The following is a 144,179-nucleotide window of genomic DNA, read 5'->3' on the forward strand; positions in this document are numbered from 1 at the left end:
AGATATACATACATATACCCACACATAGTGAGACATGGAGATAGGTAGAGAGGTATTTCTACAAGTTTATGAACAACAAACTAGCATATGAGTGCTTAAATGATGTCTACAAAAGAATGCATGCCAACCACATAGGAACATAGACAACTTTACATGTGTGCTACAGGATTTACGCCATATTTTCTTCTACCTATAGAGTTGACATAAATCATTCCATGGCTCCTACAAAATTTTTACACCTAAAGATAAATTTCTAACAAGTTTTATGTTTCTTCTTATTTTTGTTGGCCTATATGTCTTTCCTGTGCCTTGACTTACCATTTGCCTACCCTATTGCTCCTGCATGTTGCTCCTAGAGGTTATGTGGAAAGATTTTTAACAGACTCATGTTGAATATTTGAGCCTTATTCCTTCTTTGGGTTGCAAACTATTGATTTAGAATATTATGGATGATTATTGGATACTCTCTTGATAGCTTTTCAAATGATAACTGGTGGCTACTCTCCCTTTTGACACAACTCCTTCTTGGGACCTCCATTTTTAGCTCCATAGTTAACTTTATCCTCTTCCTTAAATGGCACTTATTTTCCTAGACAAATCATGAACATGACACTGGCAGTTTCAAGACAAGGTGGCTATGCTAAAATCTCTTCCTAGTCATATTTTGATAAAGAGACACAAATGAGATAGGCCATATCCATTTGACTCCAACCAATCAAACCTTTTGAATTATGAGTCTCAAACTTGAATGATAACCTCAAAGGCATTTTATGATTAAGGGAAGAATGATACAGAGCATCTATTCCTGGTCATATCTTGACAAATAGACACAAATGAGATAGGCCATACCCATTCAACTCCAACCAATCAAACCTTTTGAATTATGAGTCTCAAACTTGAATGATAACCCCAAAGGCATTTTATGATTAAAGGAAGACTGGTGTAGAGCATTCTTTAACAATTAATAAGAAAAAGAAGAAGATCTCACAATCCAAGGACATCCTAAAAGGCTCAGTGAGAGGACACACTACTCATTGTGTTTGCATAAAGAAACATATGTCACCCTCTCTCTTTTTCTCCACTCAGACTCTAGAGAATTAATATACAAAAGATGGCCCTACCAAATTCCAATATACTCTATGCCAAATATTCCATCTAAAATGAATGGCTACAATAGTCACTTTGAACAACTAGAGTAGACTTCCAAACCAAATTAAAATGAAACCCAGGTTATTATAATATTGTCTTCTCTCAAACCCCAAATGGTGTTTGACACATGTTGCTAAAATTTAATATCAGCACTGATAAAAAAAGAATGCTTATTATAGAAAATCAAATTTTTAGTAATTAATTTAGAATCTTTTCATGATGATATTTAGATTAATGCTAGTTGACTATATCTATTTCATTTTAATAGTTGTTTTACCTCCAAGCACAACATATATGTGCACCATAATAGCTTTTACCCCCACATCTCGATTGTTCTTTTGTAAAATCAAATACTCTTCAATAGCCTGTAATAAAACAAGATTCTTATCCATCAACACTTGGAAAATTAGGTCAATGCTAATCATCCATAAAAAGCATAAGAAGCTTTGAAGAAAACATGAAAATAAGGTTGTTGAAAGAAAGTAATACCATCCCTTCCAACTCTTGCTAGAAACTCTCCATTAATTGAAAAAGAAACACAATTTATAGAACCTTGGCATATATGCCATCTAGCAATAGGGTTGCTCTCCAAATAACACCAATAGCAACATCAACATACAACCAATTACACAAATTGAGGCATGCACAAAATAAATCAAAAAATAAATGGTTTTGCTTGAGAAAATCAATCCTTTCCTAGTGCTAAGAAACTAGGGAGAAAATTGTAATGCAAATTAGTAAAGTTGAACATCTACAAGTTTGTCATCCATAAAATTGCAAAGGAGAGTGTTATCAAAGCTTGAACCACCATTTTTAGGTTTGGAGGATGAGATGAATGTCAACAACCATGTTGAGAATCTACAACAGTGAAACTCATACCTACACTATAATATCATCTGCAATCTTGTAGCAGGCACCCCAATTTAGTCTGGTGCAGGACCAATTCCTAAAGAGATGATCATGTAAACTACCATTAGGCATGTATTCATAGACTATTATTCTCTAGTGTCCATCTATAGAAATAGAGGCCATGCAAAAACCCTTCAGTGCCACCAAATTATGGTGCCAAATAAATCACTTGTACCTCATGCACAAAACTTGCATCACCCATTGGAGTACAATTCTTGAACCTCTTCATAGCAACAACTGATCCATATTGGAAAACCCCCTTGTAAACATTTCCATACCCCCCAACACCAATAATATTATCTCTATGAAAATTCTTCGTGGTTGCCTTGATGTCCTCAATGTTAAAATGAACAAGAGTACTATTAGGGTGCATGGAGGATTGCTTAGCAAAATGAATATGAATATCCTCCACTAAGGCTCTTGTTTTCATTGCTCTCCTTTGTACAAAATTTCCTAACTATACTAGTTGTGATTAACAAATTATATGAATAAAGCATTGAAAATAAAGTCTCCCAGAACTTTGAAAATTAGGCCTCACAATCAAAATGAACATTAGTAGCCCCATTCAATTTCATGATATTCACTGCATAGGTTTTTTTTTAAAACTTGTATTCATTATTGTTGTGAATGTTGAACATTAGTTGGTGCACTAAACTTATGATTCTCTCCATGATGTAGATGTTGATTATTGTTGTTGCAATGTTATTTCCTTTCTTTCACGTAGGTGTTCTCTATTGCTCAATAGATGTTCTTTTCTACTATGAATGCAATAAAAAATAAAATTCATCATTTAGTACATCTAGATTATAATTTTGATAAAAGTGTGACTAGTGGCATCTCTCTATCTTTCATTTCATTTGGTTTCTACTTTAATTGTCATGATGTTTCAGTTGATAGAACAACAGAGAGTAGTACTTCTAAAGCCGATCCATTTCCTGGAGCAGTCCATGTGATTAGTACTAGTTCATATGAAGGGACATTGTTGTTGAACAAGAAAACTATGTTTTTGTTAAAAGAACCAAAGCTTCCAGGTGCTTTAAAATTGTTATTATTTAAAGTGTAAATTTAGTTTACTTTTACATTACTAATTTTTGACTGATAGACCCTTTATGTTTTTGTAGGTAATAATGCTTTCTTTGATCATCTTTTTCATATGACATTGAGACTATTTGGACTCACCATATGTAAAAGGTATGTAGTTTCATATCATTGCTACATAATTTTTCTTTTCTTCTATTTATTGTAATATATTAAAGTTATTGATCTAACGATTTTTATTTTATTTTAAAGGTAGAATTTACAAGCTATGGAATTAAAAAATTAGTTGATTGCATCTTTTGAGGAGAAATTTGGAGAAAACATTTTTGACACTGGCCTACTTCTCAAAAGAGCATCAAAGTATATAAAGACTATGAGGGATCAATATAGAAAGACTCTTAAGGATAAGCCAAAGTATGACCGTCCTCCTATGATTCCACCGATGGAGTGGAATGAAATAATAGAAGATGCAAAGGAGAAAAGGCTATGTGAAAATAAAGTAAATAAAGTAGCACAGGCTAAAAAAAGGTATGTCATGATAGTATTAAGTACATTGTAACCATGCACTAATTATTGATATTTGTAAATATATAATCTAAGATGTTTGAAATTGTTCATAGATTGTAGAACACATCCATGGCTACAAAAGCAAGACTAGAAAAGTTTGGCCAACACAAACTTGGCTCTGGTGGCTATATGAATCTCCAGTCTTGACTTGTAAGTAGGAGAAATGAAATTTCATATTTATTTTTTTATATAATGTTGCAAACAATTTTTTTTTATGAAACCATACATGGAAAACCAATGATATTAAGCAAAAAATATAGGGCACAAAATCCAATGTGGAGTTCACAGACGAAGATAGAAAAATTGCCTTGAAGGAAGGCTATAAAGTCATGGCTACATGCCTATAAAAAGAATATGAAAGCCTTGCCCAAGAATCCAGTGCACCGAATGATATCTCACAGGTAAATTGGTTAGATGAAAAGTAAATGAAACTGAATAGTTTGAGAAGATTCTTTTTTGGTATTAGTTTTGAATGTAAATTGACTGCATAATAATGTGCATAATATTTTACTGTAGCCTTCATATTCTACCATAGAACCTACTCGTGACGAAGGCCATGATGTGCATTATAGTGGTGGAGGTATTAATTTTCTATTGGAAATTAATAATTCAATTATGAATACAATTTAACATCTTCAATTGCAATTTGGAATGTATCTTTTTTTTGAATATTTTAGAGCATTTTGAACATCATGTTGAAGGAGTGGAGCATGTTCCAAGTGTTCAACATGTTGACATGGTGGTGGATCAAAATGTTAATGTACATGATGTGGCATTGTTAGGTAAGAAAAATGCATGTTATGTTGTACTAGTACTTAATTATAGATTTGTAATAGTTAAAAAAAGAAAAAAAGTATGCCAATTTATCTTGTTTACTCATTCTTGCAACAGAGCCCCCTTTAGTGCAGTAGCCTCCTGCTCCTCCAAAGAGAAGGAGACATCATAATTTGACATTACACGAGCCAAAAGAGGAGGAGAATGATATAGATATGGATGCTCCTATGAGAGCTTTTCTTAAGAGAGCTAAGAAAAACAAAAAGAAGAAATGATGTTTTAAAAATGCTATTTGATAAACCTTGTTGCATAATGAAAGAACTTTGTTTTAAGTAATTATCTATGAATTATGCATATTAATGCTGATTTTTATTTTATGTTAATGAATATTGTTATGTGTTAATGAAGTCTTAATTAGTATTGTGTATTAATGAAATTTATATCATATTAATGAATGTTATGTGAGTGTATTGATTGAATGTTATAATTCATAAATGGATGAATGAATGAATGAAGTATGTAAGTAGATGATAATGGGTAATTTAGATTGATGTTAGGGGGAGGGGGTGAGGCCAGATGAGCTTCGACCTTCACATAGTTGGTCTTGTTAAGTAGAGAATATTATAGTATTCTTGAAACCAAGTAAAGCTCAAACTAACATAAAATGGACACTTTGCATGTGGTAGGTCTAAAATGATCCAGGACTAATGCTGCCCATAACATGAATTTGTGAAATAAATTTTGATATCACCAACTTCAACACTTTATTTGAAGCATAGGAGTGGCCTATAGTCTTAGCATGAATTTTGAGTCATGCCTCAGTCCAAATTGCCTCAAAAGTGGCTAGAAGAAGCCTGCATGAGTTTGAGACTATGAACTCTCCCTACCTTGGCCAAGAAGAACTTACCAACTCTCTAGTATTAGGGCAAACCACAGAGTGGTATCGCTGGTCTGCAACACACCAATATGTTCACAATTAAAGGAATGCGCCTTCCTTCACCAAGGATTGTCAACTAGCAATCTCAAGTGTACCAATTTGATCAATGCTCCAATCCTTATTGAGAATCTTGTCCTAATCAATCTCTAGATGAAACAAGAACACAAAGTGATTGGTAAAATGGTGAATAACACCTAAACATCTAAAACTTTCATCCTTATATCTTCTGAGATCACTCCAATAAATCCCAACTAGTTCCATTACTTCTTGTTGAGAAATCCCATCTGAGATTGATCCCCAAGACCAATACATCACATGAAGAAACTACATTCCCAAGCACCATAACAAGCTCAATGCACTCTTAGTCTACCTCTTCATTTTCATATACCACAAGTGGTAGTGTCCTTGGAGAGTAACTAATCATCTGATGATGTGAAATGGTATCACCCTCAAGTTTGCAATCATGTTGCAACCCTTGGCCTAAGTCATATATCCAAGCTAATCCCATATATTTTCTTTTAATTTCAATGCTAGAACCAAGTGATATTCCATCTATCTCATATAATGGTATGACTACTCAACTTCCATCTCAAGCAATGGGTTATTGAAGGATTCCTAGCTCTGATTTTGTAGAGAAGGTGTAATGTTATGGCAAGGCTATAAAATAAAATTATCATCCATGTCATAAGCAACTCACCCTCACTTTCACTGGTGTATAGTGGATGAAAATCAACTCATAGAGCCCTCTACTAGTCTCCTAGAAGATAGGCTCACTACTCAGAGTGCGGGGGAGAGGAGGGGGGCTTGTGGAGGAGGGTTAATTAGTAGTGAATAAAATTTATAATCAAATTCAAACTTCTTCACTTTAATCAGTTTTGTACTCTAGAGTACTAACCATAACAAAAGAAAATTACACTATGAAATCAATAAGCACAAAATGCAATAATGTGATGTGGAAAACCAATGAGGGAGAAAGCAATGATGATTATAGCTACTATGATCTACTGTCCTAATCTAGTCTCACAAATCTTCAATCCAATTACAACTTTTAAGGGCTTCAACCCTAAGGAGTGACAACCCTTCTCTTTGAGAACTCCAGCTCTTATACACCACAAGTATAAACTTACACAATCTTACATGAGTACCAACTCAAACAACTCCAACAACAAGTCTACAATGTTCAGGATTCCAACCCTACTCAATACATAATTCTCTATAGACATACCATACAGTAGAGCAAGTATATTATGGTAGAAACTTGAAGGATTTAATTGTAGACATTTTCTTTGCATAAATTTTTTTGTTTATTACACCATGTAATCCATCATTAAAATGAATTGAAAAATCATAGTGATGACAAATCATAGAGTGTGACTAGATGAAAAATAAACATAGAGAAAAAAATGTAGAAAATAATAAATGTTACTGTAGGACCAGAAAATGGGTTAAATGCATAACATACTATGAGCAAATCACAAAACTCAATAATCATATATTAGCACCCACTAGTCTACCATGAAAACAAAACTAATCAAAAGAAAGAAAACATAATTAAAAACTCCCTTTTCCATTTGTAGCTCCTATGTCCTTCTTTCTTCTCCAAATGATTGTAGCTCCAATTTGACTATAGTGCACACAAGATTGAAGCAAAAGCCTATGATAGGGATAAAGCCATTAGAATACTTGAAGTGTGATTTAATGTGAGAGCAAGAATGCAAAATGCAAAGAAGTAGAGACTCAAAGACTCAAAGATTTGGATTTTCAAAACTTAAGCATTTAGATCCAAAATGAGAGGAAGGGTGTCCATTTTATAATTGACATGGAGGGTGAGAGCATTGGATTTGTCACCCCTAGATATGCGATGTGGCAAGAGATTCTTATGACGCATATGACAGAATATGCCAATTGTGAGATTCTATGACACATGAGAGTCAAACTTGGCTAAATGTGGAAGAGAATCTATGACGCATCATAAGACACCTCAACCCACTTAAAGCCAAGAATCTATGACGAATAAGCCAAATAGGGATGTGCGTAAGAGGTAATAATATTTTATTATGAAAAATTTCAGCCAAATGTCAAAGGAGAATCCACGAGGTGTCATATCAAAGTGTCATGATGATGGAATATTTGAATAAAAAATCCTCGTATTCCACAAAATAAGAATTAGTAGAAAATGGAATTAATGATGGAAAATGGAACTTAGGAAATTAAGAATTTCCATGGTTTGCAAATAATGAATCAATTAATTGATAAAATTAATTAATTAAGGATGATAATTAGGATGAATAGTTAGAAAGAATAGGATTAAATTATGGGTTATTTAATCCTATAGAGAAAATTAGAAGATGATTGGCCAAATTGATTAAATGAATGCAACTGTACCCTTTGATAAAAATGTGACAATGATGGATATCGAATAAGATGATGGAAGGTAGACCAAAGCCATGGTCAGATTGATTAATTGAAGTTGATAACATGCCAAGGAAACATGACATGAATTGGTTGATATGTAACATTTAACCGACATTATAAATGCTACATGATTGAAATTGATTGATAAGGTTTGATCATAATAACATCGAAAAATATTGTCAATGTTATTAAAATGGTTGATGAGGCCATGATTCGACATTGAAAGCCTCAACAATGTCAAAGATTGAATGACATGAATGATAGTTTGACCTAGCACTGAGAGCCACGACAGTACTAAGGTCAGATTGATAAGATTGATAAGTTGATAAGTTTCCAAGACACTAAAAGCCACAAAAATGCCTAGGAGTGGATAAATGATGATTGATTTGGGATGTTTGATATGTCTTGGGTTGATTAGGACTGATTTTGAGTGATTCCAAGTTGATTTGGGGTGATTCCAAGTTGATTTGATATGATTTTGAGTTGATATGAAATTGATGTGAAAGGGGATACAAATGACAAAATATGGTCAATCTGGCCAAAAGATTGAAGTTAGTAGAATGAGAAAATGGGACAAATTAGTATGAATAAGTGATGAGGTCATAGATGCGAACCATTTTTGAGCATCTACATTTTGCCCCTCTTTGATACAATGTGATTTAGAGTGTTGTATCAAAGAATAACTGATGAGAAAGCCACAACATGCCCTAGTAGGGATGATATATATGGGTTCCCCCTTGAGAAATTGACTAAAATAAGCATATGATAAGTCAATTTATTGACAACAAGAAGAAAAAATCATAGCAACTGACGGAATGAAAATCAGAGCTAAAATGTGAAAGTTATGAGGCCCAGAGTGTAGAACACGGTCAATCTGAAGCTCGAGAATAATTGCATGGGTTACCACTAAAGAAAGACAAAAATTGATGAAAATGATAGTTCATGTTGTCTAAAATGAAGATATGAATCCAACACCACTAACAGATTGCAAATCCGAGTTAAAATGCAAAAGTTATGGGCTTCGGAGTGCAACATAGGGGCTCCAAGAGCAGTTCTGGGTATCCTAGGTCCCCAACTACGCCCAAAACTCAACCAAGTGCATAATTGACACACTTGGTAAGCCCAAGTGTGCCATGATAGTACCAAGTGCATCAATGATGCACTTGGGAAGCCCAAGTGGACTCAGAAAGTGCAAAGTGTGCCCGAGAAGGCCCTAGGGGCCAAAATTAACATAATGGGGGGCAACTAGGAGCCCAAGAGTAATTGCAAGGATTAACACTCTATACAGTGACCAAATAATGAAAATTATAGATCATTTTTTTCACAAGAAAGATATGAGTCCAACACAACTAACGGTTCACAAATTAGAGTTGAAACACAAAAGTTATAGCCTCCAGAGTACATCCTAGGGGTTCCGGGAGCAGTTTTGGATAACCTAGGTTCCCAAGTGTGCCCAAACTCTAAAAAGTGCATCAATGATATAGTTGGAATGACCAAGTGCATCAATGATGCAGTTGGGAACCCCAACTATGCCCTGAAAGTGCAGACTGTGCCCTGCAAGGCTCTAGGGCCCAAAATCAGCCCGATTGGACTCAGAATGACCCGAAACTGTGCGTGCATGCCCAAAATGATGGAAAGATGTCATAACATGAGGGAAATCATCAAAAATGGTCATATTTGGTCAAAGATTATGACACAAATTTCAGACTAAGATTAAACTAGGTGGAAAGCCACAAAAAGTTGATTGACAACGTAGGATGATGCAAGAATGCATGAATGCAAGATGAAGATGATTTGGTGAATCAAAAGACATGATCATGGTGATGGATAATGAGATGAAGAAGAAAGATGAGATGAGGGGATGTTAGTATGATGGAAAGACTTTTTCTTCTAGAAAGTGCACTATATGTCAAATGGAACTTTATTTTGATATGGCAAATGGAATGCAACGCATCATGGCATAAAGGGCCAGAGCACAAATGCAAGCCTTTTGCGTAAACAAGCACAATGCAAACAGAGAATGACCTTGTCCTTCCTGAGGCATATGTACATGCCCTAGACTCTTAAAGGTGCATTGTAATAGACAAAAATGGAAAAAGATGACCATGAACCATCCCAGCCAGTCTCATAGGTTAGTTTTATATCATCGAGTGGCATAGGAACATGATCAAAGAAAAATAAAGCAAAAAATAAATCACTCACTAAATAGCGTGAGCCAACAGCTATCCTTGTCCATTATTACTTGCTTTTTAGTGTGTTAGGTTTTGAGATCATGTTTGACATGTTGATGATGTGGTAGCTTTGTTCATGGATTCAATTGATAGGTTCCTAGTGACTGGCTAGATTGATTGTTGGTTCACGTTGGTCAGATAGTGTGATTGTCTTGAAAGTGTAGTGCTTTGAGTTTCAATCTGCAAAGTGTGAGTGTGAACGCAAAAGGGATGGTTATCCACAGTGAATATGTACAAGCTTTACTGCAAATTTTTGATGAGTTTTTTGATTTTTAGGGTTTTTTGAGGATATTTGACTTTTTTTGTGTGACTGATTTCTTCAAGTCATTTTACAATTTTTAGGGTTTATTTCAAGACATTTTATGATTTTTAGTGATTTTTTTAGGATCATATTTGAATGTTTAGGATTTTTTTCAGGACATTATGTGATTTTTAGTGATTTTCTCAAGACATTTTATGATTTTTAGGGATTTTTTTCAGGATCATATTGGAATGTTTAGGATTTTTTCAGGACATTATGTGATTGTTAGTGATTTTCTCAGGATCGTATAAGCATATACAAGTGTTAGCTCAAATCCATTATGCGATAGGTCCAATGGATACAAAGTGCTTAGGGATATGCCCCTAGTTCAAGTTCAAACTCATGCGCCATGTAGCTAATATGCCCCCAGACAAGATGCAAACTATGTACAAAGGCCTAATGATAGAGAGTGTATAGACTGGTAATGCTTGGTAAGATAACAAAGGACATTAACCAGTTCATGAGCCATGGTCAAGGAGCTGAGGATGTTTTGCAATAGGAAGAATATGATCAAGGAATGATAGAGGGGGAAAAGACCATATGGGATCTTGATAGATGGAAGAGCAATATCTGATTACTCATGGCGCTTGTTTGCCAGGTTTTCACCATGGTACTTGCCCAAAGTGCCTATTTGCTAGTTTTCACTTTTGGACGAAATTTTTCTCTTGACTCAAATTTTCATGCCAAGATGCTTGTTTGCCAAGTTTTCATCAAGGCATCCATTTTTTCATGACTTTTTTCACTTTTTTTCTTTGCTTTTTTCATGACTTTTTGCTATTTTTTTTTTTTTAGGACTTTTAGATGGAATCAAGAATGTCACTGACAAATGCTAAGAAGATATTTGTTGTTGGTGCTGCTAGCTAATGAGCTCTAAATCCATGACTAACCATAACTACATAGGATTTTTTCTGAGTCTGTAGCTAAAATCAAACCACTAGAAAGGAATCGAGATATACTATCGTGTACCATATGTAAGACAATGTCTATCTCTCGTGAATCAAGGCATCTAAGGATAATTGGGTCAGTAAAAATGTCATGTGGGATGTAACTGATGATGACATATGCAAAGGCTTGTTGGATAAAGGATTGATTTTTCTTATTGGACAAATTAGGTAGCTGGATTTGGGGATAAACAAATGGATATAAGGGAGGTTTGGGAGGGTTGAGACCAATGACCTTCCATATGAATGTTGATCAAGAGAGCTCCAAAAGACTTTGTGGCATGTTGAATGTTGAAACATTGATATTCATGGCATCATATTTTTCATCTTGTATCCTTGGGGGTTGCTTAGCTTTTGATTTTTTATGGTCTAATGGTGCCTTTCAGTTTTCACCAAGAGACCTATACTTTTTATTTCTTTCTCTTTTTTCTTTGTAACTAGAAAGTGGAGTAGGCTCCCCAAAGTATGCCAATGTGTTCTCTTTAGAAGAAACTGCTTCTTTATGATCTTCAGTCGTAATGCCTTCAAAGTCTATTATGAGAGTGTCATCATCATTGAATTGATCAAAAATTGGTGGTCCACGTTGGTCCCAATCCAAAGGTTTAGGATAACTAGAGGAGATGTCATCATCAGTGTTGAATGGGCTTTGGTTGAAGGTAGATATATGGGTATATGATTCAACTGGGTCATTGGGGTTATGCACAGAAGCTAGAGGATTGTTGGTTTCAGGTGGGATATCCTCAGATGCCTTTTCATCATTCAAAACATCCATAGTCTTACATGTAGGTACCGTGGTACTGAGAGGACCTATTTGTAATGGTTTAAATCCAAGCCCCAAACTAGGAGTATGTCCTTTTGTAGTGATGGGTTCAATGATTCCTTGTTTCTGAGATCCAAGACCACTATAGCCATCATAGCCTTGTCTTTGCATGATAGTAAACCCAAGTCCATACTTGTTAGGAGATATCAAAGTGGGTTCTCATTCTACTTTTTCTTTCTCAATACATACAGATGTATTCTCATTGATAGAAGGATCATTCTTTGTACTGATCTCTAAATGTTGTGCTTGAAGTGGTTGTTATTTACCATGAGCTTGGGGAGAAACTAGTGACTCCCTAATGTGAGAGACTTGAGACATAAAGTACTCTCCACACCCATTATCTTTAATCTTCATCTTTTCCTTGGCTTTACTAAGTAGTATATCAGCATCCACATACTTGGAGGAATTTGTAGGTTGTGCTTCATTGTTTGTTGGGATTTGGAATGCAGTAGCATCTCTTAGATTAGCACAAAATTGGAAAGGATTTGGATCACCGGGGATGGTAACCTCTACATTGTGATAGGAAAACTTCAGACCTTGATGATATGTAGAAGGGACTGCTTTCATAGCATGAAGCCAAAGGCATCCTAGTATCATGTTGTAATTTATTTCGATGTCTAGGACATGGAACAATGTGTCTTCAATAGCTAGACCAACTTTGACAGGTAATGTAATGATGCCCTTGGAGAAGCATTCACCGTCATCATAAGCCTTTATTGTGATTCTTCAAGATGGATCTACATCATCTTTAGAATAACCCAAATTGTTGATAACCTTAAGAGTACAGATGTTTAGTCCTGATCCTCCATCTATTAAGACACATCTGACTTTAGCATTATGGATGAAGACTTCGAGATAAAGGGGATCATTATGGTTAGGTTTGTCCTTAGGAATATCACGGGGTGAAGAAGTGATATGTTGTGATGCGGATAGGTTCCCAACCATGGCTTGGAACTGGGAAACATCCATGTTATCTGTGACTATTAACTCTTGAAGGGCTTGCTTCAAGATCTTTTGGTGTTGGGGGGATGCACGCAGTAGGTCCAAAATGGATATTTGTGGAGGGGTTTTGCCGAGTTTTTCAACAAGGCTATAATTAGATGAAGTAGTAATAGTAGATCTAGATGGGGCTCTAGGTAGGGTGATCTTGCTACAGCATGTAGTGACAGCACAATGAGGGTCTTCAACCTTCAATGTGAATGTGGATATGCAGAATCATTAAAGCAATTGATGGTGTAGTCATAGCCGATGCGTGTGTAATTCACGTTACCTTGTGAGTTTGAGTTTGAACTTGAGGGTTTCTTTTTGTCATGATTACCCAAAGGATCTTTGAAAATAGTGTGATCAGAGTTGGATGCTAATAGTGATGGATCAATTGTGATTACACCATCATCAATAAGGTGTTGTATTGTATGTTTCAGTTGGAAGCATGATGAAGTCTTGTGTCCTTTGGTGCGATGGTAATCACAATACTTTTTGTCATCCCACCAATCAGCTTTAGTCAATGGTTCATCTTTGATTGGGGGTAATTATAGGAAGTTATTACTCAGTAACTGTTGTAATGCAGTCTCAAGTGGTATTCCCAATGGTGTGAATTTTCTATCCTTGGTTCTAAGATATCTTTTATCTTGTGTGGGAGCCTTATTTTTCTATTGTGGAGCTGATGTTTGATTAGAGGTTTGTGAATTTGTAGGGTTTACACCTTTAAAAGTCAGATGCTAATTGTGCAGGCATCCACAATGCCATCATTAGTCACATTCTTGTTTTTGGAGAAAAATTTTGCCTTGTCATTAGACAAGTTGGTGTTTTTGTTTTCTTTGTTTATCTTGAGGATTCCCTTATGGATAAGAGCATCTTCAATACTAGCCCCTTTTTTCATTAGTTTAGAAATGGTTCTTGGACTCTTGATTTTGAGTTCATACATTAAGTCCGAGACTAAGTTTTCAATGCACAAGTTTACTTGTTCTTCAGGAATGTCTAGTGAGCATTGACTAACTAAGCTTCTCCAATGTACTAAGAATGTGATGAATGATTCTCCTATCTTCTATTTAGTTGAGCACAAATCAAAAAGTGTCACCTCATTTTTAATGTTAAAGGAAAAGTGGGAGATAAACTTGTCTGCTAGCTCTGACCAAGATTTGATATTACCAAGAAGTTTGGAGTACCATTCAAGTGCAAGCCCACTTAGAGAATGAGGGAACAATCTCATAAGGTAAGTGGGCTCATCACTGAGTTTGGTACATGAAGCGAAAAATTCTTAGATGTGATCAATAGGATTTCCTTTTCCTTGGTATTTTTCAAATCTTGGAGCTTCAAAGTGTTTTGGGAATGGAGGCATATACAGACTTTTATCAAATGGGTTAGGATGTACGTCCCTTTCCGTATATAGAGCCTATTTCTTTTGGACTCCCAATGCCTCAAATTGTTTGGAAAGTTGTTTGAATTTTTGTAATAGTTCTTCATTGGGGTTTTGCATGATGGTCTTTCCTTCAAGTCTTTTGTGTCTATGAGTAGACCATTTGCTATGGCGAGAACTATGTCTACTTGGTTCTGACATTTTTGTGCCTGATGAGTCTAATGAAGTGTCGCTAGGTGGTGGAGGTATGTTGGCACCTTGAAGACAGAAAGGTCCCTGTTGTTGGGGAACTTGTTGTGGTATTTGATGTGGAACTTGTTATGGGATTGACTGCGATTGTTGCACCATGTGTTGTTGTTGTGCCGTGTGTTGTGGTTGTTGTTGGGATACCTCTGTTGGTTGTATGTGAGACCATGTGTGTGCTTTTTGTTGTAGAGGTATTTGTTGAGGTTGTTGTGGCACATGTTGTTGTTGTAACAAATTTTTTTGGTATACGATTTTTTGTTCAAGGAATCTTTGGTATTCCAATTGTTGCTTGAGTTTCTCTTGTTGTTTAGCAAACATCATTTGTTGTTGTTGGAATTACTGCTGAAATTGTTGTTGATAAATTGTGTGTAAGTCAAGTGGGTCTACATGGGATTGCGTGTTGGGAATGTTGGATGTTTGCCCCACTTGTGGTTGTTGTCATTGCGTTTGATGTTGTTGTTGATATGTGGGATGTGTGTCAGGTGGATGTAGACTTGGTTGTGCCTTGGAAGTTTTGAGTCCTTATACCATTGTTGGTTGTTGTTGTCGTGGAGGTTGACTAAGTCCTTGAGAATTGAATGTCATGTTTGTATTGTTGTTTTGGTACCTTTGTGTTTTAGATGTTCCTACTTGCGACATCATATTGGCTTGACTATGAGATACATTTCTATTGGGAATGGGTGTAATGTCAATAAGACTTTTCCTTTGTGTGTCCATAGGGATGGTTGCACTTGATGTTTCACATGTTGTACTTATAAGAGGTTCTATAGTGTTTGATGTCGTAGCACTGGGTAAAGTTAGAAGCAAAGGTGTACTTTATTGATTTGCCTCCAAAGAAGGTATTTATGGCATCCCTAGAGCACAGGTCCCTTTAGGTGCATCTTGTTGTTGCATCATGTGACTAAAACCAAGTCTTAATGTCCTTTTGGGGTGTTTAGGGATTGGTGGTATTTCATCAAACAAGGGGTTAACATTGATGTGTTCAAATGTACTTTGGAGGATTTCAATTCTTGGTTCTTGATGGGACCTTATAGGTACCATTATTGCATTTGAAAACTCTAAAGGTTGTTTTCCCTTGTCTAAGTCCAAATTTATCATGAGTTGGATGTTTTCAATTGTTGTGTTGGTTTGATTTTTGGACCTAGGACCTTCCAAGTTTGGATTAAATTTGACAATTTCTTGGGCTGCCAAACATTTGAAGTTGTTGTGAAAAATTTTGTCTTGACATACCCTAGCCATTTCTTCATCAGTGATGCCATAATCAATGTCAGAGTCATCACTTAGGTGTACAATACCTTGCTGTATGTTTGATGTGTTAGGTTGGTTGAATTCAAAGGAATGTGATTGTTCATCTTCAGGTGAGGTTGGTACACTTCCTCCTCCTAGTGGCATTGGCACGAATATAGGTTCAAAGTCAAGACTCCATTGAACCATCCCATGTGTGGGGGAAGTGTTTGGAGGAAATCTCATGGTAGGTGCATTGTTCAAGGTTTGTTGTGCCATAGCTTGATTATTAGGATCTTGCAGATACATATTCAAGGGGTGTGCTAGTAATGGTTGTGATGCCTCGATTTGGTCTTCGTCAAAGGTTTGTTGGATTTTCTTGCTCTTTCTTTGTCTTGGACGAGATTTTGGTCATGCTTGTGTCTCAAAAAACAAAGGTTGATAGAGTTCCTTGGGTCTCTGAGCTGATTGTGTCCTAGTAAGTGCTGGCATGATACCTAAGAGTGCAAATGGAATGGAATTTTTTAGTGTTTTGGGTGATTTAGATTGGTGGGTATGCAAGATATGAGTGTTTTTTGGGATTTTTAAGTGTTTAGGAATGTTATTCAATGTGAGAAAATGCTAGATGAATTATGGTTTTGATGTGCGAAGTGCAAATGTCATAGGGATGTTATGCAAATGCAAATGAAAGGTGATGTTTTGAAGTGTGACTAGAGGGGATGAAAATGACTCTAAGGTATGCAAAATGACAATTAGGGTTATGTTTTGGACTTGTTAATGGTACTAAAGGTTGATGTATGCAAGTTATATCATGCAAAGGATGTTGTTCTAGGGTTCGTAATGACGTTTGGGACATGCAAAATGAGGGTAAATGCTCAAGAAGGTAATTTGGTTGATGGACAATTTGATAGGGTTTGGTAGTGAAAATGATGCTAAGGATTTTGATCAATGAAATATGAAGGGGATATACCACTAGGGTAAGTAAAAATGATGTTTGGGGATGCTAGGGATATGATTATTCTATGACAAGGGTATATGGAAAGTTTTGAACTTAGGTAAAACCTTTTAGAAAGTATTTTGTCTAGGAGTTTAACCTTGTGATAAAGGACTTTGGATCTTGACCAAAAACTAATAAAAGACGAAAAGATCAAATTGATAAAAGATGAACAGGTCAAATATATCAAGACATAGATAGATTTTGACAAAATAAAATGATAAGAAAAGATAAAAAGACTAGTCAAGATCCATTATCTGTCAACACTAGGAGATACTCTAAGACTCATACTTTTTTTAGATTTTTGACTAAATTCAAAGGTTTTGGGGGTTCAAAATGATGTTTAGAGGACTCAAAATGGTGGAAATGCTGAGAGGATATGTGATATGGACAATTCCTATGATGCAAAAGGGGATTTTGGGTGCAAGATATTATTTTGGGTCAAGTGCAGAATGGGTAAGTGTAGAGGCTCGTAGATGCAGTTTTGGGGTCCTAAAGTGTAGTTCAGAGGCCCAAAATGGTCATGAAGGTACCCAAGTGTGCCCTAACAGTGCCAAGTGTGCCCTAATAGTAATAACTACATCATTGATGCACTTGGAGCCAGTTTGGTCACAGTTGGTTGTTTCTGGGCACAGTTGGTAAGCTAGGAAGAATGTTGATTCTGAAGGGTATGGTTACCAAACTGGCATGCCAGGAAGCTAAGATGTTGGGGTTGATGTTAGGATGAGTTGGGAGATGAAAAATGAAGGTTATGACATATATAATGATGTCTTCAGTGAAGGTTATGAAGATTAGGTGCTGTAGAATGCAAATCTGGGCAAGGTAGTGCAAGGGGAGCTAACCAGGTACCTAAGGACACTGTTGAAGCCCCAAAATGTTATCTGGAACCCAAAACTAGATCTCAAGACCACCAAGTGTGCCTAGATAGTGTAGAATACATCAATGATGTAGTTGGGGCCTAGTTGGGCATAGTTGGTAGTTTCTGGGCGCAGTTGGTAAACTGGGCTGAAACTGAGGCAATTCTGGAAGCTATGCTTTTAGGATTGATGTCACAGAGAGCTAAATAGTAGAGGACAGTGTTAGGGCTAGTATGAATGCTCAAAATGATGGTTAGGACACTTAGAATGATGGATAAAGTGGTCAAAATGATGAATAGGTATGCAAGGATGCAAGGTGGTGAATGCAAAGTGCTGATTTTGATATGGGAATGCAAAAACTAAGGAAGGTAAACTAAACCTAAATGGATGCAATATGAAAAGTAATAGATACTAAATGAGGACTAAAAGGTCAAATATGAAGTCTATATGATGTAAGAATGAACCCTAGACTAGGTTGAATGCAAGTGAATTCTATGCAAGTGTGAGATCTACATTTTACCAAGCACATTTAAGAGCACAAGTCGCCATGTTTTCCAAGGTTTGAGTGTGTTGAACCAATGTTTTCAAAGTTTGATAAAGGTTGAAATATTTTGGCAATGTGTGGTGCTTTGGCAAGTTCAAATGATATCCAAGGTGTAAATTTAAAAATTTGGCTTTTATCTTGATTATGTTTTACACACACGCAAGACAGATTAAGACAAGAATAGTTGTTGTAAAAAGTTAACAAACACACCACAACCTAGGCTTTTAGTACTGTATCCACTGGATTCCTACTTGAATCGAAGTTCAGCCATGCTTATCTAGAGTAGAAAACCTAGGATCTTGGCACCACAGGCTCCCCCTTATAGTGCACTCACTTCTCGAGGCTACCAAGATCCACTTCCCAAGGGGCATGACTTCCCAAGGGAATGTTGCCTCTACTAAGGACCACAAGAATGTAAGATGTATTCACGAGCATGGGTGACCCCTTCAGCCAGTGGATAGAAAGGATTTTGGCCACTAAAACATAGTTTTTAGTAAGGGCATTCCATTCGGCAAGTGAATGATGAACTTCTGTAGAAGGTCTCCCAGCCCCGAGAATCGGGGTTTGATGCACCACAAGGGTACTGGAGGAGAGCTATCACATAGCAATACCATCAACATGGCTTTCATCGTAATTGAATTTTATATAGTGGCCAAAACATTGACCTGGCTTTGGCCCATTACCGCTCTAAGGTCGTCCCCTGGCATACCCAATATCGAGTATCTTGGTCCAAGGCAAGCCTCCTATAGAAGTTACATGGATTTCTCTTACACCCAAGATCCGTGAATGGAGAGGGGAGAGGATACGTCCAATGCAACTCCTAGGGATTTAACACTGTAGACACGCCAGGCAGAAAAGAAAAAGGTTCTTTTTAAGCACCAAACAAAATGTTATCTAATCTAGGAAATCCACACACATAGTTTTGAAAGACACACAAAGTCTTTGACAATGTCTTGCAAAGCACACATTAGTAGTTTCTTATGATCACGTCTTCATCCAATGATTGCCACATGCTGCAAATAGACCATTAGTAACAAAAAATCACTTAATCTATGTGCTAGAGAGTGATAGGAACTTGAAATGTAGATTTTGATTGGTACATGTGCTTACTATGAACCCAAGTGTGCTCTAACAGAGCAAATTGCTCCCTAGAAGGCCAACATATTTGCTCCCTAGAAGGCCAACATGGCTCAGAACACTCCCAAGTGTGCCCAAACAGTGCCAACTACATTAATGATGTAGTTGAGGCCCAGTTGGGCACAATTGGTAGTTTTAGGGCGTAGTTGGGAAGTCAGGTGCAAAGTGTGGGGAAATGGTGCCTAAACAAGACCCAAAAATTGAAATTTTCATAACTACACTCCCAAGTGTACCCAAATAGTGTAGAATATGTCAATGACATAGTTGGGTCCCAGTTGGGCATAGTTAGTAAGTTAGAAACAACAGAAAGAGGTTTTGGTCGCTTCTGGGCTCCTAAAACTGCTCCTAGGGGTCCCAAGTGCGCCCTGACAGAGCACAGTGTGCCCTAGGGCAGCAAGCTAATAGAAAGCATGAAATGAGAGCATATAAGCATTTTTCTAGACCCCCTAATTAATCTAGGTGTGAAAAGGAAGAGCAGATAGTCATTATACCCTTCCAAGTGAGCTCCTTCCTTGTACCTACAAGCACAAAATAAGAAAACCCAAGTTAGATATGCATTTTCACGTCGGGTTCACCAAATGTAGGACCAAAAAATGGGTTAAATGCATAACATACTATGAGAAAATCACAAAACTCAATAATCATACATTAGCACCCACTAGTCTACCATGAAAGCCAGACTAATCAAAAGAAAGCAAACATAATTAAAAACTCCCTTTTTCGTTTGTAGCTCCCATGTCCTTCTTTCTTCTCCAAATGATTGTAGCTCCAATTTGACTATAGTGCACACAAGATTGAAGCAAAAATCTATGATAGGGATAAAGCCATGAGAATACTTGAAGTGTGATTTAATGTGAGAGCAAGAATGCAAAATGCAAAGAAGTAGAGACTCAAAGACTCAAAGATTTGGATTTTCAAAACTTAAGCATTTAGATCCGAAATGAGAGGAAGGGTGTCCATTTTATAATTGACATGGAGAGTGAGAGCATTGGATTTGTCACCCCTAGATATGCGATGTGGCAAGAGATTCTTATGACGCATATGACAGAATATGCCAATTGTGAGATTCTATGACACATGAGAGTCAAACTTGGCTAAATGTGGAAGAGAATCTATGACGTGGCATAAGACACCTCAACCCACTTAAAGCCAAGAATCTATGATGAATAAGCCAAATAGGGACGTGCATAAGAGGTAATAATATTTGATTATGAAAAATTTTAGCCAAGTGTCAAAGGAGAATCCATGAGGTGTCATATCCAAGTGTCATGATGATGGAATATTTGAATAAAAAATCCTCTTATTCCACAAAATAAGAATTAGTAGAAAATGGAATTAATGATGGAAAATGGAACTTAGGAAATTAATAATTTCCATGGTTTGCAGATAATGAATCAATTAATTAATAAAATTAATTAATTGAGGATGATAATCAGGAAGAATAATTAGAAAGAATAGGATTAAATTATGGTTATTTAATCCTTTAGAGAAAATTAGCAGATGATTGGCCAAATTGATTAAATGAATATGACTGTACCCTTTGATAAAAATGTGACAATGATGGATATCAAATAAGATGATGGAAGGTAGACCAAAGCCATGGTAAAATTGATTAATTGAAGTTGATAACATGCCAAGGACACATGACATGAATTGGTTGATATGAAACATTTAACCGACATTGTAAATGCTACAGGATTGAAATTGATTAATAAGGTTTGATCATGATAACATCGACAAATATTGTCAATGTTATTAAAATGGTTGATGATGCCATGATTCAACATTGAAAGCCTGAACAATGTCAAAGATTGAATGACATGAATGATAGTTTGACCTGGCACTGAGAGCCACGACAGTACTAAGGTTAGATTGATAAGATTGATAAGTTGATAAGTTTCCAAGACACTGAAAGCCACAATAATGCCTAGGAGTGGATAAATGATGATTGATTTGGGATGTTTGATATGTTTTGGGTTGATTAGGACCAATTTTGAGTGATTCCGAGTTGATTTGGGGTGATTTCGAGTTGATTTGATATGATTTTGAGTTGATTTGATATGATTCTGAGTTGATATGAAATTGATGTGAAAGGGGATACAAATGACAAAATATGGTCAATCTGGCCAAAAGATTGAAGTTAGTAGAATGAGAAAATGGGACAAATTAGTATGAAGAAGTGATGAGCTCGTAGATGCGAACCATTTTTGAGCGTCTATAGTTACATCATTCCATCAAATGATTTGCTGATAAAATATTAATGTTGTCCACCATTTAATCTTTTAATCATGCTTTTTCTTTTTTTATTGATAGATAGATATAGATATTAACTTTATATATAATGTGTTTTATTTAATATTGTCATTTTAACTTTATTACCTGCAAAGATGAAATTTAATTTGGTGAAATATGTAGAAAATCATAATATAATGGCCAACAAAAGTGGTGGTGGGTTGATGGAAGATGAAAGAAAGAGAGGACCCTAGAATTTTGAGGAGGACATTCATCTCATTTGTTATATAACTCTCCATGATGAAGGGAGTTGAGAATTTCTAGCCAAAGCTTTAGGTATGTAAAGTGAAGCCATAATCTTATCGATCTATATCTCTTTTAGTATTATTTTAATTCCTCCCATGTTCTATGACATTAATGTATAAGGGTAAAACTAGGAGTTCCTTATTTGCATGGAGTTGCATGATATTGAATAATTTTTTTTTTGTCTTTGTTTACATTTCTTCAATATCCCTTTGAATTTTTTTTATCTAATCTCTTAGAGAATGAGGCAGGCCTGAACAGAAGTGGGAGTTGTAGACTAAGATGGCTTAACTATCTTCGCTTTGATTTGAACCACACAGATATAATTCCATAGGAAGAATGTTTGATTCTTGACCTTCATGCTCAATGGGGAAACATGTATTAACTTAACTCATTAAAATTGTTGGTAACTATTTAAATATTGTTTCTTATCTTTATTAATTTTTTTTTCAAATTTAATTAATTTATTAATGTATAACATTTAAGTGTTGCATTTTAGTCTATAATACAATCTTAATTTGAGAGTTTCTTATATGAAAGGTCTTGAATTCTAGTATATTTCAATTTAATAAATAATAATAATAATAAATCTTAATTTTGACCTCTAATAAAATTACTGAATGATTTTATACATGTCTTTCTCAAAGCTTAGGTGGTCTCAAATAGTAGAAAGTTTACTAGGTAGGACAAATAGTACAATCAAGAATTTTTGGAGAACCCATCACAAGAAAAAGTTTCAACAGGTAAAAAATAGTAGCAAGAAAATAGATTGTAATAGTTCAACTCAATCTTCATCACCTATTTCAAGTCAAGGTGAGTTGAGTTGAAATCATTCTGCAACAAGTACAATTCCTTCACCAAAACTTTGAATCAGTAATTTGGGCAATTGATCTAGTTATTTCAGGGATTTTCTGAGCTTTTAGACTTAAATTTTAAAGTAATAAGTAGTTAAGATCTGAATTTGATATTCTTTCATTGTTTGTTGTTTAGGCTATTTCTTTGAACCAGGGAAACTAGTGTTTTGTTGTGGACTATGCTTAGCTCCTAATTAAAAGAGTCGCATATTTTCATGGTGATCAAGAGGAAGATCATCGAATAAGTAAGTATGCAACTTAAATCATAACATTTTTGAGCTAGATTAAACTTTCCCTGTGCCATTTTCTTATAAATGAGACCACAATTTAATGGATTGATATTGCACAACTATTTGTCGATTGTTCATTTTGGGAGTGGGCTTCACATAAATAGTTAGTGTAGTTTTGTTCTAGCTAAAAACTATCTAATCTAGTGCCCCCTTCTTTCCCTTGTACACAATATCCTTCTTTCTTCTATTTTATGTATCTATTCATTTGTGTCCACTCCTTTGACCTCGGTCATTTGGATTCTCTCTGTCTTGATATTCCTTCTCTCCCTTCAGAGCTATTTTTAGTTACATTCCATTTTTCTTTGTTTCCAAAGGTTCTCTTTTTTTGAGATCATAAGTCTAACTAACTTGTTGTGGTCTTAATAAGCTTAAAATTCCCAAATACTAGTTAGAAGTCTAGGATAATAAGTGATTGATTGACTAGTGAGTTGCAGTTTACAAGGCTTGAAATCCAATTTAGTTGAATAGTTATGTTTTAATTGTATTTTTTTAGGTGGTCTTTTATGTGGAAACAATAAGTGGTCGATGCATTTGGCAAAAAAAATTTCCCATAACCAAAATGACTACCAAAAAGGATAGAAAATCATGATGGACCTACAAAAAAATAATCAAGTGGATACCAAGTGTTGTGTTTGATTCAAATTCTTTATACTTTCTTTTGTAATAAATCAATGTTGGTGTATAATCTTATGTTCTATGGTGCCTTAAGAACTAAGGAAACTCTTGAGGTGAATTATGGTAGTTTTATTTGGATTATCTATAAGAATATTATGCTACTCTTGATAATTAGGTATCAATAGCCTAGCAAGGGATTACATGATTCATGGCACAAAGGAAACCAATTTTTTTAGCTCAATTAGCATTGCAACGAATCTTGTTTTTGCATATAATACAAGGATGCTTCTTGAAATACAGGTATTATAAGAGTACACTTCTTTTTATGTTTCTTATTTAAAAAAATCAGCATTTACTTCCTTCTTGAATTTATAAAATTTGCAAACAATTGGGATGTTTTTCTCATTGCTCTCAATTCATTGAACTTCCCCATAGTATTCAGACTTAATGGTGGCTTATTAAATATTCTAGTTTAATTCTACCCTCATCAACAAGCAACATGGTAGACTTCTAAGATTTTAAGGAAAGGATCTCTTAGCCATTTTTCAAATGTATAAATTAAAAATAAATATAATAAATAAATAGACTTGATCAACTATTTGGTAAAACTAGTTATGTTCCTGGTAGGGTAGTATACATCAGGAAGTAATAACCTAGTGTTTTGTAATAGCAAGAGTTGGTGTGATGCATACTACATTGATGATCAGAGTTGGATCAAAATAATGTAAATGTTAAAACTCCCTCATTAGTTTCAACAACAGAGAGTCAGGATATTAGCAAAAATGATAACAATGTTGAAGGCACATTCCTTATTCATAAGCTTGAAATGTATTTTATTTCCAATTTAAACATGATTCCCATATTTTCTTTGTGCAAATTCATTCCTCTATTTTTGTCTTTATTTCAAAGAAATGTGACTTTCATAGCTTGTTAGTTAAAGAAAAATACATTATTTAGAACTTCTATTTCTTATATTTCTTGTCTTGAAAATAATTAGAAGTTTGTTGACTAGTTGTCTTTTTATGAAACATAATGATAATATTCATCTTCTCTTCGTTAAGTTACCTTATTGTCAATGCATGAAGAAATTTGGTTCCATCAATTTTTCTCAAGCATTTTTATTGGAACCTATATGTAAAATTGTGTCATGACATAGTCATGATTGAACCATAGATTTTGAGGTCAAAATCAGTAGATCTTTGTTCAATATCAAATATGTAAATGATCTTAGTATCTGAAATGTACAAGAAGGCATAGTTCAAAAATGTGGACTAAGACTTGATTGGAATTCCAAATTTTTAACTCAAACTTAGGACACAACATAGATTTGATATAAAAACTCAGCACTGAATCAACAAAACAAAATCAAAGCATTTAGAGAACATAAAAATCCAATTTAACTATAAATTTGTCATATAATTCAAATCTTACTCATATCATATGACCCTTAACTCTCAAGATTTAAAATTTCAATAACTAGGGCCATTATGTTTAGGTATTAGAATTGTCCAATCTTAAGGCTCAGGAAAAGCCTAAGACTCAAAATTTTTGGAGCAGGACTTAACTACGTACTCTCTAAGATTTGGTGAGACTTGGCTCAAGAGTATGGTTGAGTAGGCATGGTTAGCTCAGAGACTATAAATTAAGTCAAAAAACTTTGAAATGGGACATATATCTTATATATGATTTGTTAGAAAAGTAATTTTTAATAACAAGTTAAATAATAATAGTCTCTTGTATATAGTTCTATGACAGGAACTTAAAGAGCACATTACAAAAGATGATATGAATATAAAAATGTATTTAACACCAAGTTTTGGCACATTCAGTTCAAAATATAACAGTTGAAGACCACCATGCATTGTAAAGAATATTCTTGTGCACTTAGTCTACAAATAAACTCTTAGCTGAAACATAAGATATTCATGTAATAGTGCTTTCAACTATTTGTGATGTCATATACTTCACAAATGATCTATGTTGTAGCAAGTATCACAATGCAAATAGGGTTTTGCAGTAATCCACTAATGTTAACAATTATATTATGTAAATATATTGCTCACATCTATTTATGATCTTTTTTGTAACAAGTACACAGTGCAAATAGATCCATGTATTGGTCTTCATATCTATCTATTGTTTATGCCAATATTATCTTGCCTAGCTGAAGAGAAAGTTAAAATTCTATCTACAAAGAGCTTGTGGTAGTTGAGATATGAAGGAATTTTAACATTTGGGTGTTTTATTTCTTTTTTTCTATTTCTTGTTTTTGTTTCTTTATGGTTTAGGAGGGTTTACAATTTAAACATGTGTCAACACTATAATTTTATGTTGGAAATGGTATGCCTTAACTGGCAGTGTTGTGATCTCTCATGATTTTGCAGTCAGACAGTTGATCAATGAAATAGTGCTTAGTTTGTTCCTTATGTGGGTTGAAACAAATTTTATTTTTGACCTATAACTAGTTCTGGATTGTTGGTCTATTTTACAAAATCAAGTTTTGTTAGGTGTCCATATCTATGTGCGGTATCGGTACTTATGCTCATTGATGATATGTAGGATTTTCTATGATACTTAGATGTGCACTCCTTAGGTCTATAAGGTAAAGCATGTTGTTTCATCTAGAATCTATTGATCATGGCCATCTTATTAGTATGAGGGGCCTTAGCTAACAAATAACTCAATCCCCGCCTAGATAGACATTGACAGAAGAAAAGGAAAATTGCATGGAGTTTCAAACATGGCATCATAGGTTTTAGATTTTATCTAACAAGTTATTTCTGTGGGTGAAATTGTAGTGTCAGTGAAATTGTAAATTTCTTCGTAGAATTCATTGATTTGACCATACTCAAACTTTTAGATCACTTTTAGTTTTCAATTATTGTCAATGCATTTTTTTCTTGACATCCGATCAATTGGACTACATTATGCAAATCCCAAATCCAATGGTAAAACTGGCTAGTGTCTTTTAGTGTTTTTGTGATTTTGTGGGGAATACTACTTTGAAATCAAGTAGGCTCAATGGTTTAAGATTCTACCTAACAAGTTGATCATGGCCATCTTAATCAGTATAGGCTATCACATAACTAAAACTCAATCCCATACCTATGTTGAAATCAACAAAAAATGAGTTTCAAACCTGGCCTTAGCCTCAATGGCTTTATATTTTTCTAACGATCTGATCATGTCCATCTTATCAAAATAGGGCCTAGGCTAACACATAACCCTCAATCTACAGTGACATCCCTATAGCTTGGATCCCAGTTTGTTTGCTAAAAAAATGCTTCTAGAAATATGCTTGAGGGGTGCTCCACAGTGTGACACTGACATCCCTATAGCTTAGATCATAGCCCTGGGGTTATATTTACTCTCTTGTAACCATACAAAAATATTTCTTATATTTTCTTTTATCATAAATAGTGAGATTCCCATTTATAGCCAAGGGACATGATAAGATTAATGCATGATTCCCATTTATCATATGGTAAGAGAATAAAGATTTTGAATGGCATAATTTTTTTTAGCGAAGGACTATCACTTAATAATTTACTAGCTATTTTCACTTGTGTGAACAAAGAAATTTTTTTGTGGCTTTAAAATTCTATTCAAGAACCAACTCTAGCTATCATAGGTAGAAAACTAGTTGTGTACGGAGATTGAAATTCAAAGTCATGTCCACCATCCAAATATACTTTGATTGTTTGGATAATTTATGATCAGGTGCATATCCTGAAATGTTCTAATCTTTTGGGTGACATTTAGTTTTCATCAAATCCTTCCCTAGTATTTTTTTAATTTTCTTTGATTCATCAATTTATTGGTGTATCTTATTCTAGAATATGCTACAAAAGGTGAGCTCTACAAAGAGCTCCAATGTTGTAAATGCTTCAGTGAAAGGCAATCAACTACTATAAGCACAATTGGAAATGGCTTATAATCCACTTTTCTTTTTAGTTTGGAAACTATTGACTCTTTTTTTGTACAGTACATTGTGTCTCTTGCAAAAGCTTTGATATATTGCCATGAAAAGCATGTCATACACCAGGATATCAAGCTAGAGAACTTGTTAATTAGCATATAGGTAAGTGCCAAGGATGAATATATTTCTAATGATACTTAGTTTAAACTTGCAAGGATGTTTTTCTGATTATTACATTATTAACAAATTCACTTGTCAAGGTGAGCTGAAAATTGCTGATTTTCATTGGTATGTGCACACTTTTGATAGAAGGTGAACAATGTGTGGAACCTTGGATTACTTACCTCCTAAAATGGGTATGTTAGTGTGTGATATTTACTTTTCTTTTCATTGCTACCTTCTAGATTATTTACATATTTGCAAACGTCTATTCCAGTGGAAAACAAGGAGCATGATTCTAGGGTAGACATATGGAGTTTCGGGATCTTGTGTTATGAGTTTCTTTATGGGGTTTCTCCTTTTGAAGCAAAGGAGCATTCAAACACTTACAAAAGGTTTGAGAAGCCATACTATATTTTAGTTCTTAGTATATATATATTTTTGTTTCAAGCCTTATACTTGAAGGGTTCTTATATTTTCTTATTTCAAGCATGGATTTGACCATGGCTAGCTTTTTTATTCAAGAATGTGAAAGTGGATTTGAAATTTCCTTTAAAGCCACTTATTTCTGTTGCAGCTAAAGATCTAATATCTTAAGTTAGTATATGTTTCCTTGATATTTTGAAGAAAATTTTGTTAGATATGTCTATCTCACTACTTATATACATTTTTAGTTATCATGGTTATGCAGCTACTAAAGAAAGATTCCTCAAAGAGGTTGCCTTTACACAAGATTTTACAACATCCATGGATTGTTCAAAATGCTGATCCTAATGGTATCTATAGACCTTCAATTGAACTATGTATTTGTTGTAGCCTTCCTCTAGGAGGAGGATTTAATTGAACTATTCATCTAGGATTTCAATTGAACTATGTACTTGTAGCCTTCCTCTTGAAGGATTCTTGTAATTGAGTATTGATTTGCGATAATCATTTTTTGACCATCCCTAGATATGTATAGAGTGTTTCTTGCTAGTCTAAAAACATGTAACATGTATATAGATCTATGTTTGTTCTTTGATTTGTGGTATCTCCTTCCTATATTGCTACCATTCATGCAATTTATTAATTTTCCAAACTCTCTCTTTTTCTCTTCCTCTCTAAAATCTACTAATTGGGAAAAAAATAACCCAAGATCCAAATCTATTTCAACATGTGTTTTCCTTTTAATCAAAACATTTAGAAGTTTTTGAACATGTGCACTAAATATGAGTTGACATTTGCTGTGAACATGAATTTTGGAGTGTTGGTGTAAATAAGTATTTACTTATTACACTTAAGTTTTATTTAGGTTAATGCATTATTTAATTATTTTGTATTATTTTATTATTATTTTAGGTGAGACACTTAGGAGTTTGTGAACTCTCATTGAGTTACACAACTCTAATTATGCACATGGTGTCTACAACACAGGAGTATGCATCATTCACTGAGTTTTCATGTTGATAACATAGTTATCAGCACTCTTCATTTAGCACATGTTGTCTACTCCACTGATTTGTGTGCTACACCATTGTCGGCTTATCCTCACATCATCGCACTTAATCCTGTGCTTAATGGAGGATAACCCATATCTGGTGGACATGTGCCTAATTGTAGGACATATCATGATGCTAACTTCTATGCATTTTAGAAGCTCTTCTAAGGCATTTATATTCAAGCACTCCTAGTGTACTCTTGAATCAAGTTATTGAATGAATATTGTCATTCTGATCATACTCTGTCTATTTTGGTCTACTGTGTGCTTGTGTTGAGTTCTTTAGTTCTTGGGTGAATTCTGGCCTAAGCCAAATTTTTACATTATATCAGAGCTGAGGAGGATTCTCATCACGTAGCTATTCGAGAGCATTCATGCTTCAGCACCTTGACATAAATTCAGAGGATCCACAAAAATTGAGAGTGTCTAGAGCTAGATCTGACCTCACCGTTGCATCCAAAGTATCAATTCGGTGAAGATTGACTATAAATTTGCCTATATTGGGTGAAAGTTGATTGTGAGGCAATTTTTTTTTGCAAATCAAAACCCAAAGGCACTCATTTGCAATTTGGGTATGATCTATTTCAGATCTATTTAATTTATTTTTCAAATTTGAATTTCTTCCTCTCTATATTATTTGGTATTTTCAGAATTATTTTTCAAAATTTTTCCCAAGTAGAAAAAAAAAAATAGATGAACCAGGTAGTGACACACCAACTCGGCTCTGTATTTTTGGTAGATATATTTTATTGCAGGGAATTATTTATTAGCATGCTTCTTACATTATACCCTATGGCCTCTACAATTTTTACATTGGATTTCAGGCCATACCTCTACAAAATCAAGCAAAGGTTCCATAGAAAATTATGGTCATAGTACCTGACGAGCGAATCAAATAATTTTGGCAGGCCACTTCACCACTGTCAAGCAGGCTCAATGCCTTTAGTTTATTTAATAATTTGCGAGAGACTCTTTTAAAGAGCACAGAGTTCCCACACCCCACGAATGTGGGACTAACATGTGAAAACTCCAGCATCAAAAAACATGAAACCAACATTCGCCCCACCAAATTTGGCATCACTGTCTTCATTACTGTGACTATAACCATCTGTGGCAATGCACACTGGAAATCTAGCATCCAGTCTATGCCTAAACATGTGGACTATGGTATGCCACAAGGTGTGCACTAATACACCTACTCGAACAGTCATCTTCTGCCTACCCAGTTAGCGTACGGTAGAGTCTAGTCACTCCACCATGCGGATAGCCACGACATCAGTCCAGTTAGAGCCTATGTCATCATCCATGTAGGCATCTGTATGACTAGTCATCGACGACATGGACTTCCTATACATATCTGTATAGTACGACAAGACATATAAGCTGCCATGTCATCAAGTGGGCTAAATATTTGCTGACATCATCAATCTCTTGTCCTAAAATTGACACCCATCTTGACATCATCATAGGTAACATTACAACTACCACGACGATCGTATGACCATCAAATTTAACCTCATCTTTCGTTGATGCAACCCCTCTCCAGATTGATTTTAGTTTTTGCAGTCTGACTTCAAGAGGCCATAACTCACACATCTAGACTCCAAATCAAGTGTAATTTTTTTTGATATTGGGTATAATTTTCTAAATTTTTCAGTGGTGTAGATAGTTTTTGATTTTGGTGCACGGATTGTTCAAAAATTGCATTTTTTGGTGACTATACCTAGATAATCTTACATTTTGAAACTTCAAATGCTCCATTCGGGCACATCTGGAGTCGAAAATAGGTTCCATTTTTTTTTGAAAGTGTGTATTTTTTCGTCTACTTTCTAGATCTAGCATCATATTTTAGGGTTTTGTGGACAAAATTGTCACTTTCAGCAATAGGGCCTTTCTTTTCTTTTTAATGCTTCAGTATTGTAGCACATTGTAAAGTTTCAAATTTGTACTCCATTAAGAAGTTGTAACAAGCAAAATCAGAAGTCCACGAAGGCTAAAATTGGCAATTGGCCCATTGTAATCGCACTACTGATAAAGTTCCCAAAGCATCTATTTTGGGGGGGTTTCTTGATTTAGTGAAAAGGGGGGGTGTTCTTGGTGTTGTGTTCTCTCTTTTATGCAATTTTCTTTCATTTTCTGCATTATGCAAAACTTTAAGTTTCCTAAATTAACTCCTCATAACTATGCTTCATGGTCATTCAAAATGTTGTATCACTTAATGCATAATGAAGTTTCACAATATGTAGATGGTACTCTTCGTAAACCAACAGGTGATAATGTATTTGCAAGTGATATTTCAAATTGGGTAGCAATGGATAGAAAAGCCCTAGGTGATACATCTTTGGGGGTAGATGATAAAATCATGTATCAAATTAAAAAATGTACTACATCCAAGGAAGCTTGGGATACCCTCGAAAGCCTTTATGGTAAAGTGTCTGAAGAGGATGTGTTCAAAATTGAAGATGAGTTTGTTTCCTTAGATCCTAAGTCGTATGACTCCATACAAGACTTCATCATCAAGGTGAATGAATTAAGGATAAAGCTTATTGATTGTGGAAGATCTGTAAAAAATGACAGACTAATGTATCTTATCAATAACAAGTTGCCATTGGAATATTCCACAATTGTATCTTCTTTTAACACTTCAAAGACTACCTTAGGGTCTGCTTAAGAGAAAGTCACTTTTGATGAATATGCAAAACTATTGGATGATGAAGAAAAGAAGTTGAAATCAATGGGGATTCTCAAATCACCTTAGTCCAAAGCATTGGTGGCCAATGAGGGTTCTCAACATTCAGTTGGGTAGTCTTCAAATAAAGGAAAGGGTAAGAAGAAATGGAAGAGCAAATCTAAGGATGCAGAAAAGACAACACCCCAATCCAATCAACAAGGAAAGTCGTCGAATTCTAATAAGAAAGGGGACAACAATAAGGAGAAGAAGAAGTGTGCTTATTGCAAGAAATTGGGTCATGAAGAGCATGAGTGTTATCTTAAACAGATTGATGAATTAACCAACATCATGAAGAAACATAAATGTTCCATTGCCTAATGCTTACAAGGATAAGGGACCATCATCAAATTCAAAGGGCAAAGGGCAAGCATTCATGGCAAATACAAACTCTTTAAAGGAATGGATATTTGACTTAGGTGCCTCATATCACATGGGTTCTTCAAAGGAGGATTTTTCTTCATTGAATCACTGTGATATCCCCAGGGTGGGCCCCTAATGGAAGGTGACGTAGGTCTGTCCGTGCAGTTTGTCACTACCACGTGTCCAGGGTCCTCACTAGTGAGGCTATCCTGGGGTTGCCCCCTTAACATGGAGAGGTGCCATTTACTAATAGTCTGGGCTTTTGGTGCAACAATTACTAACTTGGTATCAGAGCTGGAGGTCTTAAGGTCGAGACCTACGGAGTGTGGTGGGCTGTGATGTCCCCAGGGTGGGCCTCTAACGGAAGGTGATGTAGGTCTGTCTGTGTGGTTTGTCGCTACCACGTGTCTAGGGTCCTCACTAGTGAGGCTATCCTAGGGTTGCCCCCATAACACAGGGAGGTGTCATTTACTAATAGTCTAAGCTTTTGGTGCAACAGTTACTAACTAAACTGTTATTTCCCCAGGGTGGGCCCCTAACAAAAGGTGATGTAGGTCTGTCTGTGCAGTTTGTCGCTACCACGTGTTTGGGGTCCTCGCTAGCGAGGCTATCTTGGGGTTTCCCCCTTAACGCGAGGAGGTTTCGTTTACTAATAGTTCAAGCTTTTGGTGCAATGGTTACTAACTTGGTATCAAAGCCTCATTCCTGCCATCTTGAGGGTTTGGGAAGTCATATGCAGCCACTGGAAATTGGACCACACAGGTACCATACTCGTAGGAGAGCTCTGATTGAAAGAGAATAGTTACAGGAAATAGGAAATATGGAAGAGAGGCATGATGGTAGTCCACCTAGAAACAGGAGGAATAATGATGATCAGGATAGTAGAGAATTCTTTTGTGCTATGGTTACAGGGCAGCAGTAGATGGCACAGGCATTACAGGCACTCACTACTATGCTAGAAAGGATGAACCCACTTGTTAGACAAAATGGGGAGCCGGGAGAACAAGGAGATAACAAGAGTGCTATAGGTAATTAGAGATCACAATGGACCCATTCTAGAATAGCTGATAGGCCTACATGCCCTACATTTGTTCCAGAGGAGCCAAAAGAAGCTCTGGTAGAGGAGGCGATAGGAGATCCCATATTCGCAGATGCACTCATGGCTACAAATGATGAATGGGAATTATTAGCTTCATAAGTTTGGGAGAGGACAACCTTTGAACACTTTGTAAATTAGAGGAGAGAGCATTATAGGTCACTCAGATAGGATAGGAGGCCTAGAGCTCAAAATAGTGAGCTGAAGAGGGCTACAGGAAATCATACTATGCCTACATTTGATGGGAGTGGTAAGATGATAGTTGAAGCTTGGATTCATAAGCTTGACACATTTTTGGCACTGAGGCCAATGACAAAGATTGAAGCTATCAAATATGCCACCTTGCATTTGGAGGGAGTAGCACATGATTGGTGGTACCATGGTATGGTAACACTTCAGCATAACCAGGTGACAAAATACCAGGACTTTGTAGATAGGTTGGTTGAAAGATTTGACAAAAAAGATCCAAAGATTTACTTTTGGAACTTAGCACAGCTAAAACAAATCGACAACTTGGAGTATTTCATTGGTGAATTTCAACGGTTGGTAGTCATGGTGCCAAACATTTCAGAGCATAGATTGATAGTTCTTTTCATTGAGAGCCTATCTGAACCACTGAGAGGTTGGATAAAGGCATTTGATCCTATTTCTTTATAAGAAGTGATGAAAAAGGCAAGAAGTATGGAATATGCAGTCCCAACAAACAAATTTCAGTCCAAAGAAGCATCTTCTAGTAAGGATAACAAACCATTTTATAAAAAACCAGAGAGGACTAATTTTAAAAATGATTCTAAAGATAAAACTACAACACCTTTTGACAGGGAAACATTAAATTATTTGAGGAAGAAAAAATTATGTTTCTACTGTAAGAGACCCTATCATGCAAACCATGATTGTCCTCTTAGGCCAAAGGGAAAAGCTAACAGAGTTATGTGGGCATACTATGAGGAATCAGAATCAGATAATTTAGATTAGCAGTCTGATATAGAGGAAATAGATGGTGAAAAAGAGGAAGACAAGGCTGAAAACTTGTCTAAAATGGAGTCCAAGGATGAGGAAGGAGATGGGCAACTTAGGGAAGCTCGTCTCACTAGTATTAAGCAAGAGGGGTCATTCCGAATGAGAGGAGTACTTGCTGGACAGCGAGTCATAACTTTGGTTGATATAGGTGCCACTCATAATTTCATTGATGCTAGGATGGTGGAGAAGCGTGGCATACAAATAGAGGAGTTTGGGGGAATTAGAGTGAGGGTAGCGGATGGCTATGTCCTCAAATGTGATCGTAGGATCACTGGACTCCCATTGAAAGTTAATAATTATGACTTTAAGGCAGATTTTTATGTTGTACCTATGGGAGATACAGATATAGTTTTTGGGATGAGTTGGTTGCACAATCTTGGTGAGTTCACTCTTAACCTCAAGGAGATGGAGATGAGGTTTAAAGTGAATGGGAAGACACATATTCTTAAGGCAATCAAGGATAGTGATCTCAGGATGGTATCTTTTTGGAGAACGGCTAGATTGATTCGACATGATTAGGTAGAGTGGGCAGCAGAGTGCATGTTGATGCCATCACAGGAGGGACAACATAAGATTGAATATCCTTCTGATATTTAGGAGCTTAGAGTTAAACACTCTAAGGTGTTCAATGACATTCCACTAGGTAGACCACCAAACAAAGGTATTGAGCACATCATTGAGTTAGAGGAGGGGGCTAAGCCCATCATGATTACACCTTATAGGCATTTGAAGAGGTTGAAGGATGAAATTGAGAAAATCATAAAGGAGTTACTTGCTATGGGCCACATTAGACCAAGTAAGTATCCTTTTGCTTCTTTAGTGATGTTATTAAAGAAGAAGGATGGGACATTGAGGATGTGCATTGATTATAGAGTGCTTAATAGGAAGACAATTAAAAATAGGTACCCCATTCCCAGGATCGATGAGTTGATAGATGAGCTTCATGGAGCTTGCTTCTTCTTGAAGATAGATTTAAGATTAGGTTATCACAAAATCAGAGTTAGAGAGCAGGACATCGAGAAGACAGCCTTTAGATGTCGTTGTGGCCATTTTGAGTTTGTAGTGATGCCATTTGGCCTAACTAACGCACCTGCTACTTTTTAGGCAACAATGAATAGGGTTTTCCATCCTCAGTTGAGGAGATTCATACTTGTCTTCTTCAATGATATCTTGGTATATAGTAGATCTTGGGAGGAGCACTTGGTTCACTTGGACACAGTGCTAGGTATATTGGGTAGAGAATCATTGTATGCAAAGGAGTCGAAGTGTGATTTGGGCATGATAGAGTTGTTATACTTGGGTCACATCATCAGTGTAGAAGGCATGTGCATGGATCCTAAAAATATTTGTGCCATTATGGAGTGGCCTTCATCGGTGAACCTTACACAGTTGAGGGGCTTTCTAGAACTATGTGGTTTCTACATGAGGTTTGTGGATGGATATTCCAGGCATGCGGCACCCTTGATAGATTTTATGAGGAAGGGAGCTTTGTTGTGAACTCTTGAGGCATAGGAGTGTTTGAAAAATTTAAGGAGTTGATGACTTCTTGTCCAGTGTTAGCATTACTAGATTTTAACAAACTTTTTGAGCTACATTGTGATGCTTTTGAAGAGGGCATTGGAGTGGTGCTTATGCAGGAGAAGCACCCTATTGCTTATGAGAGCAGGAAATTGAGAGGACCAGAGCGGAGCTTCAACATATATAATAAGGAGATGTTAGCCATTATGCATGGTTTGGCCAAACTCAGGCAATATTTGGTAGGTAGAAAATTTTGTATCAAAACTGCCCATAATAGCCTAAGACACTTTTTGGGGCAGCGAGATCTCAATGATAGGCAGCAAAAGTGGGTGAGCAAGTTACAATCCTATGAATTTGACATTACATATTTTAAGGGGACACAGAATGTAGTTGTTGATGCCTTATCACGTAGGCCCCATTTGAACTTATTGATAGACATATCAGAGGATTGGAGACACTTGATCCTTGTAGAGTATGCAAAGGACACTTGGGCAGCTAGATTCATAGATGAGGCTATTCAAGATAGCAGATATACCCTTGTGAATGAGCTCATCATTTAAAAAGGACAAATATTTTTGGTCTTAGGATCAGTAGTGAGGAGGGTGGTTTTGAAATCTTTTCATGATTCACCTATGGCAGGACATCTTGGTTTCTACAAAACATATCGACAGATTAGAGAGCGATTCACATGGAAAGGGCTCAAAGCAGAGGTACTTCAGTATGTTAGGGAGTGTCCCACTTGCTAGCAGAATAAGCAAGAACACTCCTATCCAGCCGGTTTACTTCATCCACTTCTAATTCCTGATAGGAAGTGGGAGTGTTTGTCTATGGAATTCATCACAAGACTGCCTAGAGCGTAAGGCAGGGACTGCATATATGTGGTTGTGGATCGCCTTACAAAATTTTCACACTTCTTTCTGATCACTACTACATACACTACTACATAGGTGGCAGAGTTGTTCTTCAAAGAGATATTTAGATTACATGGCTTACCTCTAAGCATTGTAAGTGATAGAGATAGTAGGTTTATGAGTCACTTTTGGCAAGAGCTATTCAGGTTGTGTGCAATAGAGCTCACTCCAAGTACTAGCTACCACCCTCAGACAGATGGTCAAACAGAGATAGTAAACAAATGGGTGGAGGGATATCTCAGAAATTATATAGCAGGGCAATAAAGGGCATGGGTAAAGTGGATTTATCTCTATGAGTATTGCTACAATACCACTTATAACATGTCTATTCAGATGTCACCCTTTATGGCCCTGTATGGGTATGAGGCACCCAATTTTATGGATCTGCTTTTGAGTGACAGTAGAGTGCCTAGTGTAGGTGATTTTTTACAAGAGAGTCAAGACCTTGTTAAGACTCTCAAGGATAATCTAACTAAGGCACAAAATCTGCAGAAGTAGTATGCAAATCAGAAGAGGACTGAGCGGACTTTTGAGGTTGGAGACATGGTGTATCTTATGTTGCAACCTTACCGTCAATCCACTCTCAAGAAGAGTGGCGCTGAGAAACTCAAGCCACAATACTATGGTCCATTTAGGATTATCAAGAAAGTGGGAGAGGTGGCTTATGAGTTAGACTTGCCTGCAGTGAGAAAGGTGCACAATGTTTTTCATGTGTCACACCTCAAGAAGGTGCTAGGGCATCATATTGTGCCTTCTACAATACTACCACCACTGGATGATGAGGGAAAACTTGTTTTGATACCATAGGCTATCATTGATTTTAGAGAGAGGAACTTGAGGAGATGTACCATCCGAGAATATTTGGTGAAGTGGAAGGATTTGTCGGTAGAGGATGCTACTTGGGAGAGCGAGGAGATTTTACTGCATCCAAGGTTGAGATTGCTTGAGGACAAGCAATTTTAGGGAGGGAAGACTATGATGTCCCCTTCTAGCTAGAGACATCACTTTAGTTGGTGATTAGCCTATCAGAGACCCTTGTAGGCTAATAAGATTGGATAGAGGGTCACCTTGGTGTGGAGATCTTCCAAGGACCAGAGTAGAGTACTCTTCTGGGTTGCCAAAGTTTGTTTATGATGAGTTTTGCTTTGAGTTTGGCTTGGTTAGGCTATTTTTAGCAGCTTTGGAGTTATAAAGATAGACCCCTACTATTTTTAGGAAAGGGGTATGGTCATATGGAGTTCTATCATGTTAGCTCCCAGTCCAAATGACATTCAAAAATGTTGAGTAATAATGGAGATATCAATGTTTATTTAGTTAAAATAAACATTATTGGTTTTGAGACTATATTGTTAAGTTATAATATATAACTTAAGTGAGGGTCATGATATCATAAAAGGGGCCATTGTTTTAATTAATTGTGGGTCCAAGCTTATGGAAAAATTAAAAGGGATTTTCTAAGTTTTAATGTAATAGCATTTTTTATGTTATTATTATATCTTTTATCCCACGTTGAGTGTGGGGACTCATTCTGGAGTTGAGGAGTCCTTATAAACAAACCTTGTCTTCCTTCAAGAGCAGGTTATGAGAATTGCTTAAAAACTTTGCCTTGTGAAATTTCTTGAAGTTGTGGCAACAAGGGTTTCTACAAGTTTGAGAAGAATTTAGACTGTGGAGGACGTAGTATCTTCAGAGTTGATGCAATTTGAGGGTGTGAAATATCACTTGAATTTTTCATGTGAGTTGGCTTCATTCTGGAGTCAATATTGTGTTTTAGTCAGAAAGAATTGGATGAATCTGTTACAGGTTGGAAGGGGTTCTAACAGCAGCTATAGTGCCGTGAATAGTGTGCTACAGTGCTATGAATAGTACAACACTATAGTGAATTAAAAATTAGAGATTTAAGATTGCAATTTTTTATAGGCACTGCCCAAGGAGGAAGCAACCAGCAGTGTGGTTGTGTATTGGAGACAAAAATCAGGGTTTTTTTCAACTATTAATGATGATGTTTTTAATGTATTCTTCCAGCAATAAGTATTGTACAAACATTAGGAGCCATCTGAATAAATGAACTTGATTAGCATTATAATCAGATTTGGGTTATAATTTTAGGTAGATTAGTTTTCAATATTTGTATTTTCTTTTCATCAACTCAAAAACCCAAAAATAGCTTAAAACATTCAAAAACAAACCAAAAACAATCATTACACCCAGGGAAACAAACAGTGATCAGCGTAGAGCCTATTTAGGGTTCTTACAATCACTCAAAGGTACCGAACATCTTCATGGGGAATGATAGCAAAATGGAAGTTGAAGGAAAAGGAAACATTGAAATGGAAAATGGAGAGTTTCAAGAGGTTCTCTATGTTCCAAACCTAAGTTCAAATTTCCTATCAATCTACCAAGTCACTCACTTTGAAGATGGACATAGAGTTGAGTTCCTTCCTGACTCAGTAAAAGTGCACAATCTTAAAGACAATTCCTTGGTTGCAGTGGGGAAAGTGAATGATCACAAGAGGTTGTACTCTTTCTCACATTTTGTGCCCAAGTCTCCTTCAAAGGCCTTGTTATCACAATCCAATTCAAACATGCAATTATGACATGAGTGGTGTGGTCATCTTGACTTCCGCTATCTACAACAACTTTGCACATACCACATGGTGAAAGGTCTACCTCAAATCAACTTTTCTAAGGGTGAGTGTTCAACAAATTCAGTGGATATGCATCTAGAGAGGAAGTTACAAAGAGGGAAGTCTTCAAGAGCAATGAGTGTTCTTCAAATGGTTGACATGGTATTAGCAGGTCCTTTTGCATTCAGCCAGGGTCGCTACATACTTATCTTAGTTGATGACTTTTCAAGGTTCACTTGGGTCTACTTTTTGCATAACAAGAATGAAGTATTGAACAAGTTTCTAGACTTCAAGGCTCATGTAGAACAAAAATCTAGAAATGCCATCAAAGTTCTTCGAATGGACAATGGAAACATGGATGTGAATAGAAGACTTAAAGACTTTTGCAGACATGAGGGCATTCATCTTCAGACTCCTTCTCCATTCAATCCGCATAAGACAGATGTTGCAACTTTGAGGATTAGAACTCTTAAGTCTATGGCAAGTTGCATGATTCATGCTAAGTCTTGTGATCCATAATTAGAAGTCAAAGAAATCTCTATTGCCACTCACATTCTTAATTGTTCTCCTCATCCAACCTTAGATGGAAAAACTCCTTTTGAGGCATGGTGCAGTAGAAAACCTATTGTGACACACTTCAGAGTCTTCGGTTGTCCTGCATGGGCAAAAAGATCTTCTAAGGGACACAAGGCACAATCATATTGGCCTTGTACCTTAATTGGTTATGAAGACAATGTGAAGGCATACAGACTTCTAGATCCTAAGACACATCAGATATTTATGGAGAAGGATGTACATTTTGAGGAAAGTTCACCCAACTTGTCCTCTACTCCTCTTCGTACATCATACAGTGTGGATACTAAAAGTGATTTCAGTGATAGTGCTTCAACAGCTTCAGACACATGGGGTTTTATTGATAGATATAGTGAGAGGTCACTTCATTAGTCCAGTCCACATGCATACATCACCACAGTGATAGGTCCAGACCAACAGGGTACATCCAGTCTTCCAAATATAGGTTTAGTGATAGATTTGGGGGATAGTATTGATGATTTGCCTCTTCTTCTTGATGCAGAATTTCCTTCTTCAATTGTCACGAGTGTTCTAGACTCTCTTGTTCATTCTCTACATGATCAATCATCACAAGTTCAAGTGATTGTGGATACTTATGATCAGCAGTTGCAGTAGGGTTCTTCATCAGTTTTAGAGACAGACAATTCTTTGGGACAAGTACTTCAGCCAGTTGAGTAGGTTTTAGAGACATCACTTGTCCATGGGATTCTTTCCACATACAACGGAAGCATCTCATTTGTACCTTTGGCATTGTTTCTTCCTAAGGGGAGAAACACCATTTTGTAGTCTTGGATCAGCTTCTTCATTGGAGCAGTCACTGTTCAGCATTCTTCTTTGGGGGGGGAGCCCATCTTGTCTCTCTTCCTCTTCTCATCATTCTCTTATGTATATGCTAGATGTATTTCATAATGGGGGGTCTTGATTACTCCATCCATCCATGCATCCTCTTTCATCTCTCTCTTTGGGGGAGGGTTTTTCCCATGAGGTTTTCCCTCTTTCCCCACTTTATGGGAGATTGCACATCATTATGTACATGGGTACCTAACATGACCTAGTAGCTAGGACCCATACTACATTTCATCCTAGATTTTGTAAGCTTAAGGGCATTCCCCTAAGTTGCATTTAAGGGGGGGTGTTGGTGTAAATAAGTATTTACTTATTACACTTACTTAAGTTTTACTTAGGTTAATGCATTATTTAATTATTTTGCATTATTTTATTATTATTTTAGGTGAGACACTTAGGAGTTTGTGAACTCTCATTGAGTTACGCAACTCTAATTATGCACATGGTGTCTACAACACAGGAGTATGCATCATTCACTGAGTTGTCATGTTGACAACACAGTTATCAACACTCCTCATTTGGCACATGTTGTCTACTCCACTGATTTGCATGCTACACCATTGTAGGCTTATCCTCACATCATCACACTTAATCTCATGCTTAATGGAGGATAACCCATATCTAGTGGACATGTGCCTGGTTGTATGACATATCATGATGCTAACTTCTATGCATTCTAGAAGCTCTCCTGCGACCTTTATATTCAGGCACTCCTAGTGTACTCTTGAATCAAGTTATTGAATGAATATCGTCATTCTGATTATACTCTATCTATTTTGGTCTACTGTGTGCTTGTGTTGAGTTCTTTAGTTCTTGGGTGAATTCTGGCCTAAGCCAAATTCTTTCATGGAGATATAGGGTATGTACGCAGTTTGTAGTTATAAAGGATGTTCCTAGTAGTACCTAAGTATCTTGAATATAACTAAGAGTGATAACATTATATTGTTAATGAAAAAAATTATAACCAATAATGTCCAACATTCCTTGACACTTAGGAAGGTACTTGTACCTACCCAAAAGTGTGAAAGCCAAGGAGGGGCCCATGACTTAAATGTGACAATTGTCAAGATTCTAGATGAACACTCATGTCTTATCATGGAAGAAGTGTACAAATATGAATATCCTTATGATTGGAAGACAAAAAATCCTATTATATTTAGAGCAATAGAATAGTCCCTTGTAAGTATTTCAATATTCTTAGCTTCTTTGAGGCATTCTATAAAACAGTTCATATGCCTTGCCTATGATTTGACATTTTGCATGCATTGTGCACTCTCTCATCCTGATGATGGATTATAGAGACTGATCTAAAATGATGATGCTAAAAAAAAAACACAATAAAATCGAAAATGAACTTGCATTACAAATGGATTGTGGAAATCTGATATTGTTAATTTTGCATGCATGTCCACTAGGACAATCACAACTTAAACATATATAATTGTTATTTTCCTAGTAGACATGCATGCAAAATTAAAAATATTAGATTTTCATAATCATTTTATAATGCAAGTTCATTTTGGATTTGATTGTGTGTTTTTTTTAGCATCATCATTTCAAATCATTCTCTATAATCCATCATCAGGATGAGAGAGTGCAGGATGCATGTAAAATGTCAAATCATAGGCAAGGCATGTGAACTATTTTATAGAATGCCTCAAAAAATATTGACCAAACATTGGTCAAAATTATAACCAATACCTAAAAGTTTTCTACTAGGAATTGGTCAAAATTTTGACCCAAACCCAAAATTTTTCTACTAGGTATTGGTCAAAATTTTGACCCATGCTTGCTAGTTTTCTATCAGGAACTGGTCAAAATTTTGATCAATACCTGAAAGGTTTGTACTAGATAGTGGTCAAAATTTTGACCAATACCCAAAATTTTTCTACTAGGCATTGGTCAAAATTTTGACTAGTACCTAAAAGTTTTCTACCAGGCATTGGTCAAAATTTTGACTAACACCTAAAAGTTTTCTACTAGGTATTAGTCAAAAATTTTGACCATTGTTTATAGTTTTTGACCAACGCCTGGTGTAGACTGCACTAGGACTTTGGGATATTTTTGACCAATGTATTGGTCAAAATTTTGACCAACTAATAAAATGGTCAAAATTTCGATGGGAAAAACTTTGATGAATTGGTTGGTCTAAATTTTGACCAACCTGGGTCAAAATTTTGACCAATATTGGTAAAAAAAAGTGGTCAAATGTACTAGTGTGCCTTTCTGGATTTTCTTATATTCCATTTCATCTGTGATCCTTCCCATGTTATGTTCAACTATCTCATATTCCTAAGCTACAATCTTGTCTAATACCTTGCTAAATATTGGTATAGCAATCTAAACTCTTCGGTGACCATCATTGTCACTCCTGATCACCTTTGCCACCTTTTTTGCAAATTGTTTCTGGTTCTCACTATCACCCTTTTCCATTAATCCTTGGATATCTTCAACTATTCAGGCAGTCACTACCTCGCCTCTTGGTATAATAATTTATCTCAACCATAGTGGTGCAGTGCATCTCCCAAAATCTCAATTCAGTTCAACTAGCAAAGCATCACCAATGGCCTCGGGTGCTTGGCTTATTTCCTTAATATCAATTGGCCTATCCTCTTCCTCACTAGTGATTGTCACATCTTCTCAATATTGGTTCTTTGAGAGAGGAGAGTACTTGGTGCTATCACTATAACCACTTGATTTTGAATTAGAGCTCACCTCTACCACGACCCCTTGTCCAATTGTATTATCTTCTTGGCTTCTAGCTTCAATTATGCTCTCTCTTGATGGTGCTGCATTTTGTTTCTTTGCTAGAGGTTCTTAATGTTCTTTACTTTTCTCAACCTCCAAACCTCTCTTCTTGCTCTTGACTATTATTTTTTTCTGGCTATTACCTTCACCTTTCTATCTAATTGATTCTACTAGACCTTCCTTTGGTTTCATCTTCTCATAAGTAAGGTATACCTTTTGATTTTGTAATTTCCTCAACTTCTCATTATATAATGACTTAGTGTACAGATCAACTATCCTTGTAACTACTTATGAGGAAGGATCTTGGTGGTCATCCTGATCCACTGGGCTCAACTTCACTCCATCCACTATATTATAATCTTCTCTTAGCACATTTTCATCATCTTCCAATTGATTAGGAATATCAAGGCTTCTCCATCTTATTGCCCTCATCATGTTCACTGTATCGATATTGGTATCACTTATTTGCCTCACTTTCGAGAAAAGGGCAGCCTTAGGTATCATGTCTTCCTTGTCTTTTTTGATATTCATTCACTTTTAGTTCTTTTTTGCACTAAAATCTACCATTCTAAACACTTATTTTTGTACCTTCATTTTAAATGATATGGACTACACTTATCAATCTCCAACCTTCTTTCTATTGATGAAATCTAGCTTATTTCTACCTCGCCAAGTCCTATCTCTACACTTATTGATCTCCAACCTTCAACATAGGGGTGGGACTACCACCTATTTCTACCTCTTCATTACCTTCAGATGGACTACACTTATATCCTCCAACTTCTACCTAGGGTGGTCTAGCTTATTTCTACCCTGACAAGTATCCTATCATGAAATCTACACTTATCTCTCCAAACTTCAACCTATCAATGGAATGATGAAGTGGTGGATGATGAATGCAAGAAGAATATAAGGGAAATGATCTAAGCAAGAACAAGGAGAGGAATCCACCTTTAAACCAATCTTCACCTCTAAAATGAGTACAATTTTACCTTAATTTTGTCTTTACCAATAATCAGGCCCTCTTCAAGTTCAGATCAAAATTTGAAAATGTCAAGCCTCCTTGCAAGTAATAATGCCCTAGCAAAAATCAAAACTTTGACCTCTTTAAATCTCCCAAATTTTCCAAAAAATAGACCTTTGATCATGTATCTCCTTCACCAAGTAAAAGCACCCAAATCTAGGGTAGAAATTCACAACCTCTAGCAAAAATTAGAACTTTGAGAAATCGCCCAAGCAAGAGAAAATATTTAGATTTGCTTCCAAATTTTTTAGGGTAGAACTTCACCCAAATTAGAAGGATCATGGTGCCAAGCAAGGAAAATCTATTCCAACAAGAAAATCGCCTAGGCTAGAAATTGCCTCTTTAAGAAAAATCACCCAACACATGAGGAGGAGGAAGGTGGAATGAGGAGATAAGAGGGGGGAAAGCCCCTCTTATACTACAATTTCATGTCTCTCCAAGTTGGCTGACTTGCCTTTGAGGAGAACAAAATTAAATTAGCATCCTTACTAATGGCCCAGATTTAAATGCCATGCTAAAATTACTTAGGTTAAAGTGAAATTAACCCATTCAATTGATAGTTGTGACCAAAAATTGCAAAATAAAACAAGAAAAGCCTAGGAGATGCCAAATTTTTCATTCGAAAATGTTTTAGCAATTAAAATATCATTAAAATTGGATTTAGCAAGCTAAAATTAATTTTCAATTTTAATTGACCAACTTCTTTCAATATTTAAAATGTTTAAGGCAATATTTCAACCAATTTAATGAGAGATTTTGCACTTTCAATTTTGTATTGCAATTTTAATTTTAACCAAAATAAATTATTTTTCTAGCATCCAAAATTGATCATCCAATTTTAATTTCACTATTAAAAATTTCTTTTTTCACCGAAAAATTCAAGATTTTCCAAACCAATTAAATCTAAAAAAATTCATTTTGGAAATGCTCAAGCTTATACAATTATTTCAAATTTCCAAAATCTTTCTAAGTCCAAAAATTTGTAAATTTATCCTGTCGAATATTGTTCTAACCATTGAAAAAAATGTTGTTTTTAATTTTTTTTTGGCCTAAGGATAAAATTCAATGTTCCAAAAAATCAAGTTAAGACTGGGTGAAAAAGAAATCCAACTACATCCCTCCTAGCCTAAAGGCATCCAAAGTGTAAAATTTTCAAATCAAATTTTTTTGGACAACTCCAAAAAACTTTCCAAGACAACCGAAAAAGAGGGGTTCTCCAAACTTTTGGGGCGATGGTGTCAAAACCTCACAACAGTATCCAAGGGTGATAACCTCTTTGAGGTGTGTAAGGATGATGTACTTGATCATTTCCCTAGCTATTTTCAATATAGATCTTCAATACTCATTGAACCAACATAAATAGTCAACCTGGGTATAGATGAGACTCCACATATGGTACACTTAGGCCAGTTCTTGTCATCGCAAGAAAAATAAACTTATAGTGAGTTCTTACGGAAAAAAGAGAGATGAATTTTACTTGGACTTATTCAGATATGCAAGGGTTGGACACTAATTTTATCATGCATCACTTATCCTCACATAGAAATTGAGAAAGAAGCATCCTCACATAGCCCTACTAGTGAAAGCAGAATTAGAGAAACTACTTAGTGCAAAATGCATAAGGGCTATTGACTATATTGAATGGATATTAGACATTGTACCAGTTTCCAAACATGACAAACCCATTTTAGTTTACATAGATTTTAAAGATGTCAATAGAGCATGCCCAAAGGATGACTTTCCACTTCCCAATATAGAGATGATACTGGATATGATCGTAGGTTATGAGATTTATTCCTTGAGGGATGGTTTTTTTGGATATAATCATATTAAGATAGCTCCTAAAGATAAAGAAAATATTGCATTCACTTGTGCATGGGGTACTTACTATTGGAACATTATTCCTTTTGGATTAAAGAACACAAGAGCCACCTATCAATGAGCTATGACCACTATTTTTCATGATATGATGCATAAAAAAATGGAAGATTATGTGGATGACACCTTGGACAAGTCTAAGAAAAGAGACACACACATAGATGACTTAGAAGTTATTCTAGATCACATGGAACAATTTGAACTAAGGTTAAATCCTAAAAAGTGCCCATTTAGAGTTACCTCTATAAAAATACTAGGATTCATTATTTCAGCAAAAGGAAGAGAGGTAGACCCTAAAAAATTCGAAGCAATCATGGATATGCCACCTCTTAGAAATATTAGTCAAATGAGGATTCTTTAGGGACATCTTCAATCCATAAGGAGATTTATTTCACAGTTGGCAAATAGAGCTCAACCTTTTAAGAAGAGCTTACATAAAGGAGCCAAATGTGTATGGAATGAGGATTTCCAAAAGAGAACAGATCAAATCAAGAATTACTTGAAAATCCTCCAACTTTAATGCTTCCTATCCTAGGGAAACCACTTATTCTATACATTTCAGTGAAAGAATCTTCCTTAGGGGCATTATTGGCTCAACCTGATGAACATGGGAAAGAAAGATCAATATACTACATTAGTCATACTCTTGTTTCATATGAGGTTAACTACATGAGTATTAAAAAATCTTGCCTAGTGGTTGTGTTTTCTTCCTAAAAGGTGTGACATTGCATGCTTGCACACACTATACACCTCAGAGAAAAAATAGATCAACTCAAGTATTTACTGGGTAAGGCTACTTGATAGGTAGACTTGCTAAATGGATGATTATCCTATCAAAGTTTGACATAGAGTACATTAAGCATAAAGCAATCATAGGATAGGTCATAGAAAGTCAATTAGCTGATTTCCTAATACAAGTTAATGCACCTATTCAAGTTGATTTCCCAGATGAGCACCTCATGTATATGATTGAAAGAATGTGGAAGATGTTCTAGTTAGAGACAATAGTCCACCAAGATAACTAGGGTTTGGGGGGCTGAATAATTTATCAAATAATTAAAACATTTTTTATCCTTAAATAATCTTATCTATTCAAGCAAAGTAAAAAACAACCATAACAAGATGCACATAGACAATTACACTAGATATGTTAACTAGGGAAATCCTTGATCAGAGGGAAAACATCAATGGGAATAATGCCCACAAGATGATGTACTAATATAAATATTCCTTGTTAGAGGATGGACCGTATTAGGAGTCTATTACAATATTTACTACATACAGTCCCTATTAAGTGTAGGGCCCATTTTCCGTTGCACCAAAAGCCATGACTGTTAGTGAACATGGAACACCACATAATTAACCACCTATGGGCAGGGGAGCACATCGCATCACCCAACAATCTCCCCCTCGACGTGCATACCAGGTGCTTACGTGGGTCGGGAAGGCACCGGGGAGATTTGAACCCATGACCAGGCCAAAACTAGGCTCTGATACCAATTGTAGGGCCCATTTGCCGTTGCACCAAAAGCCATGACTGTTAGTCAACATGGAACACCACATAATTAACCACCTGTGGGCAGGGGAGTGCGTCGCATCACCCAACATTAAGAGAATTTGAATCCTTGTTAGGAGATTCTAACCTTATTAGGAGTTGTGCCAACCCTATTAGGAGTTGTAGTAAAATGTATGCAAGAAGAGCCCATTGCCCAAATATGTAATTTCAACCACAAGAAGAGCTCACTACTCAAACAAGTAATTTACTATTATGTTCCTCTTTCCTTTATTTTATCAATTAAACTAAACATTGTTAGACCTTGTAGACTAGGTCACAAACCTTGGATCCAAATATCAAACCTCGGATCACACAATAAAATCTCGACAAATGACAATTCCTTTCTGCTCTACTCTACTCAACTTCGCATTCTTCTCTCTTTACTACTTACAATCACTTCTTAATGATGTAATTCCATTTTTCATGATAAGGGAAAATTTCCTTCCTTTATACTAATTCCATAAAAAAATTTGTTGCATTGGTTGTTAGACCTTCTCAATTAATCATGTAGACTTAGTGATAACATTAATCTTCTGCCTTGCAACTTGAATATCTTTCTATACATGTAATATTATGAAAAGCTAACTTAGCCATGTCATCACCAAAATTTCTTCTTTATATCCTCAACCTTGATTCTTAGAATAACAATTATACTAAGAGATATAACAAGTTTACTATAACATGTCTCTATAAACTCTATCTCAAAATAGACATCACTAAAACTTACATAACTTCTTCCAGACTTAACATTTCTTCATCTGACATTAATTGCATATACTAGATACTCAAAAGTATCTCCCATAACCTTAGATAGTCAGAATACTCAACTATACATCTATACCAACTTGATCTTTCCACTATTCTTCTATCGGATACCATAGAAAACTGTTATGTTGACATCAATGACAAACTCAGTCATGAATGTAACATATCATCTAGTAACATATCTACAATACACCCCCATAGGAATATCATTTGGTATAGGGAATCTAAACCCTTTTTTTGTATTTTATTTTATTTTGAGGCTTGTTGTGACTCTAGCCAAGTCATTGTGTTGTGTTGGTCTACTTAGGTCAAGTTGGTTTGGCTAAGCCTTGTGTAAGTGTGCTTATAAACTCTAGGTGGAAACTAGGTGGTCAAAGTGGGTCAAATTCCATACAAGTCATTGGGAAATGAAATATGAATCAACTAAGTGCTAAGTAGTGATTTTCTATCTTGTCCAAGTGTTTGGAACTCTTACAATGCAAAGTTGATCAATTATTATCAAAAATTGTAAAAAGTTGCTAAGTTGCCAAAAGTTGCCAGGCGATGTCTAGAGGGAAAAAATGAGTATTGTGGTTGCTAGGAGGCTAAAATATGCGTAATAACCTCTATTGGGCCTAGTTATATCCATCAAAAAAGGTTTCAAGGGCATAGAAGTCAAAAATGTAAAAATTGCCAAAGTTGCCAACAACTTTGCAAAGTTGCTTGACAACAAATTTTCCATTTTTCTTGAAATGGAATAGAAAAGAAGGAAAATGGTTGGTGTAACTGAACCAACACCATGGGATTCTTTATCAGACCTGATAGTATCAAAATCAAAAGGTTGGACATTGGAAGAAGATATATTTCATTTGAATACAAATATTTTTGAGCATTTTTCCCTTTAAATTCTTTAGTTTTTGCAATGCAAGATCAAACCAGAAGATTTGTGCTTGTAGTTTAACTTTATATTCAATTAGTTCATGATAGTATAGTACTTTTTTCTTCAGTAAGTTTCTTTTCAAGTGTTCAATTGTTAAGGTTTTGAAAATTATTTTGGAAACACCTTGTTTGCTGGTCCTGCCCAGGCAACTAACACAAAAATGAATCTCCCATGAGTCCCACCATGGAATCATCATGAAAATGGGAGAAATGGGAGAGGAAACATGTACATGATGTATTATAAATCTTGGGCCCTGAAAATGAAGTTTTCTATTTTTCCTATGATGCCCTAGGAAAGTTTTATGCACTTGGCTAGGGAATCACAGTGCCAAAAGAGGGAACATGAAGGTTTGAATGTTGTTGAAACTTCAAACTACAATTGGAGAAGCTAGAGGGACAATAAATGAAGTTTTTGTCCAAAGGAGAAGTTTCCAAGATCAAATTTTGTACCCTTGTGAAGAGGCCCTAGGTGATGCTACAATTTTTGCTTGAAACCCTTGCATTAAGGCTAGATTCTTGCTTTCTATTGTATAGACACCTTGAGAACTGAAAACCTTGAAAATCCTTGAGGTCTTCCAAAATGGTACTCATAAATAAAAAAAATTTTCCACCCTAATAAGGGAAGTTTTGAGATATTTCTTATTTTTCCTAACTAGGAGGCCTATTTTAGATAGTTTTGGTCTTGGAAACAAATGGGTATTAAAACCTTGCAAAGAAGGATACTAGGAGTCTAGGGAAGATCAAATGTGACTTTTGTAAACCCTCATCCAATAAAAAAGGAGTTATATTCTATTTGGTTGCAAAATGGTGTATGGAGGTTCCTAGGAAGAGTACCTTGAAAAGGAGCATGCGAGAAATTCATTGATGTTACCTTGGTAGGAGTTTGTGGGAGGATCTAATGAAGATTCTCTATTTTTTGGGGTTGAGAAAAGAACCCTATTAGGCTGAGCATATGCCTAAGAAAGTCTCAAGAGAGTTAGGACTAAGTGTTAGCAACCTACCTTGTGTTACATCATCATCAGCATTCATGCTTCTAACAATCTCCCCCTTTGGCATTAATGAAAACATAGATGAAAAACATCTAGTTCCAAGAATAACAATAGTTAAATATTTTTAACATTTTTTTTCAAATCCTCTTCATCAATCATTCTCTCAAACTATTTTTTTCTCTCGAACATGTTGTACTTTTTTTTACTTCTCCCTCATGATGTTTCTCCTCATGATGTTTTTCATGTCGAACTTGTCCCCCATTAACATCAATGTCAAAGGTTTCCACAACCATCAAACTCTATAACAACTAATTCTTACTAGCTCAAGTTTCCAAAGACACTATTCAAAAACAACATCCAACAAGAGTCCTTGATGACTCTATCCATCACAAATACTCCCCCATACAGGAAGCATCAACATTTAGTCTAGACAAACAATAGTGCTCTATTACACTAGATTGATGCACTCTTGCATCTTCTACTCTGATGTAGGAAGGGGTTTAACCCCTAGCATACCTTGTAAATACTCAAAAGTCTTTTTGTGAAGAGGCTTAGTGAATATATCTACAATCTACCCTTTAGTGCTTACATAGTCCAATCTAACTTATTTTTTTGCAACTTTCTCTCTCAACATGTGATACTTGATAGAAATGTACTTGGTCTTTGAATAGAACATTGAATTCTTAGACATATTTATTATGCTTGTTTTTTCACAATGTATGATAATAGCTTCATTGAATTCTATCCTTATATCCTTTAGCATCTACTTCATCCAAACAAGTTGATCACAATTTTTTGTTGCTACAGCATATTCTACTTTTGCTATACTTTATGAGGTACAATCCTACTTCTTTCTTAGCCAAGATACCAATCTTCCTCTAAGAGACAAGGCTCCACCACTGGTGCTCTTCCTATCATCCATACTGCCTACCCAATCAACATCAATATAAGAACTTAGAGTGAAATCATTAGATCTTCCATACCATTATCCAACTCTAGTGTTCCTTTTAAATATCTAAATATCCTTTTGACTACTGCATAATGTGTCTATCTAGGACCAGCTTGTAATCTTGTAACAATTCCAACTACATTTTATATATCTAGCCTTGTGTGAGTCAGATATTGCAAACTTTTGATCATAGATCTGTACTTCTTTTGCTCAATAATAGGTGCCTCATCCTGTGTAGATAACTTATTTCTAGTTACCATAGGGTTTCCAATGGGTTTACATGTTTCCAAACCAAACCTTTTCAACAAATTCTTCAAGTACTTAGTCTAAGAAATAAAGATTCCTTCCTTATTTTGTACAATCTGCAATCCTTGAAAATATTTCATTTCTCCTATCATACACATTTAAAATTCCTTCTTCATTTCTTCTACAAAATTTTCACTTTCCTCATCATTTCCACCAAATATGATATCATTAGCAAATATTACCAAAATTATTAATCCATCATCAATTTATTTCCAATATAGATTACTATCTACCATACCTTTTCTATATCCAAGCTTTGTTAGATGCTTATCCAACCTTGCATACCAGGTTTTGGGTGATTGCTTCAAGCCATACAATACTTTGTTCAATCTACATATTGTGTCCTTATCATCTATCAAAGGCAACCTTTAGGCTACTCTATGTAAACTTCTTCTTCAAGTTCTCTATTTAGAAATGTTGACTTGAAATCCATCTGATATACTTTGAATTTTTAATATGTTGCATATGCCAAGAATAACCTTACTACTTTAATTCTAGCCACAAGAGCATAGGTCTAATCATAGTCTATTCCTTCTTGATGTGAGTAATATATCTTTGTTCCTTACAACTTCTCCTTGTTCATTCATCTTATTTATGAATACCAATTTAGTTCCTATCACATTCTTGTCTGCTAGTCTAGAAACCAATTCCTATGTCCCATTCTTTACTGGGTAAAAGTACAAATCTGTGTCACCTTTTAAGCTAACTTATTGGAATGACTGAGTTTGAATATTTCTATGTAAAAGTAAATTTTGTTCAAATATATAATCTAGATAAATTAATTCTAACTAAGTTATATATAGTCTCACACATTTTCGATTGGAAATGTCTATTAAATGGTTGTTTTATACTAGTTTGTATCCAATTACTAAGGAAAAAAAAATATTTTAGAAAATTGATGTCTCAATAAATCTTACTATTTTTTATGATTTTTTTTAATAACATATAAACACCATTTTATAGAGCTCAAAGTCAAGAATATTCTCATATAGAGTTTATAGCATTTTAATTAGATATAGTATATTGTAATTAAAAAATTCTACTAGCACATATTTTAGCACTTGAAAAGATGTTGATTTTAAGAAAGAAAAAAATATTAAATGATATTAAAAAAATTTAAAATTTATATGAAGTTCTAAAGGAGAGAGTCCTCTTCTAGAATGTATAATTATTTGTTTGGTTAGAATATTTTTTTTTTGAAAAATGTGGTGGGATATGAAAACAATCAGTTTCAAGTGGGTTAAAATTTGAATCATTATAAAATTTAAAATATAGGTTTAAAGCCAAGTTTTATTTTTTATTTTTCTAGCTATATGTATTATCTATGACATAATCTGAGATCAAAGAGAAATATGTTTATTTTCATATAGTTTTGTGGTGGGAACTAGACCCCTAATTTTTAGCATTTTTCAGTAACTAAATTTTTTTCTATAAAAATTAGAAAAACATATCAATTCTTACTCCACATAATTATAAAAATAATAATCTTAAACTTCATCCATTTCTACATATTTCATTAGTTTACATCATTATCAAATTCTAAATAATAATACTAGTTTTATGTCATTGAAGGTGAACAATTATACTTTTGTTAGCCTTTTCCTTTACAAAAGGGTGACACAGTCTTGTGTTTTTACCCTACTATCTGATCCAATTCCTCTTTTGTAGCTTACTACCAATGATCATCTTTACATGCTTCATCTACATGCTTAGGTTCAACGTGCAATATCAAACATAGTTCTTGTCGTCACACCTTTATCTTTGCTTTTGGTGATCTTCTCAGATGGATGATTTTTTATCATATTCTTTCCTAAAGTAGGAGTTTCTATCTCAACTCTTAGCTCTACTAAATATTTTGACATTTTTTCCTGCCTTAGGTCTTCTTCATTCTACAAATCATTTTTATTCTCAAGAAATGCTTCATCATTCCTTGGTTTAGTAACAACATCATCATCTAGGAATTGTAATTAGCTATTCTTTCTTGTATCCTGAATTTCTCATCAACTCTTACATTTGCACTTTCTATAATAGTCTCCAAAATTATTTCCTCTATTACTTTCTCTTCATTAACCAATATAAACTCATTAACACAATCTTTCAAGGATCTTTCCATACTTGCTCTAAATTCTTCAAGTTTATTAGAAAGTAGATTCTTCCTAGATTTTCTCAATCTCTTAAGACATCTAGATGAAAAATTACCAAATTCTTTACATTTCCAACAACAAAAAAAATCATACCTTTTGGTTCTCTCTTTGCAAGTATCTCAATACCCTCCTTTATCTTTATGCCTTCTTCTAATCTAGATCTATCTTCACTTGAACTTTTTTTCTTCTGTATACAACAAAAAGATTCTGGATCTGAAAACTCACAAATCTGATAACTCACCAAGAATTTCCACCATTTGGGTGTCAAAATTTCCTTTATCAGATGTAGGACTAACTTTCCTAAACATGCTCACCATGGATCTCCCAAATTTGTTAAAATTTATATTCAAGGACCTATTGCTCTAATACCAATTATTAGAAACAATAGTCCACCAAGATAACTAAGAGTGGGGGGAGTGAATCAATTATCCAATAATTAAAACATTTTTTTATCTTTAAACAATCTTATCCATTCAACCAAATTAAACAACAATCATAACAACATGCACATACACAATTACACTAGATATGTTAACTAGGGAAACCCTTGATCAGAGGAAAAACCTTGGTGGGAATGATGTCCACAAGATGATGTACTAATATAAATATTCCTTGTTAGAAGATGGACCCTATTAGGAGTCTATTATAACATTTAGTACATAGAATCCCTATTAGGAGACTTTGAATCCCTGTTAGGAGATTCCAACCCTCTAAGGAGTTATGGTATAATGTATGCAAGAAGAGCCCACTACCCAAATATGCAATTTCAACTACAACAAGAGCTCACTACTCAAACAAGTAATTTACTATTATGTTCATATTTCCTTTGTTCTGTCAACTAAACCAATCACTGTCAAACCTTATAGACCAGGTCACAAACCTCATATCCAAATATCAAACCTTGGAGCACATAATAAAACCTTGACAATGAAGATTCCTTCCCTTCTGCTCTGCTCAACTTCACATTCCACTCTCTCTGCTGCTTACAATCACTTCTGAATGATGCAATTTCATTTTTCATGACAAAAGAAATTGTCCTTCCTTTATATTGAGTCAATAAAATAATTCCCTAATTTTGCTATTAGACCTTCTCAAATAATCATTATAGGACCACATTAAGAACTTGTTACACCTGGTGATAAATTAATCTTCTACCTTGCAACTTGAATATCTTTCTATACATGTTATATTATGATAATTGAACTTAGCCATGTCATCACCAACATGTGTTATTTATATCCTCGACCTTGATTCTCAGAATAACAGTTCTGCTAAGAGGTATAACAAGTTTACTAGAACATGCTTCTGTAAACCCTATCTCAAAATAGACATCATCAAAACTTACATAACTTCTTCCAAACTTAACATTTCTTCATCTAACATTAATTTCATATACTAACTACTTAGAATTATCTCCCATAACCTTGGATACTAAGAATACTCAACTATCCATCCATACCAACTTGGTCTTTCCATTGTTCTTTTGTTAGATACCATAGAAAATTGCTATGTTGACATCAATGAAAAACTCAGTCATGAATGTAACATATCATCATAGTAACATATCTACAATACTCCCCCATAGGAATATCATTAGAATTCATGCTTCCAATAGTTCTTTGATGGATCCTTTATGCAACATGGTTCAGGAGCTAGTGTATTTTTTGTTTCTCCTCATGGGTACATGATTCCTAAATCTTACAAGTTATTATTCCCATGTACAAACAACATTGTTAAGTATGAAGCTTTAATAAATGAACTTAAGATGGCCATAGAATCAAGAATCATAGATTTACACATTTATGTGGATTCATAGCTAATAATTAACCAAGTCAATGATGAATATTTAACAAAATATGGGAAACCGGTACTAATTCCTTGAGATGATGTTTCACATTTGTTATATTTTAGCAAATCCCTTAGGTAGAAAAAAAAGCATTTGATGCCATGGCTACACTTGCTTTACTTCTTAAACTAGAGCAACATGAATCTAGATTTTAATTCCTATTAGAAGAGTTACATCACCCTATCCATGATTCCCAAGAAATTCATGTTATTTGCACTCTTGTTGGTCATGAGTCATCCCGTTATGATGCCATTTATTCATACCTTCATGTTAGTATTTTACCTGAAACCTTTAACTAATCTAAACACAAAAACCTTATCTAAAATGCCTCTTGACATTCCCTTATCTTTGGTGATTTGTGTAGGATAGGTCTAAATGGAACACTTCTTAGATTCTTAGAAAAGGAAGAATCTGATCAAGCATTAGTTGACATCCATGAGGCCATCTGTGGGGGACATTCCAATGGTATTTCCATGACCCAAAGGTTCCTAAGGGTAGGATACTATTGGCTCACAATGAAGATTGATGCAATAACTTTTGAAAAGTCATGTGAAAAGTGTCAAAAATATGGTAACCTGATACATGCTCCAAGTAGGGAGCTCATTCCTTCTATTTCTCATTGGTCATTTCAATTTTAGGCCTTTGATCTTATTGGGCATATTCATTCCAACTCATTAGGTGAACACAAGTTTATTATTATTGCTACTGATTACTTTACTAAATGGGTAGAAGGTGTACTACTTTCTATTGCCTTAAGAAGAATAGTCTCTCTATTCATTTTGAATAATATCATCTGTCAATATGGAGTGCCTTCTAACATTATTACCAACAATGGAGGTCAATTCAAAAATAAGAACCTTAAAAAAATTTGCAAGAGATTCAAGATTAAACAACATTGGTCCTCCATTTACTTTCCAGAAGGAAATGGTCAAGAAGAAGCATCAAATAAGGCCATCATGAAGATCCCACATAGGACAGTTCATAAGAGTGGTAGAGATTAGTATTTATAGATAAATCCAACTTTGTAGACCTATAGAATGAGTATTCATACTCCTACTAGGGCTTCTCCTTTTATCCTCACATATGGCACTAAAACAATGTTACCCTTAGAGGTTGAGATTCCTTCACTTAGAGTTTCTCTCAAAGGTTTAGTTACAAATGAAGACTACCATGTTATGAGACTTCAAGAGTTAGAACTTCCAGATGAGAAATGTAAACCATCATTTGACCATATGAGGGTTTATCAAAAGTGCATGTCCAAAGCCTTTAACAAAAGGGTTCACCCTAGAGAATTCCAAGAGGGAGACCTTGTCATATGTGAAAATCCCAAGAATAAAAAATAGAGAGATCAAAGGGGGAAATTTGAACCTAATTGGCTTGGACCTTACATCATTACAACAACTTTTGGGTCTAGTACTTATTTACTATTTACAAAAAAGGGAGAGAAGCTCCCTGATCCTATCAATGTCTTGCACCTAAAGAAATTCTATCCATGATGCCCAAGGGCATCCTTCGCATATATTTATTTATCCTAAAAAAAAATTAAAAATGATTTATTTCAAAAGATCCAAAAAAAAGATGTACTGTCAAAAATTCTAAAAATCAGAAAATATCTTGAAAATATGCTCATTTTAGTGAAAATCTAGCAATAGGAACTTTGATGCATCTCCAAAAAGAATTATATATTCTAAAAATAAAAAATAAAAATAAATTGATGAAAAAAAATTGAAAAAAAATCCAAGCGGTGAAAACCTAGAAACGGGCACTACTTGAGGCCTTTGCACCCCTATTTCTTAGCATGTGTCCTCAACACTTAGCCTTCCTCCATCATAACTTATCCTTGTTGCTTTGGTTTGGAATTCTTTATCTTTGTCTAGGAGCCATAACTATGTTAGCTTTGGACTCTTGGATGCGTTAGTCTTTAGGACACCTTGTACATGGTGTTTTTCAACACCACCCCAACTATAATTTTTCAATACAATCCCTAACATTGAGTTTTTTTTTAACACTTATTGGTTTGGTCTTACCCAAATTTGTCATGTGATCTTACCTACTTGGAATAATTTGATCCTTATCCTTGGAACTCAATATCAGTTAACACACTTAAATTTTTAAACACAAACACTTAATGCTTGAGCAATGTCATGATCTTTTCTTTGTGTGCTAACTGTTATTAATTTTCATTGAGTGTTCTTGTTTAAAAAGTCTCTCCGGTATGAATAGTTAGAGGTCTTGGGACATGGGGCATGTTTTCTTAATTTTTTTCCTTCTTTTCGGTGTGGTCTTAAAACTTGAGTGTTTGTTATTGTCACCTTGGAACACTTGGGAGATTTGAGGCATCATCCTTGACTATTTTTGCACAACCGTTCTTATGGTCCTCCCAGCATCTATGCCTTGATGCGAGCATGGTTTTTCTACATTAAATTTGGTGAGCTAACATCAAAGTCATCTTCACCTTTATGTCTTTGATGCTTATGTTAGAATCTTTCCACATTCCAATCCGATATAAATCACATTCATATCTTCATAGTTGCGCTTGTGACTAGTGATGATTGTGTGATTTTTTGATGTCCATTAATAATGGCCTAATCATGAATATAAGTTCCTTAACATTATCTAATGAATGATGAACACAAAATCCTATGGTACAGTTGCTCTATTGCAAGTACACCTTTGCATTTTCATGTAGCTTGCATTATTAGACTTCATTTTTAGGTTGCATTATGAGTTTGAAAGGGTTTTCCTTCATCTTTCTTGCAGACTTTTGATCAACTATGGTCATGTCTTGATCTTTATTTCCTTATCTTCTTTCGTGATCTCAATCAAAATTTTTTATCTTAAATAGTTGATTTATTTTTGAAGTGTTCTCTTTCTTGTGGCAAATTCTCTTTCTTCTTTCTATTTATTCCCACCTCTTCCAAACTTCTATCTTCCATTTTCTTTCACCCCACTTCTTTTCTTCTAATTCAAATTTGGGGCATAATCTTTCATGCTTGATGATCTACCTTTGTTCTATGATCCTTATATTTTTCATCTTACATCAAGAACCTTATCTTTAGTTTGATTTGATCATTTTTATCGATATGTTGTTTCTCCTCTATTTCATTTGGATTTCAATCACAAGGGGATAGTACCTATCAGACTTCAATCCTTGATTTAGCTTTATCAATCTTTGTTTTTCTTGGGATAGCCTTGTCTTTGTCAAGACAAAATTGTTATAAAAAATTTTATTCTTTGTCCTGATGTGTTCCTAAGTTGACCACACATCTGTGTTATTTTGTGATCCCAAATTGACCTCACACTTCAACTACATTCTTTGATTACATGTGTTCTCGAAATGATCACACATTACTCAAAGAGAGGCAAATATATGCAACCTAAAATGGTCGCCTAACTATGGGCCTCAATTCTTCAATTTATCAATTTTCTTAATCAATGCATCATAATATTTTGTTGAATCAATTCAAATCATTTTCCTTGATCAAATTGCAATTAATTTAAGTATTTCAATGTTTCCTAAGGTTTGATCATTTAATCAATAATCTTATTTAATTAATAGAAAATCTCTCTTTTAATTAAATATTTTATCTTATTTAATTAAAATATTTATTTTTATTAAATAACCTTATCTTATTTAATTAAAAGAAAATCTATCTTTTAATTAAATAGTTTTATCTTATTTAATTAAAATCTTTCTTTTTATTACATAATTTTATCTTATTTAATTAAAAGAAAATCTCTCTTTTACTTAAATAGTTGTATCTTATTTAATTAAAATCTCCCTTCTAATTAAATAATCTTATCTTATCTAATTAAAAGAAAACATCCTTTCAAATAAATAAAATAATTTTATTTAATTAAAAGAAAATCTCTCTTTTAATTAAATAGTTTTATCTTATTTAATGAAAATCTTTCTTTTTATTAAATAATCTTACCTTATTTAATTAAAAGAAAATATCCTTTTAAATAAATAAAATAATATTATTTAATTAAAATAAAACCTCTCTTTTAATTAAATAGGTTTATCTTATTTAATTAAAACCTTCTTTTTAATTAAATAATCTTATCTTATTAATTAAAAGAAAATATACTTTTAAATAAATAAAATAATCTTTTTGAATGATAAGAAAATCTCTCTTTTAATTAAATAAATAAATCCCCACTTAAAGCATTCTTTTTGATGAAAAAAAGGAAATAAATCAAATAAAATCTTATAAAGATTGCCCCTTTTTTTGCACATATCTCTAAGTGGTGGGTATTTTTCCTCTTACTTGCCTTTTTAGGGATTTATCCCACATTTCTCTTGAGGATGCATTCCTCTCCACTCTTTTCTTTATAAAGAGCCCTCTCCTTCTCATTTGGATAGATGTTAGTTGCTATAGTATTGTTATGTTGTAGGTTTGGAGAGGGATTTTGGAGAAGGAGTTTGAGTCTTAGGCTTTGGACATTGGAGCTTCGTTACAACTTCTCTCTTCTTGTCTTCTTCTCTCATGCATCTATGACTTCCATCATCATCCTTCATCATTGCATTTTTATATTAGCTTAGAGTCATATTTGCTTCATAGGTTAATCTTGCATTGTTATTTCCTTTCATAGATTATATTTCATTTATTACATTGTTTTGCATTGTTATCATTTAAATTATCTTACATATTCATTTGCATGCATATTTTGATCTTTGAATCTCTTAGTTTATGGTGGAAATGCATGGGCACAAACTAGGTTAAACTAAGGGCCTCCATTACAAACCCTTGCACTCCATGAATAGAGAGGCTATAAGTCATCATTTGAGACCTCATTCTTGAACAATCTTGAATAAGCCATCCATATTTTGATCTTCAAGTATTACAAATATGGTAGTAGCATTAGCAAATGAAATATTTAACTATTTTTTATTATCAGGGAGTGAAAGCCTCTTTATCCTAAGGTTCGAGTAGATTTTTACAAGAGGTAATATATGGCATTCAAGGAAATTTAGAAAGAGGGTAAGGGAAAGAGGGTATCCTTTACTAATTTACCTTTCCAAAGAGAAGACTTCATAGATGTAACTATTAACTCAACTTATGCAACAACATCTTCTAACAAAGTATTAATTTTATATCACAATATTTTTCAAAAGAAACAAATTCCTCAAGGGCCATCTTCAAAAAATCTCATTCCACTTTATCATATGTCTTCTCAAAGAGGAATATATAGTTTTTTTGGTTTATAGTATCTTTCTAAAGCCATAGTCTCCCAACTAGTTACAAGGTTCTACACAATATTTATACCATTAATTTATCCACTTTGTATAGTTTAATGGAGGGGAGCTCAATACTTCACAAAGATAGACCTCAAGAGTAGCTATCACCAGACATAGATAAAACAAGGAGATGAGTGGAATACTGAAATCAAGACCAAGGAGGGTTTATATGAGTGGTTATTCATGCCCTTTTGACTTACCAATGTGTGGAGCACCTTTACATGGTTTATGAATTCAGTACTAAAGAAATTTTTAGGAAAATTTATTATTGTCTATTTGGATGATATTTTGATTTTCAGAAAGTCTTCGGATGAAAATTTGTTGCACATTCCTAGTATCCTTGAGAAGTTGAGGGAAGAGAAATTATTGATTAATTTGAAGAAGTGTAGATTTTTCAAAAAGGAGTTAGCTTATTTGGGGTTTTTTGTATTAGTTGAAGGTCTCAAAATGGACCTAGAGAAGGCACAAAGGCCATCCTAGAATGGCCTACTCCAAGGTCTGACATGGAGGTAAGGTCATTCCATGGTTTGGATAGCTTTTTTAGGAAGTTTATTAGGAATTTGGGTAATATATGTGCACCCCTAACTAAAAAAATGAGAGGGGATAGAAAAGAGTTCAAGTGGACTACATGAGATTCAAGGAGTTTTGAGTTGGTGAAGAAGTTGATAGAGAAACTTGTATTGACACTTATTGATTTTAACAAAGTATTCTAGGTTGATTGTGATGCTAGTGGTAGTGCTATTGGAGTTGTGTTGAGCCAAGAAGGTAAGCATATTTCTTATTTTAGTGAAAAATTGAATGATGCAAAGAAGAAGTATTCTATTCATGACCGAGAGTTATATGCAATAGTTCAAGCCTTAAAGAAATAGAGGCATTATTTGTTTCCAAAATAATTTGTCTTGTATACTAACCATCAAGCATTGCAATTCCTAAATATCCAAGGTAAGTTGAATCAGAGAAATTTGAAATTGGTAGAGTTATTGTAGAGATATACATTTGCATTGAAGCATAGAAGTGGAAGATTTAATACGGTTGCAAATGCATTAAGTAGGAGATAATTATTGTCGACATAAATGTAGGTTGGAATGGTTGGGTTTGATGAACTTAAGAATCTGTACTCTGAGGATCTTGACATTGCAGAGGCTTGAAAGGATTGTAAAGAACTTGTTACACTAGAGAGGACTAGGTAGTTGGAATATATGATCTAGCATGGTATGTTGTTCAAGGGTAGTCAATTTTCTATCCAAGGAGTTCCTTGAGGGAGAACTTGATCAAGGAGAAACATAGTGGAGCAATGGTAGGAAAATTTGTTCAAGCTAAAATCATTTCCATTATTAGTGAGTATTATTATTGGCCTTAGTTTTCATAAGATGTGACAAAGTTTTTGCAAAGTTTACAAGGACGTCACACAACTAAAGTAGTTAGTCATAATACTGGACTTTATCAGCCATTTCTAGTTCCATCAAATCCTTAGGAGGACACAAGTATGGATTTTTTTCTTGGGTTTCCAAGGACACAAAGGGGTAATGACTCAATATTTGTGGTGGGTGATAGGTCCTCCAAGATGGCATATTTAATTCCATGCCACAAGACTCATGATGCAGTGCATATTGTAGATTTTTTTTCCAGAGAGGTGGTTAGGCTACATGGTCTCCCAAAAAGTATTGTTCTTAACAGAGATACTAAATTTGTTGGGTATTTCTGGAGGACTTTGTGGAAGAAGTTAAAGATAGAATTAAGGTTTAGTTCTACACATCATCTGTAGATTCATGGACAAAGAGAAGTGGTGAATAGAAGCCTCAACAATTTGCTAAGGTATTTAGTAGGAGATAGACCAATGGATGAGATTTGATTATACCCAAAGAATTTTTTTCTTGTAATAATTATGTGAATAGGATTATAGGTAGGTCACCATTCCAAATTATGTATATCAATAGTCTAAGGACTGGACTAGAGTTGAGGAAAATGGAGCAAGGAGAGAGGACTAGTGTTGAGGTAGAAGAATTTGCTAAACATGTCACAAACCTATATGAGGAGGTATGTACACACATTACCAATATGAACCTATAGTATAAGGCTGGAGAAGATCATAAGAGGTTACATAAGGAGTTCCAAATTAGAGATCTAGTTATGGTGTACTTGAGGAAGGAATGATTCCTAGTGGGAACCTACAAAAAATTGAAGATTAAGAAATTTGGTTCTTGCAAGATTTTGAAGAAAATTATTCAAAAAATGCATATAAGATGGAGTTGCTATTTGGGATCCATATTTTACCTATTTTTGATATTGTAGACTTAACATAGTATCATCAATATGGTGCAGAGGAGTTGATATTGGTGCCATGTCCCATTACTACTTCTGAGAAGGAGCAGATTGAAGAAATTATGAATAGTTGTGTGGGTTGGAGTATTAGAAATGTGTAGTATGAGGAGTACCTAATGAAGTGTAATGGATAACCATTGGAGAATTGAACATGGTTATCCATGACAGAGGATTCCCATTTGGGTTTTCCTCTACCATATAAAAAGTGATAGGGTCACTTTTCAATTTACCTTGGGTGTATGATATAGGAGCATCCAATAGTGTAAGGTAAATCCCATATCACCCAAACATATACTTAGAGTTAGATTTTTTTAATGTTTTTGTACTTTTGGATACCCATTTGGGTCAAATAGAGATTCTAATTCTCATATTTCCACTATTCATTTTATGGGTTAGTGTTTTTTAGCACTTCGAGATATGTGCTAGTGTAGAAAATGGGTCATTTTGTAATTGAAATATAATTATGATGATTTCAAGGGTCTAAGTTGGAGGGATGATTGAAATTTTAATTTTAAGCACTACAAAAAAAGAATTAGGTCAAAAGGCTTCATGGTTTGAAAGTTATTACAATTTTAAATTTCTTAGAGACCCCTTAAGAATGCTTCAAAGTAAGATTTGTGCTAGTAAACATTGTTGTATGGGCCTTAAAAGTGGGGTAAAGAAATTTTTTTCCATGTGCCTACAAATTTCTTGGAGATCTATTCAAAAATGTAAATGGTTTGTCAATCAGAGTCCTAAATCAAAAGTTATGCCTCCTAGAAGTTGGACTACCATTTTTGGATTCTTCTAATGTTGCATAGACTTTTGATGTGGTTTCTAGAAGACATTTTTTCTAGAATTTTATGATTTGGAGGTAGATTTAAAATGACATATTCTAAATTGTCTTCTTAACCATAAACATAAGTCGAGCTACTTAAGGGCATTTTTTGCATTGTAAAGGCAATTTTTGTGGAGTTTGGGAGAAGGTATTGTGAGAAAGGTTTTTCTCCAAGATAGTAAGAAGATGAATCCATGAAGAGAGTGTGTTAGAAGAGCATGAGGATTTCCCATTGATGTTAGAGCCCTCCAGAGATAAGTTTAGGCTTTGCAAGAGGAGATCCATAGAGGGATGAATCCTACCATAAGGAGAAAAAGCAAGGAGGAAAATGAAGAAGAAGGAAATGTTGTGTTGGAAGGAGAAGAAGCAAAATCCTCAACCAAGTAGAGGAGAAGCTCTTTATGGCCATTTACAAGTTGGGAAAAAGACCTAAACTCTAGGTAGGTATTTTTTTGGGAAATCTAAACCTAGATGAGTTGATTGATTGAATCAATGAGTTGGAGGAGTATTTTAAGTATGAGGATATTGAGGACTCTAATAGGGTTAAGTTTTCAAAGGCTAGACTTAAGGCCCATGAAAAAATTTGGTGGAAAGAGATTCAATTAGAGAGGAATAGAAGAGGGAAGGAGAAAATCACAAGATGTGATCATATGGTAGCCAAATTAAAGAAGCAATTCATTCCCATCGACTATGAGCTTGATCTGTTCAAGAAGATGCAAAGGTTAAAGAAAGTAGGAAAATATGTCAAAGAATATACAAAGAAGTTTTACTAGAAAGTCCTTATTAGGATGGGGCATGCAAAATAAAAAAAGGAGAAGGTTTCTTGTTACCTTAATGGGTTAAGAACTAGCATTCATGAGGAGCTTAGTCTAGTTAGAATGACCAACATTGAAGATGTGTACCAATTTGCCTTATGGGTTGAGAAGAATCTAAACAAAAAATTTAATGGAAAGAAAAGAAGGTGTTGTCAAGGATGAAGGGGAAGTGGTAAGTATTTTCAAGGCCAAAATGAGGACCAAAAGAAAAATGAAGATGTGGGTATGAGCCACAACTAGAGGAGTGATGGTTTCAATTTCTTCCATGACCAAAACTTTGGAGACCAAAGAGGAAGAGGTAGATGACATGGAAAATTTTTAGGAAGAGGAGGCTTTTGTGATACACTTTTTTCTTTTAATAAAGTAGGCCATTGCACATATGAATGCCCTCAAGACCAAGGAAGGAAATATAGGAGAGGTGATGGTCAAGAAAGTATTTCACATGTGGATGATGATGCTAATTCATTGCATTCAAAGGATGCAAAAAGATGATAGGTTCTAATTAATGAAAGGGTCATACTAAGAGATGACATTGAACCTCGACAAAGGAGTTTGTTTCATACTAGGTGCAAGTGTTAGGGTAAATGTTGTGATGTGATTATTGATGGTGGGAGCACTACTGACTTGGTGTTAGAGGAGATGGTCTCAAAGATAAAGCTTAAGAGGGAGAAATATCCCCATCCATATTAGATTTCTTAGGTACAGGATGATCATAAGGTCTTGTTTAGTTAGAAATTTTTGGTGAAGTTCAAGATTGGGAGTTACCATGATGAGGTTCTTTATGCCATCATACTGATGGATGTCTGCCATTTTTTGTTGGGAAGTCAAAGATAGTATGATAGGCATGCTATACATGATGGCCGTGCAAAAACCTATTCTATGATGAAGGATGAAGTTTGTCATATGTTGAAGCCCTTGATAAAGGGGGATGAAAAGGTTTACAATAGTGCTAGGGTATGTCTTTTTGATAAAAGAATTTTTTTGGATAGCATGAACCATTAGCATATGTATTATTATTTAATTTTTAGAAAGGATAAGGAAGATAGTAGTGAAACCCCACTTGAAGTCTTTAGTCTATTAAGTGAGTACAAAAATATGATATCAGATAATGTCCTAGAAGGGTTAGTATTAGTAAGGAAAATCAATCATAAAATAGATTTAATCCATGGAGCTAGTTTTCCTAACAAGGCTACTCATAGGATGACTCCTAACACTAAGGAGTTGAATAAATAAGTTCAGAAGTTGTTGAGGAAATGTCTAATTTGAGAGAGCCTGAGTTCATGTGCAATACCTACAATACTAGCAGTAAAGAAGGATGGAGAGTGGAGGATGTGTATAGAATCTCGAGCTATAAACAAGACAACCATCAATTACTAGTTTTCTTTGCCAAGCATGTATGATCTTATGGACTTTTTGAATAGAGCTCAGTACTTCACAAAGATTGACCTTAAGAGTGGCTATCACTAAATACAAATAAGAGAGGGAGATGAGTGGAATATTGCATCCAAGACCAAAGAGGGTCTATATGAGTGGTTAGCCATGCCCTTTGGACTAACCAAAGTGCCAAGTGCATTCATGTGACTTATGAACGAAGTAATAAAGAATATTTTGGGAAAAAATGTTATTGTATATTTGGATGATATTTTAATTTTCAATAAGTTGTTGGATGAATATTTGTTCCACATTTGTATTGTCCTTGAGAAGTTGAGGGAAGATAAATTATTGATTAATTTGAAGAAGTGTAGCTTTGTCAAAAAAGGAGTTAGTCTATTTGGGATTTGTTGTATCAGTTAAAGGTCTCAAAATAGACCTAGAGAAGGTAAAGATTATCCAAGAATGATCTAATCCAAGGTCTTCCACTAAGGTGAGGTCATTCCATGGTTTGGCCAGTTTTTATTGAAAGTTCATTAGGAATTTTAGTAGTATACATGCACCCCTAACTAAAACAATAAGAGAGGATAGAAAATAGTTCAAGTTGATAGATGTAGGGAGTTCTGAGTTGTTGATGAATAAGTTGATAGAGCAACTAGTGTTGGCACTTCCTAATTTTAAAAAAGTTTTCTACATGGATTGTGATGCTAGTGGTAGTGCTATTGGAGTTGTGTTGAGCCAAGAAGTTAAGCCTATTGCTCATTTTAGTGAAAAATTGAATGATGCAAAGAAGAAGCATTCTATTTATGATCAAGAGTTGTATGAAATAGTTCAGTCCTTAAAGAAATGGAGGCATTATTTGTTTGCAAAAGAATTTTTCTTGTATACTAATTATCAAGAATTATAATACCTAACTAGCAAAGGTAAGTTAAATCGAAGACATTATAAATGGGTAGACTTATTGCAGATCTAATAGGGTTACAGATGCATTAAGTAGGAGAAAATTATTGTTGATAGAAATGCAGGTTGAAGTGGTTGGGTTTGATGAACTCAAGAATCTTTACCCTGAGGTTCCTACCTTTTCAAAGGCTTGGAAGGCTTGTAAAGAATATATTACTCTAGAGAGGCAAGATGGTTGGATTACATGATCCAACATAGTATGTTGTTCAAGGGAAATCAACTATGTGTCCCAAGGAGTTACATGAGATAGAACTTGATCACGGAGAAAAATAGTGGAGGAATGGTAGGATACTTTGGTTTAGATAATATTATCACTATTGTTAGTGAGCATCATTTTTTGCCTTAATTTATATAGGATGTGAAGAAGTTTATTCAAAGTTTTCGAGTATGTCAAATAGATAAAGGAGAGAGTCATAATACTGGACTCTATCAGCCATTCCATGTTCCATAAAGCTTTGGGAGGACATAAGCATGTATTTGTTCTTGGGTTGCCTAGGAAACAAAGGGGTAATGACTCATTAATTTTTGTGGTGGTCCTCCAAGTTGGCATATTTAATTCCATGCCACAAGACTCATGATGCAATGCTTATTGCAAATTTATTTTTCAAAAAAGTGGTGAGGCTACATGGTCTCCCAAAAAGTATTGTTTTTGATAGAGATACTATTTTTTTTTGGTATTTCTAGAGGATTTTATGGAAGAGGTGGAAAATAGAATTGAAGTTCAATTTTACACATCATCTGCAAACTGATGGACAAACATAAGTGGTGAATAGAAGTCTCGACAATTCACTAAGGTGTTTAGTAGGAGATAATCCCAAGGGATGAGATTTGATTCTACCACAAGCTGGATTTTCTTATAATAATTATGTGAAAAGAATTATTGATAGGTCACCATTCCAAATTGTGTATGGAAATAGTCTAAGGACTGCACTAGAGTTGAGGAAGATAGAGCAAGGAGAGAGCACTAGTGTTGAGGCAGAAGACTTCACTAAACATGTCAAAAACCTACATGAGGAGGTATGTACACATATTACTAAGATGAACCTATAGTGTAAGTCTAGAGAAAATTAAAAGAGGAGATATAAGGAGTTCCAGGTTGGGTCTCTAGTTATGGTGTACTTGAGGAAGGAACAATTACCATTGGGCACTGATAACAAGTTGAAGATTAAGAAATTTGGTACCTGCAAGATTTTGAAGAAACATTATTCAGGAAATTCATATGAGGTGGGGTTTCCAGCTAGGATCCATATTTTCCCTATTTTTCATATTGCTTACTTAACATAATATCATGAAGATGGTGTAGAGGAGGAGTTGATACTAGGGTCATGTCCCACTCCTAATTCTAAGAAGAAGGAGATTGGAGAAATTATGGATAGTCGTGTGGGTAAGAGTACTAAAAACATGTAGTATGAGGATTACCTAATGAAGTGGAAGGGATGACAATTGGATGATTCAATGTGGTTACCCAATATTGATCACTTAACATAATATCATGAAGATGGTATAGAGGAGGAGTTGATATGGGAGCCATGTCCTATTCCTACTTCTAAGAAGGAGAAGATTGAAGAAATTCTAGATAGTCATGTGGGTTAGAGTACTAAAAACATGTAGTATGAGGAGTACCTAGTGAAATAGAAGGGATGACCATTGGACGTAATGTCCCACTCGAGAACCCATGATAAATAAACCCAACATGTTACAATGTTTACTAAAATTTTTTTTAAAAGTTTAAACAACACAAGATAGAAATAATGTGGAAGAAATATATACAATATCAAGTGCACATAAGAATATTAAAGATACATTTTCCATTCCTCAAAGGTTCCTTCATGTTGAGTCAAATTAAATTTTTTGTATTAATTAGTTTAAGTTTAAAGTACAAAGTCTCTTGATCATAAAGAAATAATAGATACATTATCACATAAGAAAATGTGTAATTACAACTAATAATAGTAAAGTACATCTAATGAATAACATCCATTGCACATGTCAAAGGGTATGTGAAAATAGATACAAGTAAATCAATATACAATACAATATTCCATAGGATCTCAAAACACATGATACATAGATACTTCAAATGAATAGAAGTCTCCAAGATATGAATAAGAATGATAATGATACCACTATATCAACAGGCATCTGACAACTAGTAATATAAGGGGGATTCAAATGGTAAGAAGATACTACCTCCTAACTAGGTGGTCACCTAATCAGGCTCCCACTCCCACCATGCAAAAGACATAATGTAGGATCCACACATAGATAATTAAATCATAAAATAATAGCATAGAAGGAATCCTAATAGCCAAAACTACCTCAAGGGCAGCACAAACTATGTAAGAAGAAGAGATAATCAAAATTGAAAGGAAACTCATTCCAATACCAACACCACACACCAAATCAACATACAAATACCAAGTAAAAAAAAAATATCAAAATAAAAAAGATACAACCACCTCCAGATCAATGTCAAGTATTGAAAATGCAATAGCCAATAGATAACAACTTTCATCAATAAAAGTAAACCACCAATCACTAACTCCAATAATAATAAAAAATACCAATGAATTGCTAATCATTCATTAATAAAAGTCAATTGTCAACAATAAATGATATCCAATCAATGAGTAACAACTCACAATAAATATAATATCAAAAGTAGTATCCAACAAGTACACCACTAGAAGAAAATTAAAAGAAAAACCATGAAGGAGACTTAGGTTACATATTATGGAATTTCATCCCATGAGCCAACTCTAAGGTTACCCTAGTAGTCTCTGAGGACCTCGACCCCCTAGTGACTCTATACAGAACTAGAATACGCTCTTGTGAAGATGAAGAGACTAGTCATACCTCTCAAGTTATCATCTCATTCTAATCCTTAGTCTATACAAGCACTCAAGGCATGGACAAGGAAAAATCTCTATCATATCTTTTTAATTTATCTCAAGGCATGGGTGAGGGAAGTATTTTAATTACTATGTTATGACTTGTTACACAACTTAAAATGAGTTACATTGGTAGCCACTTTGGGCCTTGAGCCCTATTGCAAGCCACTCCCATAGACATGCATGTAGACTACCTTCCTGAAACTCATAAACCACAAAAGTTATATTGATCAAATTTAGTTCCTTAACATGCAACTCAAAAATAACATTGCTTCTCAAAACCCAATTTCTCATAAATTTTCAATAACATAAACATCATAAAACATAAATCTCAATTTAAATCATAAAGTTCATCATGACATCTAGTCAAATAATCATAAAGGAAATCTAAAAAACCTCTCTAGTTCACATCCTAACTGGGGCAACTAAACAACCCACAAAGAAAAATCATCACGAAAATAAACATCACAAGACTATAAATAGAATATTAGAAATCACATAATTTTCAATCATATGATTTAATCTCATCATTTTCTCTTGTTTAGTTTGAGTCATAAGGACATGTTTAGAAATAAAGTAAGAATATACATGTTAATATAATTTGTTATGCTAATATACTTATTTAAATCAATAAGTGTTTAAATGTCAAAACTCTTTGCATATAAAATATTATTTTATTAATTTAAATAATCTTAAATCATGAATGATTTAATTAATATCAATTTCATTTCTAAAATATTATTATGACTTCTATTAAAGGCTAATATTAATATTTACTTCTCCTTTAATTCATAATGCAACTAGAGATAAAATTATAAATTTAATCAAATTATTTATAATTTCTCTCATAAAGTCAAATAGTTATTAACTAGATGATTACAAAGTGAACTCCACAACAACTTCTCTTAATATATTAAAAAATTATAAAAATTTATTTATTAACTTCCCTCTTGCATTAATAAATATAAAATCATTTATATGCAACTAAGAGTTCAACTAGACTTAAAGAATCACTAATTCTAACATTCACTTTAACTTAATGAATAATATTATTTAATTTTTGGAATTAATAAATAATAATAATTTATTTTTAATTAATATTTTAGTTTTTAATTTTTGTAATTAATAAATAATTCTAAAATATATATAAATATTATAATAAATATGAAATTTTTTTTTTTTCTAAAAAGAGTAGAATTATGTAATTTTTTGTTTTCACCTAGCTAAGATCTTCTAAAACATGCAATCATGTTTTTTTATTAATTGTCTATCTTGAATGCATTTGATTTCGAGAAATATTCTCAACCAACAATTTTGTTTAGTTTGGAGGCAATTATATGTTTTTCTTGATGAATCTTTACAAAGGTTTCTATTGAATTTTCTAGATAATTCTCTTTCAAAACCTAACTAAAAAGAATCATTGTCCTTTAAAATTTAATGTTGAATTTTCTAAATTAATATTCAACAACATGATTCTATAATTTATGTCTAACTATAGTTTTCAAACAATGCATGAATCGATTTTATTTCTTAATTGCAAATCAAAATTCTCTTTCATATTTTATCGTATAAATTTCAACAAATAAATTTTAGTAGTATAACAAACATGAGGTAGATAGGTCTTCCAAAATAATTTTAACAAAAGAGTTCTTAGACCTACCTCAATCCGATAGCTGAAATTATGGACAATCTGGTAAATGCATGCAAACTTAAACCCTCTGAAATTATTTTATTTCAAATCCAAAATTTTCGCCCCAAAACTTGTGTGTAGAAGTGAGCTTAAATCTTTTAATAAAGAGTTAAACTCGATCTAGGGTTTCCGATTTTCAAACATGCACATGCCTCTCCTTAAAAAAACTTTTATTATTTAATCCTTTCATGCACACTTAAAGAATTTTTTAAATTAAAATATTCTTTTATATTTTATTTTCCTCCACTTTATTAATTAATGCAAGCACTATTTAATGTGTAGTTTATTATTTAAATTAATAATAATAATTAAAGTTCATTATTTAATTAAAAGTTTAATTTAATTATTATTAATTAAATAATATAATAAAATAATATTAAATCCTTAATCTTTTAATATTCTAATTCTTATTGTATCCAACTTGTTAAATTAGATGTTTAAATTAAATATTTTAAAAGTACATATTTAACTAATTGCTAATTAATTAAATATCATTACATTCTAATTTCTCTTTAACCAATTTTCTAAAATTAGACTTCTAAATTAAGTCTTTTAAATTAAAGTGTACATTTAATTATTTTTTAATTAATTGAATATTCACATATTTTAATATTTTCTTTTTAATCAAATAATAGTTATTAATTATCAATATTATATGATTAAATAAAAATATTGTAATTAAATCATATACAAAATTAATTCATGATACAAAAGGTGACATGAAGGGTTTTGACCATAGTTGATGCTCATAGGATCATGAGTTTCAGTTTTGATCAAAATATATAAGGAGCTTCACTCGCCAAGCTAAATAAAGGGGAACTCTCAACCAATCCAGTAGCAGGAAAGGTATAGAGCGACATTTGAATATGGTTGACCTATGCTTTTCTATCTGATTTGGCAAGTTCATGACAGAAGAAGTAGCTCTTTGATGATAGATCTGATCCTTTCGATCTCTTGCAACCACATGCATCATTCCTCAGGCCTAATAAATTCAAAAGAACACTCCATCACCACCTATTGATCCATCTACTTGGAAGATTAATGATCATCATTCCTATCCTCTTAGAGATAGTTTGGTGGATAAGTGATCTTCTTGCATTTGGATTTGTCTATGATCAGATCTTTTCCAAATTTTCTAGTAATTATTCCCTACAAATTTGAATGCAAGTGTTGAGTTTTATCTTAGGGTGGAAGCTATCTAAGTTATGCTTACACTATAAAAGTAGATTTTGTAATCTTTCTTAGGGTCAGACCTTCTCCATTTCTTTGGTATTGCCTAACATACTACTGTAAATTCCCTCTTTTTCCTCTCAATTATATGACATCTTGTCTTATGTCCTTCAGCCACCAATGTACTATGCAAGCTTATATTCCTCTCTTCAATGTAGTGTCGATACCTATAACCTACATTTCTATATCTCTTTTGGCCCATGAATGATAAGAAGTGAAGTTTTTTTTTCCTTATGTCACTCATTTGGTCATCTAATCTATATGTGGCTAATGGATTAAAGTAAGTCTAAATCTATATATCTTTGGATTGTCATGATAGTTGTATTGTGCATATATAGGTAAAGATTGGTATGAACACCGTATTTTGGTGCATCACCTCTTTAGAATAGATAGGTAGTTACTTTCATGCATTCCTTCTCCCTTTTCTCTTCAAGAGTAGTTTAAGTACATCCTAATAGCAGAAAAAGTTGGCTTTCTTCGGAGACTCAACTTCATAGATCAAGTCCCATAGCTTGGAAGTTGTTTCCATGTTTCACAAGGTTGTCCTTAGGTAAAAACTTTGGACAAGGGTGCAAGCTTTTGTGACAACAACCATTTTTATGGAGTTTGGGAGAAGGTACTATGAGAAGGATTTTTCTCCAAAATCTAATAACATTGTGAGCCCATAGGACATGTAGATGAGTCTCTTTTGGAAATGAATGTAATAGCATGTCATTTTTTGATAATAAAATTCTCCTTTTCCTATTGTGTTCATTTTTTCTTGGGTTGTGCCCTAATCAGAACCTGATATTTGCTAATGTTTAGTTCCTTCTTTGACTAATTTTTTTTGTGATTAGTTCTTAGTTTGAGACAAGCTATGTATTTAATTTGGATCATGAATTTAATGTTAGGATCCTATCTTGGGATGTCTATAGACCATTTTCAAGGTCAACCTTCTACTATGTAATAATCTTAAATCTTTTATAAGTCATTTTGGCAAGTATAAGTAGGGGTTTTTAGGTTAATTTAAGTATCACTTAGAGGGAATAGAGAGTAGATATTCTGGGAAGAGAAAATTTAGGGTTGGATCATTGATCTTGAAGTTTTATCTTTGTATTGGTCAGAATGAGAAGGCCTTATAGCTAGACATGTATGTTTATAACTTGATGAATCAATATAGTGCTTTTGTTTATTCTCTCTTTGGTGTTGTTCTTTGTGTTATTTTCTTCTATTGTGTTTACTCAACATGGTGGTTGGATAGTTAGGTGTGCCTCTAGCCTTAGCTATTTAGATCCTCCTTGCATCTATTATTAAATCTTGACCAATATTTTATGATTCAATTTTTTTCTCAATAATATTTTATGTGTCATTGAGTAGAGTGATTGGCCACTAATTTTTTGTCTAACTTATCTACATCCTTGAGAAGTAACTTAAAGATCCCTTTATTGATATTGTGCAAAATACCCCATTTTTTAATGAAAACTCTCTAATCATGGAACAATTTATCTTCTTTCACCCCATCAATGTATATATTGTAGAATTTCAGAAGTAGTCCATTTGTGTCTAGCAATTTTATCATTGTTCATGATATTTTTATCTTTTGTAGTCTCTTCTTGGAATATTCCTCTTCTCAACAACATCCTTCTTAGATATTATTTTTGGAATAAATTGTTTAAGGTTAGATATAGTATTTTGGCTATATATGCTATCCTCCCGAGAAGTTAAAAAAAACTCACTTAACTAGTTAATTTCAACCTTAAGTCTAAGTACTTAAATCTATTGTCTTGCAAGTTCCTTAATGATTTTTTGGCAATAGTGACTTCTCAAAATTTCCCATTTAAGGGGCCATGTATGAGAGTTTTGACTTTGAGAAGTCTCTCTTGAAGACTACTCTCAATATTTATTCTATTTATGACCCTCTTTTTACCAATGATTTGGAAAAAAAGTTTCCAATCATGTACATAATTCTCCCATTTCACTAAAGCATCCATCTAGGTTGGTACAAGTTAAAATATCCAAAAAAATTATATTTATTTATTTATTTCCCTAAAAGAAAACATAGCTTCATTGTAATTGCCCTCTTTTAGTAATTTAGTATATAACAACAAGGTTGCACAAGAATGTGTACTTAGGGTGGGAGTATGGGTACAAGTACAACTATTTTTCAAAATATGGGACTTGCATACTTGGGCACATCAATTTTTTTAAAAGCAAAATCTAAAAATATGAGCCATGGCAATGGTTTTGCGAAACAAGAATAGTGAAATTTTTTTTTGATGGCATGCATTTTTTTTTGTTTTAGATTTGCAATATGTTTCTAATAATAACATGTACTAAATATTTTGATGCATAATAGAGAAGGAAAACTTCAAACATGGACAAGAAGATCATACATCATATAACAATAACATATTGCAAGTGATAAACTTTCAACTTGATCAATGATAAAGCTTACAATTAATCAATGTTGTATCAAAGTTTGAAAGGGATTAACTATAGAATTAAACTTGATAATCAAATAGTTGATATGCAAACAAAAAAATTAGAAAGAAAAAATAGAAATCTATGCGTACCTAGTATGGGTAAATGTTAGAAGCATGAATGCTGATGATATTCCTATAGGGGAGTATTATAGATATGTTATAATGATGATATGTTACATTCATGATTGTATTTGTCATTGATGTCAACATAGCAGTTTTTTGTGGTATCTGATAGAAGAACAATAGAAAGATCAAGTTGGTATGGACAACTAGTTGATTATTGTCACTATTCAAGGTTATGGGAGATACTTTTGAGTATATAGTATATGAAGTTAACATCTGGTGAAGAAATGTTTAGTCTGGAAGAAGTTATTTAAGTTTTGGTGATGTTTGTTATGAGATAGAGTTTACAAAGGCATGTTCTAGTAAACATTTTATATCTCTTAGCAGAGTTGTTATTTTGAGAAACAAGATTGAGGATGTGAAGATGACATGTTGATGATGATGTAGCTAAGCTTGCTGATCATAATATTGTATATACGGAAAGATATTCAAGTTGCAAGGTGGAAGATTAATGTTATTGCTAAGTACAACGTGTTCTTAATGTGGTCCTCTAATAATCAATTGAGAAGGTCTAACAACTAACTTAGGGAATTTCTGTATGGATTTGATATAAAATAAGGGCATTTTCCTTTATCATGATGTGTGGATATGACTTGGAGAAGTGATTATAAGTAGCAGAGAGAGCGGAATGTGAAGTTGAGTAGAGTAGAGCAGAAGTGAAAGAAACTTCATTACCAAGGTTTTATTCTGTGATCCAAGGTTTGTGATCTAGTCTACAAGGTCTGAATGTGATTGGTTTGATTGATAGAATAGAATAAAGAGGAACTTAATATTAAATTAATTATTTGGGTAGTGAGCTCTTCATGAAATTGAAATTGTATTTTTGGGTAGTGGGCTCTTCTTTCATACATTATACTATAGCTCCTAATAGGGATTCAAAGTCTCCTAACAGGGACTCATTTGTACTAAATGTTGTAATAGAATCCTAACATGGTTCATCCTCTAATAAGGAATATTTATATTAGTACATCATCTTGTGGGCATCATTCTCATTGGGGTTTTCCCTCTAATCAAGGGTTTCCCTAGTTAACATATCTAGTGTAATTGTTTAAGGTTAATAAATATTTTAATTGTTGGATAACTAATTCAACTTCTCCCCTCTTAGTTAATTTGGTGGACTATTATTTCTAACAATTGGTATTAGAACATCAAGTCCTTGAAGATAAAGTTTAATACCTTTGGGAGATTAGTGGTGAGTTATTTTAGAAAATATAGTCTTGAGTCTGATGGATGAAATTTTGACACCTAGAAGATAGAATTTCTTGGTGAGAGATCAAAATTGTGTATAAAATTGAGCATTGAGCTTCAAGATAGAGGCACAAATAAAGATAGATCGAGATCCAAAGAAATGGAGATCAAGGAAGGTATTCATCTACTTTCAAAGAGAGAACCAAAAGGTATGAAAAATTTTATTTGTTAGACATGTAAAGAATTTGTCCATTTTTCAAGCAGATGTCCTAAGAGATTAAGAAAAGTTAGAAAGAATCTACTTTATGATAAAGTTGATGAATTTAGAGTGTGTATGGAAAGATCCTTGAAGGACTGTGTTAATGAGTCTAGATTGGTTAATGAAGAGAAATTAATAGAGGAAACAATTTTGGAAACTATTATGGAAAGTGCAAATGTAAGAGTTGATGAGAAAGTTGGGATACAAGAGAGAATAGTTGATTACAATTCAGATGATAATGTTGTTGCTAAACCAAGGAATGATGAAGTATTCCTTGAGACTATAATGATTTGTAGAATAAAGGAGAGCCAAGGAAGGAACAAAGATTTGAACCTTTAGTACAGCCTGTTGGTAAACAGATTTGTCACAGTAGAATTTTCCCAACAGAGTGTGTGGCAAATTGTTCACAATAGTTGGATAGGCCCTTGGTATGTGGCCTTCCTCTGCATTTAGAGGGGTAGCTCCCTCATATGATATAATTTTTAAAGGGTTTCCAAATAAAGAATCTAAAACTTCAAAGATCAAGAGAAAGTTGTTCAAGACGAATGCACCACATGCCCTCACAACCTTCTTGGGTAAACAAGAACAATAACAAAGGTGATCAAGAACTACACTTGAAAGCAACTAGTATTACCAAACACATTCGTTATTCATAAAAACTTGCACAATACCATGAGAATGTCTACTACAACAGATAAAAAATTTGATTTTAGAATAAGAAACCTAAAGCACATCTCATTTCATTTACTTACACCAAGAAGATAAAAGAGATTTTTTTGATTTCAGAGATTAAAAGTGTACATACTTTCCAAAATTTATCTCTAGATCAAAATTTCAGCATAATTTTCCCTTATTTTTAAAACCAAAAAGTCCCCCTACAAAGCCCAAAAGAGCCCTTATATAGACACAGAGGTTAATAACTACCTCTCTGTGGTTAATAAACACCTCCCAAATACATGATTTGGGTGAGGTTAATTAACCTCACTAAAATTAACCTGTACAAGGAAAGCTTCCAAAAACAAAACTTTAGTTAGAATTACTAAGAATGCCTACATTGGAGATGCTGGTTGTGTATTAGATAACTAGTTTTGCACGTGGAAGCTATGTTGGAGCCAACTATAATTTACAGCTTTTCCAAATCTATTAAAGAAAGAAGAGTTCTGCTCATTTTTTAGAACAACTAAGTGGAAGATATGAAACTGAATGAACCTCTTCAAGGCTAGTGATTAGTTGTTCCTGTGTTCTTGGAAATTGAGGGTGACTATGATAGAAAATCAAAGAACTTGTACATTGGGGACTATTCTCTCCAGATGTCTTTGATCATTTTCACAAAATCGCTCATCTTTGGACGTTGGTCTAGAGAAAGAGAGACATAGACCATAGCAATCTAAAGCATGCCAACCAATTCTTCATCAATGTTTTTGTACCGCATTAGCTCTAGATAAAACACCTCTATTGTGAACAAAATTTATGTCATTCAAAAGCTTTGCATCTCCTCTTTCACACTACATACTTAACTCTGCAAACAAACTCCCTTTTGAACATCATTTACGCTGCTTGAGAGCTAGATATCTCATCTTTAGCTATTCATTCTATTCAACCTCCAAACCATAATTTTTATAAATTTATGGTCAAATGAACTTTTTGTTGGACATAAATTGTGCCATTGAAATGCTCTTCTCATCCTCCTTCACATTATCTTCAAGATTAGATTGCGAATGCTCTCAATCTTTGGGGGTGGGCTCAAATTTATTCAGCTGTGCAATGTTGTTGGGACCTTTCTAATTGCCAAATTAATTTACAAAGTCACCAGTTGAAGCCTATTATTTGGTTAAACAATTCAACCACAATTCAATTGTGCATTCTATCAAACAAGTCACATTCAGTCAAAAAGATATGGCGTCTGCAGGAGCTTTATATCAATTCATATGATCACTATCTTGCAGTCATTGTGAAGGGATGATAAAATGTGAGTTGTGCGTATGGAAATTTTGTGACAAATATCTCGTCCTATAACTGGAGGGGGTTTCATCTCATGCAACACATCATTTAAATTCCCTTTTGGAAATGTACCCATATAGAATGAACCAGCGATCTTTCATGTCTCCAACATTTCAACCAAGTTCCTGTATCAGATTTGACAGGCTCTTGAACTCCCTTCTTATGTTGTTCCCTTCAATTTGATTAGAGTTTAACTATATCACCCTCAATGTAAAATAAAATAAAAGGTTATATGATTGAGCTTAGCTCTAGAAAGCTTCATTACTTCAAAGAGTTCAAGAAAATCCTTATTGTTTTCACTCCTATGTTGCTGATCTCCAGATGTGCAAGTTGGGTGGAAGATAAATTTTGTCAATGGAATTCTGAGCCGAAGTGATCTTTTCAAACTTGATTCTCTTTCTTTGCAAAAACTTTACTCCATTTGAATCACATATGGAATTTTAAACTTTTGAACAATGAGGTTAATAACTATTTCAAGGAGGTTAATGAATACGTGTTTTTGGAGAGGTTAATTAACCTACTCCAAAATATGTAATTTGAAGCTTATCATTAACCTTTTTGAGAGGTTAAGAAATACACTTTTTTGTAGAGGTTAACTAACCTACTCCAAAATGCATGATTTGAGAGTTATCATTAACCTATTTGAGAGGTTAATGGTTAACGGTAAACTTGAAAACACGTAATTTGGGTCTCTCCGTTAACCTGCGATAACTTGTGGCTTAGAAGTTGGATTTTGAAAATTTCAAGTGTTGGGCAGAGATTGAAATGAGCTAGAGTTAGTGAAGGACAAGATCTTTCAAAAACTTAGACATGAAAAGACCAATTTAAATCTTAAAATGAGGCAAATTTCAAAAATAACCATGGCTCAAAAATTGAAACAGTTTTATAACTGGGTAACAGCTGGCTCTAACTGGGGACAAGGACTAACAAGGATGAAGATCAAATCTAGAATAATTAGAATAGTGTTTTATCCATGGGGCTATAGAGTCACCTAAGGGATCACTTTGCAAAAGGGAGGAAACTAGCACCAAAAGCCAGACAACTAAAAGAAAACTAGGCACAACAAAAACTTCTAACTAGACTATATACAAACCTCCAGTGACTCAAGGTATAATCATGCAAATCCATTCACTGGGTGGGAAAAATAAATACCATGGTGTACCAACATGTGAAAATTCTTAAGCTTCCATGGGTTCAAATATAAATGTGCTCCTTGAATTCTTACTATGAGATTCGTAGAATGCCCCACATCTCTAGATGAAAGAATATATCCAAATAACTAGGCCTCATCAAAAATCTCAGACTTCAAAATCAATTCTGCTTCCTGTAGCATGTGATTGATAAATTCATTTTTAAAGAGTTGAAGTATAAGATTATCAATTTTCTGAATGTATCTTTGATCCTCTCTTCTACTTGGAAAGCCTTGTAATTGAATTTCTATTGATTGATCATCATGAAATCTTGAACTCGTTTCAAACACTAGACACTCTTTCTTTTCCATGGGGATGATCATAGTTGAATCCTTTATGTAGTTATTCCAACTGGGACGCACATCCATGTTATATTGAATCTTCTCATGATCCATTTCTTCTTCTTTATCTTCCAAAAGATCATCTTGAATTTTTAGGTACTGCGGAGTTACATTGATACTATTGTCAACATGGTGGGCCATAACTTCATTTTTCATCCCATTAATATCAAAATTTTCCATCTAAAGGGTCTTCTGATGATTAAGACAAGAAGATACCAAACTTCATATTGGATTGCCTTCATACAATCTGTGGAGTGAAGTAATCTATGGAGTTATAACCATTGAGCCTTTTCTTTGAATACCAACTTGGAAATCATCAGTAAAAATGCCTTCCTCTAAGAATAAAGGATTAAAGTAAACATTTTCTTCATAGAGGAAATTACCATCTAATGATTTCAAGCACAAGCTTGGGGTAAAAATGTCATAAGAGTTTCCTTCATCTAATTTTCCCATGAGAGTCTTTACTAATTCATTACTTCTTCTATCAACATTATTCTTCTCATAAAATCTCTTAGACATAGAATCTCCTATTTGATGAGAAGGCTCAAAAAGAGGATTTCTTTGTTCTTCAAATGATCCATACAATTTTAATTCCACTTCCATTGGATTAGAGGAACTTGTTGCCATATTCATACAAATTTGATTTTCAATATGTTCAATGAAATTTATGTCCTTATGAATCATTAATTTTTCTCCAAGACATCTTTCATGATATGTAAAAGTTGGCATGCATGATAAAGAGTGAAGATTATATAGTTCATCTTCTTCTCCTAAAAGATTATTTTAAAATTTTTCATCAACCGATCTTTTAATCACAAGTTCATCAATATCATTAAATGTAAAGATCTCCATTTCCTTAGGGAAAGCAAATATTTGTAGAAGTTCATTGGTACTTTTATCTCCATCAATGGTAGTGATTTCATATTGTACCAGAACATCTGAAGTATTGACATGATCAATAGATTCCTCATCGTGAATGATCATGGAAGGATGAATGGGAAGATCTTCTCCATATAGAAAGTCATCATCTGAAGCATCGAGGCCCCAAGTAGGAATAAAATTATTATGAAATTCACTTTGATCCACATTTTCCTTATCTTCAATCATATGTTGCATAGTTTCTGGAAATTCTAATGTTTCTTTTTCTTTTCTATTACAATCGAGATGATTGAATAGTTTTTCCTGGGTTTGGAAATTTTCACAATGATTCCTTGATACATTACTGAACCATTCTTCTTCTATAGATACCATGTCTTGACCATCTCCTTGATTAGATGTAGAATCCTCATCTTCTTTTGTGCATGAAGAACTAGATGAATCCTTTCTAACATTTGGATTAGGAGATGTTCTATTATCAAGAAAATAATTCTTGCATGGGTCTTCTTTCTCAAGTTCTTACAGCATTTGAATTAAAGAAGTATGTACTTTGTTAGAATCCAGGCGTACATTTCCATAGAAGCTTTTTAAAAATTCAACTTGATTAGGATCAATGGAAATATGGTTTTGATGAGCAATAGGTGTAGGCATTAGGACACCTATTTGACCACCACTATCCATCTTTGATTGACATGAATCACTTTTCTTATCAAGTCCTTTCTTATGCTCACATGTGCAATTTCTTTCTAAAAATGGTTTTGGTTTGTGAGAGAAAAATTGATTGTCCTTACCATCTTCTTCATCTATCTTTTGCAAAGTCCAGAGCAAAGATGGATGAATCCCTCCTAGATCTAGTTTTCGTCCACCATAGAAACTCTTCAAGAAGCTAGCCTTCTTAGGATCAATGAAAATATGATTTTTCTGGGATATAGGTGCATAAGAGACATTTTTAGCATTCCTCATTGCTAATTTAGATGAAGCACATTTTTTAGCAAATCCTTCTTTATCTTTATATGTTGAATCTTTTTCCAAAAAGAATCCTTGATCATGAAAAAGAAAACCATAATCCTTCCATCCTCTTCTTCAATCTTTTGAAAAACTTGAAGTAAATGGGGATGAACCGTTTTAGGATCCAGCCTCCTGCCGCCATAAAAACTCTTCAAGAATTCAATTTGCAAAGGCTCATTAGGAATCCGTTTCTTGAGAATTTGTTTCCCAAAGAGTCTTTTGAGTATTTACGAGGTATGTTAGGGGTTATGCCCTTTCCTACATCAGAATAGATGATGCAAGAGTGAATTAGCCCAGTGTAATAGAGCACCATTGTTTATCTGGACTGAATGTTGATGCTTCCTATATAGGGGAGTATTTGTGATGAATAGAGTCATCTAGGACTCTTGTTGGATGTTGTTTTGAATAGTGTCTTTGGACACTTGAGCTAGTAAGAATTAGTTGGTGTAGAGTTTGATGGTTACTGAAAAATTTGACACTGATGTCAATGGGGCAGAAGTAATGAAAAACATCATGGGGGAGAAGCAAAAACAAGTACAACATGGAAAAATAGATAGCACATTGAGGTATATCAATGGGGGAGAATGATTGATGAAGATGATTTGAAAAGAAAGGTTAACAGCCTTTTGCAATTGGTATTTTTGGAACTAGATGTTTTTCATCTAAGTTGCCATCAATGCTCAAGGGGGAGATTTTTGGAAGCATGAATGTTGATGACATTCCTATGGGGTATTATTGTAGATATGGTATCATGATGATATATTGCATTCATGATTGTGTTTGTCATTGATGTCAACATAGTAGTTTTCTGTGGTATCTAATAGAATAACAACAAAAAGATCAAGTTTGTATGGATGGCTAATTGAGTATTCTTACTATCCAAGGTTATGGGAGATAATTTTGAGTATCTAGTATATGCAGTTAATGTTAGGTTAAGAAATGTTAAGTCTAGAAGAAGTTATGTAAGTTTTGGTGATATATGTTCTGAGATAGAGTTTATAGAGGCATGTTCTGGTAAACTTGTTATATCTCTTGGTAGATTTTCTATTCTGATAATCAAGGTTGAGGATGGTGAATAAGACATGTTGATGATAATGTAGCTAAGCTAACTCATCATAATATTGTGTGTATAGAAAGATATTCAAGTTGCAATGTAGAAGATTAATGTTATCACTAAGTGTAACATGTTCTTAATGTGGTCCTATAATAATTAATTGAGAAAGTTTAACATCTAACTTAGGGAATTGTTTTGTGGATTCAATATAAAGGAAGGACATTTTTTTTATCATGATGTATGGATATGGCATGTAGAAGTGATTGTAAGTAGCAGAAAGAGCAAAATTTGAAGTTGATCAGAGTAAAGAAGAAGTGAAGGAAACTTCATTGCCAAAGTTTTATTGTGTTATCTAAGGTTTGATATTTGGACCCGAGGTTAATGACCTGGTCTACAAGGTCTGACAGTGATTGGTTCAATTGAAAAATAGAGGAAAGAGGAACTTAATAGTAAATTACTTATTTGGGCAATGAGCTCATCTTGTAATTGAAATTGCCTATTTGGGTAGTGGGCACTTCTTGCATACATTGCACTACGATTCCTCATAGGATTGTCACAATTCCTAACAGGGTTGGAATCTCTTAACGGAGATTCAAAGTCTCTTAACAAGGACTAATATGTACTAAATGTTGTAATAGACTCCTAACAAGGTTCATCTTGTAAAAAGGAATATTTATATTAGTACATCATCTTCTAGGCATCATTTCCACTGGGGTTTTCCCTCTAATCAAGGGTTTCCCTAGTTAACATATTTAGTGTAATTGTCTATGTGCATCTTGTTATGGTCATTTTTTACTTTGGTTAAATGGATAAGATTGTTTATGGTTGATATATGTTTTAATTTTTGGATAATTGATTCATGTAATGCCCTACCAAGGGATCCAAAAGAAATTAACTTGGAGATTCACTAAGTTTTCCAAACATTTTTTTTTAAAGTTAAAGATAATAACTTAACAACAACAGTTGTAACATAGCGAAAGCAATTAACATTCACATAAACACATACCATGAAACATATTACAATTCTTAAGGGTTTCATGACATTGAATCACATTTAAGTTTAATTAATAATAAATCTAATATAAAATTAATCCAAATCAAATAATAATACACCAGTATGAAACTATTTAAATAATATACAATTATATATGATGCCACTTGGCAATAAACAAAATGAAAAATCATCCACTATACAGGTCATAGGGTATGAAAGGTTGAAATAATGTACATCATGAAATAAATTACATCATCTCTTAAGATCTTATGAAATCAAATACAATACACTAGTGCAACCATCTATCATAGAAATACAAGAATAGATAGAAAGGAACATCTACAAAAACACATCCAACAATGACATCCGATGGTCAGATCTCAATGGTATAAGAAAAAGCACTACCACCCAACCTCGTGGAACCCAAAAAGGTCCACCCCCTATGCACTAAGGAGATAGTCTCAAGTCCCAAATAGGATAAAAAAAACTCAACAATCAAAACCAACATCTAGGTTCAAGGAATCACTTGAAAGCAATCTAACTCAAAGGTACCAAGACACAAGTATAAACTAATCCTAGAGGAAACATAGACATGTAGGAAATCTACTATGCAAGTGGAAAAGTTTCATCACACGAATCAACGCTAGAGTTACCCCGGTAATCTAACTTGACCCTAGCCCCCTAGTGACTCTATGGGGCAATAGTATCCTTTCATATTGACAAGGCATACTAACGATGCATGGTCGCAACCAAGCATTCTCTCTACTCTCATCCTAGCCTATACTAGCTCTCAAGACATGGGCGAGAATATACAAAGGCTCTTATTAGGTTCATTTTATTCCCTTTTAGTGTAGTGATTTCACTTATTAAACAAATTACAATGGGTTACCCTGGTAGCCCCTTTAGGCCTTGACCTCCATTGCAAGCCAGTTCCTGACATTACATATAGATAACCTACCCTAAGCTCATAAAAAATTAAAAATCATAGAATCATAGTATTTCACCTTAGCCCTATTCAAGTGACTGGAAAACATAAAAAGGTAATTCACAATAACCCATCAATTGTTTACAAGCAACTAGAAAGCATCCAAAAAATATTGATCGAAGATTCAAAACAGTTAAGTCAAATATGTCATAGCATTACATCACCAAGAACAAATCATACAAAAACCTCACTCCTATAAAAGCGACTGGAAAGCAATCGAAATACAACTAATCGAAGAATCAAAGGTTATATTAGATAGGTCACACCATTCACCTCAGTTTCACAAAAGAACACTGGAAAGCAATAACAATCAATAGATCAACACACATCATAGAGCATACTAGACACATTACCATGGTTGAGTATACAAGATCGAGATCAAAACATCATCATGACATCACAAAATAGAACTCCTAAGCCTCTGGTAAACATCTTGACTAGCCAAAGCTAAGTCAAACCCAAAAACCCCAACATCAATAAATCACACGTTACATAAAGTGCATACAATAGTGAATTTCATAATTCATTAGGTTTTGACAATCCTAAAGTTCACTATTTACTAAAAGTTTTTAGATTAAATCACAGATAATTTTATAATGGAAATCAATTTTCTCAAACAAGAGTTTCAACCCAGAGAACTTTTGAAAATAGAAACACAACAAACATGAAGAAGACATGAATTAGAAGAATGAGCAACTATTGCACAAACTCACAAGATTCTACCTAGATCTGATGCTAAAACAATGAATGCACAAACATGAAAGAATCTTCCTTTTCTTTTGAAGACCCTCTTTTTAGAAATTGGCTCCTCCAAACCTCTGTATCTAGAAATGAGCTATAATTTCCTTAATGAAGAGTTTTTACCCCAAATCAAGGCTTTGATCGTGCGATCATGTGAAAACCCTTTGTCGTTAATTACTATATTTTAATTTTCATGCACACACTTTATACAATTTAATTAAAATAAACTTTATTAAATTATAGCTTTCTCTCCCTTATTCAGTCATGCAACTTTTTTAATCTAATATTTATTAATTTAACTAATAATATTGTTTAGAGTTTATTAAAAATAAAACTCCTAAATAAATTATTATTAAATTAAATAAATATAAATATGCCTAAATTAGAACCTTAATCCAATCTTTTAAATTTAATCCTTCCATGCACATTTAAAGAACTTTTTAATTTAAATATTCTTTATATTTTCTTTTCCTGCACTTATTAATTAGTGTAAGCACTATTTAAAGCATAGTTTATTATTTAAATTAATAAGAATAATTAAAGCTCATTATTTAAATGCAACTCTAATTTAATAATTAATAATTAAATAATCATAATAAAATAATATTAAATCTTTAATCTTTTAATATTTTAATTATAATTTTATCCAACTTCTTAAATTAGACTTTTAAAATAAATATTTTAAATTGAAGTAAATATTTAATTAATTTCTAATTAATTAAATAACATCATATTCTAATCTTTCTTTAACCAATTTTCTAAATTTAGATGTATAAAGCTAGACATCTAATTTAGACTTCCAAATTTAGACTTTTTATTTAAAGCATAAATTTAATTATTTTTTAATTAATCAAATATTCACATATTTTAATATTTTATTTTTTATCAAATAATATTTATTACTCAACTAATAATATTATTTAGAGTTTATAATTAAAATAAAACTCTAAATAATTATTATTAAATTTAATAAATATAAATATAATTATTATTAAATTAAATAAATATAAATATGCTGAAATTAGAACTTTAATTTAATCTTTTAAATTTTATTCTTTTATTTAATAAATTTTTTGATTAATTAAATATAATTAAATATTAAATTTTCTATATACAATTTTCATGCAATATATTTAAGCAATTTAAATTAAAATATCTTTACTAAATTAATTTTCTTTATCACTTTAATTAATCATGAGACGTTTTTAATATCATATTTATTAATTTAACTAATAGTATTATTTAGAGTTTATTAATTAAAATAAAACTCTTAAATAAATTATTATTAAATAAAATAATTATAAATATGCCAAAATTAGAACTACAACTTTATCTTTAAATTTTATTCATTTATTTAAGTAAATCATGAGACATTTTTAACAATATATTTATTAACTTAATTAATAAAATAATTTAGAGTTTATTATTAAAATAAAAATCCTAAATAATTATCATCAAATAAAATAAATATAAATATGTCAAAAATAGAACTTTAATAAAATATTCAAATTTAATTCTTTTATTTAATTAATTTATCAATTAATTAAATATAATTTAATATCAAATTTCTTTATAAAATTTCCATTAAATTAAATCATTAAATTATCTTTTAATTTGCTTTAATTATAACAAAAAATCACCACATACCCATAAAACAAAAAATGATAACTCAACTAACGGCGAAGAACATAATCAAACTCAAGGGTCAAAATCATGAATTCACATCACTTGACGAATTTGGATGAGTAAACTAACTTAGATTCCTATTTTCTAGGACAATTGGCTTAGGGTTTAGGATTTGGACTCAAGAGTTATCTCCCCACTTATACCATTGAAATACTATGATAGGGTACGCTCATCCTGGATATTCAAGGAAGTTAATACCCTATACTTGCAATCTGCATAAAATCCATGCATGTACAAGCACAATATTCTAAACTAAATAGGCAATGGTAGGAGGTGGTTCATCGTGTCGATCCCAACTAGCAGGTGACTATGACTCCCTTCCTCAACCAAATTAGAAATATCAAACATAAAGAAAAAAATACACACACACACCATACACATGCAAGTATGGGGTAAGTATCCCTAAAAATTGCATAAAAATCATTTGTGTAACTAACATCATTCAATAATTGAAATTACTGGCACTAAGTACCTCAACATATATTTATATGTTGGTCTTAGAATGGTTTTTACAATTGATTGTCACCAACTTAACCAATTTTCACATTGAAGCTAAGTACACTATATGTGCCAAGCCAGAATTCCAATAGGTGCCAAACAATCTTCAGGTGTCAAGTAAAGATCAAGTGTCAAGTGACTTTAGGTGTCAAGTGAACGATATGAGCTGAGTGATATGTAGGTGTCAATTTATAGTAGATGTCAAGCAAGCTAGAATGCAATAGGTGTCGAGCAAACTAGAATCATATATGTGTCAAGCCCCAGTAATCTAGTATGTGCTGAGTAACACAAATTAGACATAGTTGTTTGTAATTGCACAAGCACCTATGTAAACCATTTTTTGAGCTGACATAGAAGAGTCTCAAAGGATATTAAGGATAAGAATGAATCTTTTATATTTCCTATGCAATTAGCATGTAGCCAATGAGAAAAATGGAAAAGGCATGCAAACAATAAGCAAAGTGCAAGGAATGAGCAAGAAATAAAGATTTAATATGGATCATAGATCCATACCTAACCCTAAGTCTTTGAAATCCTTAAAGGGAGGATGAAACCCATTTGTATGTGTGGATGAGAGCAATGTATGGGTAAACTATAGTGAAATTTAGAGGGAAGTGTGAAAAGACTTAGAGGAATAGAGTAGCATTGCAATATTCAATTGATCATAACAGAGCAAGGGCATTGAATAGATATCAGATCTCAGAGGATCAAGATTAGAGAGAGCAGATCAAGTGCCTAAATTCAGCAATCAAGGATTGTAAGCTATCAAGTTTATTAGTCTAATACTCTCTAGCAATTGTATTAGAAGGAAAATCCTATGTTGATAGGTTAGCTTAACGGCTAGGTTGAAGATCCTTTGAAAAGGTGATAAAATCCTTTAATAGGGTGACACTTCATGTAAAGTGTTTGTAAATCCTTTAAATAGGTCACTATTGATACAATGTAAAGCCTTTAATAGGGTAGACCATTAGAAGTGGTCCAACATTATTGCTGCAGTGATTTTGTGGTTATCATCTCCACCCCAATTTTACCTTCTCATTTTGGAGGGTTTCTGGGTTACCAAATTTGGTGTTATATGTTGTGATGCATGTGTTTACTTTATGGTTGTTTGATATGTTTACATGCATGAAATTTTTTTTTAGTTAAAAAAATTTAAAGTTAAAGTGTGGCACTTCTGATTCACCACCCTCACCCCCCTGCCCCCTCAGAAGTATTCTTCTCATATGATTATTCCAATAATTGGTATCAAAGCCAAGGTTCTCACAAGGAGCAACCTAACAACTTAGAGAAAAGATCTAAAGATGGAAATCTTCAAACTTGGGAAGATTATAGAGAATCAGGTGATTGATGTGCACCTTGCCATACACAACTTGGAGGAAGCCAGAGAAGAATGATACACACTACAAGGAGATTGATGCAACAAAAGTGTTTACCAATGGAGACTCCAAAGAGTTTTATGCAGCAATAGCAGAATTGATGGAGAAGAATAGAGCTCAAGTAGAAGAAATTAGAATACTCAAGCTTGAATAAGAATCACAAGCCATAATGCTTTGTGAAGGAACTAAAGACAAGGTTATGCTAGAAGATGACAAGAGAAATCTTACCAATAGACTGGAGGAAAAGAAAATTGAGTTTGAAAGAATCTCAAATATGCAGCTAGACACCTTAATTCAGATGATGAATGCACATCATGAGCTGAATAGGATATTAAGATCTCTACATTGAAGATACAGAATGAACAATTGCAAAATGACCTAAAAAGAGAGAAGGAGATTGCAAAGAGTTTCAACAAACCAAATGAGGCTATCAAGTACTTTGAGCAACTGCTAAAATCACCAAGGGCTAGTAATGATACTTTAGGACTTGGTTACACCAGCACTGGACATGAGAGTCTTCCAAGACTACAAAAGAATGGAGCAACAAAGGTAAGAACACTAAACCTACTTGTCATTTCTGTGGTAAAAAGGGACACACTGCTAATGTATGTAGGAGTAAGAAGAATAATTAGCATGATAAGCCTAAGAATGCAAGCTATTGTTACAAGTGCAAAAAGCAAGAACATCAAGCACATGAATGCAGCACTAGGACTATCAGTACACCAAAATTTGAATGTCATTACTAAAATTGCAAGAAGTATGGTCATAGAGACTTTGAGTGTAGATCAAAGCCTATGTGGACATCAAATTAGGCAAAAAGGGAAGGTAACCATGGTCACCACCATAATTGGGACTACAACACCAGGTATAGCTATCATTATTGTCAGGAATATGGGCACATTCCTAAAAATTGCATAAGGTCACATTTCAGAGGCAACAAAAATAGATGGTTGAGCCAAACCACGTATTTTAATTTCTTGAAGACTGGTCATATCGGCAAGAATTTCCCAACAAATTCAAAGGCACTCAAGTTAGAAGTCAACAAAGGAAAAGAAAAGGTAGATGTTGAACACATCAGAGAGAAAATGAACAAGACTTGGAAGAAGAAAGATGAATGTACCTCATCAAATGAAGGGATCACCTCACCCAAGAAGTTAGGTGGTCACGCTTCATCTAACTAAGCATGGATAGGTGTATGGGATTGATATAAAAAGCTACATCATACATCAGTCCCAAGACAAACACATACTGCAAAGAAGAAATCAGCATGATTAGAAATGCAAAAGTTAAAATTCAAGGTTTTCACCAATGTTGTTGAGCTGTCCTTAGATGCCAAGTAAATGTTAGTGCATGTTGAGTAGTTAGCTACGAACGAGTTGATATTTGATGCTGAGTTGGGGAATTTCAATGGAAGTCGAGTGAACAGTAAATCTAGTTGAACCCGAGTGATGTAAAACCAATGGATGCCAAGTTATGTTGAAATCTTCAAGAGCCAACTATACAACTATATGTAATAAGCATTTAATGCTAGGTTCAGAAAGAGTATAAGGTCAAATTTTTTATCATTTCTCATCATTTGGATGTAGAGCAAGAATGAGAAGAGCACAGAAGTGATTGATGAGAAACATTGAAGCCTTTTGCATAGATTTCAACACAGATCAAGCACATATTTCATCAATTTAAGGTATTCTTCAAGTGCCAAGTTGCACAGTTAGAAAGTTTTATATCATTTGAAACCGTAGATTTATAAAATGGCTTCCAGTTCTTAAAACCCTAAGGAAAAGGAAGGTTTCAAGGTTCAATTAGTTAGCAATGAGGTCAAACAACCTGATTTTAGGCCAATTAAAGAAGTTGCTTATAAAAATGACCCTGCTAATGCATTATCCATGATTCCACTGAAAGTCATTATGGTGCAGGATGTGAGGAAGTGTTACAATTGCAAGATAGGTGTAGTAGGAGACTTGGAGATATTTCACATATATGATAAACTATGTGAAAATTGAGTGCTTAAGGAAGAATTTCAAATAGTTGAGAAAAAAGGTTTAACCAATGCCCTAATTTTTCCCACAATTTTCAAAACTAAGTGGATCATAATTGTCCTTAGTAGAATACATAATGGTTGTTTATGGTTAGAAGGAGAACCTATGAAGATAATGAAGAGAATAGTGCATATGGTTACATGTTTTTCAACCCTATAAAGGCACAAGACCTTGCATAGTGGTTCTAAAGAAGCCATTGAAAAGAACACTAGGGCTAAATGGAACAAGAGAGGCATGACCATTGACACAATCACCTATCCCCTTCTAGACTTTGCTATAAGAATCATATCTCATAAGTTTTATCAATCTAGCATATTGAATAGTGTACCATCTATTGCTTTGGATGTGGCATATAAACTTGTCAAGAAAGATCATACATATGATCTAGCAGAGTTATTGTTACAGCAAATCATGGAGAATCTAGGAGCAATCTGAAGATCTAAAGGTGCTCAATGCAAGTTTGGATCAGTTCTTGTTTGCATATTTTTCTATATTTTGGAAGATTTTCCTTCTATTGGGAAAGTTAATTAGAAATTAGATAGGTTAGCTATTACTCAAATTAATGAGTATATTGAGCAAATGGATGACAATTTTGAAGCCCAAATGACAAGTTATCTTGAGGATTTTAAGAAATCCATGAAGTAAAGACTTAGGATACCAGTTTCCCTAGTGGATCAACATATAAATGATATCTATTTCTTGGTTGACATTGATTATACTTACATCCAAGTAGTTGTTCCAAGGGTGAGATGGCTAAGACCATTGGGTTATGAGCTAGATGTTGATGAAGCTTCAACAGTAATCACAACATTTCTTGCAGAGGAAATTGATAAGGAGACACCCCATTTTGGAAAATATGATGTAGTATGATCTAAAGTTGATATGGAGTTGAAGACTACCTCCACCATAAATAAGAAAGATAAACTGGTGAAGAAATTGAAGAAGAAATTTGGTGAAGGAATTGAAGGGGCAGCAGGTGCAGAGGATGTAGATGAGGAAGAAGATGATGAAGAAGAAGATGAATAGGAGCAAGGCCCATTGGAAATAACTAAAGGCTTAGGTGAGGATGAAGATGAGGAAGAAACTGTAGAGGAAGAAGAAGTCAAGGAAGCACTAGCTCAAGCTGAGCTCAAGAAAAGAAAAGCCAAAGCTCAGCCTACAACCCAGCCCAAAGCCAAGAAGGCTATAGAGACAACTCAAGCAAAGCCAACTATACTAGTTACAAGAGCTACCATAAGGGCCTCAATTCAAAAGGAAAAGGAACAAGTCAAAGAGAATAAGAAGGCTATTAAGTAGACTGGTGTAGTGCAAAAGAAGCAAAGGAGGAAATATGTAGCACAACTAGAATCTAATGATGAAGAAAGGACAGAATCAGAAGACATTAGCTAATTCAGAGTGGTAAGCCATGCTTCTAAGTCTAACATTGATAAAATATGTGATAATGTTAGAAAGAATGCAGATTTTTCTAGTCTAAAAAATGTTGATTTTAAGAAATTAAGAAGAGAGGATCAGAATAAAGTAGAGGAATCAGTATATGCCATGATGGTAGAATTCAAGAACACTCCTCTTGAATTGGATAACAACTTATATGAAATTGTTGAAAATAAGTGGCATTATTCTTTAAAGATGGAAAATGAAATAAGAGAATCCACATTGGCACAAGTGATGCCAGAATTGAGCAAAGGCCAAATAACTAAGGCAAACAAGAAACATGGAAGCAAGTTTGTGCCAAAGTATAGAGCCTTTAGCATGTTGTAGAATAAAGTAGAAGATGTTGTCCATAAATCAATAAGAATGTGGAAATTGATATATGGCTTGACTATTGTCAAGGATGGAGAAGAAGATCCCTTTGAGGGAAAAAACACTAAAAAAGATGATAATGCAGAAGCAAATAAGGTTGAGCCTAGTGAGAAGGAGAAGGAAGAGAAAAAAAAGTAAGAAAAGGAAACAAAAAAAGGAGAAGAAGAAAAGAAAGAAGAAGAAAAAGGAGAAGAAGAAAAGAAAGAAGAAGAAAAAGGAGAAGAAGAAAAGAAAGAAGAAGAAAAAGGTGAAGAAGAGGAGACAAAGAAACAAGATGAAATGGCAATAGCCAATGAGCAGCAAAAAGAAAAAAGTGTGGAAGACACACAATTGCCACCTCCTAGTCCTCCACACATAGCACCTACAATTATAGTTACTATAAAGGATGTTCCTGACACTTCTGCTCAAAACATCAATCCTTTAACTATAGAGGATCTCAAGAAGATCCTTCACCAATCAACACTACAAGCACAATTATGCACAAATATAGTATTGGTGAGTGTTGATGAGCTACAAAAAGTTGTAGTAGCAATAATAAGGGAGAAGGAAACTACTCAAGAACAATCAACACAACCTCCCATAGATCAATCTAAAGAGCAAGAGGTACTAGACACAATTGCTAAGGTTGCTCTACAACAAGGATGACAATTACTGCTAAGGAGTCTACAAAAGAACCAACAAGACAACATTTTCCTGCAACACAGACTCTAGGTGCACCTCCTCAAATCATCATAATTGACCAAGGCAACTAACAAGAGAAGAAAGAAGCAGAGAAAACCCCTAAGGAGCAAGAGGCAATACAAATGTTGGTAAAATTTCCTACCTTAGGGACTCCTCAACAGAAGCCAAGCACTAATGTAATGCCATTGCAAATTTCTGCACCAGGCTTGAGCTCAACAAAGGTGACAAGGGTCCTTCACTATGGAGACCCTGATTTAGATGAAGAGATAGTCATACCTAGCTATGACTGAAAAAAATAAGCATTGAGAAAATTATTGAGATGTAGGAAGCCTTGAATAGGAGAAAAAGGAAAGAGATACTCAAGAAGGAGTATAAACAAAAGAAAACATTACATGAGATAACAGACATCTTTTTGGATTCCTTTAGCTTGCAGTCACCTAATGAGACCAAGTCAATAATAGAAAAATTGTTAGATATTGTAGAATAGGTGACCAATGAAGACCATGAAACCAATGTAAAACTCATGGAATGGTCTGAAAAGAAATTCCAAGGAAAAGTCAATGAGAAAATAGCCAGTGAAATAGCACTTTCATAGGTAGAATTGGCTAAAAATATTGAAAAGGTAAAAATTGTACTTGAGAATGTATTCTCATTGTACAAAAAGTTGTATATTTTTCCTATTTCACATAAGAGAAGGGCTAGAGAAAACTGAGCCTAGAGAAAAACCTAAAGATTTCTAGCATGCAACTACCAAAAGACCTAGCTCAAAGTGAGAAGCATTTTGTCCAAATGCTTCATATACAAAAAGAATTAGCTACACTAACAACTAAAGAGGCCAATATCAAGGCCAAACTAATGCAGATACAATCTTCCATTACCCCACATTTGGAAGTACTTCATAAAGAACAAGTCTATGTAGAGATTATTCTAAAGAAAGATCCCAATCTTTCTACTTTAGATGGACTTGTACATCTTGTTGTAGAGACTGTCATCTAGCATAAATCATTAGACATTGCTTTGAAGAATTGGGATGCAGCTCTCAAGATGATTATGGAGGTAAATAGTATATTTTTTTGTGAAATATGGTCTTAACCCTTAGCACCCTTTGACATTAGTGTCAAAAAAGGGGGAGATAAGACATAGTGTGGGGGAGATATAATGTTTTGGGGAATTGTAAATAAAAATGAAAGATAACACAGGTACAAAGTATGGAAAAAGGGTAAAGGCAAAGAGTATCAAATACATCAGCATGAGACAAATTTAGCACAAGAATTTTGATTACAAGAATGGAAATGGCACATCAGCTCAAGGGGAGTTATAAGAATTTTGAGGTATATTGCTCTTTACAAAATTTTGAACAAGTTTTTGAAATTTTGTATATATGTTGAATAGATTGAATAATGTACTCATAAGATCAAGCATAATTCTTAGTTATGTTCTTTTGACACTCATGTCAAAGCAGGAGATTATTGGTCTCAGAATGGTTTTGACAATTGAGTGTCAAAATACTTAACTAATTTTCAAATTGAAGTTGATTACACTATATGTGCCAACCTAGAATTCCAATAGGTGTTAAGCAATCTTCAGGTGTTGAGTAAAGATCAAATGCCGAGTCACTTTAGGTGTCGAGTGAACCATATGAGTCGAGTGATATGTAGGTTTTGAGTCACAATTGATGTCAAGCAAGACAGAATGCAATAGGTGTTGAGAAAACTAGAATCATGTATGTGTCGAGCACCAGTAATCCAATATGTGTCAAGTGACACAGATTGGACATAGTTGTTTATAATTGCACAAACACCTATGTAAACCATTTTTTGAGCCGACATAGAAGTGTCTCGAAGGATATTAAGGATAAGAACGAATCTTTTATAATTCCTATGCAATCAACATGCAACCAATGAGAAAAATGGAGAAGGTGTGCAACCAATAAGAAAAGTGCAAGGAATAAGCAGGAAATAAAGATTTAATATGGATCTTAGATCCATACCTAACCTTAAGTCTTCGAAATCCTTAAAAGGAGAATGAAACCCCATTGTGTGTGTGGATGAGAGCAATGTATGGGTAAAATATAGCAAAATTCAGAGGGAAGTGTGAAAAGACTTAGAGGAACATAGGAACATTAGAATATTCAATTGATTAGAATAGAGCAAGGGCATTGAATAGATATCAGATCTCAGAGGATCAAGATTAGAGAGTAGATCAAGTGCTTGAATTCAGCAATCAAGGATTGTAAGCTATCAGGTTTATTAGTCTAATAATCTCTAGCAATTGTATTAGAAGGAAAATCCTATGTTGATAGGTTAGCTTAACAGCTAGGTTGTAGATCCTTTGAAAAGGTGATAAAATCCTTTAACAAGGTGACACTTCATGTAAAGTATTTGTAAATCCTTTAAATAGGTCATTATTGATACAATGTAAAGTCTTTAATAGGGTAGACCATTAGAAGTAGTCAAACATTATTGCTGCAGTGATTTTGTAGGTATCATCCCCACCCTAGTTTGACCTTCTCATTTTGGAGGGTTTCTTGGTTACCAAATTTGGTGTTATATATTGTGATGCATGTGTTTACTTTATGGTTGTTTGATATGTTTACATGAATGAATTTTTTTTTCAGTTAAAATTTTTTAAGGTTAAAGTGTGATACTTCTGATTCACTCCCCCCTCAGAAGTATTCTTCCCATTTGATTATTACAACAATATATATATATAAACTGAATATGAAATACAACTAATAAATTATAGTAATCCAACACCGCTAATCATAAAACATAATAATATAATAGGCTTAAAAGAATCAAATTTTAGCAAATCAAAAAATTCAAGTAGGTGTAGGCATTATATCCACTCCCCCTAGAATTAGGTTTACTCTTGGAAGCCTACAAGAAAAATAAACTAAACTAGGGGTAGACATTACATCCACTCCCCCTAGACTTAGGCTTACTCCTAGAAGCCCACTATAATGACTAGGGTAAATAAAAGTCAAAGAGTATTATCTACAATATCAAACCAAAATCCTCATTTAAGAAGCTAACACAAATAAGTTAACTATGTATACACTTTTAGTCATTTAGAGCAATATGGTTCTGGTTTAATAATAAACCAAAAACCATATTGATCCAACATTTATCTTTTAAAAAATTACTAAAATAGATCCCTAAAACACTCCAAACAAAAGATCAACATCTCTAATTCCATTGGAAAACATAAAAGCTATAATGTATAGACATAAATCAAAAGTCAAGAACATAAATGTTATGAGTTTCTAAGTTTCATGTTAAAAGGTTCCACTACTTATAATTTTTTTTTTTCCTGTTCAAAATTTTTAGGTTCAAGTTTATAACTTTACTAGAAACACCCAAACAAGAACAACATAATGTTTGCAAAAATAATCAAAGGCATAGTATCTTAAAGAATAATCATAAGAAAGTATGTTTGAAATCCAACTCACAAGTTTTTCCTTTTTCTATGTTTCAAGTATCAACTCTAAAGTTTTAAGTTTCAAGTGTTCAAGTCTGAAGTTTCCAAGTGTTAAAGTTGCAAAAGATACATAACACTATTTACATTTCATTTCAATTCAACTAGTTCAAGTGTTCAAGTTTGCAATAGATATATATAATAGTTCAAGTTTTGATTTCGGTTAACTTGTTCAAGTGTTCAAGTTTGTAATAAATACATATCATAGTTTAGGTTTTGTTTTATTTCAACTAGTTAACAACTAGTGGTGTTCCAATATACCCAAAGCTCCCAATGTAGAAACTTGGGCTCTGATACCAAATGTAATGCCTACCAAGGGATCCAAAAGAAATTAACCTAGAGTTTCACTAAGTTTTCCAAACATTTTTTTTTAAGTTAAAGATAATAACTTGACAACAACAGTTGTAACATAGTGGAAGCAACTAACATTCACATAAACACATACCATGAAATAGATTACAATTCTTAAGGGTCCCATGATGTTGAATCACTTTTAAGTTTAATTAATAATAAATCTAATATATAATAAATCCACATCAAATAATGATATACCAATATGAAACCATTTAAATTATATGCAATTATATATGATGCCACTTGGCAATAAATAGAATGCACAATCATCCACTGTACAGGTTATAGGGTATGAAAGGCTGAAATAATATACATCATAAAATAAATTATATCATCTATTAAGATCTTATGAAATCAAATATAATACACTAGTACAACCATCCATCATAGAAATACAACAATAGATAGAAAGGAACATCTACACAAACACATCCAACAATGACATCTAACGGTTAGATCTCAATGGTATAAGAAAAAGCACTACCACCTAACCTCATGGAACCCAAAAAGGTCCACTCCCAGCATGCTGAGGAGACAGTCTCAAGTCCCAAACAATATAACAAACTCAACAATCAAAACCAACATCTAGGTTCAAGGAATCACCTGAAATAAATCTAACTCAAAGGTACCAAAACACAAGTATCAACTAATCCTAGAGGCAACACAGACACATAGGAAATTTACTATCCAAGCGGGCAAGTATCATCGCATGAATCAATGCTAGAGTTACCCTAGCAATCTAACTTGACCCCGGCCCCCTAGTGACTCTATGTGACACTAGTATCTTTTTGTACTGACAAGGCATACTAATGATGCATGGTCGCAACCAAGCATTCTTTCTACTCCCATCCTAGTATGTACTAGCACTCGAGGCATGGGCGAGAACATACAAAGGCTCTTATTAGGTTCATTTTATTCCCATTTAGTGTAGTGTTTTTACTTATTAAACAAATTACAATGGGTTACCCTGGAAGCTACTTTGGGTCTTGGCCTCCATTGCAAGCCACTTCCAAAAATTACATATAGATAACCCACCTTAAGCTCATAAAAAAATCATAAATCAAAGAATCATAGTATTTCACCTCAGCCCTATACAAGTGACTAATAAACATTAAAAGGTAATTTACAATAACCCATCAGTTCTTTACAAGCAACTGGAAAGCATCCAAAAAAATACTGATAGAAGATTCAAAAAGGTTAAGTCAAATATGTCATAGCATGACATCACCAAGAACAAATCATACAAACACCTCAGTCTTATAAAAGAAACTGGAGAGCAATCCAAATACAACTGATTGAAGACTCAAAGGTTATATCAAATAGCTCACACCATTCACCTTAGTTTCACAAAAGAACACTAGAAAGAAATAACAATCAATAGATCAAAACACATCATAGAGCATACCAGACACATTACCATGGTTTAGTATACAAGATCAAGATCAAAACATCATCATGACATCACAAAATAGAACTCCCAAGCCTCTGGTAAACATCCTGACTGGCCAAAGCTAAGTCAAACCCAAAAATCCCAACACCATTAAATGGCAAATTACACAAAGTGCATACAAAAGTGAATTTTATAATTCATTAGGTTTTTAAAACCCTAAAATCCAATATTTACTAAAGGTTCTTAGATTAAATCATAGACAATTCTATAATGGAAATCAATTCTCTCAAACAAGAGTTTCAACCCAAAGAACTTCTAAAAATAGAAACCCAATAAACACAAAGAAGATAAGAATTAGAAGAATGAGCAACTACTGCACAAAATCACAAGATCCTTCTTGGATTTGATACTAAAACAATGAACGCATAAACACGCAAGAATCTTCCTTTTCCTTAAAAAACCCTCTTTCCAAAAATTAGCTCCTCCAAACCTATGTATCTAGAAATGAGCTCTAATTTCCTTAATAAAGAGTTTTTCCCCCAAATCAAGGCTTTGATCATGCAATCATGTGAAAACCCTTTTTATTTAATTACTATATTTATCCAATTTAATTAAAATAAACTTTATTAAATTATAGTGTCATGTCCCCAATTTTTAGGTGACAGTTCGATTTAATTAATTTAATTAATGGTTGTCCAAGGATGACTAATTAATTATTTTAATTAAATAAATAGTTATTAAAAGATAACTTTATATTTAATAAAGTGACTTGGAAAGTATTTAATAAAGTCACTTGAGGGATAAGATCAAAAACATTCTAGAAGTCTCTGGAGAGGATGGAGGAAAAAGAATAAATAGGCACCCCGGGGCTCCATTCGAATCAAGGCAGTTGATTATCTCTCTTTGTGTTTTCAGGTTGTGATTCAATCACAGGTGTATTGTGGAACCTAGGGTTTTCGCAATTGTCACAGTTGGCCATTGAGAACGATAACTCTCAATTGGTACGTGATTTTGAGGGTGTGAAATATCATCCGAATTATTGCAGATTGGAGGTGACGCTGCAGTCATTTCATCGGAGCGAAATTTGCGGCCAAGGGCCAACGTGGAAGGAATATTTTGAGAATTATTTGTAGAATAGAGAGAGCTGCAATATAGGACCGCCTTTGTTCATTGTCAACCAAGATTGAGATCCATCTGTATCAGCAATGATTGGAGATATATAAATTGCATAAGCATTTAAAGTTCAAAGAACGGAAGACTTCTTATCAGCAAGCATTCCTGTTTAATGTTGGAATCAAAGTCTGGACTGAAGACATCTTTCCAGCCAGCTTTTTCATTAGAGGCCGAACCTGGACCGTAGGCAAGTTGCAAAGATCAGTTATGGTGGGGTTCCTATGAAAAACGAGTGCATTAATCTGCAGGGCATCTTCGTCATTGGAGGCAAAATCAAAAGGTGAAATCGCAAGTACCATCTGGACCATTATGAAGGGCATTCATGCGTGCGGATTTTACACATCGCTGACGGTATTGCATTTGGGAATCCAACTACAATCAACCGTTGTCTCAGCAATACAACTTCCTGCCTCCGATTGCGGGTTTCACATAAGTTTCACACTGCTGGCGACATCAGTCCAAGATGGACATTTCAGAGTTGGTTGAAGAGACTCGCGATTCCAATACTTTAGCAGCTGCAATGAAATAATGGCCTGTATCAGAGTTCTGAATCATCAGCGATACCAAGGGACGCAAGACTTGAAATAAGTTATCTCCTACAGTCGGCATCAGGTATCAACGTTAGAGGGCGATCTTGTGAGAGGAGGCAGATAGAGGGATCAAAAAGGTGCAGGAGTATGTATTGGTTCTTTGCAGAAGGTCAAAGGCGAGTTTAGGGCAGAGACGGAAATATAGCAACCAAAGATCTGCGCAAGACTTGCGGAAATTGGCAGTCGAATATCTGAGACTCTATTTTGACCATCAGCATCCATCACTTGGCAATCTCAGAACGATGATATTTGTGCATGAATAAGGGAGCCGGCGGTAGTTTCCTTGGTAGAGGTCGCAGGCTTGATTTGACACGGGTGCCGATAGGGCGTTTTGTTGAACAGTTGGAAATAACTGCGATACCATCTGATTTGCTCATCCGATAAATATGGGAATGATTCCGCACGGGGTAAACAGTGACAGCAGCCTGCATCCGGTGGACTTAACTCATGATGGGGAATGATGATGACTGGAAGAACAGCGGATGGAGCAGAGTCATGTTTAAACAAAGATCTATTTTGTGAAGCTAATTATATTGGCGCCGATGAAGTCATTGAAATTGGTGATTATGGGACTTCTGCCATATTTTTATCTAATACTAACGCAGCTACTTGGTTATTGTTGATAGCTCTACTTTAGCGAAGGATATAAACAAAAACTCACTTCCACCGTCTGCCTACTTGTGTAGCATTAAGGTGCATCAAGGAGAATAGATAATTACGATGGTTTCATCTCTTGCTTCAGTATACTTTTATTTAGAGAATTCTTTTGACAGTCATTGTTCAACTGAATCACTTCCCGAATTTTGTCATTTACTATTGCATAAGGATTGATCTTGTTCATGTCAAGTACTTTGAGTAATCATTCTCCAGTATAATTACTTAGTGTTTTCAGTTCAGTAAGGACAGAGCTTGTTGAATAACTGTTTGACGAAATGTGAAACCTTTGAAGTGTTAAATTTTGGGTGTAAAAAGTAAGCAATAACCTGTCAGGGTTATTTCAGTGGTATCAGAGTGGTTTTTCTTGCCATCCTGTGGGAAGAGGACCGACTTACATGAGTAATCAGCACTCGACTTCAACCAAGATGTACAGGTACAGCACAAAGTCTCCAAGGACACAAACTCGGACAAGTAATAGAAATAGTATGCAGAGTCAGAAATGTGGAAAGGAGGACTATTCAGGCATTCAGGATGAGCTCAGAAAAATCAAACATAACATGTCTGAACTGTTGGTTAAACACCACCGTATGCTTGACAGGCTGTCCATCCCAGCTAAGGTGAATAAATCAACTGGATTTCGTTTTGTCAAACCTTCACACAAAGCGTTGACTGATACAATGAGAGATGTTACTAGGAACCTTAATGAGGAATTCGAGGAACAAGTGTGCAACTGGTCAGAGGTTCCAGTTCAGCCTTAGGAAGAAGCGGTGAAGGACATTACGCTGATGGATAGTAACTGTCAACTTGATACTCAAGTTGAGACAGCTGAATACGGGTTTCCCAAAGGTGATGCCTCAGGTACTCAAGGTAGTTTGGTTTCGACAGGCAATGATTACAGTAAAGTGAGTTCAGATGATGATGAAGATGTCATTGTTCATGATAATGAGATACCTGGTGGAAATGAGCAGACATCGAGCATTTATGATTTTGCTGACAGAGAATACTAGGTTCAGTTAGATGCTTCGTCACATGAGGATGAAATTGGTGGTACTTCACATGATTTGTCCAGCCAGCTGAAGGTAAGCAAAGATAGTATTGTGGCTTCTTTATCTCATCATGACAGGATGCGGGAGATGTTAGAAGAGCACATCCACATGATTCAGTTACAAGGAAGACATAAGGGAGTTCAAGCAAAATCTTCTTGTTGTGACTTACATGCAATTGGTGAAGGAATGGGAACGACGAAGTTGAGCTATTTACATCTTCTATCAGACCGTGACCATCTTCTAAGCCTTGCCAAAGACTATTCAGATGCCTTGAGGAGGAAGGAGGAGGAAGTTGTCAAGCTTTCTTGCGAGCTTGAGGACACTCGAGCAACTTTGGCATTACAGGACTGGGAGAGGCATAGAAATGAGCATGGCATGGAGCTGGGCTTAGTTTCATCTTACATGCCTGACATTCAGCTCCTTGCAGCAGACGGATCATATATGGTAGCTAATAATGTTACGTGTTCATCTTGCATTCACATCCAGGATACAAGGACAATGGCAGACAGGTATGTGAAGTTAATTGGTATTGGTCACATTACTCAGGTAAGTAGTTTTCTTGAGTTACCAGTTGTTTCTTGCATATGGATTCGGGAATGTTTCAGCAGCATTTGGGATTCAGTCAACCGAAGATCTTTAGCACTTTATGATAGCCATGATTGTTTGAGTACTATCATGGATTTGATTAGCATAATATACGATGTTATCTTTCCCTGTGCCAGCAGAACATCCGATGTTGGTATTAGTTTTTATACACCGGTATTGGGTCTGGTTTATATATGTAGACAACCATTCTTGCTGAAGGGTGTTGAAGATTTTTCATATTTGGAAGCATGTACAGATAAGTCCCAGGATCGTTTTGACCTTGATGACATCCAGGAGGATGAAATGGACAGTTTTGAAGACACAGCTTCTTTGACAGTTTCTTTAGGTACAGAAGAGCTTGATAGCAGGACTACAGATTTTGACACTCTGGATGTTGATATGAGTTTTAAAGTTGATTCAAAAAATATGGATGATAATAATCCAGAGACCAGTATTTTTGAAGACATTCCTCCAGTCAATGTGTCAGAGGGAGTTTATAGAAGACAGTCTAGCCAGAGCCATCATGTGGTTAGCCAGTTGAAAGTTAGTGAGCGAGACATTGCTATCGCTTGTGAGCATTTTGATATTGCTCGTCGTTTGTTGGCCATTACTGGTTGGGGTATGGCTATGAAAGATGAGTCCAGTGGTGGTTACTTTTCTTTGGCAGAGATTCATGCCTTACATGAAGCTGTTCGGATTTTGAAGCAGGATTATTTATGATTGCTAGCCGACCGTGATCACTTGGTTGAGTGGGGGAGTACAACATATGAGGCACTCTTGGATCATGAAGAGGAGGTGAGTGAACTTTCCCAAGGGCTCATAGCGACTACTGAGGCATTAGAGGACACACAGCGAGATCTACAGAAGTCGCAGTCTCAGTTGAAGGAGGTGACCGTGGAGTTGGAGCATTTGCGGTCAAAACCAGCCTCAGACCCAGTTCATTTGACTACTGAGGTAGATGATAGTAAGTACACTCCTACAGTTGCTTTTGAGGAGCTTATTGTTGAGACTGACACACATGTTTAGGGTTTGGAGGAAGTTGGTCTTAATGAGTTTGGGATACCGGTAGAGTCAAGTTTTCAGATTGATTCTTCTCAGATAGTTGATAGTGTGGTACAATGGGGTATGCCACCTTCACACGAGGACCAGTTGTGGTGTGCAGGGAAGTATATTGATGCTTCCTCGTATAATTTTTACTGCACTGAATCGTTTATGGAGTATTTGCTGGACAGTGCATGTGTTCATTTGGACTCGCATGAAGTGACAGAAGGTGTTCTCATCCATGATACTAGTGTTATTTGCAGATTGGTTGAGAAGATTATAGGGGTCCTTTCTACTATGCTACCTCACAGGGATCTCAAGAAGGGGTTTGTTGAGTAGAGTGCACAGGGACCTATCCGACCTACAGTCACTCGGAGTCAGAAAATGGAGCCATATGTTGATAAACAGTTCAATGATGATGAGCTAGCAGCAGAATTTGGAGGTTCTTACCGGCATTATACGGTAGGGTACGCTCATCATTTCTTTTTTGACACAGAGATAGAAGATTTTATTTCACGCAGATGTAGATTGGCTCCAATTTCTTATCATCCATTAGGGGATAAATTGGCACCATATTTTGAAAATAAAATTGGTAGTAGCAAGTTACTCAACCTGCAGCATCGACAGACCCGGAGTAGTTTTTCAGAGATTGAATTTGATGGCAGTAATTCAGGTATCTATGGTTGTTGTCATATCTACAATGCAGTTGGGTGCAGGTGTCTTTTTGACAGGGGCTTGAGTTTTGATAGAGTTGATGTTTCAGTTGGCTTGAGTTCCGCAGAATGGTTTCTTCTACTGACATCTACAGTTGGTTTTCAGATGATTTCATCAGAGTTGTCAGTTGTTTGGATGTTGAGTACAGTTTCTCAGCTACTGGTATCGATGATTTCTCCACGGGAGTATGATGCGGATTGGGATGATACACAGATTTACATTTGGGATCCAGGAAGACTAATTGGTTCATGGTTCAGCCATTGCTTGGGGACAAGCAATTTCAGGAAGGGCGGACTGTCATGTCCCCAATTTTTAGGTGACAGTTCGATTTAATTAATTTAATTAATGGTTGTCCAAGGACGACTAATTAATTATTTTAATTAAATAAATAGTTATTAAAAGATAACTTTATATTTAATAAAGTGACTTGGAAAGTATTTAATAAAGTCACTTGAGGGATAAGATCAAAAAATTTCTAGAAGTATCTGGAGAGGATGGAGGAAAAAGAATAAATAGGCACCCCGGGGCTCCATTCGAATCAAGGCAGTTGATTATCTCTCTTTGTGTTTTCAGGTTGTGATTCAATCACAGGTGTATTGTGGAACCTAGGGTTTTCGCAATTGTCACAGTTGGCCATTGAGAATGATAACTCTCAATTGGTACGCGATTTTGAGGGTGTGAAATATCATCTGAATTATTGCAGATTGGAGGTGACGCTACAGTCATTTCATCAGAGCGAAATTTGCGGCCAAGGGCCAACGTGGAAGGAATATTTTGAGAATTATTTGTAGAATAGAGAGAGCTGCAATATAGGACCGCCTTTGTTCATTGTCAACCAAGATTGAGATCCATCCGTATCAGCAACGATTGGAGATATATAAATTGCATAAGCATTTAAAGTTCAAAGAACGGAAGACTTATTATTAGCAAGCATTCCTGTTTAATGTTGGAATCAAAGTATGGACTGAAGACATCTTTCCAGCCAGCTTTTTCATTAGAGGCCGAACCTGGACCGTAGGCAAGTTGCAAAGATCAGTTATGGTGGGGTTCCTATGAACAACGAGTGCATTAATCTGCAGGGCATCTTCGTCATTGGAGGCAAAATCAAAAGGTGAAATCGCAAGTACCATCTGGACCATTACGAAGGGCATTCATGCGTGCGGATTTTACACATCGCTGATGGTATTGCGTTTGGGAATCCGACTACAATCAACCGTTGTCTCAGCAATACAAATTCCTGCCTCCGATTGCGGGTTTCACATAAGTTTCACACCGCTGGCGACATCAGTCCAAGACGGACATTTCAGAGTTGGTTGAAGAGACTCGCGATTCCAATACTTCGGCAGCTGCAATGAAATAATGGCCTGTATCAGAGTTCTGAATCATCAGCGATACCAAGGGACGCAAGACTTGAAATAAGTTATCTCCTACAGTCGGCATCAGGTATCAACGTTAGAGGGCGATCTTGTGAGAGGAGGCAGATAGAGGGATCAAAAAGGTGCAGGAGTATGTATTGGTTCTTTGCAGAAGGTCAAAGGTGAGTTTAGGGCAGAGACGAAAATATAGCAACCAAAGATCTGCGCAAGACTTGCAAAAATTGGCAGTCAGATATCTGAGACTCTATTTCGACCATCAGCATCCATCACTTGGTAATCTCAGAATGATGATATTTGTGCACGAATAAGGGAGTCGGCGGTAGTTTCCTTGGTAGAGGCCGCAGGCTTGATTTGACACGGGTGCCGATAGGGCGTTTTGTTGAACAGTTGGAAATAACTGCGATACCATCTGATTTGCTCATCTGATAAATATGGGAATGATTCCGCATGGGGTAAGCAGTGACAACAGCCTGCATCCGGTGGACTTAACTCATGATGGGGAATGATGATGACTGGAAGAACAACGGATGGAGTAGAGTCATGTTTAAACAAAGATCTATTTTGTGAAGCTAATTATATTGGCGCCGATGAAGTCATTGAAATTGGTGATTATGGGACTTCTGCCATATTTTTATCTAATACTAATGCAGCTACTTGGTTATTGTTGATAGCTCTACTTTAGCGGAGGATATAAACAAAAACTCACTTCCACCGTCTGCCTACTTGTGTAGCATTAAGGTGCGTCAAGGAGAATGGATAATTATGATGGTTTCATCTCTTGCTTCAGTATACTTTTATTTAGAGAATTCTTTTGACAGTCATTGTTCAACTGAATCACTTCCCGAATTCTGTCATTTACTATTGCATAAGGATTGATCTTGTTCATGTCAAGTACTTTGAGTAATCATTCTCCAGTATAATTACTTAGTGTTTTCAGTTCAGTAAGGACAGAGCTTGTTGACTAACTGTTTGATGAAATGTCAAACCTTTGAAGTGTTAAATTTTGGGTGTAAAAAGTAAGCAATAACCTGTCAGGGTTATTTCATATAGCTTTCTCTTTGTTATTAAATCATGCAACGTTTTTAATATAATATTTATTAATTTAACTAATAATATTATTTAGAGTTTATTAAAAATAGAACTCCTAAATAAATTATTATTAAATAAAATAAATATAAATATGCCTAAATTAGAACTTTAATCAAATCTTTTAAATTTAATTCTTTCATGCACTTTTTAATTAAAATATTTTTTTATATTTTCTTTTCCTCCACTTATTAATTAGTGTAATCACTATTTAAGGCATATTTTATTATTTAAATTAATAAGAATAATTAAAGCTAATTATTTAAATGCAACTATAATTTAATAATTATTAATTAAATAATCATAATAAAAAAATATTAAATCTTTAATCTTTTAGGCAAGAGCCTACAATGCATCGGTAAATTGTGAGCCTCTCATCGAGGAGGTCTTGGGTTCAAATTTACTCGCGATTAACACACAATAATAATTAATCTTAATAATAATAAATAACCTAGGCCTCGGTCATTTACCTATGAAAAAGAAAAAGAAAATCTTTAATCTTCTAATCTTTTAATTTTATTTTTATCCAACTTCTTAAATTAAACTTTTAAAATAAATATTTTAAACTAAAGTACATATTTAATTAATTTCTAATTAATTAAATAATCTCACAGTCTAATATTTCTTTAACCAATTTTCTAAATTTAGATCTCTAATTTAAAAATTTTATTTAAAGTATAAATTTAATTATGTTTTAATTAATCAAATATTCACTTTTTTTAATATCTTCTTTTTAATCAAATAATAATTTATTACTCAACTAATAATATTATTTAGAGTTTATTATTAAAATAAAACTCTTAAATAATTTATATAGAATTAAGTAAATATAAATATGCTAAAATTAGAAATTTAATTTAATCTTTTAAATTTAATTTTTTCTTTAATTAAATATAATTAAATATTGAATTTTTTATATACAATTTTCATTCAATAACTTTAAGCAATTTAAATTTAAATATCTTTATTAAATTAATTTTCTTTCTCAGTTTAATTAATCATGAGATGTTTTTAATATCATATTTATTATTTTAACTAATAATATTATTTAGAGTTAAATAATTAAAATAAAACTCCAAAATAATTTTTTATTAAATTAAATAATTATAAATATGTCAAAATTAGAACTATAAATTTATCTTTAAATTTTATTCATTTATTTAAGTAAATCATGAGACATTTTTAATAATATATTTATTAACTTAATTAATAACATTATTTAGAGTGTATTATTAAAATAAAACTCCTAAATAATTATCATTAAATTAAACAAATATAAATATGTCAAAAATATAACTTTAATAAAATCTTTGAATTTAATTAAATTTAATTAAATCATGTAATTATCTTTTAATTTGATTTAATTATAACAAAAATCACCACAAACCCATAAAACCAAAAATGAGAACTCAACTGAAGGCAAAGAACATAATCAAACTCCAAGGTTAAAAACATGAATTCACATCACTTGATGAATTCAGATGTGGAAACTAACTCAGATATTTGTCCTATTTTCTAGGACAATTGGCTTAGGGTTTAGAATTTGGACTCAAGAGATATCTCCCCACTTATACCATTGAAATATTGTGATAGGGTACGCTCATCTTGGCAATTCAAGGAAGTCAATACCCGGTACCTACAATCTACAAAAAATCTACACATGTACAAGCACAATATTCTAAACTAAACAGACAATGGTAGGAAGTGGTTCATCGTGTAGATCTTGACTAGCAAGTGACTATGACTCCCTTCCTCAACCATATTAGAAATGTCAAACATAAAGAAAACATACACACACACCATACACATGCAAGTATGGGGTAAGTATCCCTAGAAATCGCATAAAAATCATTCGTCTAACTAACATCATTCAATAACTGAAATAACTAGCACTAAGTACCGCAACATATATATATATATATATATATATATATATATATATATATATATATATATATATCAATTGAATATGAAATACAACTAATGAATTCTAGTAATCCAACACTACTAATCATAATAATAGAATAGGCTTAAAAGAATCCAATCAAAACAAATTAGAAAAGTCAAGTAGCGGTAGGCATTACAATTCACCCCCCTCTTAGTTATCTTGGTGGACTATTGTAAATAATTTCATCTAATTTTTAGACTCAGTTTTCCATTTTCATTTTACTTGATTAAGTTGTCTAGTTGTTCCAAGTCTTACTGACCCTTGACTTTGTTAGGGTTATATAAATGATAAAGATATAACTACTATTGATTAAGTAATATTGTTGTTATAATCATATAATTGACTTCTACACTAACTCAATACCATGACTCTTCTTGACTGAACATTTGACTATTTTCATGTGTCAATTTAGTTTACTCAAATTTTAACTGGGGTAAATGCTTTGCGTTGGTCTAGCTTTCTAGTTATCTAAGCAATGTTAATTCTTATTCTCTAGTATTATTATAATCAAGCATTTTAGATTTACTATCTTTAATAGATATTTTCTACAACATATTATATTACATGTTGGACACACAATATTCAAATAGAAGGAACTCAAGATATTCTATATAATCTTATTTGGATTAAAATTATACAAGAAATAATGATGGTCTTTGAGTAATTATCTATTTTAGTGTGAATTTTACCTTTCTTACCCTACATATATGCCTACTTGGTCTCATATATGCTAGTGAATAGATTTATCCTTATTAAATAGTGCACAAACTGACTTGAAATACTCAGAAAGAAAAACAAACAACAAGTTAACAATGAAATAGATTATTATTGAGTTAGTTTCCTTCCTCTAAATTGAGAGGTACATCTCCCTCAAACTCAAATTTGTGTTTAAAATAGTCTCTCTTCTCAAAGAAATAGATTCTTGAAAGAGAAAAATATAATAATAATTATCAATGGCACAAAGTCCATTAACAATCAAGAGCATGAAAATATTGATGGTGTAGAGTCTCCAAACATATCCATAAATCTTCAAGTACATAGTTGCAAATATTGATAACACACAATCCAACAATAATTTCCCATAATAGTGATACACAAATCACTTCCTATTAACATGACAAAAACCATTTTAAAAAATGCATAAAGAAGCCAAAACTTGATAGAGTAATCATTTGAAAATTTGGTTACAGAACCCCTTTTTCTCAAATAGAGAAAAAATATGCTCCTTATAATTTTAAATTATTGTCATTTTAAAGAAGCTACCTCCACTTGGAGGTGTTGAATAACTTCTTGTACCTTCCACCTATTCTGCTTCTTCTTTATAAGATTCTTTATGAATTCATCTTTCCACTAATGCCTTCTTTTTCTTTCATGAACATTTTACATAGTTATGCACTTTAAATCAAAATTAATTCTTGAAAGAATTAACTTATGTAAAATAAAATCTATAACCCCAAATTCATCTTCAAATATTTTAACATTTAATTACTTTATGCGCTTTCTAATAAAATTCAATTCTTTAAGGAATTAAACATTTAAATGCATTTTTTATTAATCTAAAATTTTAGATGAAAATTTACCACATACTAATAATATAAGAGGCTTATAATAGAATTCCTATAACAACATAATAGCACAAGATATTCCTCTTCTTAAATCTGCATTCTTTTCTAATCTACTAAGCGATGCATGGTGGATTTTGGAACCAAAGCTAATACAATTTGACTACATAGTTAATACAACATTCATTCCTTGTGCTAAAAAAAACCATGTGATTGTACATGTAACTCTTAAATAAGAGAAAATATATTAACAAAGGTTGAGTTTCATGTAGTTGTTTACTCTATCATGAGTTACTATGGTTCTATGGAAATATCTAGCAATTTAAGAGTGTCTAAGGGATATGGTATCCTGTAATTGTTAGTATAATGCATTACACTTATTAGGTTAGATAGTGGAATAATAGGATTAGATGGATTTGGTGTGGCCATGTAACTAACTACAATAGCACATTTTCTTAAAATGTAGAACATAAACACAAATGTGACAAGGAGATGGAACAATAACCAAGCATAAACACATATGCTTAAAGCATCTTTGGCCAAAGCATTTAAAAAACATAACTAAAAATGATAAGTAGAATGAAATGCACATCATTTTCATTTCTACTCTTTCGTGTAATCCACATTGAATACCCCTCCTACATAATTTAAAAATGTGTTGAAACAAATAAACATTGAATAATTACACTTTGCAAGTCATTAACAAGAGTTTTTTTCAATAATAGATAGATAAGTAATGCCATACAAAACCCACTATGCTCATTTTCAACCATCAAATGGGTATTTAAAAGAGTTTTATTTTCTTCAAGAGTTATAACTTAAGTCAACCATTAATATTTCAGCATCTATATAAAAATAAAAAGATACTTTTTGCTTACCATTTGAATTAAATGACAAAACATTTACTTTCTCTATTTGATCAAAGTGAGATTACAATTATTTTGTAGTATTTAGTGAAATAATTCACATTGTATTGTTATAACCATACTAAGAAGGTAAGAAAATCTCATTTCTCAATTCCAAGCCAATGATTAAATCTTAGTTTGTATGCTACAAGATCTTACTAAACTAGACATGAGATTTTGACCATTTACTCATCATTTAATAAAGTTAATACTATCTCTTTCAAAAGAAAAAATATTAAAATAAAAGTAAGGATCTCCTATTGAAATACTAGACTCAACAATTGCACCAGAAGGAGGACAAAAAAAACAAACAACATTGACTAAAAAGATAAGTTCATAATGCGGTGATAGAAACATTTTCTTTTTGGTTTAAAAGAAAATATAGAATAAATCAATCTAATAATGAAGCATGTAAAATAACACAACATAAGAAACCACTCAACTATTTTGTAATCATTTTGACAAATAATTTCAACTGGAAATAAAGCAATAAGGGTGTGGTCCCATTGAGGAGGCTTGCTAAAAAAATTCAACGGGCACTTTAAAGATTTTTTAAGATTTTTTTTAAGTGGGAGGTCCTATGAATTTTGTAGTGGAGTTATTCTTAAAAAGTTTAAGCCCCATAATTTATGGAAGTAAGTGATCTGTGAGTTTTTTAAAATTATAACATATTCAATTCAAATACTAATTAAATAAATATATTTTAAAAAAAATATTAATTAAAAATAGAAATCGGTATTGATTGACAAGTAGCATAAGAAAAGCCTGCGCTAGTGGGGCAATTTCTAGCCCCCCATCTTTTCACCCGCTTAAATTTGCACCCTAAAAAGTATAGGCTACTACTTTTAAGGAGAAGATTCCAATTAATCCCCTAGCAAACTTTTTTCTGACTTCATAGGACCACCCACTCCACAAAAATAGATCCTTCAACCCCCTTACAGGACCGCATCCTAAGTGTCAATGTCAATTGTAATCGATGATCACAAAGAGGTTTCTATAATCATTATTAGTATTTGTGAAAAAATATATAAAAAATACATTCTATTTTTGACAATTTTTCCATTCCACCTAATTAAAATGGAACTAACTTAATCAATTCCCTATTATCAATGAAAGAGGGATTAAAAGAGATATATTAAAATTTCAGCTACACAATACAACTAAAAGTATAATCCTTAACATTCAATTACAAAATATTACGTTTTGAAAAGAAGGAAAGGTTTCATATGAAACTATTTTTTCTTTTTAACTAAGGAAATACAAACAAGGATTTCAACCTCCTTCTTAGAGCTAATAGCTGTTGTCTATAAAAGAAAAGAAAATTATATTTTAATAGAGACATTTCTAAATGAACTAAAAAATGAAATCCTTGGATATGAGTTATTTGGGAAAAGTAGAGTTAAAATGTAAGGAAAAGATTTTTAAAAGATCATATTTTGGGCTTATGGATTTTAATAAAATTTTACATCAACAATAAGAATATTTTGCACAAAATAATTGGTTGTGGTTGACTTCAACATCAACACACTCCAAACAAAATGCATATCTATATCACATAGTTTTAATTTATGGTAAAAATAAAGAAGAACAATGAATGATCTAAAATCAAGTGAAGAATAGGGACACAAGATTTTTTATAGCTGCTCCAATTCTTCCAGTCTCCAATTTCCATATCCTTCCAATTCTCTTTCGTTTGGTTGTTGGAATAGGAATAGAAAATTTGGAATACATTTTCTATTTTCCGTTTGGTTCATCAATTGGAATAGGGAATAGGACAATATATTCTAGTTTTGCCTCTAAAATGAGATTATACCCATTCCAAAAAAACTGTTGTTATTGGAATACTCATTCCTATTCTCCATTCATATGCTCGCAACTTAAATGAGCCAATTCAAAATCAATGATAGTCTGCTTTCTTCAAACATGTCATTCCCCCCCCCCTCCCCCACATTTCCATCTCTATCCAATTCAAATTTTTAATTCGACACTTTCTAATTAGAAGCGATGTTTCCCTTTTTGCTAAAAGAAATAATCATTCTACTTAACAATTTCTATTTGAATTTTTTTTAAAAATAAAATCATTAAGATAAGAATGCTATATTTTATTTAACTAATTTAAATTTAATAAGTCATGTCTATTAAATTGAATAAGTAATAATTTATTGAGATTAAATATACACAATAATTTGTCTAATAAATTTTTTAACATAATTCATGATTATCATATATAGTGTAATTATTTTAAATAATCAATCTTATTTTATGCTATTTAAGACATGATAGTATTAAAATAACATTTTAAACTTATGAAGATGTTGTATAAACTATTTATCTAATCTTCACATTTTCATTTATTCTAGAGTGTAAATAACCTTTTTCTTCATATTAACATATGAGATAAGGTAGAGACAAAATATGACATAAGGGTAAAAATAAAAGTAAATAATTTAATATGCAATTTAATGATCAATGTGGTGTATGCGGCTACCAGACGATCCACACCTACCCTTCCAAGTAGCTAACCTCCTCTACCTCAACCACACTCTTGCTTCCTTCCTGTAACCACTCAAACACACTAGGAGACACATTAGTAGGTCAGTTTCCAATAATCCATGATCAAACATTAACTCATAATTAATAATTTAATTTAATTTTATACATTGCATAAGTCTTTTAAAATGCTTGAGATCATATTTAACATGTACAATATGGACATAACATTGAATTGAACATAATCATCCATTAGAGATAAATTAAAATACTTCACAATATTATTAAACTAATGTCATATAATTCATCTAAAATAACATAAACTAAGGTTAAAGTCCAACAACCTAGTCAAATAGTCATAGAAATATGTTACAAAATAAGTTTATCTAAGGGCAAGTCATGACAATGTTTATGATATTTCTTTTGGAGGAAGTTTTTTATTTATGTTTTTCATATTTCTCTAGAAGGATTTTTCCCTAAATTATAGGATTAAAAACTCATGTGAACTATTTAATATTTGTGCAAGTGCTTTGACACCTAGTGTGAGCAACTGCAAAAGGTTTCCTCCTTCATATTGCCTTCAATAACTCTAATGCCATATTACTCAATCACCAACTTCCAACCCCTACTACTCCCATGTCAAATATACAAATCATAGAATTACAAAATCATCTCGAGAGTTTTCTTGAAATCATATATACAAATTATACCAAATTTATTATCTTTTCAATCAAGAATTATAGTGTCTAATATCACAGTGGTGCAACTGTACTAACATGTCAATAATTACACACATCCATAAAAAAATATTTTTATACGAAAAATAATTATTTTGAGAGTTTTCAATTGCATTACTAAAGCTATGAAAGCATTTTGAAAACTTTCATTTGTTTCTTTCATTTTTAGAGGAAGGTTTAGAGGTCCCTCTTTCTCCTATTCTCCATTTTAGTTTTTGGTGAAATTTAATATTCCATTACCAATGAGAATTCTTTTTTCCTTATCTGCCAAATTTGGGGTGGTGAGAAACCAAAGCAAGGAATCAATTGGCCCAATGTTTTCTATTTTCTAGCCAAAGACTCAGAGTAACTATGTTTATTTTCTAATTATAACTCTTGAGTAATTGTAAGGCTCATAGTCAATCATGTGTTACATTATTATTCTTTCAGTGATTTTATGAAAATTTAAAATAATGAGTATTGGGATTGGTTCCCCACTCTTATTATATCCGACCCTTTATTTATGATATTACCTTCAAGGTTAGGTACAGGTGTAAAGCATAAATATGATAAATTTTCTTTACCATCTTTAATAAAACTATTTTAAATCTTCTAAGTGTTAGGAGTTTTCTTAACCACAAAATTATTTTGGTCAAAGTTATTGTTTTTTATAAAAGTAGTATAAATAGGGTCCTGGCTTATTGTACAAGTAACACTTTAGATGCAAATTAACAAAGGACTAACATCATCTAAAGAGCAAAATGATATAGAACCCCATATTAATTTTCATCTACCTAAAATTAACTTAAGAAAATATTTAAGCTTCAAATAACAAGCATGATCATTTAACAAGAAGTAAAATAAACTAAGAGAGTTCATTATTTTATAGTAGACTAAACTGTTAAGACACACAGGGCTAGAGTTTTCAAACTTATATAAAATATTATGCTTGTATTAAAGCCCCAAAGACTATCAAAGAAAAAATAAACAACCATAGCAAAAACCAAAGCTACCACTAAGCTTCTTGGACAACAAAATGTCAGCCCATTCTCTATTAAGGAACTAGAAAATCTCCTTAGCATATTTTTCCTAAGTAGAATATGTACTAGGGATCTTGCTGGTGGCACTAGAATGCATGATTTTTTAGGGTGAACTTAATGATATCTCTGCATCTTTTGTTCAATCCACCAATCTCATCTTTTAGATGATCCACTATCTTTCCACCTAGGTTCTTACAAAGCCAAACACACGGCTAGTGTGACTTGCCTCCACAACATTCATGCCTACCACAAAAGAATTAGAGGGGGAGGAAATGGGTGGGGGCCGATAAGACCAGAATATGGTCTATTTTATCATTTCATTTTTAGTTGAATTTGCAAACTTTCTAAAGACTTTGATGTTTAAGAACATGATGTTTATGATAATTTTAGACAGATGTGTGCATAATTACTTTCCAGGACTAAAATGAATATGCTATGAAATGATATGTCATTTGATTCCAAAATAGTGAGAATGATGTTTTTTCTTCCTTAGCTTGCTTGATTAGTTCTCCTGTATCAATGTGACATAGGGTAAACTAATTTAGATGACATATTTTGAATTAGTCTTGATGTATGTTATTACTTTACAGGCACTAATATTTTATAGACTTAAAGATGAAGTCAACTCAGCTAAGTGGAGTCAGTAGCCTGAGAAAATGGTGGTATATTTTATTAATGACCTTCCACATCACCAAGCATTTTATCCATAACAGCCAATACCTATTTTTAGGAAAGCGGGTGTCAAAGCGAGAAATCCAGGGGTCATGAGCTCCTAAATTCCTATTCCATTTGGTGCCAAAGTTAATTCATCTATTGTAATATTCAATGTCATCCATTGTTTCCATAGTTGATGGAGTCTAAAATATAGGAATTCTATTCCTAGTTTGTGCTTAAATAACTAGAAGTCTATGTTCTAGAGGAGCTTTTTGTTAATAGTGGTTTTTAGTAGAAAGAAGAAGTTTTTGAGTTTTTGATATTGAATGTAATATTTTTGTTTATCAGTATGTACATTTATTGTTGTTATGAATAAGAAAATCATTTCAAGTTTCCATCTTTGATTTGTTTTACTTCACTTCTCTATGGGGGCCCACATAGGAAGTGAACTAATTAGTTAGCATAGGATTTACGTTCAGTTTGTAGAACTAGAGTAGACTCCATTATTCCTGCAACCACTGATAGCAAAATTAGTGGGTTGTTCCTACAACATAGGCAGTTGAAGTAGTTCTTAGTTTTATTTTCATGCTTTGCTAAAATAGATTTGATTCTTAGTTTTAGCATAGCTTTCTTGTAGCATAATCATTTAAATTTCTATAGAGTAATTCTTAAGTTGAGAGCAGTTTGAAGCATATGCTTTGTAGACACCATTTCAAGTTTACATCCCTGGTTGATAAATTAAATGAGTCCAAATGAGTTGGGTTAGAAACACTCAGGATGTCTAATCTTGGATTAAGTAGTCCATTGCTATAGGATTTTGATCCCTTTCTTTGGCCAAGCATTTTTGGCACCATTGTCAAGGATGGTGTGAATTCAAACCAATCTTGGTAGTTGCATTTTTATTCCTTGTAGAATAGATTTTAGTGTCAAAGAAGCATGTTATGTATAGAAGAAGAGACCACCATGGAAGATTCCTTCCTTGTGATAATCAGGAAGAACCATCCAATGATTTTCATCCTGAACTAGATGAACCCCAAAGAGAGAACCACAAAGATGAACCTTTTGAAAATTTATTTACTGATATTCAAGCTGAAATACCTTCTTCATCTTCAAAAGAATCACTCCACTTGAATGAACTTTTTGTTGATCCTGTATATCAAGATAATATACTAGTCATTATTATATATCAAACACCACCTCTTCCTCCAAGAATGGCTATGCCTACCTTTCCTTTTCCTATTCCACCTCAGCAAGGGAATAAAAATTTGAAGAACATGCCTATTGTTGCCCTTCCAAAATTCTATGGCCTTATTACAGAAGACCCTAAAACCTTTCTCTTTGAGTTTGACATTCCCTATAGGAGCTATGACTATACAACTGATGCCCATAAGTTGAAGTTGTTTCCCTCTACTCTAAAGGAGGTTACTCTAAGATGGTTCATGGGGTTGGGTGCAAATACTGTAGCATACTGGACTAAAATGAGTAATTTGTTTCTTCAAAAATATAAAGAATATTGCAGAGGTCAAGATATGAAGGGGGATGACATTTTTAAAATGTCATAGAAGGAGGGTGAAACCTTGGAAGACTATGTTTCTCAATTCTTGTTCAATGTGCAATGGAATACACAACATAACTTAAATGAAGAATCTAAGAAGTGTCTTTTTCTAAGAGGTATGCAAGAAGAAAATATGGAATCCTTGGACCTAATGACTGGAGGAGATGTTACAGAAAGGACTTGGAATGAAATCAAGGAGATATGTCAAAACTATTCAAGAGCTATTGTGAAGAAAGGTAGAGCACTTACGAGCCTACCACATAAGACCAATGGTGGGTTAGGAGTATATAAGATGGAGTTATCTAACCTACTATCTAACTTCAAGCAAGATGTCATTAATGATGTTGCTACTCAGTTGGATACCATGCAAGCCCAAAGAAAAAATGATGAAGCTAATGCTATGCTAACTAAATTTTTCTCTTGTTGTAGAGAAAGGAAAAAGAACTACACATGTAAGACCATTGCAGTCGTGAATGCACATCCAATGCCCATTGAGTTCAAAGTAATTGATGAGGATATAGGAGAAGTGATTTATGTTGCTCAAAGATGACCATGGGATTAGAGACAAGGTATTCCTCAAGACCTTTTAAATAATTTTGGTTATAATAATAATTAGTGGCAAGGCACTATTCCTCCAAATTTTTCCCCTCAAGGATAGAATTGGAACAATAATTGGCCCAACTAGTAGTCAAAGTATAACCAAGCCTGCCAATAACCACCTCAATATCCCCAGAAAAATAATCAATGGCCTTAACAAAATAACTAGTATCCTCAATGGGGCACTAACTGGTAACCTCTGTACAAGGGAAATTGGCAGCACCCACCTTAGTGGGGGCCTAGCCAACCACCTCAATAGCAAACCCTGATGCCTTCACTTCCTGCAACCAATGCTAGCCCACAAAAGCAACCACAACTTCCTATTCAGCCAGCACCAAATCCCAACTATAAGCAACATGCTTATTCTTTGTAGATAAATGATATTCACCTAAGGTCTGAAACTAAGTTGCCTACACCTAAAGAACCTATAATAACTGAGATCAATGATACTAAAAATGTTCCAACAAGTCAACCAGCTAACACTCCAATACCCCCATCTATACAAGCATCTAATCCATATCCACAAAGGTTAGCTCCTGTAGCTCCATCCAAACCAAATCCTATAGCAACTAATCTCCTAGACTAGCTTAAGAAAATGACTATCCAGATTCCCTTATTGGATGCACTTAAGGAGATTCCCCTTTATAATAAAGCTTTAAAGGAAGCATGTGTCAAGCAATTTAATAGAAAGAAAAAGGATCCTCCTACTATCCATGTGTTGGGACAACTTTTTTATTTAATGCTGAGTAAAGCTTTGATGCCTAAGTATTCTGACCCAGGAAGTCCTGTGGTTACCATACACATAAATGACATCCAAATTTAGAATATTCCGATTGATTTGGGAGTGCCAATTAATGTCATAACTAGAGAAGTCTTGTTAAGACTTAGCATTATTGGATTAAGGGACACTCCTACAATACTTCAATTAGCAAACAATTCAACTATCAAGCCTGATGGTATTATAGAAGATATCATTGTAACCTTGGATTTCATAGATTTTCCTTTAGAATTTGTTGCACTGTCACCTAGAGGTACCCTTGGAGGATATCCATTAATCTTAGGAAGACCTTCGTTGGCCAATGCAGATGAATGCATTGCATGTCAATTAGGAAAAATGATAATATCAGATGGTGCCAAGACTAAAAAGCTAACTATGTACTCTCCTACACAACCACAACTAGATCTTGACCAAGTTTCTTGGCCAGACCTTAGTGATGATCCTTCATAAGTTGATTCTATTCAATAGCTCATGATGCTTGAGAGAAAACCATTTGCTGTATCCTAGGAAGAAGATGATATAATGGCAACAATCCTTACTAATTAGTATGATTATAAGGAGTCCACTTTTGCAAATGTTGCCGGATCCTTACAAACTGTATTGCCTAAAAGTGATGCACCTCAATCTCCTATAGCACCTGATTACCTTCATGCATTAGTACCCCATGCAATTAAATCTCCATCAATTGTAGAGGTTTTAATGATGGACAAGGTAAAGAGAGCTGAGATTGTTGCAGGAAAAGAGCTTAATATCAATAATGACCTTACTACATCTCAGATGACAAGTCTCATTAAACTATTGCAAGATAGTCAACAAGCCTTTGCATGGGACTATACTAACATGAAGGGTTTAGATCCTATTATTTGTACACATAGGATATATATTAACTCAAAATGTAAGCTAGTGAGACAACCCCAAAGGAGATTAAACCCAACATTAAAAGATATAGTCAAAGTAGAGTTATAAAAACTTCTTGGTGTTGAATTTATCTATCCTAGTTCTAATAGCCAATGGGTGTCACCTCTAGTTATTGTTCCAAAGAAGGGAGGAAAATGGAGAGTATGTGTAGACTACAGGGAGCTTAATAAAGCCACTAAAAAGGATCACTTTCCTCTACCATTTATTGATCAAGTACTAGATAACTTAGCAAGAAGGAGATATTTTTCATTTCTAGATGGTTTCAGTGGATATAATCAAATCTAGATCTCTCTAGAAGATTAGGATAAGACAACATTCACCTATTCATGGGGAACATTTTCTTACTCTTTCTTACCATTTGGATTATGTAATGCACCTACATTTTTTCAACAAGCTGTACTTAGCATATTTTTTGGCATAGTTGTTGATTGTGTTGAGATCTATATGGATGATTTAACCACTTATGGTGACACATTTGAACAAGCTCATGCTAACTTGGGGAAGGTACTAAAAAGGTGTCAAGAAAAAAACTTTTTGCTTAATAGTGAGAAGTGTTATTTCATGATGGAAGATGGAGTTGTTCTTGGCCACTACCTTTTCTCTTTTGGAATTCAAGTGGACCCTACAAAGATTGTTGTAATTACTAATCTACCAATGCCAACCAAGAAAAAATATGTCAAAATCTTTCTTGGACATGCTAGTTACTATAGGAGGTTCATCAAAGACTTCAGTAAGCTTGCTGCCCCCTTGTACAACTTACTCAAGAAGAAAGCTAAATTTGAGTGGACAAAAGATTGTGAAGTAGCATTCCAGCAATTGAAGTATGTTTTGACTACAACACCTATTCTTAGAGGACTTGATTGGAAGCTACCTTTCCACATTCATATTGATGCTTCTGATACTACTTTAGGAGCAGTTCTAGGACAAAAAGAAGGTACTATTGAACATGCCATTTACTATATTAGTAAGAATTTGTAGGGTGTTGAGTTGAATTATACTATCACTGAAAAAGATTTACATTTTATTGTGTATGCACTTAATAAATTTCAGCATTATATCACAATCTATGAGGTTTTTGTCTATGCTAATCACTCTGCTATAAAATATTTGATGAACAAACCAGCTATTTCTGATAGATTATCACATTGGCTACTCCTCATGTAGGAGTTTAATGTGAAGATAATAGATAAACTAGGTTGAGCCAATGTAGTAGTAGATTTTTTTTCATGACTTCAAGTACCTGATGATCCTGTAGCCATAGATGACAGCTTCATTGATGAGCATCTATTTTCAATAGAAAGTTATAACCCATGGTTTGTAGATATAGAAAATTACCTCACTACAGGAAGAACACCACTACACTTTTCACCCAAGCAGTGTCGTCTCTTGGTGGAAAAGAGTTTCAATTTCTCATGGATAGTTGGGTTGATGTTCTACACTGGACTAGATCAAGTCACTCGCTGGTGTGTGAAGGGAAGATGAAAACTATGACATCCTATGGGCACGTCATGATGAACCATGTGGGGGTCATTTTGTAGCAAAGAGAATAGCTTACAAGATTTTGACAACTGGATACTATTGGCCTACTCTCCAAAAAGATGTAACAAAGTAGATCCCAATCCATGGGAAGACCCACTAAATTTGATGAAATGCCCCTACAACTATAGGTGGTAGTCACACCTTTTGACAATTGGGGTATTGACTTTGTCAGTCTAATAGAACCCTCTTCTCATGGAAAATCATACATCTTAGTATGTATTGATTATGCAATTAAATTGATTGAAGCACAAGCTATGACACATACTATAGATCACAAAGTAGCAGATTTTCTATATGAATGCATATTTACCAGATTTGGACTACCTATAGAAATTGTCATAGATCAAGGAGCTCAATTCACATCTAACTTGATTGTAGAACTCACGAAGAAGTACATGATCCATCATGGCACATCTTCCCCATACAATCCTCAAGCTAATGGCTAGGTAGAAATAAAAAATAGAGAGATAGAAGAAATCCTCACCGAGACAATTTCTATTCACAAACAGGATTGGGTTACTTGGCTTCTTGAAGCAATTTGGGCTTATAGGACTACATGGAAGAGCACCACTAGATTTACCCCATTTGAATTTCTTTATGGCAAATCTACTTCCATGCCTATAAAATTTGAGCACAAGACTTTAGAAATTGCTTTGGAGCTAGATGTTGATCTTTCAAAGGCTCAAGAAGCTAGGTTATTGTAGCCGAATGCCCTTGATGAATACTACAAATCTACCATGCATAATACTAAGATAATCCAACACCAGTGAAAGAAATGGCATGATAAGTTCATCCACGGCAAGAAGTTTTCTATTGGAGACTAGGCCCTACTATATGATTCACATTATTAGCAAACTCCAAGAAAATTCCAAACACATTGTCTTAGACCCTAAAAAATCATTTCTGTGTTTGAGAATGCTATAGTGCAGCTCTCTACCATTGATCCTATTCACTTTAAACTACTTGTTAATGGGTGTCTCTTAAAACTCTACCATAAGTCGTCTAGTCGTGAAGAGTTCTTGCAGCAATTCCAACCATCTATTGATCCTACAATTCCTACAGCAACTATAAATGATTTTCCTACACATTTTCCATCCTCTCTCTAAGCACATTTCACTCATCATAATAAAGTACTTTCCTATTGAAAGTATTTTCTGCATAATAATTCCACCTCACTCCACTCTTTCTTGTCCCCCACCTCACCTCATCCTTCATCAACCTACATGATGGTATCATGTGACAACATGAATTACAAGGTCCATACACATACTCAAGTTAAGTCTTTTTCTTAATGTGTTGTTCTAATTTTAGTTATCTTTGTCACTAGCAACTACAGGAGCTATTGCCTAATTTACTTAGGGGGAGGAGTTTATTATTACATTCAATTTTTTTGTTATCGTTAAATGTTCATGCTATTCTTTATATGTCACCACATGATAAAAAGAATGATGTGATGTGATAGTTACCTTTATGTCATAGATTTTTGCAATTTGGTAAGTATGAGTTCTAGCTAAGCTACATAATGCCAAATAAGTGATCTTAAATGCTAAAATGCCAGTCACTTAAAAAGTAGTATCACTTGTCTTCTTGTCTTGTTCCAAGCTTTTCCATTTTTGAAATTACTCTTGTAATCACTCTAGAAGAATAGTGGGGGGTGATTTGAAAAGAAGAGAACCAATTGACCATGCAACATAATTGGGAGACCAAGTTTGCCTCCCTATATTTCAAGCTAGGGGGTGGACAAATTACATGTTCAAACTATCTACATGGGATGAGGAGCTTACCTTAGAATTTTTGTAGATGTTGAGGGATGGTTTTGCCATAGTCAGAGGAATAAGGGTTCTATTTACACCCAAAATTATAGCTAAGATAATGGAATTTCCTCTGGTAGGAGAGGAGTTTTCAAATGCATTCAACCCAATTTTGACCAAAGCCCAATTTATAGTGCACACAGACCCACAACTTCAGATAGACCAGAAATAAGGTACAATATGCACATCTTTATCGAAACCGTTTAACCAATGTGCTATCTATATTGTGATATATTTTACTTGTGAGGGAAGACATTCATATTTGTATGCCACACATTTCAAATTTTTGAGCTACTTAAGACATGATGACTGCTGTTTAAATGTTCCTCATTTTATGTATCACATTTTGTTAAAAAGAGCTGCTATAATGTAAAAAGGAACCCCAAAAGATATTTCACACCACTATTTTATTAAGATCATCATAGAAAAATCCCTCAAGGAACAACTTGGGATATCTTGGGATGATTTTATTTCAAACAATGTGCAAAAACCTATTAGATAGCTTGCAGAGAAAATTGAGGAGGAAAAAGAACCTCAAGAAAATCCTATAAACCCAATACTAGGTTCTTCCTTGTCTAGACCCCAGAGGTCATAGAGAATTGCAATTTCCACTCCTATAGCCTCTACCTTTGGGTTGGGTCTAGCATCTGATAAGGGTAAAAGGAAAATTAAAATTTTCCTTACTATTAACTCTCCTGCAGTTCCTAGGGTTTATAAGAAGAAGAAGGGGAATGTATAGGAAACATCTCCAGAACTTCCTACAACTTCAAAGGCAGAAAAAGTAGCTCTCAAGTGTAGAGCTTTGTTAGTGAACAGATTTTCCTCCAAAGAAATAAAAATAGATTAACTCTAAATGCTCAAGTAGGAAGACTAATCAGCACTACCAGTTGGGTCAGTTCACCATTGAAAGAGTGTAAGTGCCCTCTGAATTTATCTAGGTATAGCTCCACATTTATGATAACACATTTAAATATGAATTCTTTTAACCAAAAATCATGAAAGAATTACAAACATCTACCTATAAATACAACGTAGATGCAAAAAGCTAAATGACTACAAGAATATAAACAACAAATGACACAAAGTCCATTTGCATGTTGCATTACAAAGAGAAGAAATTCTGACAAAGAAAAGAATCAGAGCTTTAAAGACACTTTGAAATCAAACATATTTAGAAAACCATGACATTGAATGTGGTTAGAGAAAACTAAAAGTTACACAAAGATAATGATCAATGGAAAGAAAATCGCCAAAATTCAAAGTTTTGGTATGCAATTGTCTCTCGAGTCTCCCTTCTCTAAAAATGCAAAGGACAAAAAATATCTCATTACATTTTGCATCAAAATCATAGTCTAAAAAGGAAACATAAATTTCCTCCCTTGTATTACATTCAAAATCAAAATATCCCCTCTTTTCTAGCACATAGTTTCAGAAAAATAAACAAAAGATCTGCTCTTTCTCCCTTGGAAGAATTGAAGGATCTAGAAAAAATCTCCCTTCTTGCTGTAGCACAAAGTCTATAATAAAGAAAGGAAAAAGTGCAACCCCTTCTATGTCTCTTTGATTACAATAAATAGCATTCTTGCTGATTTTTTGTTATGTAACCAATTCTTGAAAATATTACCTATTTAAATTATCTTATATCTATTCCTTTCCTCCAATGACTTTATCTCTTCCTCAATCTCCACATACTTTATAACTTTTTAAAATGAAAAAATTTGAAATATAACTCTCCAAATTCTAAAACAATCTAATTAAATTGGAACAAGTGGCACTTGCTAGTTGTAAAGTGTTGTCATTGTTGCATGACAATCATATGCAATTTTGATAGAACTGCACTCATCTGAGCATAACTTTTGATCTAGAAGGAAGCTTGCTACACCATTTGGAGAGGATTTGTAAAACTAGCAGTTATAACACATCCAAAATTTATATCAATCCAATAGTTGGATTGTGAGATACAACCCCTGCAACATGACTATTTTACTGTGCTCTGCACTCAAAAGCTTGTAACTTTTGATCCATAAATAATTTGAAAAAAATATTTGGATAGGATTTAGAGAACTAATTTTGACCATACATATCTGCAATTAATCCCAATACAACAGTTTGATTGTTAGATATGACCCTCGAAATAGGATCTATTTTTTCTGGTATCATTTTCTGGGTGTCATGGATCATTTTGACAATGCTACATCAAAACATGTGTAACTTTCTATCCATAAATAATATTTTCAAACCACTTGGAGCAGATTCAAATAACTAGTCCTCTTCAAACATATCTAAAAATGGGATTGATCCAACAATTAGATTGGGATTTATGCCCCCCGCACTGAGACTATTATTTTGGCTTCTTGCAAATTCGTGATCATAGAAGTTACAACATCTTCTTCCAACAATATTTGCAAATGCATGACTTCCACCTCCAAAGCCTTAGTCAATCCATCAAACAACATGCATATGGACTTCCATGTCCCAAAGTAAATAAGCATGTTTTGCATCCAACAAAGATTCATGGAGCTACTATCATTGTCAGCATTGCATGACATCTTCTCTCAAATGTAGAAATCTCCATGTTTCAAAACCCTCATTTAAGGATATTATGCACAATTCATATTGATTGCATTCCATCATAGGATTGACTGATTGTGGATGCAATTTTCACTTGGAGTGATATGTATCCTAAGAGGTAGTCTTGACATTTCAGATTTTGAACTTTTCACTGAAACTTGCAATTCGATTGATGAGTTAAGTTCTGAACTAGATTGGACTTTTCAAACATTTTGAACTATGAATATCTAAGAATCTGGGCCATGTGGCTACACCTCTAAATAATGAACATTGAATTGGTGTACCTTGAAAATATTGAACCTAAACGTTGATTCTAAATCTGCATGTCAAACCATTTCGAACCTCTGAACCACTTCAAACCACTTTGAACCAAGTTCAAAGTAGTTCAAAGAGGTTCAAAACCTGAAACTAAAAGGTTCAAGACTTGATTTTGAAAGTTTAAAATCTGGGTCCATATGTGTACCAACAAGGGCTCTAACTACAAGATTTTTTTTGATGCAAAAACAAAGAACTCCAGCAATCTTTGGCAAAGACAAGTGCCTTATCGATTGGGAAAATAGAGTCAACAAGAAGGGAAAACTGGGAGCTACTTGCAGAGAGGGCAGAGGGGAGTAGGGAAAAGCCAAACAACACAACCCAAAAACACCAAAGCTACCAGCAAGCCCAAAGCTTGCACATTATTCAAACTAACACTACACACACCAAGACATATTTACAATATTTAAAAAGGTAGTAAAAGAACCTACCATGAGAACCGAAAGAAAGGAGAATTCATGTAAATCCATTTACTGGCTAAGAGAAGTAGGAGCCTTTCCACATCAGTAGACTATGCCTCAATAGAGCAGCTCCATACCACTGCTTAATGGAAACTTCTTTAATGTTGAAACTCAAGCTCATAGTAAGCAAAATTTTGGCAATCTGACATTCTATTCCTAACAGCCACATCTCATCATAGCATTCTCCTTCATTTGAGAAATGATACTCAACATGCATCTGGCTAGGTTTCACTTTAGACTGAAAATTTTGAAAAGAAGAAACCTTTTCAAGAAAAGATACCCAATATCCAAAAATGCTTACATAAAGACTCACCATTTGTATATGGCATTTGATATCATAGTCAACTTGTAAGCAAAGAGATGCCTTGTGTAGCATAGGATTACTTTTAATCAACTCATTTCCATCATCAAGCATAAATACTTGCATAGGAACTTGCAGAGGAACTCCTATCCTATACTTCTCATAGAATGCATGAAACTTAATTTATGACTTATCAATCAGCATATTATGACTAACTTTACAATCAATAAAGTAGACATCTACATCATTAGTTGCAGAAATCAAAGGTACTAAACTGGAACTATGTTTTACCTCAACCATGCTGATATGGTTTTCATCATGTATCTTTGTAGTCTCTTGGAAACCACTAACCATCCTTTCTTCAATCTCCTTGAATACTCAAGAGTCATTTATGAGGAAATATTTTAATGGACTGTCATTCTTTGAACATAGTTCCTTGCTGAAATATTCCATGATATCTATTGGTGATAATAATATACTCCCATTGTCCTGCATACTTTCATAATTTATATCCTCTAATTGATTCCCTACCACTGCAATGTTTTCCACATTTTCATTTTGGCAAATAAGAGGGAAATCAGACCTTTTACTCACTTTTTGGGCATCAAAAGGTGAACTATCTTCATGGCATGAAATCATAGGCAAAGAATTGATACTAGTCTCCATATTCATAGAACCCAAATGAAAAGATGCGTCATCCTCTTTCTGAATACACAAAAAAAATTCATCAAATGAAAATAATGATGAGCAATCTAAAGTCTTTACCTCAACTTCGGGACTTACTAGAGGTGACGTGGAGATGGAAATCACGTGCAGCTGAAAAGCATATAGATCTTCATCATCTTGTCAGCTTCTCATTCCTTCTTCGCCAAGATCTTTCTCCTACTTGTCTTCTACTTTAGTTGTTTCTTCTTTTTCACATGCATGTCCTTATTTTTCTAGATCTTGCCCTTGGGGTTTCTTCTTTATGAGGATGGCATTGTAAAAAGATTTCAGCCAGCTTACTTGTGTTGCAACTTCTTTGGTAACGTCTCTAATAGGACTATCTTTGAATGATGGGACAAAGATAAAGATTTTGTAGGAATCTTCATCCCTTGTTGGAATCCAATCTTTTAAGATTTCTTTATGTATAATGAAGGCTAGTGGGTATCCTTCTTCAACAAAGCTATCAACCCTCATTCTTTGAGAGGTACCTCAAATTCTAAAAATGAAAACACTAGACTTTTTAACCAAAAACTCTGAAAGCTTATAATAGAGTTGCCAATCTCCTACATACGAAGATAATCACAAAACTAAGGAAACAAATGTTAGGAAATGATCTTCATTTTAGTCCCCAGTAGAGTTGCAAAAAATTTGTTAGTGAACAGACTGTCCTTTGAAGAAATAAACATAGATTAACTCTAAATACCCGAGTAGGAAGACTAATCAGCACTAACAGTTGGGTCACTTCACTATTGAAAGAGTGTAAGTGCCCTCTGAATTTATCTAGGTACAACTCCTTGTAGATGATAAATTTTTTTAATATGAATTCTTTTAACTAGAAAGCATGAAAGAATTACAAACATCTACCTGTAAACACAATGTAGATGCAAAAAGCTAAATGACTGCAAGAATATAAACAACAAATGAGACGTAGTCCATTTGCATGTTGCATTAAAAAGAGAAAGGAAGTCTGAGAAAGTGAAGAATCAGAGCTTTAAAGACACTTTGAAATCAAACATATTTATAAAACCATGACATTGAATGTGCTTAGAGAAAACTAAAAGTTACACAAAGATAATGATCAGTGTAAAGAAAATTGCCCAAATTCAAAGTTTTGGTATGCAATTGTCTCTCGAGTCTCCCTTCTCTAAAAATGCAAAAGACAACAAAGATCTCATTAAATTTTGTGTCAAAATCATAGTCTAGAAAGGAAACATAAATTCCCTCCCCTATATTACATTCAAAATCAAAATATCCCCTCCTTTCTAACACACGGTTTCAGAAAAATAAATAAAAGCTCTACTCTTTCTCCCTCGGAAGAACTAAAGAATTTGGAAAAACTCTCCCTTCTTGCTGTAGCACAAAGTTTTTAATCAAGAAAGGAAAAAGTGGAACACTTCTATGTCTCTCTAGTTACAATAAATAGCATTCTTCCTGATTTTTTGTTATGTAACCGATTTTTGAAAATATTAACTATTTAAATTATCTTATATCTCTTCCTTTCCTCTGATGACTTTATCTCTTCCTTAATCTCCACATACTTTATAACTTTTTAAAATGAACAACTTGGAAATATAACTCTCCAAATTCTGAAACAACCTAATTAAATTGGGACAGGTGGCACTTGTTGGTTGTAAAGTGCTGTCATTGTTTCATGACAGTCATATGCAATTTTGATAGCACTACACTCATTTGAGCATAACTTTTGATCTAGAAAGAATCTTGCTACACTGTTTGGATAGGATTTGTAAAACTGGCATTTAGAACACATATCCAAAATTTAGATGAATCCAATTGTTGGATTGTGAGATACAACCCCTGCAACATGACTATTTTACTGTGCTCTGCATTTTGTCACTGTCATTGTTGTTCTAATAGTGTTGCACTCAAAAACTTGTAACTTTTGATCCATAATTAATCTGAAAAAATTATTTAGATAGAATTTACAGAAATATGTTTTACCATACATGTCTGAAATTAATCCCAATCCAAAGGTTGGATTGTTAGATATGACCCCTGAAATAGGATCTATTGTTTCTGGCATCATTTTCTGGGTGTCGTGGATCATTTTGATAGTGCTGCATTAAAACATGTGTAATTTTCTATCCGTCAAGAATATTTTCAAACCACTTGGAGGAGATTCAAATAACTATCGTCTTCAAACATATCTGAAAATGGGATTGATCCAACAGTTATATTGGGATTTATACTCCCCACACTGAGAGTAATATTTTGGCTTCCTACAAATTCGTGGTCATAGAAATTATAGTAGCTTCTTCCAACAGTATTTTCAAATGCATGACTTCCACCTGTAAAGCCTTAGTCAATCCACCAAACAACATGCATATGGACTTCCACATCTCCAACTAACTAAGCATGTTTTGGATCCAACGAAGATTCATGGAGTTGCTATCATTGTCAACCTCACATGACATCTTCTCTCAAATGTAGAAATCTCCATGTTTCAAAACCCTCATTTAAGGATATTATGCACAATTCATATTGATTACATTCCATCATAGGATTGACTGATTGTGAATGCAATTTTTACTTGGAGTGATATGTATTCCGAGAGGTAGCCCCGACATTTTAGATTTTGAACTTTTCACTGAAACTTGCAATTCGATTGATGAGTTAAGTTTTGAACTAGATTGGACTTTTCAAACATTCTGAACTATGAATATTTGAGAATCTAGGCCATGTGGTTGCACCTCTGAATAATGAACATTGAATTGGTGTACCTTGAAAATATTGAGCCTGAACCTTGATTCTAAATTTGCATGTCAAACCATTTTGAACCTCTGAACCACTTTGAACCAAGTTTGAAGTAGTTCAGAGAGGTTCAAAACCTGAAACTAAAAGGTTCAAGACTAGAAACTGTAAGTTTAAAATTTGGGTCCATATGTGTACCAACAAGCTTGAAGGAGCCAACCATTTGTGTCCTTTCAATCCCCTGTGTCTGAAAATGTAACTATTGAAAAAGAGCAATCCTATTTTGACAAGGATAAGATCATCATTGAAGATGGTTCAAATGAAGAAAGTGTAGAACATATGCCTATAGTAGCAAGAACATTCGTTGTCTAGCTGCTCATCATTTCCATAGATTTAGACAAAGACAATAACGTATTTATTAGAGTTTCAGACTCTCCTCCTATTCTACAGAGGGAAAAATTTTATGAAAAAGATATTGGAATAAATTTGGATGCAGTTAACACTATTGTTGAACAAATTCTTTTCTAAGGATTTGATACTTTAGCATCTACAACCTAGCGAGCTATTCCTCTTGGCCCTTCACCTATGACACATGTTATTGAACATCCTTGTTCCACTATTTCATTGTTAAGCATTATTTTATAGTTATCTAATTAGTTAATTCAGGAGAGGGAAGAGTGGGAAATAGATAAAGAGAGCCTCGACAAAACCATCTTCAATCAAACTCAAGATTTGATTGAAAAAGATGTGGAAATTGAACAATTAAGTGGTAAACTTAAAAAGTCACTACATGATTCCTAAATTGATGTCTTGTCACTCTCCTTCTCCTATTTGTGCTCTCTTTTCGAAAGAACAATTTGTCAATTATCAGATGAATAGTGTAATGCAAGGTAAAAGTTTAACATTGAATACTCCTTAGGAATTATTCCAAGCTTTTCATTCTGCCACTGTAGCCATCAAAAATTTACTCTGTGAACTCTTTTTACATAATTTAGTAGATCCTGACAATAGAGATTGGAACCCTTTGCCTTATGTGCGTGATATTCAACTTAGGGCATTGATGTCTTGGATCCAAAATGAAGTTAGCAAAGAAAACTAGGCCCACCAGTATAGAGAATTAGCGTATAAGATTCCACTTTTTCTCAAACCTAAAGCTAAGGATGCCAAAACACTATACTATGATTGATTGAAAGTTGATTGATCAAAATCTAGAAATTGGATTATTCCTCCATTAAGGGAGGCTACTTATCAAGAATATACACCTATGGAAGAAACAAATCTTCCTGCAACAAAGTAGGAAAATCAATGGCACTGGATAGGATTGAGTGAAGACCTGTAGAAGAAGGAACCTCATTCTCCATTGAATCTTATCATGGCTACTTGGAAAGCACCCTAGTACATTAAGTTAGGGGAAGAAAGAAAAATTGATTAGATCCCTTTAACTTTTCAGCCTCCACTACTCTTGTCCCCATTGCTTGCTAATAAACAAGATTTACAAAAAATTGATATGACAAAAGAGCTCTGTAGATGGGAAGGGTACAGGAAGAGTAGAGGTTTTTATTGGAACTAGACAATATAGGAGGTAAAGGAAAAAGTGTTCCCTGAGATTTCAGGATGGCTGCAAGGGTGAAAATTTTCATGTTTCCTTGAGGACAAGTCAAAGTTTTACTTGGGGGGAATGATGAGACCAGAATATGGTCTATTTTATCATTTCATTTTCAATTGAGTTTGCAAACTTTGTAAAGAATTTGATGTTTAAGAACATGAGGTTTATGATAATTTTAGACAGATGTGTGCATAATTACTTCCCAGGACTAAAATGAATATGCTATGAAACGATATGTCATTTGAGTCCCAAATAGTGAGAATGATGTTTTGTCTTCCTTAGCTAGGTTGGGTAGTTCTCCTGCAGCAATGTGACATAGGGTAAACTAATTTAGATGACATATTTTGAATTATTCTTGATGTATGTTATTACTTTGGAGGCACTAATATTTTGTAGACTTAAAGGTGAAGTCAACTTAGCTAAGCAGAGTTAGCAGCCTAAGAAAATAGTGGTACATTTCATTATTGGCCTTCCACATCACCAACCATTTTATCCATAATAGCCAGTACCTGTTTTTAGGAAAACAAGAGTCAAAGCAGGAAATCCAGGGGTCATGAGCTCCTAAATTCTTGTTCCATTCGGCACCAAAGTTAATTCATCTATTGTAATATTTAATGTTGTTCATTGTTTTGCTAGTTAATGGAGTCTGAAATCTATGAATTTTGTTCCTAGTTTGTGCTTAATAACTAGAAGTTTGTGTTCCAAAGGAGCCTTTTGTTAATTAGTGGTTTTTAGTAGAAAGAAGAAGTTTCTAATTTTTTGAGTACTGAATGTAATCTTGTTGTTTATCAGTATGTACATTTATTGTTGTTATGAATAAGAAGATCATTTCAAGTTTCCATCTTTGAGTTGTTTTACTTCACTTCTCTATGGGGGCCTGCACAGGGAGTGAACTAATTAATTAGCATAGGATTTACCTTTAGTTCATAGAACTAGAGTAGACTGTGTTGTTCCTGTAGCCACTAATAGTAGAATTAGCGGGTTGTTCCTGCATCATAAGCAGTTGAAGTAGTTCTCAGTTGTATTTTCATGCTTTGTTAAAATAGATTTGATTCTCAACTTTAGTGTAGATTTCTTGTAGCATAATCATTTGAATTTCCATAGAGTAATTCTTATGTTGAGAGAAGTTTGAATCATATACTTTGCAAACATCATTTCAAGTTTATGTCCCTAGTTGATAAATTAAATGAGTTGGGTTAGAAACACTTGGGATGTCCAATCCTAGATTAAGTAGTCCATTGTTGTAGGACTTTCATCCCTTTCTTTGGCCAAGCAAGGGAAATCGAGGGTGATGATCTAGGAGAAAACAAGGGACAAGAGGTGAATGAATGATGGAAAGTTGGTCACTAGGGAACATTCTCAGGGTTTTGGATATCCTTGGAAGAGGAATCAACAAAGTCTGAATTAGGGGTTTCTTTAATAGTAGTGTCCTCAAGGACTCCTCAATGGCCAAATTCCTTGTATCTTACTTCCCGCTTCCTTAGAAAACTTGAAAGAGAGGTGGGTATGGTGATCAGTCTCTTCATCAAATTCAATATGGTTGAGGGTGGTCTTCCTATTTTTTTACCCAAACCCCCAATAAGGTTTTCTAGGTCCTCCCTTTTTCTTTTAACACTTGATGTTTCTCAAAAAATAATCGAGGAAACTAAGATGGAGTGCTTAGCTTGATGAGAGGTCAAAGGAGTATAATTGGGTTGGTTTTTAATAAGAAACACATTAGGGATGGGAGGAAGGAAAAAAACATGATGAAACTAGAACAAACAAAAAATTAACCATTGGAGGAGAATAACCAAAATTTTCCCAAGGTTAATGGCCTCCAAAGATTCCATCATAATTTATAAAGAGTGCAATAAGAGGAATAGAATGGAAATGAGTTCCTTGTTATGAATATGGTTGAAAAAAGGGAAGTGATGGTAAATCCCATACCTTCCTTCCAAAATAAAATACTTAATAATTATCTTACACATTTTCAGCTAGATGTTTGTGAGATGCTCCATGTTGTAGCCAACATGCTTCCTTGTGGGATTTTCCTTAATTTTTTGAAAATTTGGCTTAGACCTATCTTACATTTTTCCTCTTTGGTCTAGTAATATCAAGGCTTGTAGCATTAGGTCAGATTTATTGTTATCAATAACATAATTGAAAATTATAAGTCTTTGTTTAGTAAGATAATCTCACTCTCAATTTGTGGATTTAGGGGTTTATATAATGAATGGCTACATGATACTTCACTATCCTTACTCTTAGAATAATTTGAAACTAAAATAATTCCTAGTTTGAAGGTTACTATAGGTTTAAATTTTTATTTCAAGCGCAATATTTTGTATCATGGAAGATAAACCATTTTTGGTGTCCTATAATTGGTTGTTATTGTTTTTGTTAATTAGTATCATTGCATTATTTGATAATTTTTTCAACTATAATGAAAACCTCATCTATAGATACCTTATGCATGGTATCAATTTTGCTAAAAATGCAACTTAGTGTAGTTGTCTACTTGTTTAATTTTTCATAACTAATTGTTTAGCATTCCTTTTTACCAACGTCCCATTGAATTCCATCTTCAAGTTAAAAATTTGTTCCCTTTAAGAGTTATTGGGTAGAAGAGGGGGTTTAGCTATTTCAATCCTGAATGGATAGGGATATCATTACCAAGTCTAGACATCTCTAAAGAACTATTCAAGGGTTGAACGTGTTGGCGTTTGAAAGATTAGGAGATCCATTACGAGCTTATTCAATTCTAAAAATTGATACTAAGGCCTTTATTTAAAAGAGTAGTAGAATTACTTGTTTGTCTCTCTAAATATTCATAGCATGTATGTGGGTTCAAGTACATTGCCTTGCCACTATTGAAAGTGAATGCAAGTTGAAAGACAAACTAGGAGGAAGAGTTTTCAGGAGCCACTTCGAATCAAGATAATCATGCCAAAGGAATTCCCTTATTTGAGGTAAACAAATTCATCCTTGGAATGAATGCTTGGGAGTTGTTTAGAACTAATAGACTACCATTGCATTGATCTTGATTTTTTGTTTCCTCATTTTAATTCAAAAACCAATTTTGTTTGTCTACATAAATCTACATAGATATGATTATAATAAATACGATTGACAATGACAGACAATCTTTTATAGAGACCAACTTGACTTAAGGCATATATGCCATGTAGAGGAAGAGAAAAGTTGGATGATGATTGAATTGTTGTTAGATGTTGGATTTTTTATCAATATTTTTGTTGGTTTTCTAGTTTTATGTCCTTACTATTCATCTCTATTATTTTTTTTGTATTTCACTTATAACAAGTTTATTTTGTGTATTTATAAGATACTTTGATAATTGTTAATGTAATATTCCTAATTTTAATAAAGTATTTTAACTAAACTAATTGATTAAATTATTAATTTATTTAATTATTAAATAAAGGAGGCCTGAATAATAAGTTAATAAAGTAATATTATCCCATTCATATCATAACTTTTTAGAACTTGGATGCCTTTCTAAAGATATGACAAGACACTTTAAATCATGATGGATATTATTTTTAATGTCTTTTTATTTCAAGAGGATAGAGGGTGAAGGTGGTGCATGCATAATATCAAAGGTGAAAATCCTATTGGACTAACCACAAACATTCCACCTTAGGATTCGTGATGTGGCTTAACACCTCTTGTGTTCTATAAGTTGTGTGGTTGTATCAAGTGTAAACATGTCGACCTCTTGGTAAAGGGAAAACACAATGGTTAACAAGTGGTATTAGATTGTGGTTATAGGTTCAAATCCTATTGGGTATTGTTACAAGAGAATTGTTGAACTAACTTTGTTGGAAATAATATTATGTTATTTTACATTCACCTAAAATATGTGAATCCCTCATATTTATGACAAGTTTTTAATAAATAATGATATTCGATTCAGATGTTGTAGATTTGCTTGAAGTAATTTGTGATCTAGTGTTATCTTTATTAGTCCCTAGCTATATATAGGCAAGGAACTAATGCTTTTAGTTGCCTCACAATTAATTTTTATAACTAGAATTATGAAATTTCTAAAGTTAAAAATAGTTTTGTTTTTAAATTAATTTTCATTATTGATTCCTCTTTTTTGACTAGCTAGTACCAATTTAGTATGAGTAAAATTGATTTATTGACAAAAAAAATAGAAGTCTTAGTGGTTGCATGCCACTTATCAAAGAACATAACACAAGTTTTTTAGAAACATGAATGACCAAAGACTCAGGACATGACATCCCTAGACCTATCAACTTCTATAAATATAGGAAATACTTTTTCCTCATCAAGCATTATTTTTCTTCCCAGTCTGAGACTCCAGACATGACATCCCTAGACCTATCAACTTCTATATATATAGGAAATGCTTTTTCCTCATCAAGCATCATTTTGCTCCTCAGTTTGCACTTGCCACAATGCAAAGATACTACCAAATGGAAGTTTCAAACTATAAGAATATACCATCTACCATATGGCATTCAAAATCTATCAAAAGCCAATAAAATGATATCTATGATGAATAAGATCTACTAATGGATTATAATTATTGTACTTGTCATATTTTTTAATAATATATGATCCACTCCTAAAATATGTAGTTCCATTTTAGTCTTCAATATTCCATTCAATGACTTTTGATTTGCTCAATATTCTAATATAACACCTAAAATTATGCTCTTTGCATCTTAAGAATTTATTCTAACGTCCATCATAAAATATATCATAAAGATTATCTATTTATTAAGTTAATTGCTTAGCCCCCCTTCAAATTATTTTATTAATTTGTTAGCCCCACTTCAACTTATTTAATTCATTCATTAACCTTTTATTTCCTTTAATTAAACATATCAATAATGTATTAAATTATCCTATTTCTCCCTTTTCTTTCTATTAATTAAACAATTGTTCATAGTTATGTAATTAATTGATTACCCTCCTCTCTAATCCGAACCCTCCAACTTGTTTAGATAGCATGTAATCCAAATGTTGAGTCATGTGATAACTTCTTATTCATCTATTCTATCTCTTCCTCACATGAGGAGGTTCATTGATGTTAAAAATGCATGTTGAAAAGTCAATACAGTTGTTAATTTCAGCCCCCAATTTCATTGATGTTAAAAACGATACTTGATTCTACTCCGATGAAGTTTCTGATGCCATATCCCTAATCTGTGAAAGTAGATTGAATTGACATTTACACATTCTATATTTGAATTTTTTTTTGCGTTTAATGGAATTAGAATTTGATTATTACTCTTCTATCTCCAAACTTGGAATTGAAAATCGTATTCGAATTAAACTTTTTTTGAAGAATGTAAAAAATTACATTTCGTTGAATTTTCATGTTCATTTGTCACAACATTACTTTGTAAACCAATGAATCACGAAAGAGTCTAACAATGGCAGGAGGGGAACCAGACATCCAAAGTCCAAATGCAGATTTTGTTTTGAATATGACCAACACTCATCTCGGCCAGTGGCGATGATGTCACAACTTCACAAATGTAGCGCTTGAGCAGTCACGTTTGAAAACAAGAAAACGTTCATTTACATCGACAATTGCATGTTGAGGAAGAAAGTTCTTCATAAGCTTTTATCGAGGCTCGACGTATGATTTAGAATGTGGGATCTTTAGGCACTTATATACATTAATTATATACATTAAGCTTGAAAGTCTTTAAATAGTCAAAATTGACTTATTTTTCGAGACTTAATTTCTTCCTTAAATATAATGTTTAAGAATAACCTTGCCTGACCCCTCTATTCTCCGTCACTTTTAGAGTGTGTGATGTTTAAGGATGGCTTAAACATTAAGTTTGGAGAAATTAAGTTAACTTTGACTATTTTAACATTTTGGTCTCGGAGGACCAATTTGAAATAATCAGATTTTAAAAATTATATAATTCTATTTACAATCAACTCTTATTTTACTAGAATCAGTATGGATTTTCCAATTCCACTTATTTATATGGAAAATTCAAATCTAGATTTTGAGAGTAAATGGTTCTAGCAAACAAAAGAGACCCTTAACCTCTTAATCTTATTCGTTTACCTCCCCCCTCTTAAATCCCTTAATCCTATTCATTTACCTCTCCCCTCTTATTCTTGGTCACACTCTTCTAACATCTTAATTTAAATCTTTGGCTTTCTTATTAGGGACTTTTATAGAAATTGATTTTCTTTTCATTTAGTGAATCACAATCATAACTCAATCTAGAATCTATATGTCACATGCTATCATTGCCTTGGGGATAATCTTGTACTAGAGCTTAATGACTAGGAAGTATTATTTACAAGGTCTTCAAAGATTGAAGAACAATTTAGTCAAGCTTATTATTATGAGTGAAAGTATAATTTAATTATTACGATATTAGAGAAAATATGATCAATAATAACCATAAATTTTATAAAATATTAATATTCTACATAAAATAAAAATAATTTTAAATAAAAAATAAAAAATAAATAGATATTTTAAATTAAATATTTCTAATAAATAAATTAACATATCATTTTTAATAAACATTGTTATTAATTTTTGTCCATAGATACATTGGTTGCATATATAAAAAGAACACAGTGTATTTTAACTTCTTAAAATTCTCACTCAAAAACACTAGCGATTAGTACTTTTAAGAGAAGGGTTAATGTTATCTTGGGGAACATAAAGATTAGCTAACCACATGACATGGGTAAAAAACCTGTATTATTATTATTATTATTTTAAATGGCCGAAATAATTTTAAAATATATTAGCTCATAGAAAATCAATCCGAAAATCTTATGACAGAACATAAAATGGCTAGGGAGAGCATTAGAAAAACATACAGAGTGATGAATTTTCATTAACAGACTTTAAAACTGCAATCACAAAGAAAGGCATTTAATTTTTTTACCCAAACACGGCATGAACTGAAAATTGTTGGCCATGAAATAAAAATACAAATAAAGTTCTTCAAAGTTTGAACTCACTAAGAAACAGAGAATTGAGTCAACTGGACCAACACTAAAATTGGGCAAGAAAAGAAATTATATGTAAACAAATGGTAGCGCCTGCTTTGAGGAGCACTCAAATGAGGTAGATCAATGATGATAATTTTCACTGGCGGTGAATTTCCAGCCATTTGTCCACAGCCAATGTAAACATCTGATTCATCAACATAGTAAGCAGCTTGGATTGCTGCTTTTTCACACACCATTTTGGCATCCACCCACCTGGATTCAACTGTAAAATAGACAGAAACAAGTTTATTTTCAAATTTCAATAGAAAATATCATATTAACATAAGAGGACTAAAGTACGCCATTTCATGGTAAGTACCATAAAAAAAACAAATTCAGTTTAACAAAATCATATTCAATTCAGATATCATGTATTACATACCTGCAAAAAACAAGTGACTCTGCATGATTTGTCATCTTCCAGCATTTGAAAAACCCATCCCAATTCAATCTTACCACGAATCCGCTTCTTGTTCTCAGCCAATACCGCTCTTGACAACTTCTTTGGCAGAGAAGCACACCCTACAACCTAATCAAGAAAAAAACCAGGAAAAACCTAATCAATCATCAAATTCAAACGAGGAAATCCCTAAATTCATCCATTAATAAAGATAAAGAAATTGGCTGTGAATATTCTTACATAGATCTGATCCTTGATTGCCTGCCGCATTTCAAGTACAAGAAATTCCCTGCCGCGGAGGATGGCTTCCTCTGCAAATTGACTGAATGCTAAAAACACCACCTCCACCTTTTCCCCAAAATCCTGCACTCGGCTTCCTTCAACCAAAGTCCCATCCCACAACTGCCAAACACTCCATTTCAATTACACCATCAAATTACAACAATCAAGAATCCCTAAATTAATAGAAATCTGGGCATGACTATACCAAGAATCCCTAGATTTTGATGATCAAGAATCCTTCAAATTAAAATCTGGGTGTGACTGCCAGTAATCCTATTTACTTTTCTAACATTGTGTACTGCTGTGACTACTTCATTTTTCCTTTTCTAAAATTTGGGTACCGCTTTAAGAAATTTTCTTTTCCTTTTCTAACATTTGGGTGATTCTGGTAGTAATTTCTTTATCACGTTTTCAGGCATTTTTGGATCAATGATTAAAGAAAAGAACCAGGAATGCTGCTTAGAGAAGTGAATTTATTTTACCTTGGCAGTGTTAATTGTATTAACCCGTTCTTTGAAGGTAGAGAGTGGAACGTCCAAGGTTCGAGTCCCGCGCAGTGTGTTATCCTTCTTGAAGATTTGGATATCGTCAACAATGTCCTTTGGCTTCCATTCATCACAGCCGTTGTCATTGTGAGTAGCAGCCATTAACAGCTTCATCGCCAATGCATTGCCAGCTTCAGTCACATACCGTTTCACGGAATCATCACTTGTTGTCCTGTTGATTTACCATTTCTGTCATCAATTTTGAAATCAATTTTGAAATGGGCGTCTCTGCCCTTTCTAAGCAACTTGAGACATTGAATTCAATTGCAATTAAAAAATAATATCAAGAAACCTTGAAAAACCCAACTTACCATTTTGTACTGCGTCTGGTTATGTTCAAATGCTTGAAAAGATGATTCCACATGATTGAAATCTTCTGAAGCCGGAACAGATTTCCAAGAAAGATTGAACAGTATTTAAGAAAAATACATCTGAATTTGGCAGGATGACCGAGAAAGAACACAAATTGTATGTTCGCAACTAATGGCAGGTGACTTCATTGTTTTTATAATACGAGAGTAAAAGGTGTCTTCTTACTTTAGTTTCTATACTTTATTTTCCGCTTTCCCACTACTTTTTATTTACCTTCCGTTGGCTTAATCTCGCATTGCCCATCACCTCTTCCATTACGTTCTATACTTTCTATTTTGTTTGCCTTACTCTTCTACGACCGTCTTCATCTCATTAGTTTTGATTTTGTTCGAGTTTTCTCTCTTTCTTCACGCTTCATTTTTCTTTGTTTTTCTAAGTTTCTATTGATTTTATTTTTATTGATTATGTGGAGTCTCGATATTTGATTATCTTTTTAGTTGCATTTCTTTTAGATCTTTTAAACATTTTAATTTTATTAAAAATAATCATTTATACATGGAGGTGTCCTCGCGACCCAACCCAGCAATGACCAACAGCCGATGTGAGCTTAGGGCAATGGAGGCGAAATCGAACCCGAGACCATGGGGGTGACCCACGACTTCAAGCCTATCCGTCAACCGTTCACGCTATGGGTTTGATTTTTTAAAACCTTTCATTAATCTCACCACTAATCTTTTTTAGATCATTTGCATCTTGTTGACCTCATCACTTATTTCTTTTGTTATATAGCTTTCTAATTTTATTCACTTGGTCCTTAGTCCTTTTTCTATACATTTTTTTCATTTCATTTGCCTCTTCATGGGCCTTACCATCTCATTGGCAACATTTCCAATTTGTTATGTCGTTATGACCTTTTAGTTGAGTTTGGACATTATTTTGGTAGCATTTCATTTCTATTGACTCCAATATTCAAAATGCTAGGTCATTTCATCCATCAAGGATTAATATCCTAGCTTATACTTTATCGATAAACTGACAATAACTTGACATAAATCTACATTATTAGGTTTAGAAATAATCAAGTTCTTGTACAAGAAATGTCTCTTTCCAAGGTAAAGAGTAAAGAAGGTTTTTTTTTGCATTAGCTCAAAGTGTAAAATTAGGAGTGAAAGTTTGTAAAAAAAATCCATCTTTTGATTAATGGTTCTTTCAGGGGTGGTTTTATCGCCTTGGATTTTTTTGGTTATTCTTGGTTGTTTTTTCTATTCTAAATTTTTAGCAGGTCTTTTGTTGGGATTTTTCATTCTTATTATAATCCTTTCTATTTTATATTGTTTCTTCTATAAGGGTTTGGGATCTCTTATGTTTTATATCATTAGAACACTACAAACCAAAACTTTAGTACTTGAATGGTTGACTTCTCAAGAAATATCAATTCTTCATCTATGTCTTAGTAAATAGATTGTTCCTTTTCAATTAACTCTTTAAATGCCCAATATTTATGAATAATGACCAATTACAACAGTTGGGAAACCGTAACTAAGCGACTAATCTCCCTATGAATTTATAGGTACAAATCCCTTGAGTTTGTGACTTGCAATGAATTTGTTTGTTTCTAATTCTAAGATGGGGTTTTGTTCTTGACCAGAGAACATGAGAGGAAAATCAAGCTAGGCCAAGACATGAACTAACTTGGGCTAGAATCTAGGTCTTAATACTAACCAAATATGTCAATCCACACATCTTATGAACCCGCAAAATTTGGTGATGTAATAATGAATTCTATTTGTATGAATAGGATGCTTGATAGAATGATTTTAACTCTAAACCATAAGAAACTAACTTAAGAAACAATGCTAATAAAGGCCTCTTTCAACCTCTAAGAATACTACAATTATCTTTAGTTTACTGTATTAAAACAAGGGAACAAAGCTTTGTTTGTTCATTAGTTTAATTCAACTCAAAGAGACATTTCTAACTAAGACATGCAATGGAATAGTAAATAATTGATACAAAACACATTCAAGTAGTCTCTGGAATCTGAAGCATTTCATACCAAAATTTAGCCGACCCCCCATTAATTTTTCAATCAAGTACATATAGGATTTTGAGATGAACTGTTACAAAATGGTAACTGAATCTGTTCATCTTCTTCTCAAAAATGATAAATGACAAGAAGCCAGTTATCAATTAAAATTCCATATTGGAATACAAAAGAGTGGGAATGGT

General features: G+C 33.8%; 1 protein-coding gene and 1 pseudogene across 1 annotated transcript; one reads left to right on the forward strand and one right to left on the reverse strand.

The window, feature by feature from the left end:
• The first annotated feature begins 27,197 nt into the window (after positions 1 to 27,197).
• Positions 27,198 to 103,381, forward strand: LOC149564027 (serine/threonine-protein kinase Aurora-2-like; annotated as a pseudogene).
• Positions 103,382 to 140,223: 36,842 nt separating this feature from the next.
• LOC149564028 (uncharacterized) lies at positions 140,224 to 142,147 on the reverse strand. The gene is made up of 5 exons (XM_089824094.1): positions 141,950 to 142,147; positions 141,576 to 141,810; positions 141,052 to 141,213; positions 140,794 to 140,940; positions 140,224 to 140,634 (listed from the first exon to the last, which is right to left on the reverse strand). Exons 1-5 carry the CDS (start codon positions 142,000 to 142,002, stop codon positions 140,509 to 140,511), a joined length of 723 nt encoding a protein of 240 aa, XP_089680220.1. The 5' UTR covers positions 142,003 to 142,147; the 3' UTR covers positions 140,224 to 140,508.
• Between the last annotated feature and the right edge of the window lie 2,032 nt (positions 142,148 to 144,179).

The sequence above is a fragment of the Cupressus sempervirens genome, chromosome 4, assembly GCF_028749045.1.
Source record: "Cupressus sempervirens isolate cs-2001-9-10 chromosome 4, ASM2874904v1, whole genome shotgun sequence".
In the NCBI taxonomy this organism is placed as follows: Eukaryota; Viridiplantae; Streptophyta; class Pinopsida; order Cupressales; family Cupressaceae; genus Cupressus; species Cupressus sempervirens.

Excerpts from the sequence above, each read along its gene's own strand:
- LOC149564028 (XM_089824094.1), bottom strand. The coding sequence starts at position 142,002 with ATGTGGAATCATCTTTTCAAGCATTTGAACATAACCAGACGCAGTACA. Across the intron at positions 140,941-141,051 it reads CAATCAAGGATCAGATCTAT|GTTGTAGGGTGTGCTTCTCT; the intron begins GTAAGAATATTC and ends TTTCTTGATTAG. Across the intron at positions 140,635-140,793 it reads GAGTCACTTGTTTTTTGCAG|TTGAATCCAGGTGGGTGGAT; the intron begins GTATGTAATACA and ends TCTATTTTACAG.